Source organism: Cloeon dipterum, chromosome 1 (genome assembly GCF_949628265.1).
Source record: "Cloeon dipterum chromosome 1, ieCloDipt1.1, whole genome shotgun sequence".
In the NCBI taxonomy this organism is placed as follows: domain Eukaryota; kingdom Metazoa; phylum Arthropoda; class Insecta; order Ephemeroptera; family Baetidae; genus Cloeon; species Cloeon dipterum.
Genome location: NC_088786.1, coordinates 6,238,349 through 6,382,527, shown reverse-complemented (window position 1 = coordinate 6,382,527; position 144,179 = coordinate 6,238,349). Strand labels below are relative to the sequence as shown.

The following is a 144,179-nucleotide window of genomic DNA, read 5'->3' as shown; positions in this document are numbered from 1 at the left end:
TTATAATAATGCTTAAAATCTGGCCCCTGTTTTGCACTCTATGATCTAAAGTGGCGACTGGGCTGAAAAAGAAATTGGACGGGCTGAGATGCATATTGCTCCATTTCTCAATTTAAGTTAGTTAACGTGGAAAGAGAGGAGGATGGCGCGGCTTATTAACGCACCAGCAGCAGCAGCACAAAGTGAAGAGGCATGCGCGCCCGGGAAATAATTTCTGGCCCGGCGGCGCTTAAAAATTTCTTTGAATATTGCCAATAATAACTTTTTACATCTTCTGCTGCGATGGAGGAGCGGGTGGAGAAGAAATAATAAGGCGCTGGCACTGCAGGAGAAAAATATAATACTGCTAGGCGGAGAAATTTTTATTGGAGTTTATGCCGAAAGGAGATGAAAATATTGTTTCGTCGGAATTGAATGGGAGCGGCAGAAACAGAAATTTCATTTTTCTCCTCTCTGCTCCTCCGTTTGTCGCCGCAGCGATTGCGAGATGCGCATAACGTAAGAAATTCTAACATAGCCTCTGGATTATAATTTAGTTATTTGCCTTTAATTTTCATTCAATATACACTTTAAAAAGCAGAAATCCTGCTCTCATCGTCACACCATTTTCTCTTTTTTCTATGTGTGTGTGACATAAGTGTAGTTATGTGTTTTCTAAAATGTGTCTTATGTGTTTAACTTTCGCTTTCGGAGATTTATAGTAAAAAGTTAATTGTAATTAAATGGTAGAAAACCTTCTACCTCTCTAACCAGCAGAGAACATAAATGTCAAATTTGAATTCAAAATTTACAAAAAAAGATGTTTTATAAAAAAGAAATATGTGAGGGCATTGCAGAAAAGACTCTTCGCTCGTGAGGGCTGACATAATAATAAATGACTTTTTACGGGTACTTCTCGTGTCCTTAATGCAATTGTAAATATTTTTTTTCAATATTGATTTATAATTTCACTTGATTTTTACGTTAAAAAACATCCATTGCAGGACCCCTCTTTTCAGCTTTTTCGAAATGGAAAAGGAAACAGAACAGGATGTGAAAGCATGATGGCGTTGCAACTCGCTGCTCATCGCACTTCAGTGCTGCTAACGCTATAATGCAGTATGTTGGTCGTTGCTCTAGTTTCTGTTGTAAGGAAAAATGAATTTTTATTCAGTTCGAACCGTACTAATGTATATTTGCAGATTTATCACACAGGTATGATTTTTGGACGTTGTAAGTCTGCGTGCATTAAATTTTTCTCCATAGCTCGTGTGGAGAGCGTAATTTTGAATTCAAGGTGTCGGCGGTCAGAGAAAATTGCTTCAAAAGCAGCAATCGCCAGCTGCATTGCTTCTTGTTTGGAATTAGATTCGAAATGGGACTCTTGCAGCTATAACTCGACCTCTGGCAAACCGCAGGAGAGATACAACAATGTATAGTTTCAAATTTAGATGATTTCTGTGCTTGAAATCACCATAAAATTTTTTTAGTTTTATGATCTTAAATGAAGCCCTGGAGTTTTTTTCATGTCAATTGATTCCTGAGGGTCAAAATAGGTAAAAAGTCAAAAGACTTGGTCAACAAAACATGACGATCCGAATATCGGTGCCAACATAAAAGGAGCCAGATCGAGAAAGCATAGCGTCTCAACCAGAGCCAGGGTAATAATTAAGCGTCAAGGTTGGCAGCTGGTTACCTACACTGTCTGTCACTGTGGCGCTACCATCTCGATCTGTATATGTGCTAACTGTGAGCATAATTATGTTATATTAAGCCAATCAGAAATATATCTTGTAAGTCACCGGCATTCTTGCTTGCGGAACATTTTGATAAATTCAGACAAAATACCACCAAAGTAACGGTTTTTATGCTTTCCACCGATTTTTGACACACGTTGTGGCGTATTAAACCGATTGATTCGGAAGCCTAACCTAATTTGACCCTCAGGAGTCAATTGGCAGAGTCGAAAATTAAATTCCAGTGCCACTTTCGGAACAAACTTAAAAAAATGAAACATATAGATTCAGAAAAATGGATGTCCAAAGTGCTACCTGCATTTACAAAATGTATGCTTTCTTTTCGATGTGTTTGTTTAATTTAACCAATTACCTATATACGCAGTTCAAAAATTACAATGCTCTGTTCAAAATGGGTAATTCACGTTCAAAATTTTATTGGCAAAATTATCCAAGGACCAATTTGCAGCTGCTCAAATTTCCCATCCGATTTGTGGAAAGATATTGGATTTCACGCACATTACCTCTTCTGTGAGTAAAAAACTCTTCAAAATAGAAATCTATAAACCAGGAAATTAGTCCAACTACGATATGTCCTCGATGATTTGCGGCATGGTTTGGCCTGACACAAAGCATTGGCTGCCAAAGAGCTACGATGAAGTTCGATGCGTTATAGAAGCATTACGTAACCCGTTATATTATAATTATTTTGATTTTTGAATTATTTCCATTTAGCCCCAGAAGTGAGAGTCGTGGGCAAACTGCGATTGCCAGTATACAAGAGCAATTGCAGCAAAGAATTCTTCCTCTGCACCGTTGACACGCCTCGTTCCATTAAGAAATCTTTTCTAAATGCGGAGCTCAATGGAAATACGACGATTTTTCAAAACACCACAGAATGTGCACTTTTTGAGTTTAAAAATGATCCGAAGAAGGCGCCAGATTTTCGACTGAAAATTACTGACTGCAACGAAGCTGCTTTTACGTTATGTGAGAAAGACGTTTAAAGATATCGTATTTGAATTGCTTGTGATATTTGTATTCCTTTTCAAAATAAATCAATAAATATTTTTGAAAAAAATGACTGTTTATTTAAATCAAGTTAGTTATTTTATGCAGCCATTAGCATAGTTAGAGAAGAAGAGACTGGCCTATAAAGTATTTGTGGCTTTATAAATAACACTTTTAATCAAATGAAGTGCCGAGCCTTTTTATGAATATATACACTTGATGTAAAATTTTAAACGAAACATAACGATGACAGTAGTAACTATCACCATCAGCGCAATGTGCAAACGCACGAGTTGCTAAGTCAGAGTAGTCGCAAAACCATTTGGTCATCCGGCACTGGTAGCGGAAGTAGTGGCACTCAACGTGACAAACACTGAAATGATTTTAAACGGAGCAAAAATTTAACGCGAGTTGAGCTGAAGAGTAATTTAATCATCTAATATAATATATTGCTAAATTTATAGGAAAATTAAATAACTAGAAAGGATTGAACAGGCTGTATTAAAGCATATTTGAAATTTTATTGAAAATACTATAGATTAATTACTCGAATCATTTTTAAGGCCTTCCAATATTAGAGAATTCTTTTTGTGCATTTTATTTTCCTCATAATTCACCTAAAAAGTATACTTTCTCTGCTTTCTCTCTAGTCAAGTTCGTGTATTTCTTGTGGATATAATAATTATTGACAACAACCTTAACAAATTCTTTCTTGCATCCATTTTTTTCATTGAAGAGTTAGTTGGATTTTCAGAGAAAAAATGGAAAACATAAGATTCTATGGTTGTTCGTCCTTTTAAGTTTGTAACTTTCATTAAATTAAAAGTGGTTGGTTAAATTTAGAGTTATGTGTTTGAAACAATTGATAAACAAGATAATATATTTATTACTGTTAAGCACTCTTATGAAAGTTTCTGACTTCAAACGCGCGCGGGAACAAGCTAATTTAGACAGAAAAGTTCAATTATAAAATTTTTTATTTCATCGAAAAAATTATAAAGCCTTACGAACGTCTGAACTCAACCTTTTATCTATTTTCTTTTTCAGATGTTCAAACCGACGAGTCCAATAATTAAAATGTGATTTTGCAAGATCTGAACAAACATGGGTAAAAAGCAGCCGAAAACCTTTAAATAGGCTATTTCAGCATCTAACTTTTATATTTGCTAAGAAATAAAACCGAGATGCGTGAGTGCGTTCGCTCAATTTCAGCCATTCGCCCCGTTGTATAGGCGGTTTCGCATTTATCTTCCTGGCCGACGGGCGGGAAGGAGCGAACGGCTGGGCGTCACTCTCTCGCAGGTTCTTTTGCCTTTTTTCAGCACGACGTGTCAAAGGCGCGGCCTTTTAAACGTCAAGGCTTTTTCGCCGGGGCGGCCGGCGGTGTTTGTGTGCATGTGTCAGCCGACGTGAAGACGTAAAAGCAGCCTGGCAATCTGGTCATCTGCTAACCCGCCACGCACTCGTTGTCGCGTCGTCGTCGTTTGCATTCGGCAATAAGCACACCGGCGAGAAAGCCACTCCGGCTTTTTGCGCCCGCCGCCGCTCTTGTTTATCCGCCGTGATCGCCAGAGAAAAGGGTTGAGAGCGTACCGTCCGTATAGTGTCATTCAACTTTTGTCGTGACACGCAAGATTGTCTCTACTTTGGATTTTTCTCGGAAAGAAGAAGTGACAAATTTCACGCGAATATGCAAACCACGCTGACGGGACATTTGCATTTAATAATTACTAGAGAGAAGAGTTGAGCTGTCTCCAAGAAGATAGACAGGCCATTTTTAAATAAAATATATACAGGAGGACTTTCGAGATTTTTCCGTGACAAACTGTCCGAATGAAATGCCCTTTAAAAAAGGTTTGGACATACCGTTCCAAAGAAGTGCTGAAATATTGCGTGAAGTATCCATTTGGCCTTTCACTGAAAATTGAGAGATCTAAATTTGATTAAAAAGGTCCTTTCAGTTTCTAAGAAAATCGGGTTCAAAATTTGAATGCTAATCAAGCAAGCACTCTCCGTGATTAAAATCGTAATTTATTTCTCCCAAATGGATATTTACCAAGTAATTCGCATTTCGTTGGAAATATTTGGCGATGAGAGGAATGAATATCAAAGAAACGCAATTTACGAGTAATTGAGCAAACTCGGATATTTACTTGGTCCTAGTTTTTTTATACGTTTTAAAAATTATGGAAATATGTCTTAATTCCAAAATTTGTCGCCGAGTATCGCTAAATGTGCTCTAAATTACTGAAAAAGCATTTAAATACATGACTTGGGAGAGGATCTCAGGTCACTGCACCCTGAAAAAGCGTTAGGGTACCACAGGTCCAAGAGACCTCCTGTACGATGAGGGGTCGTGGTTGACGATCAGATGAACGGCTGACTTTAAAAAAAAAACTTTTTCGCCCGTGAACATATATATGCCCATCGCGAAGCCTAAAAATTTATTTAAATTTTCCTATGCGGGCGCAAAAAATCTGAAAATTCGTTTCCTGACCAGCGGTGACCCAGCGCGTGCAATGTAGTCGATAAAGCTCTTAAAGTTTCCTACGTTTAAGAAAAAATCGCTAATTTTCGATTTCCTGTATGATACCGATGGAGAAAATGCAATAATCACATTTTTCAAAGTTCAAAATTCATCTCCTCCTAGGATTTTGATTGTATCGGCTCGTATTTGATCTTAATATGATTCTAGCTGAATTTTTCGTCGATTGAAGTGCCATTTGTTTGGAATTTTTACTCTGGGCTGGAACTGCTGGAAGTCGGAAGATTTAAACGCAAATTCCACTGTATAAATTACTGTAAATCACTATAAATTACTGTTTAAAATAAATCGCTCTATCAATGTTAATAAAAATGTTGTTTATTTGATTTTAAATCGGAAGAAAAGGAACGGGGTTTGTCGGGGGGATCCTGCGTGGCCCTTTTGGGTCAGATATGCAAAAATTTTGGCTCAGATCACAACTCGAAGTCGGCACTTGTAAAGGGCGTGCCTTAACTCAAAAAGTTTCACCCCGCTACACGATGGATTCCAAAATTTAAATTACGTTACGAGACTAAGTGAGTTTTGCTTAGAGTTTAAAATAATTAATACCTAATCCTGCTCATAAAAATTACCTCTTTAAGCTATTCGAGTTGATAAGCTCATAGTTGGTCAGCAGGCTTTCTTTGTGTATTGTGCAAAGTGCGCTCGGGTCAGATTATCAGCTCCTTACCTAGGCGTTAATTCGTGCGAAAGAGTCGTTCGCATGTAAATAATCCTGTCGGCACACAGAGTTCATTCCGGCTGCTGGCCAGTCAGTCAGTTTGCTGATATTAAACGGGCAGGCGGCGGTCAGTCGTGTGTGCGGCGTGATATCGCAACTGGGGCTAAACAGCAGCACAAGGCCACGCGCGCGTGTGTCTTAATTTGCAGATGCGAAGCCTGCCAACCTGCTGCTGTCCGGACGGCCGGCTTTTGTTTTGGATTGCTGCCTTCACTTCACTCAACTCGAACGGGGCCGCATTTTCGCATGTGTGTGTGTGTGTTGCTCGTGAAAAGCAGCTTTGAAATGCGTTGCACCGGAGACGCACAAACGGCAAAGAAGCAGCGGCAGTATTCACTCCAGCGGAAACAACCTGTGTTCTGCCTTTGGAGATGAAAACAGTCGGCTTTGTTGCAGCTTTCCAGCTCTGCTCGACATTGGAGCGGATTTTAAATATTTAGGGGAACACGCTGCAAACAGGAATGTGTGGTACCTGCAGTCAGTGCTACAAAAAGAACCCCTTGAAAATTCTTGTTATACATTCATTTGATAATACTGATATTTGAGAATGGATTAAAATCCAAAATTGACCTAGTACTTTAAGAAAGTGGCTGCAAAATTGACATGTTTTTCAAATAGTGAGGACTCTCTTGTATTGTTTCATATTTAATGGTTAATTCCTACAATTTTGGACGTTTACATTCACACGTGGAATCGTTGTAAACTAATTTTAAATGCGATTACTCCATGACAAACATAAAACGAGTTTCTAGCTGTATGTGAATTAAATAAACGAAATTTATACTACCCGCACGGTAGAGCTGCTATGCGGCACAGTTTCCTATTTCACGTAAGGTGCTTAAGATTGCGAGATTTTGTGTATGCATTATTCGCTTCATGTTTGCCGGTTCAGGGAACAATTTTCTGTAAACTGCTGTTTCTTGTTTTATAAATTCTTAGTTTATAATTTTAGTATTTTAGGTTTCTTCTCCGATTGGCACTTCTAGTATTGATTTCCAGCACTTTAAACGATGTAATTCAGCTATTTTTACGCCAAGAATGAAAAGAAGTGGAATTAAATATGATTAAATCGCTCTGGAAGTACTAAGAAATTTTTAAAATGAACGTTGGTGCCATCTATTGGCGATTTTTAAAATCGGATGGTTTGCAGAATTTTACTACATATATTTATGTTGATGATTTTAGTTTCATTTTTTATGTCTGAAGCAAGTGTGGCTCTAGCTAAATATTGTCTAATTATAACTAGGAAAATTCTTTATTAAATTAAATATTTGGGAGGATTGAACCATTTAGTTTGATTTGCGACTCTCAGGATCATATCTACAGGATTCACGGGACGCGAAGATATAGCGTCTGGTATAGTTCGGCGGGAAAGTTACAAACTTAAAATGAAATTTGCTTGGAAAATTTAACATGAAAATACCGTCAGCACAGTGAAAATTATTGTTGCTTTTTTACCAACAGCCGATAACCCCCTATACATAGTGGCGAATCAACCATAAGATGGCACAAAAACTGCTTAACGCGCGAGCAAAAGAGACGCAATGTTCAGCTGTAAAATGATATTATTAGATCAGCACGCAACTTTTTATGCTTCTGATTGTCTCCAGGTTGGCATCCATTATTTCGACGCCATATTGACGTCTGACCGTCGGGAACAAAAATAGATCGCAATCCGGCCCCCGGTTTTATTATATATACGTCTGTTATTTTTTATTGTTTCAACGTCTATATTCTGGACCTTCTTGCAGTGAGTTGCCAACATTTCGCTCTATTTATTGAAACTAGTTCTTTTCCAGATGATAATCGATCTGATGAACTGCTGTCGAAAACTCACGAGCAGCAAAATTTTTTCCCGTGGTGCTTGCAGAATGAATGAATGTATTTCAACCTTTTGTGTGCGGAGCAGGATTTAGGTCACATAATTTTATTGAATGCTGAATTTCCATTTCCCATCAGAGACGTCGGAGCGCTGCGGTGTATTATGCTTATTTTTGAAATCGCTACGTTACATTTCGCGCAGTCAGCGGTGCACGAGAGCGCTGGGTAAATACGTGCCGCGCGCGCTATACCTTTGGCTGATGCTAGACGCGATCGTTCCACTTTCAGCCTCCGCGGCGATAAATCAACGCGAAATAGGCGGCCCGCGATTGTCTCGCCACCGCTGCCGCCGGTGGAAACGTCGAGGGCGTTTAAACAAAATCAATTATCTAAAGTAACCCGGGCTTTGGGGACAAAAGGTGCGCTCGCAAGTTTGCGTCCAAGATCCATAACTCGCGGGCCCTGCTTAGCTGACAATCGGCTGGCTGAGCGGAGAAAAGCTGCCCGCCGGATAATTAATTAATTCGGAAACTTGGGATCTATTCAGGCAAGTTAGTTAAGAGACAATGACACGAGGCGCGTGTTTTTCGCAGCGACTCTTGCCCCGCGCCGCGCGCACAAAGGCAGGTGAGCCGCTTGAATGCCAGCCAAGTCGCATGCACACAATGCGCCGAGCAGCAGCTTTAACTGTGCCCAAGTTTTCCGGCCCTTCTCAAACTGCTCCAGGCCGAAAAGTCCCCACCCCTACTCCACGTAGTTTCTATGCTGTTTATTTAATTAAGGGTCGTGCTAATTACTTTGCTTGTTTGTTTTTCGCACCTGCGGCGGCCGACTCGATGTCAACATAGCCCCCGAAAACGCAGCTTCTTGGAAGGCCCTGATCGATTTCGCCTTTTCTCTTTGTGACATATATATATCCCCGGCATTTCTCGTTTGAAACGATGGCAGACTCGACTGGCTTGAAGAAGAGCTCTTTCCCACCAAGAAAAGAGACGTCCTTTGGACGTCATAGACGTGACTCGTCCACTGGTCCTGGAGACTTCTATTCTGACCGCTTTTATGACGTCTTTTATTACCGTCGAGACGGACGAGTCAAGTTTTGGCCGAGACGAGTGGGACGGGATTTGGTCGAGACGAGTGGGACGGGATTTGGTCGAGACGAGTGGGACGGGTTTTACACCATTTGGGACCGCACGGCCCCCCGCGGCCCAGCTGGGCCTTGCAGCCCTGCTAGGCCTATTTTAGGCTCTTATCTGGGAACGGATGTAACTTGTCCAAAGACCTAGCCAGAAATGCCTTTCTTAAGCTTGGTCTTTGCACAAATTTCGCCCAACCTTAAAAAAAATTAGGTAAAATAGCAAAATGAAATGAGCTCATTAGTATTACTGAAATTTCATCATATTTATTTCTTACTGTTTTCAAAGACCCATCAGCAGGTTCATACCACAGCCCTACATAAATATTATTTATATATTAAGTTATCGTGTGTCATCGCATATCATCACTGGATTATTCTTAAAACAATTCTTTTAAATTCCTTATTCGTTTTAAAACGGTTTTTAATTCATCAGTCCTTAGATTTCGACGCCGGCAATACACTGGCGCCAGGGGTAACATTCTACTGTATGACACTTAATAGAGCGTCCATTGATATCGAGAAATTTTTGGTTATCCGGGAATTCCCAGGAAATTTGGATCCTGAGCAGAAATATTAAGCAGTTATATGAGAATCGGGCTAGGATCGGGTATTTTTTTCGGGACAGGAATCCCGATGAGCAGTTCCAGGCGAATTCGAACTTCAAATTTTTAAAGTCGATAGGACGGGATATTTTGGCATCGAAATTTTAAGGTGACAATTATGTTTGCTTAAAAGTACTTATAAAATGGATCGAGAAATTCCAGGTTTGAAACTCAGGAATGGGGGACGCAGTCTAAGAGTTACAGTCCACCTTTAATTCATAGATAACTCGATTTTCGGGGATTTTTAAATAACGAATAAATAGGGATTCCCGAGCAATCGAGCATCAAACCTGAAATTTCACCATCTTTATAAACAATCAGGTTTTTTCCAATTTATTAAGCAACTATTAGTGGCAAGAAAATATTTCCACGCTGAAAATCCCGTCCAATGTACTTATCGCCCATCAAATTTCAAAATTCGCTTGAAACTGCCTGCAAGATGGCTAAATTTGATAACATGCACCAGGGGAGGGAAGCAAGAAAATTTTGATTATTTATTGGCGGGGGAATTTTTCTTGCCACTTAAAGTTGCTTAATAAATTGGAAAAAACTGATTGCTTAAAAAGATGGTGAAATTCCAGGTTTGAAGCTCGAGAATCCCTATTTATTCGTTATTTCTAAAATCCCCGAAAATCGAGTTATCTGTGAATGAAAGGTGGACTGTAGCTCTTAGACCGCGTCCCCCATTCCTGAGTTTCAAACCTGGCATTTCTCGATCTATTTTACAAGTACTTTTAGGCAAACATAAGTTTCTCCTTAAAAATTTGATGCCAAAAAACCCCTAAAATAGACATCCAAAATTTGGAGATCGAATCCGCATATTTTCATGGATATGTCGGATATGTTTATGATTGTTAATATCCCTTATATCCACGGCGGCTTTGCTTCAGCCCTGGAGCTGCTCATCGGGATTCCTGTCCCGAAAATAATACCTGAGCCTGGCCCGATTCTCATATAACCGCTTATACTTCAGCTCGGGATCCGAATTTCCAGGGAATTAATTAACCAATCTGACCCAAAATCAAAAGAGATACTATGAAACTTCTAAGGCCTGTATTACCCATTAAAATTATCAATAAATGTCCTATAATTATATTAGCAGAGAATTGAACAGCTAATGTTTGTGGTTGAATTACATTTTACTAATTGTTTCAATACAAAACCATAAATAATGGTATTAGCACTCCCGGAGTGCCCTGAGGCATGAAATGTGGGAATATGTGTTGAGTATTATTAATGCAGCCATAAAATATTAAAGCTTTTCATACAGGTAAAGATAGACTCCAGGTAAAACTTAAAAGACTCATACTTGAAAATATAGGATAATAAACCTAAAAAATTATTTAAAACCATACATATAAAAATAAACATACAAATAGTTATGTTCACCCAGGCTTAAATTATTCTCCTAATACCACCTTCAATTCTTTATGTCAAGTTCTACCAATGGCATTGTCTAAATTAATTTCCTGGGAATTCCCAGGAAACCGAATATTTCCCAAAATAAATACAATGGACCTCTAATTTTTGAAACTCACACCTGCGTCGCACTCACTTCACTTCTTGCAGCTTACAATAATTAGTCTTTGATGAGGGATGAGGGTTGAGGTCTTCTGTGCGTCTGGTCTCGAGCGATTTGGTCAGCTTCCTGAAGGCCAAGCCCAATTCCTAAGGGTCCACCTACCGCAACAGGTTGCTGCTCCTCATCATCATGGTTAATGAACAGCTGAAAAATGGAAAAGTATCGATAAATAAATCAATAGGGTTGAGTTTAAATGGAAAACATTTATTTAAAATGGTGTCAATTCGTAACAGAGGAAGGGCCATATATGTAAGCAATTAAAAAGAATCCAAGGAACATTCATTTATTTTGACTGCAATTTTACATTCATGAAAAAAAACTAATACATATTACGAATATTATAGGTGGTAAGCAAATACAAAATGCAACCCTGTTAATTTTCATATTATTTTATGAATTTCATTATTGCAAGATATCAAACAACAATCAATCATTAAATTTTTATTTATGAATACATATGCATGAAGGAGTGAGAGTGAAATCGGTAAAAGGTTTTGTATGTATGGAAAAATTACAGTTTCCAACCGCCGAGTTACAGTTTTCGCCACCCCTACTTGTATAAAATAAATGGATTTTCATAAGAACTGGCGAGATTTGTAACCCGGCAGAATCTGTAACTTTGCCTTACATATGTACATTGTGTACGTAAACGCGAGCAAATAATAATAACTGTGCAATATAATTATTTAAGAATGTTATACAAAAAATTCTCATCAGCATAATAAAATAAAAAATTGTGGAGGAATTACATACACTTTTCGCTGCGACTTGCACAGTTTTCGCCAGCCATATTTTTATATTAATGGGATTCTCATTAGAACGGGCTAGATAATAATGTGTGTAATGCGGCGGAAACTGTAATTATTCATTCATAAGCAATAGCTCATAATCTTGTAGGATTTCTTTTGACGATAATCTATTTTATGTAGATAGATATGTAATTATTAACAAACATGAACAACACTCACCCAATTGATCGTAGGATCCAGGCAATCCGTTCGAACCACGGGACGCCCGTTTGTCCTTATCCTTGACTTTGTCCACTGTCCTCTCGAGTTGCGGCGTCCGTTGTCCATTACTAATTGATTAAACTTTGAACTGTCGAAGTGTCGAACGGCCGTTGACGCGTAAGGCGATGAAGGAATTCTTCGCCAGTCCTGCCGTTGGCCGTTGGGTTGCTGCCTGCCGCCCTCTCCCCAGTCTCCCCCGCTCCATAACACATAACAGAGGCAGGCAGCAGCACACTGACTGCAGGCATACCATGCAAGCACGTGCATGCATGTGCATGGTGTGCAGCCGCCGCAACCGCGAGCAGGCTGAAAATTCCTAAAAATCCTAATTTTAGCCCCTTTTTGTCCTTTACAACCAGACCTTTTACAAATTTGCCCGTTTCTCGGTAGGATAAAATAAGACTAAACAATTTATATTTTGTTATAAGAAATTATGATATTAAATTGAATTTATTGGAATTAATTATATACCGTTTAATTCTGTGGCTTCTTTAAAAAGCAAAAAAAGGTATCATAATTTTGAGTTGTATAGTAAAAAATTTGTTTGGTTTTAATAGCTTTTAATTGAATTCATGGAATTAATAAAGAAATATTTGCGAGCACCGATTTTGTTAGATCTAAAATTACTGATGATACCATGCGTGAATTTATTTTGAAAATTTAAGAACAAAAACTGCGTGCGACGACCCTTTGCTATGGGCCCAATGCGAAGATGCAGCTCGAAATTTACCCACCGATGCGACGCGCGCTCGCCACTTCGGGCGCCGCGTGAGTGTCGCACGACGCTTCGGTGCGGCGCCGACCGCGTCCACGATCATCTGGGTACTCTGGTGAACTACCCCTCTGGGGTGGCGGGGGGATGAGAGGGTCGGCGCTCGACGCACGAGGCCGCGAAAGTGCGTGCGCGCGACCGCGGCACACGGCTCGAAATTTTCCAAGTGCAGCACTAAAACGACGCGCGCCCACCACTTTGGGCACCGCGTGCGCGTCGCACGACGCTACGGTGCGGCGTTGATTATCTCCGCAAGCATCCTAGCACACATGTAAACAATCTCCGAAGGGTCGCGGGTGGTTACAAGGGTTGGCGCTCGACGCAGGAGGTCGCGAAAGTGCGTGCGCGCGACCGCGGCACACGGCTCGAAATTTTTCAAGTGCCGCACTATAACGACGCGCGCACGCCACTTCGGGCACCGCGTGCGCGTCGCACGACGCTACGGTGCGGCGCTGATTACCTCTGCAAGCAACCTGGCACACATGTAAACAACCCCCGAGGTGTCGCGGGTGGCTGCGAGGGTCGGCGCTCGACGCAGGAGGTCGCGAAACGGCGCCCGCGCGACCGCCGTCCGCGTATTGAACTGCTGAAAATCGATTAAAGGGTTAAAGGATTTTCCGGGGAAATTCACAACCATTCCTCTTTAAAGTTTGGTAATTTAAAATGTTGATTATTGTTAATAAAGGGATTTGTCCTTTCGTCAATAACGTTATGAAATATAATTATATGAACCAGTTTTAAAACAAGGTAAAGGTACCAAAATATAATTCATATTTCAATGTCAAACGCAGTTTTTAAAATAAAAATAATAAGGACCACATTGTTACCCTCAGATTTTAAAATTTTAAATTTTAAACCACTAAATTTTTGAAATGTCTGAAACTGGTCTCGACTTGACTCGTCCTGAAGTGGTATCGCTCAAAATGTCCTAAACTGGACTTGACTCGACTCGACGCGTTCGTCCCAACCACTTTTAAATTGAAGGATATCCACCTTTTCAATAATTGAAATTTAAATTACTACTCAAAAGGACCACTTTGCCACCCTCAAATTAAAAAATCTTGAATTAAAATCATTATTTTTTTACAAATGTCTAAAACTGGTCTCGACTTGACTCGTCCCAAAGTGGTATCGCTCAAAATGTCCTAAACTGGACTTGACTCGACTCGACGCGTTTGTCCCAACCACTTTTAAGTTTAAGGATATCCACCTTTTCAATAGTTGAAATTTAAACTACTATTCAAAAGGACCACTTTGCCACCCTCAAATTACAAAAATCTTGAATTAAAACCGTCAATTTTTTCAAATGTCCTACACTCGTCTCGACTTGACTCGTCCTTATGAAGGACAGGACAAGTACGCGAGTTTTATTACCAGATTGGAACCGTCCACAACTGGTCCAACTTGACTCGACTCGTCTGACTCGGCCCAACCTGTCCAATTTCTTGGTGGGTTGTCTCCTTGAGCGCCTACTACCTCCCTACCATTATCGCAGTTTGGTCTCTAATTGGCTGATTGAAATGTTTGAGACCTCCTTCACAAGTTCGGGCTGTGCCCCAAGCATTCAGGAAGAGTTAGCAACAAAAGGTTTTATTTTATATTTTATCAAACTTACTCAAAGCAGGTAATTTTTAAATTTTATTTTAAGAGTAAAAATAAAATAAATCAGAAGTTTTGAATCGCATTTTTGAACAAATACATTTACAAGGCTACGCAAAGATAACATTAAATTTCGATTATTTTTTCCTTCTTTTGTTAGGGAAGGATTTAGAAAATAAACTGTTTTCATTATTTTGGAGAAAAATCCCGGTTGTGCAGTAAATTGCGTTTTTTTAATTTTCCCCTTTTCTCCACTCTGTGCTTACATTTTCTGTACATTAAGACATTTGAAATTATAACTTGACTACTTCTTATGACATTGACGTAGTAAATTACTGACAATTGATTGAAAAGATTAATTTAAGTGTCAAAAGAAAATCAAAATATTGAAATTAGCCTTTTTTAAGTACGTTTGATTAATACAAACATTTTAAAAACTGCATTTTTTGTTTCTTGTTGATCGATGTTGAACTTAGATATTCATACAATCGACTTTCTTCCGACCTTAAAATCGTTGCGAGATCAAATAAATGAGCACAAATCATGAAGTTTTAAGCTATCTAAATCTCACTTAGCAACAAACACTGTCAAATACTGCCAAAACCGTCTGAAATGCATCTTGAACCAGACTAAACCAGTTAATACTATAGTATACAGAATAATTTTTGCTTCAAGCTTTGGAAACTTCAACCATCGTCTAATTTTTAACAAAAGTTTTTAGTACCAATTTTTTTTAAATTTTTCGCTAAAATAAAAAGGGTTTTTGCATGAAAAGGTAGTTCTTAATTGTAGCAATTTTTATACCAGTTAATACAGATTCTTCTAGTGCAGTGCCTTTTCTGTAAAGATATGCAAAAATATACAGCTTGCTATGCAACGAAGAAGGTGCATATTATTTTTGTGACAAGTATGACACTCTCGCGTGCTTTTGCCTTTATATTGGCATCTAATTTTGTTAGAATAATGTTGAATTTTAAAATATATTTAAGTAATTTTCCATATAAAATGCTTAAAACGTTATTTATATAAACTAAATATCCCCGCTTGACTGATAGTGGTGCTACAAATTTTTTATTTCGACTTATATACCAAGGGACTAAGTAGTCCTTTCTCTTAAAAACAATCTCTGCTAAGTTTCAGACGTGCTGAAGAAACTTGCAGCGTAATTTACGTCCAAATATTGTCCTCTGCTCGAACGTGTCGCTCTCTGCTGGGCGCATACATTAGGTCGCGCGAGCGTGCCTTTCCGTCTTGTTGGGGGTTGAAGAAGGTCGGTCTTTGGTTCGTAACGCCGGAGAGAGCGAACAAGCCGTAAAGCAAACAGTCGTAAAATCAGCCAGTAAAATATCACAACAAATCTCATATTTGCTGGTCAGACGCGTACACACACTCGCATCGCGGCTTTTTATTTCCGGATTGCGGTCGCGGCTGCTGCGTTATTTGTCCCTTTTGCTTTCGGATTATGGCTATCTGAAGCCTCGCGGCGTTTTTGAAGCAATCGCCTGCCGAGCGAGAGCCGAAGAGAGGAAATTATTATAAATCGTGCGTGTAGCGAAGAGCGAGATTAGGGTCTAGCAATATTTCATTTTCTGCGGAGGCACGCGGCCGCGTGAAAGGTCATAAACTACGGCCGATGTAATTCGACGCAGTCATAAATTATGTATTGTTTGCCCTTGTCTGGAAATTAGAGCGGCTTATCAAAAGACGCGACGAGAGCGGCCGATTTACCCGATCAAGTGAGTGAAATTGGCAGTAAACGAGAACACTCTCAACGTTGCTCAATGACAAAGTAAGGATTAGTTGGCAAAATTTACTTTTTTATTTGAATCTTTTTCTTGTAAAGGGAATTTGCCATGATAGGTCACTTTCGAAAGCTAAACCGATAGTTCAAATAATTATGGTTTCCAACTAACATTTGTTCAAAAGCATTGCTCACAACCTGGCCTACCCTCATTTCTTCATTTTAATTTAACTACATATATGGATCACAAAATAATTTGGTACAAAATTTTCAATTTTTAACACTCATATTTACAGATTTTCTAGTCTTTAAGATGAGCTTACACAAATCACGACATAATTTTGACATATTCTTCATTAAAATTGACACAAATTTTCTAATTTACGTGAAGAGAAATTAGAGATTTAAAAGGGTAGGATTTTAATTATATGTACATTACGGTGAAGAGTAGATACCTTTTTCAATTTATTGACACAAACAGTGAACAAAAGTGCATACATCTCTTTAAATTTTAAATTGTCTCATCACTCAGTGTTTTCTATTTTATAGTATCAAAACTTTGTAACAAGATGTATTAATTAATTTTAAATTGTCTAATTGTGTTGTTATATATTTACAAAATTTTATTTTATTAAATAATAAATTAAAAAGTAATAATTGAAATGTATTTAAATTAAAAAAAAATTAATTTAATGAAACAAATTCCAAAACTACTTCAATTGAAAAATGTTTATTTAGTTATGAATAAATTTTAAATTAAAACTAAACTGCATGATGCATTAATACAATTTTATGACAATTTAAAACTGAAGATTTATCGTAGCTAGAATCAAGCGTAAATGAAGACAAAAAATACAATGCTGTGGTTTTGTTTACCATTGTATCTGTGAAAATTTCAATTTAATCCAAATCTTGAGAGAAGGGGCGATTTTTGTGTCAAACCCGTTCTGATGAAGACAGCCGAGACCCAGCCTGATCCATTATGCAGCAGTTTGGTCTATAAGCTAAAATTCAATTCCGCTTTAAACGCATAGCTCCAAAAATGGGCAAATGAAGTTCACGTCAGTCGCTTGCTCGCTCTCTCGATTGACTATTGGCAGCAAAGTAGTACTTTCTCTGCCGGCGCGTCTGTGATGTGGTTCGACGTTTGATGCGTTTTACAAGGGAGTAAGTGTGCTCGTTCGAACTCGACGTCGCCCTAAACTAGACTGAAGACTCGACTAGTAGAGAGTGTGTGTATTTTAAGTGCTGCCGGTGCACAGAGAGCGAGAGCGAGTGAGCTAGGCAGCCACCATAAATAACAGGGCCAAAGCGCACACAAGGATGGATGTATTGATCTATGTGCCGCCGCCGCCGCCACGCTGCCACGGCCGCCCTCATATTATAAGATATTACACCCACACGTCCGTACACACACGCCGAAGGGAAGGAAAAGGGTTAGCTGGCGCGCATCACGGCCGCATTATGTACATGTGCTGTGCACAAACACACGCACACTCACGCTCAGCTGTGTGTTTGGACGTCGTCGATCTGTCCGACGGGAAACAAACCGCTCGGATGTTTATGCAAAGCGGAGCTCCGCTGCGTTTGTTGGTGTTTGTCGGTGCAAGTTACCACGCGAGTTAAATTTTAACCAAAAGCATGAATGTTCTTGAAATGGCGGGCCGTAGGAGAAAGGAAGACCACAAAATTAGGACAAGATGTATCACTAATTGGATTGGAGGTGGAGGATCTATTAAAGGGAGAGCGCTTAAATTATTGTATTTTTCGCAATCAGAGTGGCGAAAAGAGATGCAACTCGTCCAAGCTACTCATCCTGAAAATCAATGAAAATGACTAACTATATTAGTAAGAAATAAACTGTCGAATTCACCAGTTGTATAAATCCTTCGTGTTTGAATCCGCAAACAGATGGCGCCACCGTATACTTTCTTAATATATTTAATTTAATGGACTTCCGTTGCGATTTCAGACTCAATCCTGCCACTGTGCATTCTTCACTTAATATGCTTTCTTTTAACGTGCTGAAAACCAAAATCAGTCAAGTCATTCGCCGTAGAATCGTCCGGAAAGATTATTTATTTTAAGAAATAGTTTGCCATGAGTCTACGGCGATTGGCTTTACCGATTTTGGTTTTCAGCACGTCAAAAGAAAGCATATTAAGCGAAGAATGCTCAGTAATAGGACTGAGTCTGAAATCACAGCGAAAGTGCCTTAAAATTAAATTTATTACGAAAGCATATGGTTGCGCCATCTGTTGGTGGCTTCGAACACTACAACTGGTCAATTGTAGGATATTGGGATCCAATTATTTTGTGAATAATAATCGAGAGAACGTTTATAAACATTTTCACTTAGTTCGTTCATTGGATTTATTTAATTGGCATTCCATCTGCTCTATTGCCTTTAAAATAACCCTAAAAATTAGTCATATTTGTTTCGGGATTAGCAGACAGATGTTTTTACAGAAATAATTTTAACAGTATTAAAGTGACGGGAAAGTGTTATAAAATGTACAATTCGTGCATATGAAAAGCGGAAAATAGGCCGTGGGTTGAATTTTGCAGCTGTACACATTCACGTATGTATACATATCGGCGCGAAGCAATCAAAGTCACGTGCGGCTGTCATGAGCAAAATCCCTTTCGCGGACGGCAATTGCGTCGCTCCGTCGGCCGGAATACAAATAATACATTTTTTACGCGCGTGCCGACGCCTCGTGAATGAACGAGCGCTGGCTGGCTGCCGGCCGGGAAAGAAAAGAGAGTAATAAAGGCGGAAATGTAATCAGAGCGGGTAATGTTGCATAAGGGTGCTCCTGCCTGGCCAACCTTTCAGCCTCTTTGCCATTCAAGTCACCCGCGCCGCCCGCGTCCTTCATTTTCCGCCGACGCCGCGGTGTAACGCGCAAATTTACTTTTGGCAAATAAAAGCAGCCGCTGCATGCCGACCGAGTGAGTGGCGACGTGCTCCATGTGTCAAAGGCTTTCACGCATTGTTGCCCCCTGAGAATGATTATATCGGGGATCGTTTGCCTACTGCCCGCCCCGTTTAGAACACACGTACGCAAGTTAGTACTTGAAGCATTCGTACCCTTTAAATTGCCTTAAACTCTAAATAGGGGGCTGAGTTCAAATTTGTGCGGCCAGAATTGTTAATCAAAGTTTATTACCTATTTGCTTACACAATTGGAGTAAAATAAATTTCCAATAATAATGTTTTAAAACAGTAGAGGGATAATTCAGATTAATGTGTCAAGAGATTCATTTTTTTAAACGAATTTACCAATTGGTTAAGCCAATCGCATTAGAATCGTGGATTTTTTTTTAAAATATCTAATATTTTCCAAAGTTTCTATGGCAAATGGCTGGACTGATTTTGGTTTTCAGTGTGTCAAAAGAAAACATATTAAGTATAGAATGCACAGTAGCAGGACTGAGTCTGAAATCGAAGCGGAAGTGCCTTAAAATAATTTTTTTAACGTAAGTATACAGTGGCGCCAACTGTTGGCGGCTTCGAACAGTTTGAACACTAGAACTGAACGAATACAACTGAAGTCCGATGTAAACATCTTAATTTACTGTTCCTTTTTTTTTGAAATTATTATAAAATTCCTTCTAAATGTTTTGAGAAACAAATCAAACGACCTTTTATGACATCTTTTGCAGCAAAAAATGCGTAACTCAATTTCTGTAGATTTGAAGCGTGTTGCTAATTTCATTTTTTGTATTATTTAAAATATTTTACTTCCAACCATCTAAATTCCACAGCCCTATAGTAACTTAAACCTTAAATTCCACGTCCTATGTGCAGTATGAAAGCGAAAGGAATAAAAATAAAACGTGCGACGGCGCGCGTGCCACCATACACGATTGCGACACGCGTGAACGCGCGTTTCTTTGACTTTCATCCCAGAGATAGGGTTGCATGGAGCAGGGCAGAGCTTTGTGCGGTCGGCGGTTAGTTGCGGCAAGGCCCGGTCGCGACATATGCTACACACGGCTCTCTCCTTTGCTTTTTATTGGAAACTTGCTCTTGCCAAGATCTGGGCGCCGAATTGAGTGACACACAGCCGGTGAGGGTGAATGAGAACGACGGATTTTAGCCGCGTGCGTGTCTGCACTCGGCGCACGCTTCAGTCCACGAAGATAAGCACAGGTCAAATAGTCCATTGAGAGTTAGAGAGCTTCGGCTTAAGTCGGTCGGCACTTGAGGCTTTCGTTTTGGGACGAAATATCCGCAGTGGAACGATTGGTTTGGACAAAAGGGGCAATGTCATAAGCGGGGGCTTGCAATAACTATTTTACATTAAGTCGTCTTGTCAGTGAAATTTGTATTGTTATTGAAAAAAAGATGAAACTGTGATAAATTTTTTCTTTGAATCACTTGAATTAGGTATGTCAGCAGTATACATTTATTTTAAATTGTTAATGTTTATAAAAAAATGGCTACTCATACATTAAAAAACTCGTTTTGTATTTTAAAATAATATTTGGACATTAAATATAAATTAACTTTTTTATTTTAATTCATTATAAATACTTGAAAGCAATAAAACTTAAATCGCAAATTTCAGTTTATGTTGTTAAAATTGTAGCTGATGTGAAATTTTTAATTTAATTGGTACAATGAGATAAGTCAGTATAATTTACTCTTCAGTAGGGACTCCATCTAGATTATCAAAAGTCTAAACATATCGTTTTTTCTTTAAAATATTTGCAGAAACAATATGCTATAAAAATTGTAATTTATATTATGAAAACACTACTACAACAAATAGTTTACCAATATTAAGGTTGTTTGAAAAATGTTAATCTGAATCTAAATATATGCTAGAAATAACATTTTAATGCGAACTTTATGTTGTAGCTTTGCTGATATCCTTGCATGTGGTATAAAATATTTCGGAGCCTTAAATAATAATCTCAATTTTATATTTTGATCTAGCCAAAATTGTAATGCTAGAGATCACTAAGGTAGAAATTATTTAAAGGTTTAAGATCAGAGAGCAAATTTAGTTGTCTTTGAACGAAGTTTTTGTCTCAATTTAGAATAATTTGAGTAGGAGATTCCCTTCGAAAATTGAAAATTATTCACTTTTAAATTTATTCACAGCTATCTAAAAGATTTTTGGCACGTTTGCGGCATAAGTTCACGTTAGAAAGATTTCAATGTGGTTTAAATTGTAAGAAATAAAATAAAGAATAAAGTTCGTATCAGATTACTGAAATAGGGGTTTTATTTAAATAAAATATTATAGCTTTATGGCAATTTTGGGTGTGGTCGCTAGGGAGGGAGCTAGAATTGCAGTTATTTTTTTCCTAAAGTATCTAGGAAACACCAGACCAGCAGTTAACTTTTTTAACATTAATTCCCAGCAAAAAGAAAAAATCTGGAAAACTCATATGTCGAGAGGGAAACAGCGAGAAAAAAATCACCGACGAGTTGCCGCGGGGGGAAGCGATTTTGAATCAATTTCCATTAAACTATTCAATGGCTGCCGTTGCACAGCTTCTGTGAGTGAATAGCATTTTCCGCTCCGATTGCAGCATCGGATCCACCGTGGTGGAGAGACACATTACCTTTTGCTTTTTATAACAGAGCAGCGAGAGCGAGAGAAGGTCGGCGGGGGCAAAAAAAGAAGAACAATATGCCGCGTTGCTGCCACTGCTGCTGGTGGGAAATAAAATTGTGCGCAGTGCACCGCCGGACCTCATCTCGGCTGCAGCTTTGCTCCTCATCTTTGCGCCGTCACGAATCACCGGCTGAAAAATAACCCAGCTCACGGCGCGAAGCTCATTATGCAGAGCAGCAGTCTGCCGCACAGATGGAGTCGAGATATCGCCCTGCTGCCCTGCTCCCGCGCACCAACAACAAGTTTTCAAGTTTCAACTTGAATTTGCATATATTGCTTTTGATCGCTTATAGTATATTTAACTGTAAAACACTACTTCTTACATAAAAATACTGTTCAATAAATTGTATTTCCTGAATACAGATACCTTATATAGACGCAAATTGTTTGTTAATTAATTTGCAACAACCTAAAATGTTTAAAAATATACTGAACCGAGCTATTATTTTTTTTTAACTAAACCAATGTGTATAGTATTATACTTTATGTTCTATTTTATTTCTTACAAAATTTAAGTAATTTAGAATTCTTGCCAACGCTGTTATATAATGCACATCAAAATCAAGTCTTTGAGGAACATTTTTATCCAGCGCAATAAACTTATTTTTTCAGTGTCGCACAGTACAATACGCTGTTGAAATGTCTCTGGTAGAAGGTTCGCAGAAAAAGCGACGTCAAGAGCGAGAGCTAGTCAAATACAAAAACACAAAAGATGAAATAAGTTCCTTTTTTCTCTGCGAGTATTTGCGAATAGGTTTTCATTATGTTCGAGATTTCACCGTATGCGCGCCGCCGAGTCGTTTCCTAAGTATAATTAGATTTTTAATAATTCAGCAGGTACGTGGCGGCAGTGTAGCAGCAGTGCGCATTTTTATTACAAAAAGCAGTCATGGGACCGCGGACTTTCGTCTGCGTGCACACCGGGAGAGCGAGCGGACCCATTCTTTCGGCCAGAGATTTGCAAATAGCGCGCCGCGTTTTAATAATGGACGGAGAGAAACAATGCGTGTGTGCAATATGATATATTTGAAATTCTACTGCACACACAACGGAATTCTTGCGGCTCTGACTGGAAACTGACATATTTTTTATTATTAAAATACGGACATAGTTTCTTTTCAAATAGACTGACACTGGATGAAATTTCGAAATAATTAAAAATTGAAATATATTTTTACCATTTCGTTGTTTTTACGAGATATTTTTTTCGTTTTAATAGCTTTAGAGCCCGAGCAATATTTTAGTTTGATTTTATTTCATGTTATCTGTTTGCTCAGACCTCAGAAACAATTACTTCCCTCTGGCCTTTGAGATAAGGACGCAATAATTGCGGTTTTTGTTGCAAAAACCACGTTCTTGAGTAGATCCTTGTGATTGAACTGTTGAATGGGCTTTTTGCACGGACAAAACATGATTTGTTCACCTTATCCAATTCAAACCCTATTAAATTAAAATACTGCCACTTCTGTTAAAAATTAAACCTGCAGAGTGCTTGAAGTGAATTAAAATGAGTGCCTTATTTATGTAACAATTATAACATCCGCACTTAATCAGTTAGGTTAAAAATTATTGCAATCGATACTCGATTTTTGCAACGCATTTTATTATATCTGCAATATTCCTACCGTCATAAAGACATTCAGTTGTGTTTTATACCTCTAGCGGAGAGTGCAGTAGAAATCAGTTTCTCCAAGATTTCAAGCATTGAAATGAACCAGTCCGGAACTTCTTTTGGCCACAAGGACAGCGGTGTCTCGATTTACGACGGCATCGAATGCTCCCAAGAATTCATCGACTCAAACCTCGATATTTACTGGGAAGACATTCTTTTCTCAACAATCTACATCGCTTTGTTAATCACAGGAGTCACGAGCAACTTTCTTGTTTGCGTGGTTATCTTGAAAAAACCTGAGATGCAAACCTTCACAAACAAGCTCGTTTTCAACCTGGCAGTCACTGACATTTTACTCCTCTCTACTTGTTAGTTTGGTTCGTTATAATTTGATCTGTATAACATTTGTTCGCTTCTAGACGTTCCGCTTCAAGTGCAGTCAAAATTATATTTTTGGATCCTTGGAAGTTTCATCTGCAGGTTTTCGATGTTCATGGCTCCATTGTACTGATTTTGATTAATTTAAATTAGAGTAATTAATTTTTTATCCTCCATAGTGCTTTCATTTTATCAGCGCAGACAATTGTGGCGTTTTCCGTAGAGCGATATCTGGCCATTTGTCATCCTCTCAGCTCGTATACTAGGTCAGCCTCAAGTAGACCGCTACGCATCATTGCGGCAATTTGGCTGACGGCGTTTGTCATGGCACTTCCCTTTGGTTACGGTAGTGACACTGAAACGCTACAAAGTCAAATGGTTTCTCATCAAGAACTTCATCCAGAAATGACATTAATTTTTCTGATTTTTAACAGATTAATGATCTGGATGAAGTGTGCGATATCAACTTTGAGGTCTGCGGCATTTTTCACGTCCTCGGCTATGACTACAAAAAGAACAAACCAAACATTATATACATTTTCCTCACATTGTACTTTGTGATCCCATCCATTATACTCCTCTTCATGTACGGCCGGATAGCAGTAACTCTTTTAAATCAGAAACAAATTGGAGAGTCAGGAACAAGGAATTCGATCTCACCAAATCAATTAGCAACGGCTATGTTGGGTATTTATTTTAAATCTATTTAAATTGGGTTATAAGTGGATATATTTTAGCAATTGTTGTCTTGTCATTTTTCCTTTGCTGGACGCCTTACTACATATCGATTTTGTATGACTCAAGCGACTCTAGTAATACTTTCTGGAATATCTCCATGACATTAATTTTCCTCTCATCAACCCTGAACGCCTGTTTGTACAACCTCATGTCTTCAAAATTCAGGAAAGCATTTAAGTGAGATAAATTTTAAAAAAATTACCCACAATTTTATAAGAATCTGCTTTCAGGGAAACCATTTGTTGTAAATGGAATAGAACTCCAGCTACAACAACAAATCTGTATGTTGAAACTCAAGCCACTGAAGTTTGAGTTTAGGATGAAATAAAATTCTTCATGGTATAATTCATCAAAATTTTACACCAAAAACTTTTTGATTTCAAAAAATTCTTAATTTCTTTGAAAGCTGAAAATTAATTAAATATAGTTTATTCTGGAGTAATTTTGAAATGTACACTGCAACAATTTCATTCACAGAGGTAAAGCCCAGAAAAATAACAGTTCAGTCTGGAAGTTAAAACAGAAGCGAGAGAATTGTCGGCAGCATTAATTCTTTTAATGCGAACAGCGGCGGAATATAATTAATTTTAATTCCGTCGGAATGCAAATGGCGTAATTTACCTTCGGCACGCTGCTGCACACTCCCAGGCGTGGAACAAGTACGAAACAACACGCCTGCAGTACTAAAACGTTCATTACTGTTTTATAGTCGTCTGTTGCCGTGCATTTATATACTTACACTTCTGGCCAGTGCAAGATGCAAATTGAGTTGTGAATTAATAGTATAGCTCACGGACAAATAGACACGCGACATGAGGGCGGCAACCCTTGTCGTGCATTCAAATTGCCCATCAAGACTCAATTTTGCAATTAGTATAGTGAGTTATGCATTTAAGGTTAAAATTTCCTTTGGAATTTGCTTCCACAGCAACAAAAGCACCGAACAAACAAAGTGGAATTGGTACATTGTGACGTCATCAATATTCAGGGTGGCAATGATAAGGATATGCGTTAATTTCTTAAGTGATTTTAGAATTTAGGCTATTTGTTGGAATTTCCTTTGCTAGCTCATGCTTTATGAACCAAGAAATTGGCTAGGAACAACATTATTTATTGGCGTATCCTGAACAAAAATGATCTAAACTCTGTTTAAACTAAAGTCTGATCTGCTGAGGGGTTTGAAGGTGCTTCACCTCCACCTCTCAGTTTTTAGATGTACTTCTCGAAAAAAATTAAACATTTTATATCGCTGGATATTTTTTAATTCTGCATATAATTTTAGTTTGAAAGAAGGGAATTTGAATAGTTTAAAATGTTTTTAATCCCAGAGGTAATAGCATGATAAAATATTTGTACTATTTGATAGTAACGGTGGGTAGTTTTTGTATTTTAATAGTTACAACCCGAGATTTGAAGTAGCAAAAATAACCAAAACAATCGAACACTTTCTTTTTTTAATCCTTGCAAAGTGGAAAATCTCAAGAACTAAAAATAACAACACTCTGAAATTTCATATAAATTTTTAGCCTTCTTTTTTGCATAATTATTAAGATTATTAATATTTGAAAATGGATAAACCGGAAATTTTTTGGTATATTGAAAATCCTGTCCGGTCTGGTTGAAATATTTCCAGTTTCGTGTGTGAAAACCCAGAAAAGGACGGAATTCCGGTTTCCTGTCTTAGTGTCTTGGGATACGCTCTAGAACGGAAGCAAGCCACAAAAGCCACGAATTTTTCACAAACAGACACAATTTTTTAGCTATGTTGCGTCTCCTGTTTATTCCTTTGATGTGGATAAGAAATTATATACTCTTGCTTGTTAGTTGATTCCTCAAACCACTTGGCACGAAAGTGGGCACTCTATAGTTGAAGAAGGATAAGCTGCTGCAGCGAAGTTAATCATGGAATTTAGTTACTTCCCAACACACAGTTCCAAGATTGATGACTCCTATTATAGGATTAACTTCTTCAGCGTTTTCTACGTGAGCCCAATTGTTCTGGCTGTGCGTCTTAGTTTGGTTTGCGTGGGATTGTTAAGCAATTTTGTCGTCTGCCTAGTCATCTTGACACGTAAAGATATGCAAACTGTCACTAACAAGTTCCTATTCAACCTTGCGATAGGTGACATAATCGTCCTACTTTCAAGTAAGTCTAAATTTTTAAATTAAAAAAAACAGTTATATTTTTAGTTAAGTTAAATTTCCAATTCAATTATTTATTTGCTGATTTTTACGCAGTTTTCAATCTATTCCAGCTGCAGTATATGAAACATCCAATCTATGGAACCCAAAAGGCAGCTTAGAAATGTGCATTTTTAGCTTATTTATAATACCTTTGTAAGGACTTTAATTAGATTTATATAAAAGACACTAATATTTTTTTATCAAAATTTGATGATAGATCCTTTCAATTATCTGCGCTGACGATTATGGCATTCACAACTGAGCGATACTTAGCCATCTGTCACCGCCTGAACTCGCATGTCAATTCCACTTCGCGCAGAGCGACGTGCATCATTGCAGCGATTTGGCTACTTGCTATTTCATTATCACTTCCTTATGCCTTCTTAACGCTAGTATACATGACATGATTACAATTCTGGTGGCATTCATTTTTTTTTCATAATATTTAGTTTCAGTACGTTGACGGACATTGCGTTCAAAACAAAAAAAGTCATCGTATTCATACTATGTTCATTATTTTGATGACCGTTGTGTGTTTTGTCATTCCTGGCATTACACTGATTTTCATGTACAGCAAGATGACCGCAACAATTTTAAAACGCAATCAAATTGGAGATTCAAATACAGCTTCGTCAAACATAAGGTTGATTGCAATGTTAGGTTAGTTGTTTTTTTTTTTAAATTTGAAATCAGCAAATGGCAAATACATCCTTGTTTCAGCAATTGTAGTGTTGACCTTTTTCATTTGCTGGGCACCGTTATATACATGTGTCATCATTGGAGAATATGGCGAAAGGTGTAGTAATGATACGTGGAGTGTAGCTCTTGTGCTAATACACATCTCATCTTCTGCCCTCAACCCATTTGTGTACAATTTCATGTCATCAAAATTCAAACATGCGTTCAAGTATTTTGATAATGCTTAAATTACGTTAAATTAATCCATCCCATTTTTTCAGGGAAATCATTTGCTGCAAGTGCAATGTAGTACCCAATGATGCAAATCCCACAGGTGAAGTACCATAATACATCATTTGTGATGTTTATTAAATGACCATGTTAATTTCAATTTTAATCAAAGCACAAAATTACCTACACGTTCTTAAATCAATTGCTACATTCACATAATATATTATTTCTAGCTAATTTAAGCTAAGTGCTGTTTGTAAAAAGCTTAATGCACAAAACATTTTGAAAGCCATGAATTACATAAATTCATTTTTGTTTTCAAAACGGGTTTTTTCTTTGTTTGAATACATTCGGAAACAATTGGTCCAGTTTCGACTCCATATTATATAGCAAATTAAAATACAACGGGATTTAGATTATGTCACTTAACAGTAATAAATTTCTTTTTAAAATGAGATATGACTATCAATTCCTGATTCATATGCTATTAAGCCTCAAAACCAGGGCTGGGAATTTCCTGGGGAATTTCCCAAACTTGCATTGCAGTGTTTTTCCGGTTTTTACCAGTTTTGTGCGGTTTATTGCACTTAATTTAAAGAACTCGAAAATGGCCGCTTAAACTGATGTTACTCGGTGTCTGAAAATCTGGGGATCGCAGCGTTTGAATGAGTTTTGTTAAAAAATATTTCCTTATAAAAGTCGGCAAGAGAGATAGAAAGGCAAAAATAATTAACTGAAAAATTTGTTTGCAAAATCTCGGTAGAAATTATAGTAGCAAAAAACCGGATCTGCAAAAAAAACGATTTATTCCCATACCAAGCCCTATGCTCAAAACCACAAAAGGAATAAAATTGGGTGAAACTAGTATTGAAATAATTAAAGATAGATGGCAGAATCAAACTGCTGATTTTTCCTTCCTGAGATTAACTCCTTGAACAACAATTTAGTTGAAAAAGGACGCTTCCAAATTATGCAAAATGAAAAATATCGCCGATTTTGTCTTTAGCAAATTTAAATTATTCTCTGGTCTATCTTATCAATCTTCCGGTGTCTTGTTAGTCGTCTTTCTACACAAATACTACAATTAAATTTCAGAGAGTTTAAAACTATGTTGCTTGAAGAATAAACCAAAAAGTTCATTGTTTGCACCAAAAACGGGTCAACAGCTCTTGGTTTAAGCGTTTTGAATAGTAAAACACTATTTAATTCAGTAGAAAAGTGGCGGCGAACGCCAAAAAGAAAAAAATCGAGTGCAAGGCAGGAATAATTCATCGGACGGAGTATATCCAGCGCAGCAACACACATCGAGTAGCCAGCCAACCGGCGGTGTCGGTTTACATAATGGAGAAGTTGCGCAAAGACAGCACTCGCTCCTGAGTGACTGGCACGGCGTAAGCCGACGGTGCTCGACTTATGTAACAATTCCTCTCGCATTTCCTTCTCTCTCTATTCCTTTACTTTCCATTCTTCAATAATGCACTCGCCGCCGTCTTTTTAAAAAATATCGCTCAAATGGATATCGCCTCTCCCCAAGCACCAGCAAAAGAGGAAGCAAGCAAGCCGCAAAAGCCGCAAATTCAGCATGGACAGACGTCAGAATTTCACACAGCTGTGCTACGTTTCCCTTTCTGTGTGCAATAAAACCCTATTTTTCTGTATTTTTACCTGCTTATAAAAAATGGAAACAAACGCAAATCAATTTTATATAGAGAAAAAAAGTCAGATTTTTAAAATTAATGGGGAAATTCAACAATCCTTTAAGTTTTAAAAAAGAATTAATTTATTGCTTTTCTATAATTATTCTTGATTTTAGAGTTTTTGTTATTAAATTCGAATAGTTTCGGCAGATCCATGGTCAACCCTAATAAAATCTGACACAGTTTATTTGTAGTCATATAGAAATGGTTTGAAAAAAACCTTAGATATAAAAAGTTCAAGAAATATTCATATGGTGTGTAGTGTAGCTCAATTTTAATTGAAAAAATATTCACGGCCTTCCATTTTGTAAGCCACGCAATGGAAAAATTAAGCTATTTTAGAGATTTGTTTTCTCTTCATTGTAATTTTAAATATTCCACTTAAATAATTCAAAATTTAATTCTGTAACAAAGAGTATAAATTTATATTAATGAAATTTAAGTCACGACCCAGGTGTAAACACTGTATAAAACGGAGCACCATTCATCTCGAAATTCAGACCAAAAGCAGGGCTTGGTCGGAGGAAAAGGCCGAAATTTGCGGGCTAACCTATGCCGAGTGAACAAGGACATAAATTTGCATGCGCGGGGGAGAAAATCCCCGCATGCGGCCGGAGGATAAAGGGCTCGGCTGCAATAGGCAAAAAATTCAAATTAAACTCTAGCAGCGGCGGCGACGGCGGCACACAAAAAACAAACAACGATGAAAAGAGAAACAGGCGCAGTCACTTTCTTTATTTCTTTCTCCGCCGCGGCGCTGGGCTGTAAGGCGCATTCCGTGAATATAATAACAATACATCTTTATGGCAAAATTGCATGTCTGGCAAAGATTTGGATTCCAGAGACACGCGCTTTTGTTTGCTCGCCCGGCTTATATTAAAGCAGATTTCATCTCGTTTTCAAGCTGCTGCTTGGAGGTGGGCCAAAAACGCGCCGCTCGCATCGCGCGTCCCCCGTGTCGTTGCTCGCTGCTGCCTCCACGCCGCACCTAATGACGCCATTTTTCTTCCATTTGCGCCACATTTAACATCAATCATATCGCCCAGCCAGTCTGCTGCACGTATCCCACATTCGCGCAGACAGGATTGTGTCCGAGTGAGAATATCGCGCGCGCAATCTCTTTCTTCCAGCCGAAAAACGAAGAGCACTTATTCCTTTTTAACGCCTCATTATTCTCTGCCCAGACCTGCTTTTCTCACCAATGCCAGAAGAAGCAGGCCTGAGAGCAACACTCCATCGTAAAAGATAAATGTTTCTGACAGTTTTCATCTTGAAATTCAATTAGCTTGTAATTAAAATGGTTTCCGCACAGAGAAATTAAAATTTCACTAATTTCAGGGTTCGCACATTTATTGTCTGTTCGGTTTTTCATAAAAGTAGCCGTTTCTTTTATCAGAAAATCCATTATTAGTTAATTATTTTTTAACGTTTTACTCACAGGGAAGTTGGGTTGCGATCTGTTTTGGTTCTTGCCTGTCAGAAGTCAAAATAATGGCGTCAAAATAATGGAGTCCAATCAGGAGACGGTCCAGCGGCCAATCAGAAGCGTCAAAAAAGAGCCTTGCCAACCTAATAATTTCATTCCCGCGATTCCCGCGTATTTTGTTACCTTTAATTAGCCTGATGTGCCATCTATTGGTCGATTCGCTAATTACCGGGGTAATCAGCTGGTACTAAAGAAATTACAACAAAAATATTCATTGTGCTGACGGTGTTTTCATGATAAAATTTTCAAGCCAATTTCACTTTGAGTTTGTAACTTTCCCGCCGTACTATACCAGACGCCATATCTGCGCGTCGCGTGAATCTTGCTCTCGGTGGTATAACTGTTAATTCTAATTTTTTTATTTAAAGCCTTAAATTAATGCTCTCCTCTAATTGATCAAAAACAATATTGGATGATTATAATTGATTTAAAATATAGACTCACGAGAAAAAACGAAACAAATATTAGTATAAAATAATCTAAAGGGCTGTATTTTATTTTATTTTAGGGATATTCATGAAGAACAAAGGAAGAATGATTGACCCATGACATGTATGTAAATTTTTTGAGAAACCTAATTCTAAATTTCAAAAATACGAATTTATTCTACATTATGTGCAATTATTTTCGGATTTAACTATCAGAATTGCAAAATTTCTCACTATAATGCTAATCTCAACCTCTTCTGATCAGCTGAAGGGTTTTATTTAAATTGGAAGCGATGTTTCCTTGAGATTTCAGAATCACTTTAGAGCTGACAACTAAAACTTCAACAGTTATTAGGTTAGTTAATGCTTACCTTTTAAATTAAAATTCACGTCGTTTGAATAATCGGCGTGCAACAAGCGCATCTGACTAATCCCGTGAATAAGTGACTCTGTGTGTGAGCAGCTCACTCACTCATCGCAGAAGTTTATTCATTCAGGGCGGCGAGTGCATCAAACACAAACACACGCGCTCTCACTCTCGCGCACCCGTCTCGAACACGGACGCGACAATATTGTCGAACGCGAGTGCAGCTGGCAAATATTAGCTTTGCTACTTATGTTCAGCTGCTTAGCAAACACGCCCGACATGCTGGAGCTGCTGCAATCCGTCGAGAATTATGATTCCAAGACCCACCCAGCAGCAGCAGCTTGTTAGGGAACATCAGAACAGTTCTCTTGGACCGCGAGAGGTGCGATTTAAACCCTCGATCTGTTCTCGAGGAAACCGCCGAGAATTTGTCTGCTGCAATACGCGTACATTGCTTGGGTTGGGATTTTGAGACCGGTTATAGTTAGGGAAATGCGAATATCTTAGATTTGTTTTTATTTTGAATTTTATAACTTTTTAAAATGAAAATGTATCCATTGAAAATATCCGTTTTATCTAAAGAAAAGGTAATTTCCTGTAGACCTTATAGAGTTATGAAAAAATAAAAAAACCTGCTACACACCGAAGATGCTCCATTTAACTCACCGATCTGAAAATTATGATAACCTCTGCTATTACTTTAATTAAGGCATATTTTAACACAAAAAATATGCTTTTATAATAATAGTATAGAGCTGCTGAAGTTTAGTTTCATAATTATTTTATGAAAACGTTTTTTGTATTATTTAAAAATTATAATCTTTTTATATTATTGTATTTTTTATTTATTTAGTATTATAGCAATATTAAATCTATTTTAAAAGCTGTAAAATTTGTTTCTTAATAAATATTTTTAACTGGCTTCGCTGTTTTTAATTTAAACATGAAATATAAGCAAAATGTATCAGATATCTTACATTATACCAACATTACGTTAAACCCCCGGTACTTCACTCAAAAATTCAATATACTATATAAGAGAAAATTATAAGTAAAAAATAACATAAAATAATAGTGTTTTCTATGAGCTGTTCAAGGGAGTGAAGAAAATTGGACGGTTTGAGACTGCCTGAGTTCTCAAGACGGAGTTAAACGACTTTTAGTACGACTAAATTGTCCAAAATTTGCTTGATTCTTGCCCATATGTTGTCTAGCAGTAAATCAGACGCTTGAAAAAATTCGATCGTCTTGAATTCCCAACCCAAGACATTACCTTTTTCGTTTGAAAGTCAAAATTCCTCCCTATGGATAGATAAAATATACATTTGGCCGGAAAAATATTTTCACGCGCCCGGCCGTTGCTGCTCATGCGATATTTCCGCGCGCGCGCACCAAATCCAGACCCGGCTTTTTATTATTACGCACGCGAGAAGTGACGTATAATTTAAAAATCTTATTAACTTTCGTTCTCTTTCCGCGAAAAATGGAAATCTCGCGAGAGTATCGTCGCCGCCGCTGCCGCCGCGCGCTTTCCATTCTCTATCCTTCGTCGTGCTCATTCGAAGTTTAATAAAATTTCAGAACAACGCCTCGCTGCGACTTGTCACGAGGAAAAAGCCGACTTTTGCCAGAGGCTTTTATCAGTCATTTCCGTGGAAAAAGATTGTAGTTAGCCAGAGATTGGATTGTGCACTGAACTCTGCGAAAAAATTTCCTGATTCAAAAATGTTTCATTAACAGCTAGTTTGCATTTTCTCATTTTCTCTACATCTCGGGAACTTTTAATCGAAAAACATGCATTGTGACCTAAATTCTGGATCTTCTTGGAGGTCTTTTGAGTCGCACTAGTAGGGCTGTGAGTTTTAGACGGTGAGCAATTTTTTATGAAATTCTAAAATGCAATTTTTAAATCATTTATAAATGAAATTCTAAAACGCCTAATACCGTATTCATATCATTATACAACGAAAGCAAAAATTAAACTCTGTTTTCTGTTTAAACTTTTGAATTTGCAAAAAAATTAAATAAATAATTAAAATACTACAAAATAAAGTTCATCTCGAGCATTAGTGTAATTTTTTATAATTAACTGTAACATTTTAATAGAAAAACGTGTAAATTTGTTTACAACCCATCTATTTTGCACCTAACCAATTACAAAAAAAAGGTTAACTATATTGTAAAATAAAAGAAAAACCGTCATGGGTTTTAAGCTATCTAAATTTCAGGAGAATGACCTAATTAACAAAATTAATTTCCTTGCTCAACCTAGATTTTATTTTAAATTTAATCTAACGCACGTCAAAAGAACATTTTAAGTCAGAGCACCCAACAGAAAACATTCGAGCGATAAAGTGTTGTGTTGTGTGCCAAAGCGGAAGCATTAATTCCGAAAGTGAGTCAGGCTTTGTTATGGCCGAAACACATTTCCCCCTGTAACGCGCTGTGAAGGATCGCATGCTATTAGTTCATTTGCAACGAGAAAATCGCGCAACGCATTTTTCACGAGCGAAACGAGCAGTGGCTTGTTTGCTTCAAAGGTTTATTTGTGCTCACGCATGGTAGTAAAATAAAAAGAGCAGCCGTCTGGGCCTTATATTATAATTTAATGTATTCTTCGGCTGCGAACTTTTGTTTCAGGACAAGGGTTGGTTTAAGTGAACGCGGCGCAGCGAAAGGAAATCTCGAAACTATTAAGATGATTTACACACGAGGGTTCGCTCGACAGCCACTTTCGCCAAATGCTGGCCGCAACGCAAACTCTCTGCTTCGACGGAAATCTCGGCGCCGAGACGAGCACGCGGGTCAACTTTTGAATGCGCGATGACACACGGAAAGACGAGTTCCTTCCCGTTCGAGCCTTCATCTCCTCTCCCAAGACGCATCAGCACTTTATGCACTTTCTCGTCTCTATATTCAAAAGAAGAGGGAAATGATTCAAAGGAAATGGGAAAATGCTTTTCTGTACATGCCATTTTCATTTTCAAAAGATGGAACGAATGGAGATATCCACGCAACCATATGTAATTTTTCGAACTATTGAGTCAGCAAATGAATCAAAATTTAAAAGGATTTATCAAAGAGTAGGTGGTGTGCGTTTATTTATACACAATAATTTAATACAATAATCTTTTTGGCTCTATTTCTTAGAATCACACACGAGTAAGAATATTTCTAAAATGGTTTAAAACAGTAGAAAAATGTGAACAAACCCTTGTGGGAAGCAGCGAAGTAATTAGAAAATCAGCTCGAAATTTCAAACTGCGCCCAAATAAGTGAAATATTTGAAATTGAATTATATTTTTGCTTTTCAATAGGATTTATAATGCAAAACCTTAAACAAAAACTCATAAAGATTATCTATTGGGCTACCAAAGCCCTTTTTTCTTTTATAGAAAAGTGACTAAAAAATGCTTTTCAAATGGAAAGGAAGCTGTCTCTCTTTACTTGAAATCTTATTTTATTTCAAATACAGGAGATTCTCCGCAAAAAGTAGAAGGTTGATGTTTTTTCAGCACTTTTAACAAATTAATTTTTGTTCATTTAATTAAGGAAGTTAATTAAAAATAATTTTTCTCATATTCTGAATATACGATGACAGTCCTGGCGTTGCAATGATCCGTTATAGAGTTATTCCTTGCGAGTGCAGTCATTATATTTTGTATACCACATCATCATGAAATTTTGCACGTTAAACTTTTAGAATACAAATATTTATTGTCTCGTGCTCGTTTATTATTTTTCCGTTACTTATCATCGCATTTCACTGCTCTGTTTATTTGCAAAAAAATAATTAGCTAAAGGGAAAAACAGACTAAATTTCCCAAGTGTACCGCCAGAGGTTCCAATTAAAGTAATTGGCAATAAACATCTTCTAGTTAACGTCATCAAAGTCAAATACCAGTCCAGGCTCATTTTTTGCAGGCTAGAATATTTTCCTGGTTTGGGTATAGAGTTATGACTGAAATTTTGCTTTCAGTTCTAAATTGAAAATGTTTCATGGTTTGTATCACAAAACGTACTCATTTTGACGATTGTTGTATATCATATAGTTATGAATAAATTTGACTCCATCGATTATTACAATTTTTAAGCAGATCAATGATAATTGATTGTTCCTGTTGGGATGTGTTGCAAATTTTAAGCCTCAAATGTATATGAAAATAGTTTTTGGTCGAAAACTACAAAGTCTATTTTACCTCCCGAAGAAAATTTGTTAAAAATAATAAAAACTATTAATTAATTTTTGACCGTAAAATTTGTTTCCGCATTTTTATCCAAACGTAATGGTAAATTTATTTTAAAACTGTTTGGCGTTGAATTAGTTAGAGAAGAGGATTGTGTATTTATCTCAGTTTCAAAATTAACTTTATTGTGCTTCTGCAGCGCCTCTCTGCCCCATACATTGTCACAATCCAAATAAAATTAACACAAATAAAGAAGGGTAAGACGATAAGTTTAACTACAGCTTGAGTTTCTCTTGAAATACACTGATGCTCTCATCTTAATACATATTCGGCTGCAAATTATTCCACAAGTTTTAGAAACTTGAAAACAATTCTCTGGCACTTCGACGCTCACTAAAGTTTCATATTCTGCGCTCTGGTTTTTCTTAATAATTTAACATTTTGCTTCTACTTAATAAAGGTGACTAGGGTTTTGAAATTGCACAGCTCTCTATATTTTAGACAAAATTAAGGCTTTTAAAATTAGGAACCATCATTACATTATGATTTTATTTTTTATATTTAGGCAAGAGTGTTATTATAATAGTTTTCAAGCGAGTGGGAATGGTGCGGCAACCGGCTCGACACGCCGGATGCGCGGGTGGCCCTTGCTGGGTGTGCGATGTCGCCTGCCGGCTGGGCAAAAACAGCGAGCGCGGGGCTTTCTCTTGTTCCAGTTGTACAATTTTCAGACGCATAAAGTCCGGCCATTCATAATAGTTTGTTACACCTGCTGGTGACGTGTGTGCTACCTGGCAGTGCTGCTGCTGCTGCTGTTTTTCTTCGCTCGCGAAATGAAAAATAATGTCTGCGCGGCGCAAACTAAGTTGGCCGCGCGCGCCAGCGACATAAAAAGCGAGCCGAGAATGAGAAAACTCCGCGCTGCTGCTGTTTTTTCGTTCTCCTTCTCGTTCGGCGTGGAGGCTTATACGCCGCTGGTGATAAATAAGGGGCAATTTGTTTGCGGCGAACGCTTTTAATTAGCTGCAGGTGTGGAGGCAGCCAGTTTGCACACAACCCTTTTGCCGTTGCGATACTTTAGATATTTGAAAGCCGCATCAAAGCAAAACTTTTCCAATAAAATTAGATTTTTACGGACTTTTATAAACATTTCCTTTTCCTTTACAACCTATATTCAAATTTTAATCCCTGGGGATTTAATTGAATAATGAAATTAGACTTGCAGTGAAAGGCTACTGAGTTAATCAATAGAAAAATGAGATTAGAGCTGGTATCAAAATGTTTTCTAAATAAAATAACTCAAAATAATTTGCTCAGAGAGAGCATTAATAAAATTAAACCAGAACTAAAAAAATATTTTTTACAGTAACACATATTTTACCTTGTTGAAAATCAGAAGCCCTATATTACTCGATTTTTTTGACTGGTGACAGCAATATTTGAATATAAGTACGTTATCTATCGCATCATATTACAAAATATAATATTAAATTTACATTTTAGGAATTAATATTTTTAAAATAGGACTGCTGTGGAAAGCGGAATAATTTATAGCCAAAAATAAATAAATAAATAGACAGCTTCTGCTATGACGTTGCGGTTTTTTACTTACACAAACAAATCCTTGATTTTTTTCTTTCGATGATTAATTTTTTTATAAAAAAGGAACATTATTTTAAAATTAAATTTCTCAAAATGTTCGCATAATATGAAATATGTGCAGACAAAAAATCATATAAAACACCTGGTCTTAACTTGCGAGAACCTATGTTTTTTCCTTAAAGTGGGCACTCAGGAAAAGCCTCTTTAGGCTGCATTTCGTCGCCGAAAAGAGGGAGAACGAGATAAGCCGAGGAACGTGAGCGTTGCGCCGCTCGTGCTGGTGTGTGTGTTGTTGTGTTGTTGCTGCGTCAGAGAGCCGCGCTAAATGTTTATAGGACGAAACGAGTCGCGAGCGGCTATTATCGCGGTGGAAGGGGGTATATACACTCTCGGAGCCGCAGAGTGCAGATGCAGTCATGCTAAATTAATTCTCCGGCTGTGGCATGATGGGTTTAATGCGTGTTTTTTTACACAAAGGCGGCGAATTTGAGGTCGAATTTTCGGTTTAACGAGATAAGCGCGCGAGCGGAGGAAAAACGACGCCGCTTTTAGAAAGGAGCCGAGCGCCGAGAGAGAGAGAGAGAGAGAGAGAGAGAGAGAGAGAGAGAGAGAGAGAGAGAGAGAGAGAAAGGCGTAAAATTTTAATGAAAACGCCGCTCGAAAAGAATAAGAGCGGCACTTTCCACTCATTTTCGCGCCGACCGACGAGCTAGCTCCCTTGAGTTTTATTTTTATGGGGAGCCAAGTGCGCGCCGCCGATGATATTTTTAATTAGCAATGCGCTCGTAGCATTCGAGCGATATTGCCTGCCGCCTCCGGAAAATCGAGCTCTTTCTTCTTGCTAGCCACTTTGCGGATCCCTGGACCTAATTTTTACAACTTTCACGTTTGGAAAGAACTTTTCAAGTCAATTTACGCGGAGCAATAACACTAAATCGATTGCTTTTTTCCTCAGCTCCTAATAGTTCAAAATACTAAATAGTGCAACTTACTCTGTTTTAAGCTTTAATCAGTAAACAATCATAATACTAGTTTAAAATAAATGTTATAATCTTTGGATATAAATTGCTTTTTTTAATGGCTTTTTATTTTGTGTATTTTTACATTTTTTTTTATTAAAATGCGATTTTGAAATAAGTATTGTTGCCCTTAGAAAATAACTTTTCAGGACGATCAAACTAAACCTCTATCGAAAAATATAAAAATAAAAATAAGACCATCCTAAAATGATATGCTAATTCCGCTAATTCAAATTTTTAAGCATCAGTTACGTATAGTGAATAATGATTTAAACAGAATGTTGTGCACCTTGTGACAGCAGCCACCAACCCTACTGCACTCTAGTGCAAGAGCAGGAAGAATAATTGCTACTTTAGAAGGCCACTACCGGTTCAGCTGAAGGGCCTTGTCTGTGAAACTGCACAAAATTCGCAAAAATCAAAAGATTAAATCACAGTAATTCGCAGAAAAAATGGATAGTGTTTGGTAAGTAGAAGACGTTAAGGCAGAAAAATACTCCCAGTCAACAAGAATGCGCTTTGTTATTCTTCTTAACTATTATTTTTTTCTTTTATTTATTTCAAAACTCGGAGATCTCCCAAAAAGTACCATGCATCTTTGGATAGATTTCGACGAGAGGAACTGAAATCGTCCAAACAAATATGGTCAAGATCAGAGAAAATTTGCAAAATATGAATTTAAATTGTTGTGAGGTCCACTTTTGAATATTGCACCTTGTGGAAAAATTGCTCAAACTATCAATTTGATAAATTGCTTACTTAAATAATTTTAAATTTATTCCCTGTTTCAATTCACCTTGTCAAAATCGAATATTTGTCTCTAAAAATATCCATTTAGACAACACTGTATAAAAACGTTATCCTCTCATCAGCAAAAAAACACGCACAGTTCGAGGAAAATTTGTTTTCCTCCACGCCACAGGTCGAGGCCCGTCGGTACAACAAAAAGAGTTATCAATTACCACTAATCCGAAGCGATGGTGTCTAATCGACGGCTGTTTCCCGTCTCGAGAGTGTCGGAGCGGCGACGGCGGCGGGGGCAAAAACGGCCGCTCGTTAGCAGCTTATGAATATTCGCCGGCCAGAGAGCAGGGGCAATTACCAAAAGTAAGGGCTAATCGATTTGTTTGCAAATCTTGCGGCCGTGTTTTGCACGCTGCCTGGTCCGGGTAGTCAGTGACCGCACAATGGCAGCGCCGACCGCAGCAATAATGATCAAATCAAACAGAGAGACAAAAGTGTGACACACACGCTGCTATGATAATAACGACTGTTCGCCCATGCCTTATTGAACACGCGTGCTGCCTGGCCTCTGCCGACGCGATGAATTTATTGCCACTGAGACCAACCAGCAATACAAATAATAGAATTGTAGTGCGTTGGTCGGCGACAATTTGGCGACTTGCGTCGACACTATTTGCGCTGTGGTCTCGTCCTCTCGCGCTATAATGACCGCACCACACGCCTGCCTATCTCGTTTTTCCCCTCGCAAATTAGATCCGCTTGCGATTTGAATGATTTTGCTGACTCTTGCTGAAACTGAAATGAGGCTTTTGTTACGGGTTTACACATGCGTATCTTCTAACATCCTAACATAATCATTGAATCAAATTATTTCGAGGATATTCTCATCATCTAATATGTTTTTAACCGTTGAATAGAAAAACAAATTGAAAAAAGATGATCATGTTTTTGTGGAAAAGTTACTACAGCTTCATTAAATTTGCAAGACTTTAAGTAAAGTTCAAATGACTTAACATTGCCTGATATGTATAACTTGCTCATTTTCGTACTGTGATTGTTGATGGTTCAGAAGAAAAAGTCAGAAATTTAAAATTTTCAGACCCCTGAAAATATAACATTTTCCCTGATCCGTCAAAAACCTAGAGCAAATAATTCCTCAATTTTCGCCTAGTTTCATAACTAACGATGACTAAACTGAGTTGGTAGAAAAAAACATCACTTTTGGACCAAAATTCCGTTTTCCTCTGTAAAAGAGCTTTATAAAATCCAATTATAAAATCCAACAATGAGGAACATTTTCCATTGAAAGCCTGAGCTAATGGCTCATTGAGTGTATTTTTTACTGTAGAATTAAGCAAAAGTTGATCTTCTACACTTTAAAACAGTAAAGTTGAAAAAAATTTCAAGAAATTTAATTATGTAATTATTTATTTTATGCTTGATTTGAATTTCTCTCGTCACGATCTATGAAACATTACGCGAGTTATGAGGAAAATTTGCTTTTTGAGAAAATAAAAAGTCATGATATTCATTCAATAAGGGATAGATGAGTGCTCTCAGATTTATTATAGCATGCAAACTTAAGGGCCGAGCTTATTGCAAATTATAAAAGAAGCCTGCGAAAGTGCTCTCTTTCCCACGTAATGGTTATCGTTAGAGAGTATTTAAAGTAATATTATAAAATAATTTTTCACTATTTAATTATTAAAAAAAAATCGCAATTTATATCTCTCTAAAAACACTGAACTAGAATTTCTCCATGTGGCACTCACTAAATTGCACGTATGCTTGGCAAAGGGGTGAATTTGAATAATCTAAATGGCACTGCGCTCTTTCGCTTCATTAAAAATGCAAATATTGCCCAGCCGGCGGGCGTGAATGTATTTTTCATCCTGGGACAATGCAGCCAGACGCCGGCCAATACCACCTTGCCTGCAGTTTCACGCGTGCTGCTTTTGCATTATATATGCATAAGCGCACAGTTGGAAATTCTCGCCGTGCAAGAACGCATGCAAACTTATCCGCCGCCGGCAGCCTCTCGTGATTTGATCGCGATAAAAGTGGAGCGTTAACATTGTAATCATCAGCACATGAACCGCACATACGCGTCACAGCCACCTTTACAGCGTTGAGATCGAGTTTCTGGTGAACTTGCTAGCAATTTGTTCAATTGTGGGTACACAATTTAGAACCCAGTCAGTTGAGACATAAAAATTTACTTCCAATTCATAGAGTAAAAATGCAGATTCTTTTAGATTTACATCAAATAATGAAAATTACAGAATTGGTGACAATTTTTTAACACCAAAGCAACAATTTGTTATATTGTTTTAAAATGATGTCAACCTGGCAAATCAGACCATTATTATTTTGAATTGGATGAGATATATCGTATAATTTTGGCTCCAGGTAAATTTATATAGCTGCTAGATTGAAAACAATATGTTAGAACTTTTCTCTGATAGTCTAACGTGAAACACCTGCATTTATCTCAAACAAAAATTCACGCTGTATAGCCAACTGTGGTGGAACTTCCTCTGCTGACATCCAGCTGCAAACTCTGCATATCCGGAAAACATTTTTTTTATTTGCATAAAACTCACTGATTGCGTTTTGCAGCAATAAACAGAAAGCAAAAACTCGAAGCCTATCTGTACTGTTTGTGTGTTTACGGCTGTGAATTTAACGACGCGCGATTTTTTAATCAAATTCCATAAACTGCTGCACCGCGCACCGGAATTCGAGATTAAACGCGCACTTCTCTATGTTTGCTAAACGTGGCTTGTGCGGGCAGTACGCTGTCCAGATCCCCTTCAACTAAATTTGCATGCATTAACGATTATATGGGGCGAGTTTTAAAAGGTACCACTGCTTTTATGTCTCTTTTTCTCACTCGATAACGGCTGTGAATAAATAAAATGCGTTTGCGTGAGCTCTGCTGCAGTGACACGCACACACACAAACGCAGAAATAGACGTTGCAGTGAATTGAAATGTTTATGAAACAGCTGGCAGGAAAGGGCTTTAAGGTGGTCTGCGCGCAGTGACAAGTGAAAGCCCTGGTAACTGATTGCTTTCGAAATTGCCTGCGGGCGAGGAGAATAAAAGAGAATAGCTGCTGGTGTGGGCCGGTTAATACCAAGGTCTGTTAGAAATGCACTCTAATTAATGTTCTGGTTATTTGCGATTTCTTGCAAACACTATTTTCGACAAATTTTTGACCAAGAATTTTTCATGATATATTAGTGTAAAATTATTTATTAATTTTTCAAATAAGTCAGTTCAACGGAGAAAGCATCTCCAAATATAGTAAATAAAATAGAATATCTTTTTGACTGATTGATTAATTAAAAACATCTGTGGAAGATTTTTTTTATTTAATTCAAAAGTTAATTGGGGTTAATTTGAATTTTTCTTTCTCTTGGACCAAAGTGAATTTAATTTTCGATGTGGCACTAATGAATGCGTCAGAAAAGGCGTTGTCTTAATTCTCTGCTGCTACGAACGCCGATTTAATGAGGCTGCTGCTGCTGGAATGCCTTTGGTTGGACAAGTGCCAGTGATTAATGACTTTGCTTCCTGCAAGAGAGAGAGAAAGGAGCAAAAGAAACAGCATAGTTTGTAGGAAGAATATCTAAATTTTAATTGATTCAGAAGAGGGGAACATTCTCATGATTCGCTTTGTTCTGCTCGTTCGATAACAATAATATATAATGTTGATGGTGGTGCGATTTGGTTAAATTTCGAAAAGAAAAACGCAGTTTGTATCTCAACATTGATATCATTTTTACAGTCATCATGCACAAAAAACGTTGCTGCTTGCTGCGTCTGTTACAGTTTTGTTAATGAGTTAGTAGTAATTATAGTTTCTTTCAAGAAATATATATATATAAATTCTCGGGTTCAAACTGGGTTTTCTTTATTTTCGTATTTACAAGTTTTCTCTCGTTTACATAATAATTCGATTTCAGTTCAATGTGATGATCGGTTATAACAAAGATTATTTGCGAATATACAATCTCTGCTGTTCGAATGAAACACACATAAATGATGAATCTTACGTAACAATTCGCACTGTCTGTCACAATCCTGTGTGTCAGTTTTAGTAAAAAAGTCACTTTCTTTCTCGTTCCACCTCTCCCTGTGCGCACTCGACTCTGATAAAACAGTTTAGCCCTGGCTCTTGATGCCGGCCGACCTGCTGCTTTGATCACCCAAGGGAGAAATTGCCCATCGGATATTCGGAAAGCGCGCCCCGCAATATATATTCAGCATTTTGCACCAAAAAGACAAAAGCCGCTTACACACTGTGTGTTTAGCAAATACAAAACGGCTGTACACGCTCGCGCAATAATATATTAACTGTACAATGGAGTGTGAAATTCACAATAAGGATAGGAATTCCTCGAGAGCGCGGTCATTAATCATTGGGGTTCTTTTTCCCGAGGAGGGTGAGTTGAAAATTGCAACATCGCGGGTCATTGACTGCGCACTCGTTGTTTTGCCAACTCGCCGCGCGCCCCGAGAGTAGGTCAGTGGAAAAAAATGGAGTGCTTTTCAAAATGTATCAACTCCCGGCCGGCGCTCACTCAGACTTCCTACCCCGTTGCAAATGAAACGGCTCGGAAAACGCACGCACATTGCGAAAAAGAATCCAATTTGCATAACATTACATGACAGCAGCAATTTTCGAGTGGACGACTAGCGAGATCATATTTTAAAACCAACAAGCGGTTTGTGCCAAATCTCGCCGGGGCGAAAGAAGGAAGAGGATTCGAATGATAGTGCCGATTCTTCGGGGCACACAACACAACAAAAGCGGCGGCAGGCACGTTTCCAAATAAATAGGGTTGGGAATTTAGGACGATTGACTATTTTTTTTTACTTCTTGACACTAAAAGAGCTTGATTTTATGCCTTTAGGGCAAGAATTGAAATCGGTTGGAGACCAATAAACCGCTTTGGTTTGCACAAAATCGTTGTGTAGCCTACTAGCCTGATAAACACTTTTTTCTGCCCGATTTATTGCAACTAAAAGAAGCTTCCCAATTGATATCAATTTTTTTGGCAACAAATATTTTAATTTCGTCAATAAAACTATCATAATTTGATCATGGAGCTCTTTAAAGGAACCAAAACAATATGAGAGAATTTTAATCCACTGTATTTGTGATATTGCTGGCAATAAAATTTTTAAAAATTCAAACTGAACTCAAAACCATCTAATAAGAGTCCTATATTTTAATCGAAAGTCCACATCCATATTCCCAACCCTACAGATAACAGAACGCCAGGGTATTTTGTTTGCTACGCGATTGGCGGGGGTGGTGGAATTAGAGTGGAATGGGGTCGTCACAGCACAGTTACGATACAAACGCCGCGCGTGCACCAGTTTATTAAAGCGACACGAACTCGGGTGGCAGGGGTGTGCACATTGGGGGTGGCGGCGGCGTCGGAACCTCCTTCTGTCCCTGGCCGCCCGTTTCCTGGGCCTTGGCCTCCTCTTCCGAGGTCTCTGGAAGAGAAAGCACGGAGCCGCTGCCCCCACTCGCCGTGACGCGGGGCCCAACGGTGTCGTAATGTGACCGCACGCACACAACTGGCCCCACTTTGCTGCCGGAGTTGGTCCGTGGCCGCCTGGGAAGGGTGGCGCACGCTGCTGCAAGCAAGGTGTCACCGACGGCCATCTCGGGCACGCATTGCTCAAAGCCGGTGGTGGGGCAGCACTGGTGGGCCTGATAGTACTGCTGGTGGGGCCGGTGGTGGTGGTGGGGGTGTGCGTGGTGGGGATGGCGGAGAGTATGGTGAAGGTGGTACGGCCTTTCGCTCCCCACCGTGACGCTGACGCCTTTGGAGCGATGCGGCAGGTCCAGCAGGTCAGGGTACCGCGTGACGTCGTCGTGCGGATTGGAGGCGTTACCAGATGCGTTTGGGTCCTTGACCGCGATGAAGATGTTGCCGAACGAGGTTGGAGCGAGCCCTGATGAAAATTCTGGTGGTGGCGCCAGGGCCCCTCGCGGTAGTTGCTGCGCCGCGAGGGGCTGAGGAGGTGGTGGAATCACGTAGGGCGCCCCATTCGAAGGGTAGGCCGGCCCGCCGCCGCTGCAGCCGGCACCGGTGGCGGCCGCGTTAGCAAGCACGCAGTCGGCTGGCAGGTTTTCGATGGTGATGTGCACCGGCTCGGCGGAGAGATCAACGGTCGAGGGGTCTCTAGTCAACAATTCCATATCAGTCTGTGACATGCCCTCGAAACTAACCGTGCCCGACGCTCGCTCCGTGATGCTGCAGTCAAGCAGCTTTTTCTCCTGGTCTGTATAACTGACGCTGCCTGACAACTTGGACTGCCTGTTGCCCTTTTTCCTGTTTCGCCGCGAGCAGAGGCAGAGGCACATGCCGGCCGTGAGAGCCGTGACGACCGTGCCGGCTCCACCAGCCAACAGCCCAGCCATTAACAGCCACGACTCTGCCTTGCTCAGAGTCGTGGCGGTCACCACTTCAGGTAGAATCAACGTCAGGTTTTTCACCGCCCTACCGCCGATATTCTCCGCAACGCACGAGTACTCACCGACGTAAAGGTCGGTCAGGTTAGACAACGTCACATTGAGCCAGCCAGAGTTGTCCTGTTCCATCTGCACGTTGGGGTCGCTGCCATTCATGTTGAGTGAGTGGCCATTGAAGAGCCACTCGCGACTGGGCTCAGGGTCTCCCCACACTTGACACCCGAATGTGGCGTTTCCGCCCACCTCTCCCTGCACCATCGTGTCCGTAAGCTCAACCCGCGGAGCGCAGGAAAAGAATGAGGAATCGATGTCTCCCCACGGCCGGCCCTTGAGACTCTCAGGCTCGGAACAGGTCAGCGGCAAGGAAGAAAGTTTCACTTTTAGAAACCAGGTTTTGAAGTCCCGAAGTTGACAGTCGCAGAGCCACGGATTCCCGTCCAGCGACAGCGATTTGATCTGCACGAGAGGGGCAAAAACCGCCTCTGTCAAATACTTGAGCTTATTGTTGCTCAGACTGAGTGATTCGAGGGCCGCCAGGTTAGCAAAGGCCCTCTTGTGGACGTGTTTGAGCCGACACGACTTCATCTCCAGCGTCTTCAAGTGGGGCAGCGACGGAAACTGCTCCTCACGCAGCTGATTCAAAGGATTACCACTGAGGTCGAGGATGCGCAGCCTGTTGTTGCCAAGGAAGGTCTTTGGGTCCAGCATTGTGAGGCTGTTGCTGGAGAGGTCCACCTCGATCAGGATGGTCAGATCCCTGAACGCCGAAGGTTCGATCTCCTTGATTCCGCAGCCTTTCAGATAAATGCGTTGCAGGTTTAGTAATCCCACTGCACTGAAGATTGCTTTCGAGAGGATGGGAATGGGGTTTCCGTTGATATCAAGCACCTGGATGTCGGCGTTCAAAGAGCCAGGGATCGTGGTCAGGCCGGCCTCGCGGCAGCTGGCCGTCTTCTTGCCCGATATCCACTTGCACTTGCACGTCGCCGGACAGTGATCCGTCCAGTCGGGCGCCGCGATCGCGTCCGCAGACACAAGTACCTCCGTTGCCGCGAGCGCGAGCAGAATTAGCACCACGGCGGAAGCCAAAGGACATCTAGGGACGAACATTCTGAGTGGTTGGTCAATGCAAGGGCGCCCACTTGGATAAGAAAAGGCGCCCCGCTCGTGACCTCATCCCTGCACGCTCGGCGACGACTCTCGCGGCCGCCACGCTGACAGTCTTCTACCTACGTTGAGCGACATCCAGCTCCTAAAACAGAAGAAAAGGAAATTTAAAATCGACTAAAAACCGGTATTAATTTTTTAAAAATAATTTCTTATAGTATGGAGGAACAATTTTAAGGATTGGGGAAATTCAAATAAATTGCACAGCTTTGTAGTGATTTATTTATAGATATAAATGATGAGCTAACAAATGTCCCACTTAAATAATGATTTATTAGAAGCAGTTCCACTCTCAACAACGTCTTGAGTGTTATCGATCTCGAGGGTCATAAATTATGCGCCCTCGAGGACCATTATCCAAATGAGTGGATCAATCAAAATGTCAAAAATGGAATAATTTCTGAGAAACAAACTAATTAAGTCAAGTCAAGAATTCTTCCCTTTAAGCTGTCCATTTATTTAAAAGTTTGGCAACAATCTGCGAGTTGCAAAGATTCTCCCTTCGAGAGCAAATTTTTCCTCGAAATTTTCAGGAACGCCAAGTCAGCTCGAGACGTTTCAATGCCAAGGCATGAATAATTAGCACCGCGAGAGAAGTTCTTATCTCCTAATTGGAGGTGTAGCTTTCGCTCCCGTTGCGATATGCTAATTTCATCCACGCTCGCGTGCGCTTGCGGATGAATTTCAGTTTTAATTAAGTCGTCGCCCCGCATTTCATCGCCCACGCTCAGTTTTTCCCCGGCACAATGCGAAATATAGAAAAAAGCCGTCATTGCCGCGGGCCGACCACGCGCAATCACGAAAAATGAAAACCGCACGCAGTAATTTGGAGACTGAAATGGAGCGTGTTTGCTTTCGCGCAGCAGAGAGGGCCAAGTCCGCCGGGGTCGTAAATATATGTATTTCCCAGACCTTTGCTCGTTATAGAGCCGAGTTCATTCGTAGTTTGTGCCCTTGGGAATCGGCGAGCTGGTCGGCCCCGATAGCACACACACACTCAAGCGCGCGCGGCCCCTTGTTATCAACTGTTGTTAAGCACCATTTTTGCGACACCCACTCAGATCGACACCTTTGAAACGCAACTGCAGCCGCGACTGCCGCAACAACAGCAATGGGGTCGGGAAATTTAGACGGCTTTATTCACAACTCAGCAGACATCCCAAAAACCCTGCAAAAATCTACTGTTTTGCAAATAAAAGGTATATTTTCTTATCTGCAATTTCTATATCACAAGACTGTGTAATATCATTTTTAAGCCTCCAATTATTCAACTACGGAAGAAGCCTATTAAAAATCAAGTTTGTGCTTCAATTTTTTGTTTATTTGAAAAAATATTTTAATTGAAAACAGATTAGATGGGATTTTTTCTATCCAGATTTTTTTCTGTAGAACCAATGGGATTCTAAAACAAAATTTTAAGTTTATAGTGAAAACCGAAAATATAGACCATTTTGTATAGGTTTATTTTAGATGATTAGTTAGGTTTAAAAAGATGGTTTGAAAATAATTGGATTATTAACATTTTTCTTTTCTATTTTGGAATCCAAAAGACTATAAAGAATAATTTAAGTGAGACTTGAAAGTCATAAAATTAAGTTTACTTGTGCAAAATCAAATAAAACGTCTGGAAGAAAAAACATCCAATCGGTCTTAAATTCCCAGCCCTAGTCAACAAACTTCAGCGCGTTTTCTCGGCAGTTTGCGGAATTAATCGAATTTACGAGCGGCTCTTTTGTTCCAGCGCAAACCGCGATTGAAATCGAAATGGGTTCTGGCGCAAGAGCCATTAAAGAATTCCATCTGAGTGCTTTTAATTTCCATTCCACTGCATCCGCCTCTCAGATACGAAGCCGATAACGCACGCAGCACGCGGAGGCTCAAATTACACGCACAAGCGCTGCCGAAACAGTTTTCGGCCGTAATTCCTAAATTATAATGTGAGCTGCTCGGACGGCCAGTGTCGATTTTAAAAATAAATATTTCATGTCCTGCAGACGAGAGAGTTTTGTGCATTTGTAGTCCGTCCGTGCGACACGACAGCAACATCAGCGAGCGCAACAGAGCAAAAAATCGATTGACTTCTGTTGTTGTCACACAAATAAAAATTCCATGCATTTAAAATGAAAAAGAGGCAACACAACACAGAACTGCCGTGTTGCTGAAGAGACTGCTGCGACAGCCAACAGGCAGACGGCAGTGTTCCGCAAAGTGGTCTTAATATCCCCACGCGACAAGATGCTCCTGGAAATGCAAATTAAAAAAGAAAAAAAAATGAAGAAGTCGGGAGGGTGCGGAAATACGTCCATTCCGTCGAGGTGCGAGGTCTCTTAAAATGCAGATTCCGACATAAATTTTTATGTAAATATCTTTCTTGATATCAACACGTTCATGAATTATTTACTTAAGAAGAGTTGATCTTTTATATAAATAAATTGATGCTTTCTTCTAGCTATATACAGGGCTGTTGGGAAAAAACCATCAAATGAGCATGAATCAGGCTATATGAAGACTTTTTAACCACATATTATACTTTTTAAACTGTCAAAACCTTTTAAAAGTGACCAAAATCTGAGCACAATTAGAAATTTTCGTCTCCTGTGATGAATAAGGATGTGCAAAAATAAGGCCGATTTTCAGGAAAATTTTCGCAATATATCATCTTAATTTCAATTTTATTCAAGTACTGGAACGAATGGAATGTATTCACCTCCCTGGTCTCAGGCCAATCAAATTAGTTAGGAACGAGACATTTTTGTCCCTTTCCTTTTCGGTCCGGATTTAATACGCTCAAGGGTAGTAAAATTCATGAGGGCATTAATTTCCCGATTGGGTACGGTCTGCAGGATGGGCAAAAAGCGTTTCTCCCTCTCATCTCTTGGCTCCCACTAGATTTAGATTTCCATCATCACTTGCGCCGGCAAGATAAATGAAAGCAGTTCAAAAGTCCGGCCGCAGCGCAGACCGAGAGTTAAATATGCAAAGTCACTTGTTCCAACAAAAGCAGTCGTGTCTCTGTGTGTCTCTCTCAGCCTCTTTAAAGAGCGCAGCCTATTTAGCCAATGGGATAATCGCGCGAGCAGTGTTTGTTCTGACGAGAGCGAAACACAAACGTGTCGCGCGTGTGTTCTCGCGCGCACGGCGCATTGTTTGTTTTGGCCAGGCTCGTCGAATGATAATTCTACGATTTCCAGCCCCCGGAGCACCTTGGAGACGCACTTTCCGAGCCTCTATTTGCATTTTACGCGCTGATAATGCTCTCCGCGTTATTCCGGCACTGTTTGCTTTGCTCTCCGTTTTCACCAGCACGGTCATTTGCATCTTGCGCTCCGCTCTGTTATCGTTTCGTTTTGTCCTCGGCCTTGGTGTTGCGCCCCCAAAGCAAATACGGGAATTGCACGTAAACTAGAATTGGGAAAGCATCGCAGGATTTATTATTTCCCACTAAATATTATTTTGTATTTATTAATAAATACACAGAAAAGCTCTGAACTTTCCAGTCAAAATTGAGCGTACGTAAACAATGATTGGGACGAGGAAATTCATAGTGTTGTAAAATTGTATTTCAACATTTATCATTTTGTAAATTTGAATGTTAGTAGTCGATTGTGTAAAATTGGACATTCAAACAGCGCCTGATTGTTTTGGCTTATCCAGCAATTTCCGGCATCATTTTGTTGGAAACTCATGTAAACAAGGAAAATTTACTTTACAATGAACCCAATGCAAAACTGACTTCAAATATGAGTCTGCGCGGGCTTAAAAATATAGGAATTGATTCCAAGAATGACCGCAAATTGTAATTTCTGACAATAGCTCCGCCTCTTGATATCTAAAAATAAGTCAAAGGTTGTCACTAAATAAGGTAAAAAACTGCATGGTAAAAAATGCAAACATGAAACAAGGAAGAATTGAGGAAATGACGGTAAACTGCTCCTTTTTTATTTGAAAATTAATTTAGAATATCTAAAGCAATCCAATGTTCAGCAAATGTGTTTAATTTTCAATTTTAAAATATTAGAAGCTGGTGTGAATACAATTTAAATAGTAAATTGAAAATTGCGTTTTAGATAGTAATTTTTGTACCCTCAAAATTAACTGGAAATAATCCTTAATCCCTCCATTAACTATGCGTTCGTAAACAAAATATTTATTAAAATTAAATGCAGATATTTCTGAGCCTCCATCAATTAAATAAGAAGTCTAATCAAATTAGCACTGCGGGCTTCACGGTTTTATTGCTGAACTTCTCCAAGTTCTTATTGGGCCATAAGCCTGGACCAACAGGCAGAAAATCATAATCACCCTTTCAAATGTAATCCAATAGTATTGGTTCCAAACCGTTTTCCTTGTTATTATCGATCCTTCGGTGAACGCTCGAGGAGGAGTTCGCTTTTCGCACACACTATATACCGGCCGAATTTCGCTTTTGGGGTGTGCCGCTGGTTCGTAATCTGGTGCATACGTGCCAGCCTCATGAGATGCTATGCTGGTTGTTATTATACATATATATTCATCCGACTGTTTGCGAACTATTCGCAAAGTGGTCCAATTGAATTAGCGCTGGACTAAACGGCCGCTCGCTCACTAGCCAGCAGCATTTAATGCTCGGCCGTTCGCAAAGCCGGCACGCAGAATTTGGCTCCGCTAATTTTAATTATGCACTGAACTGCGCCCGGGGATATGAACGGTCCGTGTGCTACGGACGCGGATGACATACTTTCGGCTAATTGCTTCAAAAACCCAGACTGTAATTTAATTGTTCTCGCCTAATTACGCTCTCATCAAATCGTGTTGATTTATCCCGCCTGCCAACAGAGAATAATGCAAATTTTAAGAGATTTGAGCTTGCATTAAATATTAGGAAATTATTAAAATTTTCACCGTAGGCCGGATTCACTCGACGCGCAGATGTGGCGTTTGGTAGAGTACGGCGGGAAAGTTACAAACGTAAAATGAAATTGGCTTGGAAAATTTATCACGAAATACCTTCAGCACAATAATTTTTCTTTATTATTTCTGAACTAACAGCTACTTACCCCGGTAATTGGTGAATCAAAATCAGTCTAATGGAAATGTAACAAAACACGGGAATTTAATTATTAGGCCGGCACGCCCCTTTTTTGACACTTCTGATCGGCCGCTGGACTGTTTCCTGATTGGCCACCATTATATTGACGCCATATTGACTTCTGACCGGCGAGAAGCAACACAGATCTCAACCCGGTCCCCGGTGGTTGGTATAAAACTTCTTCCTTTTGAATCGTTCTTATCTTTTCTGTACTGGGCCTCCTCGAACACTCGTACACTCATTTTATTCATTTGTAATTTCATTGGGATACGAGATTTTTCTCGAGTTTTTCTCTATCAGAGAATTGCCCATCAAGAAAGACGTGCACCGATAAAATACTTATATATCAGGGAAAATCTCAGTTCATAGGACAGTATCGGTACATGAAGTTGTTTTTATTTTATATATTTGGTCACCCATTTGTCTCACTCTGCAAATATCGGCTCAAAATTAAAAATAAATCGACAGGTTTCAACCTCCTCTGTATGAATTTGGGAGTGTTCTATGCCTCAAAATCATCAAATGTTGATATTAAATAAGAAAGGACGGCTATTTTTAAACATATTTAGTAGAAAACCCCTTCAATATCAGATGAGAAATTATTCCTGGTGGTTATAAAACATGCCTCACATTAAAACTCAAATTCCTGGAAGCCAATAAAACCGAATCGACCGTTTCCAGTTTCCAGAAGAAGAAATTATTGCGTGCTAAGTGTTTTCGGGAAAATCCCATGCTGCACGCCTGATCCGATTTTGCCGATATGTTCGTGTGTCCGGCGTTTATCGAACGCGTGGTCGGCAACGCCAATAATTGCGCCATCGGTTTTTAGCCGCGTCGTTAAAATTACGGCCCGCCTGCGGACAGATCAACTTATGCAACGCGTCGGATGGGCCGGACGCGCGGGTTGCATAGGCGGCGCCTTTAGAGCCCATAATAACTCACAGATGATTGGATTAAACGCCTCCAGACGAGAGCTAGTTCGTAATTACCGCCGGGCTATTAGAAAAATTGCATCGCAGACCGAGCGGCAGCTAATTAGCGGATTAAATAGTTAAAGTAACTCTGCGCGAGCGAGGGTGTCGACGCCGGCCGGCCGCTTTTTATCCCTTTGACGAGCGAAAGAGCGAGCGTCTTGCAGTCTAACCGGCAGATAAATTGCTTCCTTTCTTGTTGCCCTTCTTTCCTCTCTCTAGAAATTAAGTGCTGACTAAAAAATGGGTCTGGTAGTGACAAGCCGGCTGAAGGCTCAAATAAACGACGAGACGAGTAATTATCTGAGTTAGCGCTGCCATGCAGGCAAAAGTTTGCCAGCGACTCTCCAACTTGTCGCAATTGATTTGGCAAATAAAGTTAATTCGCCCGTCGACTCGCACGGGAGTCATCGCGGAAATTCTGAAAACGAACGTTGTGTTTGTAAGGTTGTTTTCCCCTTTGGACAAGATTTTAATTAATTGCTCAAACTTCGTATCAAAACATCAAGAGTTAGTCTATTTTTTCAACAAACAAAACCAACGAACAATAAAAATTAGATTTCACAAGTATCCTTATGAGATTTTTAATCTCCATTCTTTAATTATTAAAAAATGATATGCTGAAAATTGTAATCCGTTCATTCAATCAACAGCAAGGGGTTTTTTCTTGTAAATTTATTAAAGGCTTCTCCCAAGATTGCCAGCATTTGGTTTTCTCATCATAGCCATGTCATTTATTTTTAAATTTAGAACATATTTGTATTTTAAAATTATCAATGTCACGGAACAATCTTGAAATTGTCATTTTAATTCATTTTAAGGCTAATAAAGGGAACTTTTTCATAATTTTGGACCTGATTTTCTCTGACAATCTGACTCTTTGGCAATTTTTAAATACCAGAATTTTGTATAATTTTGCTCCCAAATCAATTTTAAAGAAATTAATGTCAAAGCCTAACCAGCAATTATTTTTACTTGGAAAGATTACAATTTGCGAGCAAAATGTGCATAACACCGTTAACACCATCAAAGAAAAATGGAGCAAACAAACTTCGCCTACTAACAAACTAAACGTGACATCCTTTAAATGCAAACTCGCGACTCAAGAACTTTCACAACATGCAAGCTATAATTTACTAATTCCAAGTGCTTCAAATTAGATTTGTGCCTTGTTTACAGCGAGCACTTGCTGCAAATTACGTGCAAATTAGAGCCCAAGGTTCTTTTGCGGAGGCGCCGCCGCGTTTCCTTTAATCAAAAGTCCGCGAGCGTGCAACATTTTGCCACGCAAAAAGGGCGAGCAGCGAACGAGCGCAAACTTAGCGCCGCGAGCGTTTTACGCGTCGCGCCGAGAAAAATGCGTTCGTTGTTGATGTATGTTGGAACACGCAAATGCATGCAGCCTGGCGAGCGAGCTGGATATTTACTTTGTGGGGGGAAAAAGCGCGCAATTTTTCTCTCGCGCACCACTTTTGCTCCCCCGAGAGCAGCTTTTTCCTCGGAAAACAAGGCTGGCGGCGGCGAGTGAGCGGAAGCAAAATTAATGTAATTGATTTTGGATTTTTCTTCGGCAAACAACGCAAGAAAAAAGTTTGCAAACTACTCCCACGGATCGGCAAACAATTTCTTGCTTGTTCTGCTCAGGTGAAAATCGAGAGGTGTTTTCCGCCCTCTTGGTAAACACTGGACCAACATTCAATTTTAAAGTTTGGCTTTTATTGGTCTTTAAAAGAGTCTAGCGGGCTAATATAATCGCCCAAGTTTTCCTTCTTGTGGAAAAAAATGTTTTATACCCGAAATTGAAAAGGGGTCAAGGATTTTGATCAAAAGCACGAGATGAAAAACCGACTAAAAAGCATTGGAATTTCGCAAAAGCCTAAATCTACGTTTGCGGAGGATTTCTATTTTTGATTTGTTAATAAAGGAATTAATTTGCAAACCACCACACTCTGCAAGTTTCAAACCGAATTAGTGGTGTGCCGAGTTCACATTTATTCGCCATAATATTCCCATTCCAGCGGTGAATTAATGAGCACTTTTAATCCGTTCGCCATTAAAAACCGCAATAAATTCCGCCGGCGGAACGTTGATTGCCGACACGCCGAACAATTTGATTGCATTGGAGCGGCCACAAAAGCGCCTTGCCCCGGTGATCGAGTAGCTTGTTGTCGCCCCTTTGCTGATATTGACGCGCTCGTTCAACTTTAATTAAAATGCCCGATTAATTATCCAGCTGTAGCGAGCGTCGTAGCATGTACAGCCAGCCTAATTAATAAGCAAATCGCGCACATCATTAGACACCAGCCTCCCGCCGGCCGCCGACCCGGGAAGCCACCCACCCAGGGGGCTCCACCACCACCGTCATCGTCGTCGTGTAATCGCGGCCTAATGCACACCGCCGCCAACGTCGATCGCATTTGCTGACGGCCCAAAAGGCCTCAAAACGGAGGTGCGCCGGTGGCTTCAATGCTCGCTGGTACTTTTTTTCTCAAGGATAAAATTGAATTAAATTTGGAGATTTCTTTTGAGTTTTTGTAAACTAATAGTAATTTAAGATTGCACAAGAAATTCACTTATTAAATGTTAAAGTGGATCGATACTTGAAAGAAATCAAAATTAATTTGTATGCCTGTTGATGAAGAATACTTCTTGCAATGCAATATACAAACATTTATATTTCTTCAGAGGAGAAAGTGCTCCCATTTTAAAAAGTGCACAATCTTGTGGTGCTTCCAAGCCATTCCAATTTTTCTCGACACTTATTTTAAGCAATTAAAAACCTTTGGTTTTGGAGCATTTAATTTCATGCAGTTATTCCAATTTAATTTATGCAAATTTAAAAAAATATATATTTTCAGTCCAAATTTTCGCTGTAAAAAATACAGACTTTTTCTAACAAAGAATTGGCATAAATGGCAGCAACACTCATTTTTAAACAAAATTAGTCAAACTGTTTTGTACAATTTAAAAATAATTCGCCAAGGAGGAGCAAACAAATAGAAATAATTTGATGTTCGTAAATGGCGGAGTAGAATTGTACCAGAAGGTTTACAAATTATTTGTTGAAAATTATTGTATAGTCAACAGATTGCATAAGAGATGAAATATAAAAACAGACACAACATTTATAATTTTTTTGTTTCTTTTTCATTTAGTTTTTTTTTAAGAAATATGTCTGGGAATTCAATTCAGTATAACAATTTAAGAAAATATCCCTTCAAAATATTGAATTTAGAATTTAATTCTGGCCCTGTGTCCTTCTTAGACCATATAGTAACGTCAGAGTAAAAATTAATTTCAATTTTATAGTAATGTTTGTTGCAAAAATTCCTGTTTGCTTTAATTTTTTAATACAAAATGTTCATTGCCCTCTTGAATTCGTAATTCTTCATAACTGAGAGCGAATATTTTGGTCTAAAATATAATTCTCATGTTAAAAAGCTGCCAGAAATAGTAATATCAAAATTTATAGTTTTTTTTGTTTTGTAAAAAGTTCAAACGTCACTTCATTTAACAGAAACAACAACCGCATTTCATCCGCGTATCTCCTGCGCGAGGTTAGCCCCGGCGGCGGGTCGAGGGGTGCGTCGGGGCGGCCCGGCTCGGGTCTCGAGGGCCGCGTGTTTCCATTATCCGCATTGTCTGCCGTGCGCTGCTCGGTGTAATGAATCGACGGGCGAACGAGCGCGCCGGGGAGACACGAGATGATCAATTGCCGAGGCAACACCTTCCTCCGCTCGTTCGTTCGTTCGTTGGCCTCTGCTCTTTGATGAAAGCTTGCATAACTGCTTGGTGCATTATCAAAAGGCGTGGGACAAAAGTGGTGCTGATGCAGCCGCTTAATGAGAAGAGTCAGCCAGGCTGATGACTCGAATTGCCTCTTTGAGAAACGTGGTCAACGGCCGCCAACCGGGTTGACTCATCAGATTCAAAGTCGGGGAAATTATTGCAGCGTAATTCTGATTCATTATCGTATGTGATATTGATTTCATTTTAAGAAACAGGATGAACTTGTCAAAATTTCCCCTCCTTGCACTGCTAAAATAAATAAAACATTTCGGTTTTACTTCAGTTGTTTTCATTAAATAGGAAAATTAAATTCACTTGGCTTTGCGTGTCTCCTCTCTGCTCGTTAATTTTAAGGACGCTACAAGTGCGGACTCATTTAAATATTCCAACGGCTGTTTGTCAACAACCACGCACCACATTCAAGGAAAGTCTCTTGCTGCGTGCAAAGTGTTTCCGCCAAAATCCAGCAGCTCCCACAGCGAGGTGGTCACACTCTCCCTGAAATTACATTAGAGGCGAGGCGAAAAATGGGCCGGGCGTTTATCGTCGAGCGTCCGGTGTCAACCGACAAGCGTTTTGCGCATTCGAGTGCGGCGATAAAGTTGGCACTTTTGCCTATCGCTCGAAAATTCACACTCACGCTCTAATATCATATCGTCGCTATGGTCGGGCGCGTTTTTTCCACGCAAATAAACGGCCGGGTTTGTTTTGTTTGGCTCGTCGCAGCGCGAATTTAATTTGCAGCACCGTGGCGGCAATATTGCGTGTTTGTTTGTATCAAAAACGAATCTGGGCCGCCACCGCCTGGTGCGCTGCTGCGACGCGTCAAATTCAATTTCGCCTCTGCGGATTTCAATTAAAATGTTTCGCGCAGCTGTAATTTTTTGCGCCGTCACGATTAAATCCGACTTCATTTCGTGGAAAAGGGGATGCGCATGGTTATTTGATCATGTGTCTCTGATTTTCCTCTCGTTTTCGGAAAGTAATCGAAACTTTGATGCCATCTCGATTGGTTTCCTCTAATTGATTCCACTCTCATCTCCAATTTCACAGCTTGTTATTCGCAGCCAATCAAATTCATCTCGTTTGCTTGTTTTTCGCTAAATCAAACGGTTACAAAATGACTACCGGGACCAGAAAATTTAAATTAACTTTAATGGTGTGGTTCTATTATGTAATCAGAAAATTCATTTGCCTTTCATTCCTTGTTGTTCGTCTATGCGAGATGCCATTTTGCAAATTCGATTTTATTATTATACTTGTTTTTTTTGCTCTTATCCCTGTCCGAGGACCGGGAAGGGCGCGCACTGCACTAGCACGAATGCTGAAACCTGGGTCCCAATAACACCGCGAACGGATAACATGGGCGCACCAGGCCGCACAGGGACCCAGCCCACTCAAGGGCCACTTGCCTCCGCACCGAGGACTGCATTGAAACGCTAGACATTTGTCCCGTGAAGCCAAATCACGCATGCTGGAAAGGTGCAAACCAGCCCGTTGAGCAATTTGAGCAATTCGAGTCACTAAACTAACCACTTTTTGCCATCTCTGACATTGGGTAGCCAGTATTAGATCTCCGAACTGCTCAAATACCTCCCATTGCTTTGACACTCCTGAGAGTGCCTTAACAATGCGAGCCAACGGGCTGGTTTAATTTCATCTAAGTCAAAAATACACATATATAATGTACAGGTATGTTTATTTTGTCAATTTGTGTACATAATTCGCCTCATATACTTTTCCTGTTTCCATTTTAGATTGTAAAAGATTATTTCTGAAGAGGGGAAAAATATCACGGAACGTAGCTACTAATCTTGTTTTGACTGTGTGATCATTAGCAGCCTCAAGAAGGTACAAGAAATTTAAATATTTCTCTCTAAGACATTTTTCGTCATGTTAGGAGCAATTTCCTTAACTTCGAAAAAGCTCAAAATAGAAAGAGAGGAAATTTTCATCCAAAGAGTTTTGATTAAATTTCGTTACGCATTTCTCGTCTCTATAGGTTTCTGTCCAAAATTCCCTAATTGAACCGATTTTTTTTTTAATCAGGATTCACTCACGTTGGAAATTCAATCAATTTGTTTATTAAACACAAGTTTGTGTACAACAGATTCTATAATGTAACAAAATATGCGGTCAGTCATTTGGCTAGCAATTTTGCAGCCTGAGTCAGACTCAGATCTAATTTTTGTCACAGCTCATAAAGTGATAGAATTCCATACTCTTATCACAAAGTTTACAGACATTGGAAATTAATCACTGTTTCCCCGACAGAATAATACATGTCAAATCAGAGATATTGGATCCCTTTTGACATCTAATTGGTACACACGCGTCCTCAGCGACTCTCGTCAGTTGAATTGTACTAAACCGTAACATGGTCGCTCTCGCTCGATTAATCAAATTAGGCGTTTCCTGCTCGAGATGAGGACAAATCTGTTGCTCGAGCCGAAAGTAACGGAAAGCAGTGCTTTTGAAATGTGTACTCGAATCGATCCATGTGGGCCCATTGTGTGTCCGCGCGCGCCGACAGCAGAATAAATAAACAAGCCACCTGCGTTCTCGCCTAAGCACCGTGCAATTAGAGCTGAGTTGGCCATGAATAAATAATAACGATCCATTCGTCCGCAGCTCCGAATCGAATATGCATAAATGACGAATCGACGCACCAATAAATAATCGTGCTCTTCCCTCGGACAAGAGGCACATTCATCATTTTCCCGATCTGCTCGTTTGTCATAAAAGGCAAAAGCAGATTTTTGGTCAATATTTATAAATTTTAATTAAAAAATTTATTACAATATGAAGGTTTTCTAACGTTATTTTCTAGGAATTAATTAGTGTTTCCAAATGAGCTAAGGCAATATAAGTGCAAAAAATAATTAGGGGTGGCTATAACTATTGCAATCAAGGAAGAAATTTTATTTACCTTCCATGAACAAACCAGCTTTTTAAATTTAAAAATTTATATGCAATGTATATATTATTTCAAAATATAGTAAACAAGTGTACAAATAAAATTCATTGGGAAACAAAAGAACTCCAGGAATCTAGAATTTCTTATCATTTTTAGCATGATGATTGACTTCAGTTCAGTTAGCTCCCGGAGGCCCTCAGATTGAGCTGTATATTTATGTTTCTTGGTAAAGAACTTGAGATTAAGCTATAAATAAATTCATATTCAAGGCTCTGATAAGGAAAGAGTTAGGAATCGACAACGAGAACGCAAATTTCAGCTTAAGATAAATAGAGCCCAAAACTACCCCTGGATACTTGCTGAGGGGTGGATAATCAATTCCAACCCCCCAAAACTGTCATTAGTAACTATTTACAATCGGTAGTTAGTCACATCCAATCAAAATCAGATCGAAAATCCAAAATTTGTTAATTACCAGATGTTTCGTTTCTCAAAAAATCGCATTTTTTTATCTCGGAAAACAAAAAAAAAACTCAAAAGTTTTTCTACCAGTGTATTATTCAATATTGAAAGGACGTTCTGATTGGCCAGCTGCGGTATACGTTATTCTTGGCCAATCAGAGCGTCATGGTCCTCCGCTGCATAAAAATAGATCGCTTTAAGACAGCACCCAGCAACTTGCTGACCTCTTACAGCGGGGGAATCAGCCTCAGAGGAAAGAAACTTCTGTTTTAAACTTTATCTTCTGGTTAAAAACAAACACTACAGCTCTTGCATCAATATTGGTTCCCGCGTGTTAAAAGAAATCATCAACGAATGAAAAATTCAGTATATTTACCGTAAAAAAACAGTCGATTGGTTCGGATTTGCGACCCACTGCACTCAGCACAAAAACTGGCGGTGACGAGGGTGCTGCGAAATCACGTTATTTGACATTTCACGCGCCACTGCCCGTCGAAATTAGATTTTTCGAATTATGTCGCGCGCTCTCGAAACAGGCCTGCATCGAAAACAAGAAGCGCAAAGAGAGAGAGTGTCGTGTTCGTCGAGCCGAGCGAAGAGAAGAATATGCAAAGTTAATCAGCAATATTGCCGGCGTCTTGCGTAAAAGGCGGAGAAGGAAGGGTGAGAGAGAGAGAAAGGAATAAGAACAGGCAGCGCGGCAGCTGAAGGTGTTGAAAAGTTTTTTCACAGCAGCTGCGTCTTCCCAGCGCCGCCAGATTTTTCACGCCCAGCCGTTTCATTCATTATACCAACACACAGCGCAGTCTTTCTTGTGCGAAATCGCGATTTGGCCGAATAAGAAATCGCGCCCCATTCCGTTCCGCTGCCATTTCTCCTCTCGTTGCTGACTGAGTGATTTACGATTGGATGTACAATCGCACTCGGAGCGCGAAACTTGCTGTACGCTTAGATGAAGTTCAAATATTGAGTTTGCAGGTAACTGCCTTTGCAAGGATGGCAAGGAGAAAATAATGGCTCTCTTTGGGAAGGAGAAAATGATTGAATTTGTATTCGCATTCTTATTGGCTTTAATTTTAATTTATAGCAGACTTTAATTTGATTGCATTTTGATTAATTTTATCATTTGATTAAAAATATTTTAATGTCACTCTAAGGAAATATTTTGAAATATTTCAAGACATTTATTTTTGAAAGGCTCTCGTTTTAAAATTCAATATACATGTATAAATAATCAATGAATGCAAGAGACAGTTGCAAGTTCAAAATAATTTGGTTTGCTCAAAAACTCGGAAATTTTCATGTTGTGTTTTAAAATAATCTACATCTATGGTTTAAATATAAATTGTACCCAAAATTGCAAATGTTTGAAAAATTGGAAAGGAAACCAGTATTATCAAGGGATTGCAACAGATATTCTCTTTAAAACTTTTGTATTAATTTTCTAACCCATCAACAGACTAAAAAAATCACTGCTCATAAAATGATGATGAAAAACTAACGATCACATTTTGTTATGAGTTGCAATCCCTGGATTTTCCTTTCCTTTTTAAAGCTTCTGCTTTGAGGAAAAGTTCTAGAGCAAAAAATGAGAGGCTTACCAAGACAGTGTATAAAATAAGTTTCACTCTCCGTCGGTTGCTCCAGTATCGTTTTTCCCCAAAGACAGTCTACGAACAGAAATTTCACAGTCCACGAAGAACCTCTTTCTCTACCCACCACGTCTCCATCTTTAAAATTTATATTTAATTCCCTGAAAACGAATATTTATTTAGAAATAAGTTTCACTGTAAAACAATTCATGTCGAAAACCGAAATGATTGCTAATGTAAGACAACGTTGTTTTCGCTTCGCAAGCAGCTCGCGGTTATCAAGTTCGAGAATCACATTTCCATTTGGCTCATCTCGGCTAATTAAAACCGGGTGTGAGCGTTGGAAAGTTAAACAATTTTCGCCCACGGAGGCGACAGCAGAGAGCGAATTCATTATTTCCGCGACACCTTCTCTTCGCGCAGTGTGGCTTCGGGCTGATTCGGATGCGTGTGTTTGCCGCCACGCACTCGGATAATTTATAACTCGAGCCAGCCGCCTCTTGGAGCAATCGACTTAAAAACGCCCGCCCGCCCGCCCGACCCGCTCTGACATCTCATTAATTTAATCTGCGCGCCGACTGCCTTTATAATAATCGTAATAATCGCGTGCGTCGCGTATAAGAGAAAGCAGAGCAAACTGCCAACACGCTGTATATCGAGTTCACGCCTGCTTTGTAATTAATTGCCGCCCCCGAAATAGATTTAATTAAATTTTCCGCCCCAGCCAGTACTGGAGGTGGACCAAAAAACAAGCTCATTACCGATTCTGTGAACGCTTTTTGCACGCTGGAATTATAATTGTGCTTTCATCGCTTTGCACCAACGCTGAATTTGCAAAAAGGGGGATGATTTAAAGCGTATGATTAAGGAATTTTAGTTGGTTTTGTCATGTAACAGTCCATGTTTCAGACCAAAACCATAATTAGTGTTATCTGTACTATCGACCTTCTATAATACATTGCATGTATTTGGAAAAATAAGTTCTTGTCTGGTTCGGCTTAGAAAGCTTTAATTAACCAAAAACTTCATTATTTCCAATTTTAGTCTGAATTTTTCCAGGTCAAATGCAGCTCAACCGATTTGGAAAGTCCATAGAGGGCACAACCATACATTTTTAAAATTTTTAGGGAGTTTCACTACGATTTCAGAATCAATCCTGTGCGCTGCTGTGTGTTCTTGTATTAAAAATTCATTTGACGGCTGAAAATTTGAAAAAAATATTAGTTTTTACGTATTTTGAGCCGGCAAATACCATATGACACCAGCGTGTACCTTCGATTTTGAGGCAATTTCATATTCTCAATTCTGCGGTTGTATATTTTGTACTTTAAACTATTTATGATGATATACTGGAGATATAAAAATCGGCTCAGCCAAAAAAAAATACTGTACAAGTCTTTGCTGACGTTTCTATAGCAGTTCACTGGACCAATATTTGTTTTTACAGCAGTTAAAATAAATCATATGAAGCGTAGAGTGCTCAGTGACATGTCGGAGCCTGAAATTGTGATATTGCCATGAATGGCACTTTTTAAATCTCTTAAGATAGCAGGGGCGCTACCTAATGGTGGCCCCAAACACAATTTCCCTTAAAACCCATAAATTATTCCAAAACCTATTCGTTTGGTAGTCAAATCCACATATAGTTTGCATCATTGTTTACAATGGCACTTCCAATCCAATATAAATAAAATTCAACCTGCAATCACGTGTCTTCAGCCTTTGATATGTTTTAATCCTAAATCAGTTAAGCCAATCGTGGTTGAAAAATAAAAACTCCGAAAATTCCGAAATCAGACTTGAGAAGTGCCCAAAAACTACCAAGGTGACAGGAGTACCAACTGTTGATGAAAATACACGCAAAACAATCCAATTTCAGGGCCAACCAGAAATAATGTAATTTCCCTTTCCGTGTCAAACCCTCTAACTTATGAAGTTCTCTCCAGTAGGCCAACCCTCACGATTTTTTATTCAAGTTATTGTCGTCCCTTGCAGGTTGAAAAAAATATTGGGGCCCCCGCCGCCTCAGATTCGCCACCCTCTCCTAACGAAATAATATTACTCGCTGGGCGAAATTGCCGCGATCCTTGGCGAGTTTTATTGGCATCGGTGCGGTGTACGTGCAGCATTTTTGTTTATTCAAAATCGAATACGGGAACAGCAGTCGGCACTGAGTGAGGGTCATACGATATTCATAACGCACAAGCGGCAGAGGCAGCAAGTGTACCGTCCCGCATATATGGGTCATCGTGTGCCGTAAAAAGTAATATGCCTTCGGGGTGTGTGTGTGCGTGAGTGTGCGAGTGGTGGCGGTGGAAAGAATGGAGCAGCATACGCGCGATCGGCAGGCTGCTGTGCGCCGAGTTGGCCGGAAAAAAGTTCACGTAATCTCGACGAGTCCATTTTATGATATTCCAGCACCTAATTCGGCGGAATTGAAAAAGTTTCACTCGTATGCGGAGGTTTAAAAGATTATTTTTCAGTAGGGGATGATGGAATTCGATGAAAACAATGGGCGCGGAAGAAGTTTTCGGTTGGAAAAATTATTGTCCAACTTTGCCGCGAACGATCTGACAAAGAGGGAGATGTAATCGAGTAAATCGAGCGGCCACACTCGCTTTCCAGCAAACTTTCCAACGGGTATAGAAAGGCTCATTGTGCGGTGTATGCTTTCAACTGTCAAAAAATACTTCCTTGCCAGTTTTAAAAACTCTTTTCGACAACGGTGTCGACCGATGAAAGCGATGAAACGTGCCAAGCTAAAAATACTGAGTGAAGAAGTTGGTCCAGGCCATAGTTAAACCAAGAGGCTAGGAATTTCTTTAAAAAAAAGTGTATGCAAAACTCTCTTTTTGTATTTTAAATATCATTTATGTCCCGATTATTTGAATCCCTGGGAAGAATTTTGTCAGTAATAATATATAAGCATAATTTAAAATTAAAGATTTGTAATTTTTAATGCCAATGGTTGTAATAATTGTAATTCGGAAGATCCCACAATTTAGTTGTTTATTTCAGATAATTAAAAAAGTCAATTTTCCTTAAACATACAATTTCAGGAAATCAGAAAATTTTACTTATTGAAAAACAAAATAAATGAAAACATTAAAACATACATATATCAAGAGCTTAGTATGGTAATTTACTAAAATAATTTTTTAAATTAATTGAATATTTTACTCTTTATGTTTTTGTGTAAAACATGAACCCAAATTTTTTCAGGTTGTTTTTCGAGCAAGAAACTTTGGTTCGCTTTTACTCATTGCAAAACTCTGTTAAACCTGATTTATTGTAATGTATATTTTGGCATGGTTCAACGGTTTTAGGTGGGGCACAGTGTTAAAATATGGCCTTTTTTGCTTGTAATCGATTCAAAGCTCAGGTCCATTGTCTGGATTTCACAGCTTTGGTCATCACCTGCCAAAACAAGGAAAATTCTCTCGTATTTGTTTTTGATGTTATCCTAATAAGCGATAATCAGTGTCTGTTCATCGTTTGATATTTTGATTGGGTTCAGATTCTGCTCCTTTTTTGCACAGCCAGAGTCAGAAACCTACAAATATTATTTTTTTTATTAAAAAAGCCAGCCGTTATCTGAAGTAACTGTCAGTTTGGTCTCGCGTTCATAAATTTTATTTTAAGAAAACTGAAATGCTCTGCCTGACAAGAGGAATTCAACATTTCAGCGCTTTTCCTGTCGGATTTTCTCGAATTTCCGCACATGCTGAGAGAAATTTCCACTCTCCCGGTTTTCGGCGCATTCCCTAAAGCAAAATACAATTCCCAAGCTGCTCTGCTCTCTTATAAAACGATGGAAACCTTGCCTTATTTGCAGCCTACAGAGTAACTTTTTCTGGGTCGTCGCGCATTCCTCACCTCTGCAACAGAGAAAACACAGGGCAACGTTAATTCCAACGCTGGCAAGACGTGTGCACGAGCAAACAAAAGTTCGTTTCTGCAGCGACCGCGAACAACAGCTTCCTCATTAGTGCCAGTCAGCAGGGTAAACAAACGGCAGCTGCATGAACAATGCTCAGTTTCTAGTTCATGTAGTGTTGTCGGATTTTCGCCCCTGTTCGCGCGAGCGATATACGCCGCCGAGCCGAGCGGCTCACCGGTTTCCGATTAGAATCAAACCGCGCGCGCTGTCTATATCCGTATTAGGCGGATCTACTCGAGCGAGATGGATTTTAGCACCATGCCGCCAATATCTCACATAAGCGGGGAGATGTAATTTGTCCAAGAAAAATAGGTATAAAGTTAAATTTCAACAGAAAAAAACAACTTCCGTTAGAATCTACTGATTTTTAAATGTATGAAATAAATTATTCATGTAGTCAGAGAGCGAGTTTAAACTTTTTCTCAAGTTGGCAAGTCAAGATTTTTTAATTATTATAATAATTAAAACTGTTTATGTCATATATATTTTACTGCAAAACAAATATTAATAAAAAATACAAAAACAATTAAACAGCTTGCATAAAAGGATCTTAACAATTACAAATTGTTTTTAATTATAATCAATTAATGCAAAATGTTTAAATATAAAATTATTATTATTTTGCTTTAAGTTTTCGTAACTGAAATAGTGTTTCGGGTAGGAGCTGAAACTAGCAGTGCGTAATAAAGACATCGTTGGTTTTAAGGAAAATGTGCGACATTTTAATTTAATCTTGTTGAGAAATGCAAGGGGATTAGTGGAAATAGTGTATCAGTAAAGGAATTTTATTAAACAGAATTGTTTTCTAAATCAGCTCTCAAGTTTTAATTTAATATCCCTGTCAACGTAGAACAGAACCTTGCAGGGCTTGATTAAATAACCTAAAATTGGTAAAAAAACAAGACACACATTTTACCTTTGATCCTTATCTGGCCTGTTTTCCATTTTTACGCCCTCAAAAATGATGATCACCCCTGCTTTGATCCTCATAGTTCAATTAGGGAAGGTCAAGCCTAATCTTAAGATTTGCAGTTTTTTACAATTTAACCATTAGAAGCAGAGATTTGGCGTTTAAATTAATAGCAAAAAGTTTAAAATTTGTATTTTGTAGTGACGCGTCCATGTTTTTGGCCGTCTGGAGCCTCATCGAGTTAGTGTTAGAAGTGGTGCAAATTAAAAGGATTATGAAAGGAGACCTCCAGCGTCTTGTAATCTGGCGGGAAAGGCGGCGTGGGTGTATTTTGTTGGCAATGGTGATGGGGCAGTGTGTTGTCTGAAGTAGCATTTATCTTCCTATACTCCTGGCTCGCGCCGTGGATCACTGTGAGAGTGCAGCAGGGTAGACGGATGCTGCCCCCCCCCCCCCCCGTTGTACAATTTATTTTAATTCATATTTTATAGCCAAAATAAAATTCCAAAGAGCTCTGAAAATTTCTCTTGTGTTTTTAGGACTAATTTTGAAGGGCCTTTCAGGTTTAATAAATAATTTTTTTTTTTTGCTCTTTTTATCCCTGTCCGAGGACCGGAGGACCGGGAAGGGCGCGCACTGCACTAGCACGAATGCTGAAACCTGGGTCCCAATAACACCGCGAACGGATAACATGGGCGCACCAGGCCGCACAGGGACCCCGCCCACTCAAGGGCCACTTGCCTCCGCACCGAGGACTGCATTGAAACGCTAGACATTTGTCCCGTGAAGCCAAATCACGCATGCTGGAAAGGTGCAAACCAGCAAGTAGCGAGTCGGCGCCGGTGCGCCTCCCAGCCCGTTGAGCAATTTGAGCATTTCGAGTCACTAAACTAACCACTTTTTGCCATCTCTGACATTGGGTAGCCAGTATTAGATCTCCGAAGTGCTCAAATACCTCACATTGCTTTGACACTCCTGAGAGTGCCTTAACAATGCGAGCCAACGGGCTGGCAAAATAATGTGTTAGTTTCATTTTTGCCTTGACTAATCTAATATTTTGGTATCCAATTGAATGGCCTATAAAGAGAGGAATCCAAAGCACACCTCATTTTTTAAACTGGATCACGAGGAGGTGAAATACATATTACGTTTTCAAAATAAAATAAATTCTATTTTTTTTATAAATTAATTACACTGCCTTCTATTAGCATAAGTTCATGTAACGATTGTTGTAAATTATGTTGATTTTGCTTGAAATCAATATTTAAATTTCGTGAAAACGATTTTTTGTCGCATTTAAACAAATATCAAATCAGTTAATTCTGAGAATTTATATCCATCCACATAAATTCGTGGATTTTACCCTCTCCCAGGCACGGGACTAATAATAATAAATAAAACATCAGTTTGCGGATTTACACGAGCGTAGGACGCATGTGGGAAGCTCGCGAAAACATGTTTCTGGCTCAGCACGTCGGCGTAAGTCAAGTTTTACGATACGAAAATGGCCAGGTGCGCGTGAATTTGCCTTTTTTTCGCGATTGAAAAATAGCAGAATTAAAAGCAGCGGCCGATTATTTTGCCAAAGAGGATTACCGCGGGCCGCTCGATCGTTTGCCTGCGAGGCGTGCGCCGCGTTTTTCCCTGGCCGGCCTCTGCTTTCGCTTTCACCGAATCAATTTCCTCCGGCTTTATTTTCCGGCCGGGCCGCTCGCTCACGCCTGAAATATGATTGCACGCGCGTCAGGGAAATTTCGCCGCCGAATGGGCGGGCGGAAGGGTTAGCTTTGGCTTTGCGGTGCTTCGTCAGAATTGGATTCGCCTGCAATTAGCGCTGATATTTAACACAGCGACGTGTTCAAACGCTCTTTTCGAGCTGTCTGAAAATTGTTAATCACGCACGTAGCGGGAATATTAAGATAGACTAGAGTCAATTCAACCCGTTCCGAATATTGAATAATTATTATGATTTCAAATGAGTTCGCTAATATCATGGTTCGATTTAGAATCGACCAAAATTTAATACAAAAATTCTCAACTCTAATCATTATCTAATCATGAAGTCTGTTTAACAATGGCAATGCTCAGGTCCCATTAATTTAATTGTTTTACCCTGGTACTCAAACAGCACTCGTGCACTATTATGGCAACGGCAGCTCAATAATTGTTTGTGGTTCAATTATGTATGCCCCATCTAACTTCAAACAAAGGTCCCCGCAACCGTATATGCAATCGTGTAGAGTGCCTTCCATACAAGATTACGTGCAAAACCCGCGATAGAAATAGAAGCAAGTTGTCAATTTGCTAAAATTTTGCCTCGTCGCCTCGCAGCGATGCGTGCACGGAGAGGTGATAAAAAATAAACCACCGGCTTGTTACCCGTCGCTTGACACGTGATGGGAACAAGCCTCCACATGCCTCAATCTATTTCTAGGAAATTTCAGTGTACTCGCGGAGCATGTGACAGCGTAAAATTGATTACGCGAGTGATTTTAGTGAGTGACAAAGTGTTTCTTTCGCTCGCTTGGTTGATCTAACTTAAATTTCCACCTGGAGAGTTCAGTTAAAAGGTTTCTCTTTTGAGATTATGCGTAGAATTGATTTATAGATTAGTATGTTTTTCACCGATAGTACGTTTAAAAATCTGATTAATCAGATGTTTTTAAGAAAAAGTTTCACAGGTTGCTTAAGGACTAATTTTCCCCCGAAAATAATGGATTTAATGACGCATTTCGGACCGAAAATAAAGGTATCTGACATAACAGCGGTGATTTTTATGATTTTCGGATCTATTATAAATATTCTTTGGATCGATAAATAAGCTAAAACACGATTTATGGTCCATGTTCACTGTGTGCTTCACATCAAGTACGAGTTTTTTTTAAAGTTTGTATAGCGCCTTCAAGGGTAAAAAATTAAGTGAATACACAGAAAAAAATCGGTTTTTAATAAGGTTCGAAATCGTTTCAGAGCCATAAATCAATGACAACCTGGGTTCACACAACCGATCTTATAAATCAGGAATAGATGTGCAAACAGTAATTGGAGGAAAAGATGTTTGAAGTTGATATTTTCCATTCACTTCAAAAGATACATCCTTGACATGTGTATTTTTAAAATCAACTTCATAGCTTCTAATCTGCAATTTTTAACAAAACCTCTGAGTAATTTAAACTTTACACAATTGTGAAGAGAAATTTAATTAAGGGGTGGTGGAAGACACCACCCATAACAATAAAAAAAAAACATTTTTGCCAGACTATAAAGAAAATGTCCTGGAGTGAATATTGTCTGGTTCTAGCCTCACCTAAAGAGAAAATGGTGCTCATTCATCTTGCAAAATGAGTTTATTTTTTACGGCACTTTTCCCATAAATCTTGTGCAACATAAAATTCTCCACCCCGAACATAAATCGTTGCATCCAAATGCACACAGAGGGTGTGCAGGCAGAGAGTGCAGTTGGCAACAGTTTTGCAAACACGCTCGCGCGACGATGATTACATGCATCTTTGGCGTGGCAGTCCATTTCTCAGCGTTGTGTTAGGCGCATTATTTTAACGCAGAGGCATTAAAATGACTAATGGCCCCCGCGGCTGCGAGAGAAAAATATGCCCTCTGCCCGGCCCAATTTCCTTTGTTGTTGCGCAAAACAAAAGCTAAGCCTGTGTGCCCGCGGTCCGGCCCTTTCCCTATACTTTATTAGAGCGGACGCGTTGTATTTAATTAAGGCTGCGGCGTTCGGGGCCAAAGAGGCCTCGACGGAAAAAGTGCGAAAAGTGTATCTATTATTCAGGCACTGCGAAAGAATGAAAGAAAGAACGGAGGAAAAGTTCATTTCCAACACCACCACATACACACGGCTCAAAGTTCACGCAACGTGTGCGCTGAGCGGTCTTTAATCTTTTCGGTCGCGCAAAAAGGCCGATGCGGCGAATTTTTTATGTCAGTGGAGAGAGAAAAAGCCACTGGGAAATTTGTGTTCACGCCGAAATTTGCGCGCTGGCCAATTTGCAAAGTCCGGCGCCAAAAAGGCCCTCAATTTATTTGCATAACAAGCTCTGCGTCATTCTTATTCGATCCAGCATTTTAATTTCGTGTCTATTATCTTGCTGTACAATTTTTATCGTTGATCAAGTGATAGTATTTTTTTGTCGTTGTGGAAGCGGGTTTACAAAGGGAACCTTTGTGGTCGCTGTTTAATTAGAAAGGGATCAAAGTTTGATGGAAATTTGTTCTTGGAAAAACGGGACAAGCCTCCATTTTGGTTTAGCAATTATATTAGAAAAACAATAAAGGGTTATAAATGAATAAATTATATTAACCAATTTGGGTTTTGGAGAATAATGGCTGCGTTACTGAATGGAAATAAAATAAAACTAAAATTAGTCGTCCTTTATTACGCAAAAAATTATTTTAATTGGATTAAAAAATGTTTAAATTATTTCAGTTTTCCTATCTAAAGCTCTATTTGTATGAAAAAAATGTAAACCATTTAAATATTGATCACCGGGGCCGGGTTGCGCTCTGTTTTGGTTCCCGCCGGTCAGAACTGTCAGAAGTCAGTATGGCGTCGAATTACTGGAGACCAATCAGGAGACAGTCTAGCGGCCAATAAGAAGCATCAATAAAGAGGCGTGCCGACCTAATAATATCATTCCTGCGTATTTTTTATGCATTTCGATTAGCCTTTTGTGCCATATAATGGTCGATTCGCCAATTACCGAGGTAATTAGCTGTTAGTAAAGAAATTACAACAAAAATATTCCCACCGTACTCTATAATATACCAGACGTCATAACTGCGCGTCGCGTGAATCCGGCCCTCGGTGATATTGATCATGTTTGGCAAGAATAAAGTAGTAAGAAATGGTTTGGTAATGCCAGTAAAGACAGTCTAAACCCTCTTCAAACATCGTTTTGAAGTGGTGTATGTCAAAAAAGAGTATAAATCCCTATCCTGCTGAGAGAAATTCTTTTTTAGAATTTCACGTACGTCTATGATTTTTTTGCAACATTGCTCTAAATCGGGTCAGTATTTATTGAACGTGCGGAAGATTTATATTTCAGCCGAGCCAGCAGTTTTAGAAACGAAAAATGATGGAAACGAGACATCTGCTGCAGGTGTGCTCGCGTACAGAGTAATTTTTTAGGCGCGCCTAAGTAGTCCATTTGGTACATTTGGTGCGGCCGCAATCGTGCTGTTTGCACAGTTCCAGCCCGTTGGAGGCGATAATTTATCCCGTTTGAGCAGCACACCACCAGCAAGCTACCCTAAATCATGAGCGAGCGAGTGCGAAATTCTGCTGGGCCAGCACCAGGTATATCGGCGTTTTTAATTAATGCCCGTCGCAAATTAAACAAAACACAGCAGCTCGCAGGTGGCAAAAATGTTTGTTAATCCCAGGCTGCGTTTCTTTTTGCACGCAGATGAGTTTTTCGCAATTTGCCTCGTGCCCGGGACATAAATAAAACATCCGCGAAATGACGTGGGAGCTGCCGCGCCGCCGCTCGAGCGATTTTTTATTATAATCAAAAACGGAGTGCGTCTGTCTCTTCCCACTGCTGCTACTGCTGCTTAATTTTCCAGGAAAAGAGAGAACTTGTTGTCTGCATTATTTGCACAAGCCGGGATATTGTTTCCACGAGACGGATGAGAGCAGCAGAAAAAATAAGTAGTTTCGCAACGGTTCAGCGCAGCAGCCGGGAAAAATGCAAAAAGATAATATAACGCAAACTTTGCCGCCGGGAACGCGATGTTGGATGGATGGCGCATAGAGTGGCGGAACAAACGCGATTTGTCAATCCAATTCCTTACTCGTGACTCACTCTATGCACCATTTTATTTGCATCACATTTTAATGGGAGATATAATACGACATCATCATGATATCTCACAATCAGAGACAGTTTATCTTTAGTTAGCTCAGATTTCAATTGAAATTTTATTACTCTCAATGAAGTGTGACTTATTACAATGAAAGATGAATTCATAGGCTCTTTTTCTAATCTAGTGCGCTGCATCACGAATGTCGTCTTAATGCTCAACTGCGAATTTAATATGAAGGGCTACCATGATTGTTCCGGAATTTAACAATGATTTCTGCTTCTGAGCTGAATAATAAAAGTTTAATTAAGTAGTTGGTGATAATTAATGGTTATTAAGTAATATATAAGTGATTCTTAAGAGAAGTTTAAATTTTTAAAGATTTAACAAATTTTTGTTCATTCAAATAGTTGCAGGGAAATAAAAAATTAATCCAGCACTTGAATTATTTATCAAAATTGCGGCCAATCCACCCGGATGGCATTACCTACAAACCTTTATTTTTCATTAACTTTTTATTGGCTGTTCTATCTTGGAAAAAACTATTATTTCCTTTAAATATTTATTGGTTATTAATTTGTTTCATATTAATCATATAAATTATGACACAGTTATTATTTAAATTAGACTTTTGCAAAGAAGCTGACCTACTAATTTGACGAGAAATCCGTTTGGAATGCAAATTGACTGCAACTCCAAGGATTAATTAGAATTTCAAGTGGAAGGTACAAGGCAAATCTGATCTTTGGGGCTGTGAAATTTGAACACCCTCCCTCTATACCAGGCTGCCGAGTAGAGGAAATCCATTTTTAATTGGGGTGGCAGCGGGTCGCGTCAGGATCGAGCTAATAAGTCGCACTCGCACACGACCCTAATTGCGAAATCCCCTCCATTATGCAGGGGTACGGCCGCGTGTCGAAATAATTCTCAGCCACCGTTCTAATGGGACAATCCTGTTGGCCGAGTTATCAGCCACAAGAAAGGCTTTGACCAACGTGCCGGGCCAAACTTTGGCCCCATTAACGCGGTGCAAAAGTTAAATTGCCCCCGTCCCGCTCCGAGAGCTGCCGCAGATGTGAAAAGGGCTCACTCGAAAAATAAATCCAGCGCAGCAACGATTGCCTCTCGCTCTCGCTCGGATGGATGGATGGGTGGTGAGAGGTGCGTGCGAAGATTTGTGCTTCGAGCGGTCCCCGAAGCCGCGCTTTAGCTGCACACGCACTTAAGAGGGCAATTTGTGCGTTCGCCGAGGCTGACTCGACGCGCAGATTGATTAACTCCTCCAGCCGCCCCCGGGATTGAGCGATAAAAAATTCATATTTTCGGCCGGTGGCACCGCCGAAAACGCATGTGTGCGCCAGACACGTGATGATATAGCTTTCGAATGGTGCAACTTTCGCTGCGGACAGAGCAAAACGTGAGGAGATAATATAGAGTTTGGCTGATGTGTTTGTGCCTGTCACGAGCACATTGTTGACAGCAAACAAATCCACGGGGTAATTTAAATTCAACAGGGTTTTACAAAGGTCACAGCGAGTGTCAAAACAAACACGGTGAAAATATTGATTCGTTTTCAATTTCCACCCTCAGCAATCCTTTTGGACATTACCCTTTGCATATTAACTTTATCTTTTCATCAATATCATGTAATCTCTGGATCATAAAAACAGCAAATGAATGGTTGAAATAGCAAGAAAATGGAATTTGAAATTTTCCCTAAACTTAAAGAGATATTTTTTTAATTGTTGCGATGTGTGAAGAAGGCAGAAACACGAGAGGTCGTCATAATTTTATATTTGCAATTAAATGCAGCTTATTCCTTGGTTGTCATTGTTTTTTCGGTATTTCTACAGGAATTTTGAGAAAAATTAGATATATAATAACCATGCAAATTTTTGGCCGTATTTCTCAGAACATTTTCGCAAGTTACCAGCATCCACTATAAGTTTTACTGCATGCAGAACAATCTATATTTTGGTGTTTGGATAAAAATACTTTGCTATACGTCTTTTGAAAAATAAAAAAAAAATGAACCAAAATATTTCAAGATTTTTGTCCTATGCTAAAACAATTAGCTCAAAAATAGCTGGGTGCTATCTGCCAAATATAACCCTGGTTTAGATCCGTGGAAAGGTGTAGAGCAACTCGAGTAGAAATTAATTAGCAGAATGAGGATGTAACTTTTTCTGCTTGGGCCGCGCGGCTCCATTAGATGCGGCCGCTGCTGCTACAAAATTATCGATCGCGGCCGCCTGCTCTCGCTCTCACTCTCGTCGTGTCTTCTGAGAGAGAGTCTAAACACACATAGCTCTTTCTCTTCCTCTCGCCGCTGCCGCCGCTGGATTTGGCCCAGCCACAAAATGCGAAACACTCGATTGCTTGTTAATGGCGCCGACGCGAGTTTCCCTGCTAATGCAATCCGTTTCCCGTCTTTTTTGATTCAAAGGACGCGAGTGCTTACTTTCCTCAAAGGCAAATCTCGCTTTGTCTGCTAATGCGATTATGCAAGCGGCATATGACACGTGTGCTCATCATGTTTGCTCGCGGTGATTAATGCGCCTCTTTTATTATTACAATGAATGGCCCCTTTAACAATGGCATGATTTATGAAATGCCGAGTAATCAAAAGTTGCATTCAATGTGACAGCATGACGGCAACCCCCACCGACGAGGAAATAAACCATGTAATTTCTACTGTTTGGAATGCAAATCATAATTCAGAGTAAAATCGACCTTCAAATCACTTTAATTCCAAAGATTCTCCAGAAATTATTTGCAATTTGGGTTGTTAATCATGCAAGGAAAAGTTGTGACGCAGATATGGTGGTTCAAATTACTACTTGTTATCATTTTTTATTCTGTGTCAAGAGGTTCTTGTTAGATTCTAATGCCGTGGCAAGAATATTGTTTAGCTGGTAAATTACTACACACAGATCCAAGATGCAGGGGCCGAAAGAGGAACCAAACGACAACGAGGGGTAATTTTCTCCTTGATTTCATTACCATTTTGCTTGTGTTTGCTCGATTTTCATTTCAAAAGACGAATAAGACTTTTGCATATCAGGCTAGGAATGTTTTTGAAAAATTAGCTTTGCAAAAATTGATCATAAATTGTTGATTATAAAAACCTGAAAAATATATAATTGTTGGCAGAAAAAGCTCGTTTGTTGAAAATCATACATACATATTCATTGTGTATTATTATTTTTGATGTTTTGTATTTTGTTTAAATTTTCTTATATTTTAAATAATATAAATTCATAAAATTATAAATTTAGTTAGATTTTGAGCGTGTAAAGAATTTATTTTAAAACCTAAAATTACCAAAACAGCAATACTTTTGTTTAATAAATTCACTACAAAGCTCTGATCCATTTTCAATTTGACAATCAACTTTATATCCCATCTTGCAAATAATATTTCTAACATAAATAAATTCTAATATGACGATTTTCGCTATAGGATTAAGGCTAATTGTCAATTTTTTCCGACTTTATTTGCCCATCCTGAATTTTACATATGTTGTTAGGGATGTTTCATAGTGTGTAACCTGAAATTTTGAGCAAAAAATTCGGGGGCTTTTGTTGGGAAATCGCAATTTTCGAAAATTGAAAACTTCAGATAGTAAATCCGAAATATCAAGTTATCTTCGGTCCAGATTGGAATTTCGGTGTGGTTTTTTCACCTCCAGGCGTAACTTTTTGAGTAGAACATGTTTGCCATTGATCAAAAATTTGTAGGTCAAAGGTCAAGGTCACAAATTCGCATGCCAAATGTTTGGTTAAAAATATCGCAAAATACGCCCCCTCGGATTTTTTTCATGAAAATGTAAAAAACGTAGCCCTGAATGCGTAGAATCGAATGGTGAGGAGAAATCGATGGGCACTCTCATAGATCGCGAGATATATTGAATTTAAGGATTCGTGTCGAGCGTCCGGCACGACGACAACATCATCCGCCGATTTTACTTTCGTAATTTACGTCACAATTTGATCTGTAACCCCACATGTTATGCATATGATTACCTAGAAAAATAAACGAGCTTTCCAGTGGGGGGCTTAAAATTTTTCTTGGTCTCAAACTTTTCAAGTAATAGCGGCGCGCGAAAAGAAAATAGAAAATTTTCAAATATTGACATTTTTGCAAATCTCAAAACTCGGGTTCTAATCATCAGAATAGCAAAAACTACCCACCGTTGGACTCGTCTCGACCTACCCTAACCAGCTGAAAGGTTTAGGGGTGCTTTTACCCCCTACCCCTAAGACGCTACACTTTTTTTACTTTTTTTGAGGGGGTTTAAGTATATAAACTTAGGGGTAGGGGGTAAAAGCACCCCTAAACCTTTCAGCTGGTTAGGGTAGGTCGAGACGAGTCCAACGGTGGGTAGTTTTTGCTATTCTGATGATTAGAACCCGAGTTTTGAGATTTGCAAAAATGTCAATATTTGAAAATTTTCTATTTTCTTTTCGCGCGCCGCTATTACTTGAAAAGTTTGAGACCAAGAAAAATTTTAAGCCCCCCACTGGAAAGCTCGTTTATTTTTCTAGGTAATCATATGCATAACATGTGGGGTTACAGATCAAATTGTGACGTAAATTACGAAAGTAAAATCGGCGGATGATGTTGTCGTCGTGCCGGACGCTCGACACGAATCCTTAAATTCAATATATCTCGCGATCTATGAGAGTGCCCATCGATTTCTCTTCACCATTCGATTCTACGCATTCAGGGCTACGTTTTTTACATTTTCATGAAAAAAATCCGAGGGGGCGTATTTTGCGATATTTTTAACCAAACATTTGGCATGCGAATTTGTGACCTTGACCTTTGACCTACAAATTTTTGATCAATGGCAAACATGTTCTACTCAAAAAGTTACGCCTGGAGGTGAAAAAACCACACCGAAATTCCAATCTGGACCGAAGATAACTTGATATTTCGGATTTACTATCTGAAGTTTTCAATTTTCGAAAATTGCGATTTCCCAACAAAAGCCCCCGAATTTTTTGCTCAAAATTTCAGGTTACACACTATGAAACATCCCTAACAACATATGTAAAATTCAGGATGGGCAAATAAAGTCGGAAAAAATTGACAATTAGCCTTAATCCTATCGCGAAAATCGTCATATAGTTAACGGGTTCTTCCATGCTAGAAAGATATTATGGTCAAAACCCACAAATTTGTAAAAATTCATGAAATTTTCTCATTTATGTATGTGTATGTATATATATATTTTAAATGGTTGTGAATGCCAGCATTTATTGCTCAAATTAACAATATCTTGTTGTAGCTTCTCGATTTTTCCTTGTTTTCTTAACTGATACAAGATTTTAGAAAAATCTTAGGTGCGTTGTTTAAATATTGATAGTTTTAACGGTTCATTCTTCAGATTCTGAAACAAAGAATCCTAAAGCCCTGCAGAAATGAAAATAATTGAGTTTTTCCATTCATGTTTTATTGCTGCATCCACAGGAAAATCTCAGAAAAAAGAAATACCGAAGCTCCTGTTGAATTTCGACGCAGGCAGGGATTTTGCCACTTACACACATTTCGTTTTATGGCCTCGTCGGCAATAAAACAAATATGGATTTGAGCAAAACCAAGAAAAAAACATAAAAAACAAGTGACCGGTAACAACAAAAAGAGAGCTTTTTACGACATTATTCACCGCGTGTTTCTTGTCAGTCAAAGACTTGCTATAAACGAAATTAATCAGTTTGATTTAAATTATTATGTAGGCTCGAGAACTTCATAAATTATATGACTGCATTTTTTTTTTAAGAACAAGGTCGAGGCTCTTTTGTGGAGATGGAGAGACCTTGACGAAAACTGCATTATAATAATAAATCGTCGGTGGTGCATGCTGGGCGGCGCGAGACGTTTTTGCCCCGGCGCAGTATCATCCGCGGCATATTAATGAGGGCACATCCGCGTCGGCTACACCTTGCTACTATATAGTATCTGGTATATGCAAATGTACGTGTGGACCCCTTTAAAATTCCGGCGGCGGCGGTGGCGCCTCGCTGGCTGCCTGCGCGGCGAGATGGATAGGGGCTGGGTCATTCTAGTCTCTTTCACGGCCAGAAAGTTGCCAGGTTATCGTCCCCCAGCGCATTCCTCGCCCGACGAGCGTGGCCCTAAGTGCGAAACACCTTCCCAAACTGCGCCCCGTGCCGCCGACACTATACGATTCTTGCTCTGAGAACTCAGTTGGGCCATTTAGCTCTCTCAGAGTGAGTGCCATTTGCTTAAGATTGATCGCTTTGCCGAGTGCCTTTAAACCTCTGAATACAAGTCGGCAAACGGTCTGAAAAATATATAAACCGATTGCCTTGTGCTTGACGTTTCATGATTACCATCTTGAGACATGTGCCGTAAAGAAAAAGAAAAATAGAATTCAGGGAAAAACTTAGAGCCCAACAGGGAGGAATAAATATTTGGACTTGAAAAGAATGGAGGCATTTAAAATTGTTTTCCCTCACTGTGAGGGAGATTTAAATTATTCGAAACTTGGCAACAGTAGGCAGTTGATCATTAATTATTAGGTCTAATCTGGTATTAACCGAATCCTTTTTGGAATTGGTTTATGCATTGGCAACAAGGATTTTCAGGGGTCTTGCGGTATCAATCCTCTCAATGATATCAAAATGGGAAATTATTTTATCGTAGTTCGTTTATTGATAAAGATGTACCATATTCACCAAATTGGAGTTAAAGAATAATGCCTCTGGACGAACTAACAGTAAACATTTTTTAAAAAATTGTTATTTTAAACCTGCATGGAAAATCATAAATAAAAAGACAATGAAAACGCCGCACAAAAAGAGCATCATTACGCTGGTTAAAGGTTCAAGGTTAGGACCATTTTGCACTGATTGTAATTGACGAAGGAAACACGATTGAAAACTTCAACAATAATTGAAATAAGGACAACGCTTAAAACATCCTATTATTTCAGGAAACGTGCAACTTTTATAACAAAAACACTCTGTTTGCCAGCAAACTTAACAGCTCATAAAAATAGAGCTTCCTTGGTAAATCATTAGGGGTTAGTTTTTGCAATGTTATTATCTGGAAAAAGCAGCTTAAATCCTTTTTAAACTCTATTATAGCAACGCAATTTTTTATAGTAGATCTTTCAAATGGTGCATGTGCTGGAAGGTAAATCCTCATTTCTAACAAAATTAATTTCGAATTTTAGTAAAAAATAGACACAAATAAAAAACTAATGTAAAACTTACCCCGTGGTATCAAGAAATTTGGAGCTTACAACACGATTCAAATTTCATTTAAGTTGATCTGAATTGGAAATCACCTTTCCCTAAAACAACAGTTGCTAAAATTGGGAAAGAGGTTGCTTGTTAAATTTCTGAGAAACCCAGCTCCAAAATTTAAAATGCTAATCAGGCTGTGAGCACCGTCTCCCTATTATAATCTGGATTTACTTCATTTAAAAGGAAAATCATTGTCAAATAACCGTTTAATTAATATTGACTCTAATTTGATTTTTTAACATTTCAGAAATGAATTACTTCTAATTTAACACACTTTAGATTCGATTTGGCCTTTTGCTTTCAAAGAAATGGTAGAAAATCATTTTCCTAAAATTTTCGCTTGGATTATTCGTCGTTTGCGCCTAGAATGGTCAACCCCGGCGGCTAGGATGGATTAGGGCTGCACCGTTCCGCGAGACTCGTTGCAAGGGCCATTGAGCTGCATTAACCTGGCCGCCACTGCCGCCGCCGCCGCACCATTGTTGTAAAAGCACTCACGGCTGTGCGCTATGAAAGAACGGGCGGCACTGCACTGCATAGATATCAATTTGGCGCCTGCAGCACGAAGCAAACTTTGCTGTTCTCGCCGCGAGTGAGTGCATTTCGCCGGCTGACCATTACTTTCCTGCAAAATAAATAGACGCCGAGCGCTGACTGAGTTGTAGTTGAGTGCATACAGCAGCCAACGCGTGCGTCCCGACTAACTCAGCTAATTAAGCGCTTACTAGAGAGAGTGCAGCCGCGAGTGGCTCTCGAGCTGAAGAAGAAGAAGAAGTCCTGTTAGTGCATGCTGCTGTATCTCGGGTCAGGAAACTTGCGGTAATGGTCTCGGCGTAATTAAATGCGCGCGGTTCTTGCTCGTTACATAAGTTTGCTCAAAAGACCCTTCGGCGTTTGACAAAAACGCTGCAAGCGGCAATTTAATTGCTGAAACCTTGTCGGCAGAAGCGATTTTTGCTGGAGGGAAATTCATGTTTTCATGCGTGTTTGCTTTTCTTGCAAAAGTTCAGCTTCATAATCAATATTTCAAGGGATACTCATTCATTTATGGTAGAATTTTCGAAGATGCTGCTGAATTCTAGCTTACATAGTAATCGAGTTTTCATCTAAATTTTATGTTAGTGGAAATGTAAAGTTTTTATAGAAACTTGCTTGTTTTTTTAGTAATTGGTTTTCCAGGTTGAATCGAATGGTGCCCATTTTGTTTGGTAGATTAAATATTATTTATAATGAAAATTTATCTTATATATTTTAAAGTCATAATATCTCTTCTGGAATTAACTACAATACATGTCACCAATGATTTTTTTGTTCATCAAACCCTTCTCAAGACAGAAAATTAATTTAAGGATTTTGATGGTCTTAATTTTTCTAGAAGCATAATAAGGATTGCTTTTATAATAAAAATACAAATGAATTAGATAAATTCGTAGTTTTGTTATTGCAACATTTTGGCGGTTGATGATTTTTCTAATTATCAAATAATTATCAGGATCAAATCAGGATAAATTTTAGTCGATATTTAAATGATCGACATATTACAATAATAAGAATTCGTGAATCATAAAGATTATTATGTCAATTGCCCTATTTTACAAATTTCAGCTCTTAGAGCACTTATTAAATTTGATAACTAAAATGCAATAAATCAACCCTCTTTTTTATTTTGAGTGTCGTCAAAACATTTATTTGGTACTCTCATGATCATTTCTTAAAAAAGTCCAATAAAAATTTAACTACAAATCGACGTCTTACTATGTTATTCATTGGAAGCAAAATTATAATTCATTTGATATTTATCTTGTTGGATTTTCATTGTACCGATTTCATTTCTATTTTTTGTGACTCTTTTTGGCCCCTCTATTTGACACGTCATGGGTAATAGCAATCAACAATCTCAAGAGCAGGATTTTCTTCACTGTGTGCAGTATCATTTTCAACATCCGCACAAAAAGACCTTATTTCAGAAGGGCATAACGCTTCCCACGCACGATCGCTCGCCCGGATCAACCCACCAGCCAACCAGCCAGCCATCCGGCCGTTATATTCGAAAAATGTCAAAGTGAACGCGTGCGGCAGGCGGAATTTTTAATTAACTGCTACACGTCCTAGTCATCAACAGAGCAGAGGGTGTCGCTTCAGGATTTTCATTTCACCGCAGCCAATGCTAATTAATGACCAAAAGAATTTCAGCCAAAATTTGCGGATGAACGCAAAATGATTTTGACTCTGTTATTATTCTCTCTGATTAACGAGCGTTTGTTTGGTCAAACTACACGACATTGTGATTTGAAATGGAAATCGTGGAGGTGTTTGAATACTAAGTTTACTGAATTGAGAAATTTTCGCAGGAAAATTATAGTGGGACGAAAATAAGCAGACGTGAAGCCAGACAATTTTTTGCAACCTCAAATTGAGGAATTCTCGAGCACAAAAAGTAGAGAGAAAAGTTTGAATAATCTAGCCAGGAAAAGTAATTTTTAACTTGATTTGTTGTCGAATATCCCTCTCTGTGCAAGAAGCACTTGTGGCAAAAGTGTACAGTGATTTAAATTTGTGTATTGCGGCTCAGTGCGGGGAGAGATTAGATTACCGTTTTGTAATTTATCGTTTTTGCATTGTTTTGCATTGTTTGCTCTTTCATGTTATAATCTCTCATTTTACTATGCGTATATATCATGTATTGATACGGGAAGAATATGTAACAGTTTCCGTTTTATAGGGCTCATCTGTGTGCCGTTGTTCGTTTCTTTTGAGGAAATCCACCAATTAGGAGGGTCCTTTTAGTGTTCAGAGCCGTAAACATAAAAGGCACTAATGACCATTTTAAGCTTTTTGCAGCTTGCACTGCAATTTCAAATTAAATCCTGCCTCTAGGCATTCTAGTGGGTATTTTGTAGTCATTTGAGATCTTCAATTCGAGAAATCTTGAGCGCTGATTGGCTGATGCAACATGCATGTCCGTAGCTCCCGCGCAATTTAAAACCGCATGGCTAGCGCAATAAGTTAAAATCATCAATATTTATTTTTTGCGGCTGGGTTCGCAAATAATATAGCATTCTCCTATCCAAATGAAATTTAGAATTAATCGAATTAATTGAGAACAACTCAAACAGGGGTAGTTTAAATAAATCCTGATTTCGAATAAGAAAAATTCTAAAAAAATAAAATATTTATTTAAATAAATCTTTTGAAAGAAAGGCTAAGGATTAAAAATCGAAAGTTTTATTTGTTTTAAAAGATTTCCACGAAAAATGAAATTTGTTTGTGGCAACTGTGGCTTTATTTCCCCATTGTAAATCTTTGCCAATCCAAGCTCTTTTGACCCGAGATAAAAAAAGAAGGGAAAGCAAGGTAGCTCCGAAATTAAGTCATTATTTAACTGACGAGCGTCTTTCCAGTCATTACTTCTGCCTTCTGCCTACTGCCGGGAAAGATTATAATTCGAAATGCAACTCAAAGAGAGAAAAGACAGTGAGAGGATCAAAGGAGCCAGGCTCGTTTTCCGAGCCGGGCAAAAAATTCGCGTGTGGCCGACAAAGGGGCTATCATTAGGGCGAGAGCGAAACGAAAAGGCCGCGCGCGTTTGCTATATAAATGTATGTTTATTCGGTGCGCACGCAAGCAAGCAAGCAAGCAACGAGTCGATCTCCGCCCCTTGCACGCCGAACGGGGAGAAGTTCGGCTCCATTTGTGCCCAGGACTAATGTTGGTTTTGGCGTGGGCATTTTAAATATCCCCCAAAAATAATAATGACGACGACCTGCTCTGCTCTGCTCTGCTCCGGCTCTATGTCTGTCTGCGGCTCTCGCGGTGCTACTGCTGGTTCAGCGCCCGGCAAAATCGATCTTTTGTTTCAACGCACCGCCCCAGCAGCAGCAGCCGCCGGATTTGCCAGTGTTTTTTATCCGAATTAATGCCATGTTTTGAAAGTGACCGTTATAAATAATAGTCCGCACGCTGTCCACTCGGTGTGTGTTTATTTGTATGCCAGCACTCGGCTTGAGTAACAATAAACTTGTCAAGCGCAAAATCCGCCTTTTGCTTCCTCCGCTGATTTTTCGCAGCGCTCATATTGTCTTTGACAGGCTCGCAAAAAGCCACGTTTCTATTTATTTGTTGCTCTAACGGAAAATTACGTCATAACGATGTTTTGCTGATTTTCCAGCATGATTTCCTCTTTTGAGAAAAAAACATAGCTGAGGAAAAAGAAATAAAAAGGCCAAGCTTACAGAGGCAAAAAACAAACTTGCTGTTTTCACTTGGTTTGAAAATCCAGTAACAAGTGCTTTGCTTTTTTCAAGTTGATATTTACCAGGCAAAAAATGAAAATTTTTAATATTGTTGACGGAATTGCAATTTTAAACCAATTTTTGAATTTTACCTTGCTATCAAAATTAAAATTCTAAATTTGCCAACATCTAAACCACTTTTCTTGGAAAATTTCAGTTTCTCTCTACGAGATCTATCTAACGGTGAGTGATTATTTTTGGGGAAACTCTTTGCTGTGGAATAAAATAGGATTTCAAGTACGGAACATTTGGAAAGCATCCATTCTAATTTTACAGCCACTTTTCTCAAAATTTACTGTACTATCTTGGTCAAGTTTAACTGTAAATTAATCGTTTTAAGATTAGTTTATGCATGCATCAGCAACAAGTATTTTCAGTAAATATTTTCCTAAATTATTTACTAAAATTTACAAAATAATTTGTATTTTAATTTCAAATATGAAACTAACGAGGGAAAAGAAGCATTTTAGATTTTTGCGAGGAAAATTCTAAACGCACACGATAATTATTGTCGTTTTGATTAACAGTCGGGGTCTTTCTGCGTAACGCGGTTGGCCAAAATTTCAATTAGATATCGCCACGGGGTGCCATCAGCAAACCAAATTACACCCCCCGGTTTGTAATTTGCACGAAATAAATAAACAGGACCAATCAATGAGGGCCTGTATCAACAAATTCGCGAATCCCCAGCAAACGCAGAGAACCTGTTTGGTGTGTCATTTGCAAAGCCTCATTTCGGCAGTAGTTGGCACGCACCTGATTGATTTCTGCCCGGGAATAAAAAGCACGCGCGCGCTGCCTCCATCTCCTGGGAAATTACTCAGCCGAGTGCAAGTTCGATCAGGTCGCGTGCGTTTTTTACTCTCGATACAACAACTGCTGGCTGTGCGGAATAAAAAAGGGCTGTCTTTTGCCAACCTGCCAAAGACAATATAAATTGCTGCAAACGCCGAATGGCACGACGGAGAACAAAGTCAGTCGATTGCGATTGCATTGAAAACTCGATAATGGAAATTTTGTATTTTATTTTATTTGTTTGCAACTGTTGCTAGAGCAAGAAGAGGCAAATGATTTAACTTTTTTACAGGTTGTACAGTTCTGTTTCAGAGGTTTTGTATATATTTTATATTCAAGATTAAAAAAGTTGATTTTTAAATTTGTGCCAAAATCTTTTGCACTCTATTGATGATTGTTTTGAAGAATAACACAATAATATTGTATTTTTTATTTCAAATTATCTTTCTGCGGGACTCTCCATCCAAATTATTATGACCTTAGTATTTAATCATCTGAATATACTTCCCCAAGACTTAATGCACAAATGAATTGCTAAAATCGGTGGTTTAATAGAGGTTGTGGTTTATATATATAGAATCAAATTGTTTGATAATTTTACTAACTTAAATACAAATTAAAAAACATTTCAGTCATGTAATAAAAAAATTAAAATATAAATATAAATAAATAATTATATAATAAGTTTATTACATACAAAATTTAAAAATACTATACTAGATTATTATTTTAAAATTTGTATTAAAATAATATTATTAATCTACAGCTCGAGATTATAAAAAATTTCCGCCGCGGTAGGGTTTCGTGTTCAGCTTTTGATAATTCTATTTTATTGCGGGATGACGTATTTGGCAATGTTATTGATGTTCTTATTTTTGTATTTCAGCCAAAATTTATTGAACTTACTTTACAATATGGTCAATATGCTATGCGAGAGTGAATTAAAAATAATTATAATAAATTTCGATCTGTAAAGATATGGTTTTTAATATAAACACACATTTGAAGAAAAATTGTCATAGTTTTATTCGCCTGCAGTGTTTAATTGTTCAGTTTTTTTTAAACAGAATAGAAATCATTAAAAACTTATTCTTAAAATTCGCTAAATGATAGCTTCTTTCAAAATTTTACGCAAAATTCCTCCTCTAAGTAAAGCACAACAGTTACTGTCACCACAATTAATACGAATGATCAATTACGACTTACCCCCGCTTCAGAAAATCTTGATTCTGGCTTTTCGTGAAGTTAAAAAATAATAAATGAATGAATAGGCTCGAAAACGCTTTTCTCCTCGGCGCAGACGAAATGCGAGTGAGCAGGCTGGCCAGAAAAGCGCTAAGTGTTTTTTGTCGGTTGAGAGCGGGGCTTTTTGCTTATCGCTGAACTCATGAATATAAGTCAAAAGAGGCCGGGCAAGAATGAAAAAGAACCGCGTGGCGTGGGAACGGGCGGCGGGCGATAAGGAAGAAAAAGCGGCGCAAAACACGTCGCCTAATCTCGAGTCCGGCCGTGCACTGACGGACGAGGTGATTTTCCGGTTCAAAATCGATGCTGAGCCGCGAATTTCGGCTCTCGGCACTTGTAGCTCCATGCAGCAGAGCAACAAATTAAATTTCATCTCCGCTCATTACCTCGTTGCCGGTGCCAATTGAAGCGGAAAACGAGCTGCCAAGACTGTTTGCGCCTTGTTTTGCATTTTGCAAGCAGCCATGATGCTGCTGCTTCTCCCTGCGAGCAGATTTGAATAATCTAGAACGAGCTGCAGAAATACATATTAGACCGGGCTTTGTTTGTTTGTTTGCCCCGCGCGGCGAGAGCAGGCAGTTAGATAAAATAAAAGAGCTTCTCTGGCCCGCGGGGTGAAAATCTGCAAAAGTAATTACGGCCCGAATCACTCCGCCACTTCCTTTGAGCAACTTTTTCTTTTCCTGCTGATGAAAAAGGCGGGAAGAAGAATTGTTTATTTACGGTGTAGAAAATTCCTCCTGCATTTAGGGCTGTAAAATTATCTTGGAGCTTAAGGCAAAAGGGTCTTGGTTGTTGAATTTTGAGCAAAATTAAATTAAACTCACCCCAGTTCATGGACTAGAATTCCAAGGTCTGGGAAGAATATATACATGTTTCTAAATCAATATTTCACCTCCTCGGGGCTCAATTTAACAATAAAATCTGCACACCTCATCAAGCCTGATCTAATACCATTGATCAAGGTAACAGGGTGTTTTCTGGAAATTTCCTTTTTTTTGTAAGATTTTCACATTTTTTCGTGACTTGTAAACTTGTGTGAAAATTTAAAGCCGTTTGTTTTTAACATTGAATGAAATATTTATTAAACACCAAAAGGTGTACAACAGACATAAAATATAGAGTAATTAAATCACATATCAACATTCCTTGTTTAAAAAATTGAAAATCGACAATTTTGACCATTTTGCGCAACTTGGGAGGTATTTTTAGGTTTTGAAAGCAGTTTTTGACGAATTTTTCATACTACTAAATGTATTTTGGACTGCATCTAACGTTTCAGAAGATTTTATGTGTTAAAATTGTGAGAATCATGCTCAGTAAATGTCAAGTAAAAACCAGAAGCCTATTATAAGAAACATCCAGTCGTTTTTAATCACTTATAACCTCAGTAAAATTGCAAATTGATCAGATTTTTGTCACATTTCCAAGCGTTAATGGAAGCTGAGGGTGGTGCCAATCCTTTTTCTCTCCTTTTCTCTTATCAATTAATACGTATTTGCTTTCCAATAACTTTCTTTTCAATTTCACTGGTGAATAAAAACATGAGATCTCGTAAAAATCTCTTCAAATATCGAAGAAAAAAATTTGATCCTCCATTAAAATGGGCGAACTTCACAGCTTTCCTCGATCAAAAAGCTTTTATCCGTCTAGACGGAGTCATTATTTGTCTTATCATCGTGTTTTCAACAGAGAAATAACGCGATCTGCGGAATCAAGTGATTCGAAAGTTCGGATGATAATTGCTCTCTACGAGAGTTTGCCGAGGCGCAGCAAAACAAACAGTCGATCTGCTCTGGAAAGTGAAGGAATTGCTTTATTCCAACTTCGCTAATTGAAATTTATTTTCGCCGCCCAAATTGCAGCGTGAGCGATGGATGGAAATGTACAGAGAACATACGTCGATCGGTACATTCCAATTTGCCACGCCAGCGATTTCAATCAAACGCTCTGATTATTTAATTATACGCGCACGGTGGCGAATAACGCTTGATCAAGCGATGCGAACCAACAGCTGTGCCGAACTTCAAATTTCGACAGCGCGCGTAGAGACAAAAAATATACGGCGGCGTGTGACACACGAGGATTTATTATTTGGGATTGACGTTCGTATTTTTGGTTTCCATTCTGACGCTTTTAGCACAGTGCCGCTGACACCCTAAAAATAAAACTTGACTGCTGAGGAAACGCACCCTCCGGCGTGTTTGTTTTTATTGGAATGAGCGGTGGCTGACGATGGAATAGACCAATCTAAGTTTCTTCTTTTGCTTTTAGCCCGAAAAGTCGGTCTTGTGTTGAAAGAGCCAAAGTGCAGCTCCTTTTCGGTTAACTTTTAATCAAGAGGAAAAACAAAGAGATCAAAAAGCGGAAGCGCGCAGTGGACAAAATGAAAAGTACGCTTAGCCGCCGTTGAACTTGTTGAAAGCCAAGGAGAAAATGCGCGAGGATGATACCAAATGAAAAAAGTTGAGCGAAAAAAGAAGTTGGGAGAATTATTTACTTTTAGGAGAGAGCAGCGGCACTAAACAAGGGTTTTTTGGGAGAAGAGCTAACAGGTAAAAACCAAGAGCAGGGAGACCATAAAAATACTAGACTCCCCATAAAAGAAAGAGTGTAAATTTCATCAAGATAGATTTATCCTTAAAATTTAAGGAAAAATGGGTTTACAACTAAGATTTAGAATCATTTTCATGTAAATTTCAGACAAATTTAAGATTAAAAATATGAATGATACTGAAGCACAAGGCTTTCTGCAATGTAAATTTAATCACACCAAGGGTAACCAAATTGAACCATCTTAGGTCAACTATAACTTTCATGGTGTGACCCTGAGTGTCCAAACACGAAAAAATATCGTAAATCATTGAGCTTGGTGCCATTTTAAGATTTATGACTCTGTCAGGATCAAATTATGCATTTTTGGTAGAGAGTTCAAGTAGTTGGCAGCTTGATTTTTCATTTCCAAGAGTTCTTAAGAGCTGGTCTAACAACAAAACGGATTTTTCCAATTGTTGCACAGTTAAAACTCCGCCTTAAAGAACATTTTAGATTTTGTTTGAATATAATAACGCAATTTTTATTTTTTGCTCATTGAAAACAGTCATCAATGAAAGAAATTGCCATTTCCAAAGCAGTAAAATTATTAATTTTGTGTATTGCTTCTTTTTTATTCCGGCATTGATTTGCAACACATTTCTGTGAGTTAGAGTTAAAAAATATCGTTTGATTTCTGTATATCTCCACCCTATTCACTGGTGCAGCTCGAAACGATTCGTGTTTATTGCAGATGCTTCATTTCTCGAGGCTGGCGACGATGACGCAAATTCAAAAGCATCGCATACATATAATTGACACTCGGCTGCTCCACTTGCGCATACATATTTTATGCTTCCTCCAGCTTTTATTGAATCCAAGCCTCGCGAATCGATGCAGAACTTGCGAATCGGATTCGCGGAGCAGCTGAATATTTCACGAATTAGGTGCGCGGCGCCAGCTTTGCGGAGCTGCTCTCGTTTCGAATTAAATTTTACGACGGCAAACACACACATACACCAGCAGCCGTTTGGGGTTTCTTTACGGCCGCCACGACGCTGCAGAGAGGACGACACACACACGCTCACTTCCGACTGAATTTGTATTGATTACGAACCCGAGAGAGAGAGAGAGAGAGAGAGAGAGAGAGAGAGAGAGAGAGAGAGAGAGAGAGAGAGAGAGAGAGAGAGAGAGAGAGAGAGAGAGAGAGAGAGAGAGAGAGAGAGAGAGAGAGAGAGAGAGAGAGAGAGAGAGCAGTTTATTGCAAGTGGCGCGTGGAGAACGAGTGAGTTGTTAGTCAATCCTCGCCGATGATTTAGATGCTGACGAGAGTGGGGCTAAATTCGGAACAGGACGTAAATTTAGGTCGAAAGAGAGTGTCAAGTTTACTTTGTAAGAAGGCAAACTTTTCGAGCTTTAAGAGTTTAAACAAACAGTTTTGAAGATCCGGGATTTGACTGCACCATTAAATTCTTAACTGTCGTGGGCAGGACTTTGAGGAGAAACTTTTGCTAAAGCACCATCAACTGAAATTTAATATTTGGTTGGCTCAAATTTTAAATGTTACCATCACACGCTGTAAAATGACCTGGTCTATATTTATTTGCATTAAAAAATAAATACCGAGAAAATTACTAGTAAAATTATCAAAGAAATTCTATTCATTGAAGGTATCCATTTAAATTATGATTGAAATCATACATCTTTCCTAACTTTTTACACTCAAGAATTTTAGCTACTGATATTTTGTTAGAATTATTTAAATTTAAGTTGTACGGTTTTTTTTATTAAAGTGAAACATAAATATGCTAAACAAGTTGATATGTATGTTTAAAAAATAATTCCTTTTTTGAAGCTCTGTGTAACGGTTGCATTGTTGATACTTCACAATATTATGTCATTATTGGCAAAGAGAAAGATATTGCTATAAAATATTCGTAACAAAATTTATGTACAATTTATAACATATGTTTAAATTATATGTATTATTTGTTCCGCGTATATTGCTTATTTAAGGTTTTTAGCAGTGAAATTTTGTAACATAGCCTTTGTTACGTTCAATAAACACGTTCTCTTAGAAGTAGAAAGTATACTGAAAATACAACAATTCAAATCAGGACCAAGTCAGTGAATATATTCAGATTTCTCCGAAATTTTTGAAAATTTAACTGTACTTTTTTGTTAATTATTTTTTCTCTCTTAATTACGATTTAAAAAATAGTTCATTTCAGGATGGTAAGACTGATTAAAAGATAATTTTGAAATGTCAATATTACATCTCACAATTTCAATTACAAAGAACTCAAAAAAGCTGAAAGTGCTAATTTTTCATATTTGATAATTTTTAGACGATTTCGACAAAAATATACGGCTTCAGAAGGTTGAAGAAACATCACAAATGACTTCAATAAATTATGTTATGCTCAATTTTTAGTCATGTGACGATTGTATGATCAGATTGTCTAAAGCTTACAAACACTATAATTAAGATTTTCAAATTCCTATTTAGGTTACTATTTAAAAACAGCACGAATTAATATTAGTTTCTGACGGGTTTACATTTTAACTACACGATTTCACCATACAAAAAACACTGGTTTATGCTGATTGAAAAGGCCCAAGTACACATGTCAATATCATCCTCAAATATTGATTTACAAGAGGCCACTCGTACACCTCTCTTCAAAATCCCTTTTTCCCTCGATTCATGATGACATTGAGAGCTGCATGCTCTCTGATTACATATCTGCTTTTAATGAGTTCAAAAATCTTTCATCATGCGCATGGAAGAGTTTTCCTCTCCTCGTCCTCCTTCAGACAGTGGTGAAAAGGAGATGGGAGCGAGTTTCTGGCCTGTCGGTGCCTATAAATTAATTTTATCACGGCCGCTGACATCGCAAGCCGTCACGAAAGCCAGCCTACCCTATACGAAAAACCAATATTATTCCTGCCACCGCGTGCGCTGCGCGCACCGACCCTTTAATAAGCAGACTCCTCTCCTTGCGCGCCAGGCGAAAGCTGCTAAATTATTGCCTTAATTAAACTGAGACAATTACGCGCGGGCGTGTCCCTTGCGTGTTTTCTGCCCGGCACCGATTCCTGCCAGATACTGATACGAGCCCGGGAATTGCTCACTTTTGCAATTCAAAGTCGAAGGAATTGGAAGTTATGCGGAGCCGGAGGTCTGATACGAGGTTTTTCGTTTGTCTCTATGCCACCGAGAAGGTGGAAACTTGGAGTGGGACGAAAGTGTGAAATTAGTGAAAACCTATGCCTAAAATATACTACAAAAATTAAAATATTCACATACATTTCTTAAGGCTTAAAATTTCTGAGAACTCTTGTTCTAATCAAGAGGAATGAGAAGTTATTCTTATTTTATTTTAACAGAAGGGGAATTTACCTCATAATTCGCACACCGTTGGATAGATCACGACCAAAATGTAAGAATTATACTAAGATTCATTGCAGTTTTTTTCGTTTTTAAAAATTGTAAGTCAGGAATGTTAAAACTGCATTGTATTCTCTCTTCAATCAAAGAGCTTGTTCTTTCTAAAATTATTAAATTATCAAATGGTTGGGCTTATTGATCCGATTTCATTTAAAAATAAATATACTAAAAAAGGCAATTTTCCCTTATCTTCTGGCTGCGCGAGATTAATTTATTTTGGGTTTTCATTAACCTTTTACGGCATTTTTTCGGTTTAAAAATTAGAGCAAATAAGGGTGAGCAGATTCTATTTTTGTCCGCTTTTGCAGGACCGATTCGCCTGAATTCCTCCGCAGTGGCGGCCTGATTAATTAAATTCTGCTGCGCCGTTCGCTCTCTTTTGCCGCATCAGGCCGCTAATGAAGGCGCTGCAAAGTTTGGCTCCACCGTTGCGCCGAGATTCTCCATTATCCAGCGTCTAACAAGCGGGTTTAATCACTCCCAATCAGGCCGAACACAGTTGCAAATGGAGGGGATAATTTCGGTCGGATATCAGGGCAAGAAAGCGACACGTGCAAATTGCAACTTCTTGTATATTGTAATTCGATCGGCTTTGCGTACACAATCCGTTAATTGCAATGGGAAGAGGAATATAGTTCTGGATTGCTATTGTGCACAATTTACACAAATTTTTAAATTCAGAAATTTTTCCAAGTACATAACGTAGCTGTAATAAATGTTGGTTCCTATTAAACAATATATCTTTTTTTGGTTTCCGATAACTCTTATTCAAACTAACCAAGAATTGGAGTACATCGAGTACATAAACTATTTGAATTAAACTACCGCAACCAATTCTAAGGTTTCCACAGTCAATTTTAAAAAATACATCTGAAACTGCTAAAAATTATAAAACATGCATGTATCAATCACTTTTGTGTGCTATTTTATCTTCTTCATACAATATTTTACATAAATAATTAAATATTTATTATTTGTAAAAAAATAATTGTTCTAAACGATTTATAAAAATTTTCATTGCAATTCTCTTGTCAATTTAAATGTACAAACAAAGAAACCATTCATATAACTTCCTTCTGCTCGTCACACCCAAGAGCTATTAGATCAATCTCTGGGCACATTTCGTTTGTACGTGTGCCAAATCCCATTTCAATACACACACGCAGTCTCGGAGGTCCGGCAGCCTCTCTGCTTCATACAATCTCGAAAGCATCACGCCCGCCGCCGCCGCCGCCGCCGCCGCTTCCTTTGAGCACATCCTCTGCTTTCTCCCTCACATTCAGCTAGATATGTGTGTGTATCGGGGATGAAATAGAGCTTGGCAGGGCGAAACAGTCGTTTGCAAACTTCTCAATGCCCACAAGAGGGAGCTTCGCAGTGTGAAATATCGCGGCCGAAAACTTACTCGCCAATTCGCTCCTCGGATTTATCGCCGCCGCGAATTATTTAAACCGAAATATTCTTTCCCGCACTCGTGCCCTCTGACCTTTATATATTGACCGTCAAACAAACCGACGCTAATGACGGCGGCTCGCTTGTCCATCCACTCGCGGAATAAAACAGAATAACGCTTTGTGATTTTGTGTTTGCTGCCTGCACAATGGAGTGGAAACTGCTGCTGTGATTCGCATCGAAATCGGAAGCCTTTTGACGTTCGCCAGCGAAATGCAAGTGGTGATTAATATCAATTTGCGCCATTTGCTAACCCTAGGGGCGTGTGAGATGGATTCGGTTTCAAAATCTGATATTATAATTAATTTTCTGATTGAAATGCAAGTTTTGACCATTTTTCCTTTATTTTTTTCTTAAAGAATTCCCGTCAATATCCGTTTATTTGTTTTTGAACGATGTATTGAAGTATTTTATCAAGAGAAATTCATTTACAATTTGCTAACAGCTTTTTTTCTGTAAATTGTATTTTAGATTTCAACCGTGATTTCCTGGACAAATTTTAATTTTCAGCACGTCTAATGAATTATTCCATTAAGTCAAGAAAGTGAAGCAGCAAAAAATTGTAAAATAACGGAAGCACAGTCTGTTGAATGTTTTACACATAATTTTATATAAATGAGAAAAATGGTGCAAAAATAAACGCAAGTATGAGAATTTAACAAAATCCCAAAAAATAGCTTATGCAATTTATTTGGTGATTTATTTTCTAATTCAAATTTTGATATATAATAAATATATTTTACTTAATTACTTTGATTTGTATTAAAAATTAAAAATTTGTTTTTGCAGAAAGTAAAAAATTAAGTTATTTTACTTTCTGGTCTTTTTTACTCTAAATTTCATGAAAATCTCTGGAATGTCAAGTAAATAATATTACATAGAACAAAAAATTTATATCAGCCAGCAAAAAGGTTAAAACAGCCAGACAACGCAATTGGAGCTCACCCTGTTGTGAAGGGCCACTTTGCCTCCGCAACGAGGGCATCGCGATTGAAACTCTAGACGATTTAATCCTTTGAAACCACACACGACTGGAAAGGTTGTAACCATCAAGCAGCGAGCTCGTGTGTATTTAATGCCCACAAATTTTGAGATTTGATGCTCTCTGCGAGTCCAATTCCAAAACAACTCACTCCTCCCAGTCATGCAGTAAAAACAAATGCCCTTAAATAGTTTTATAATAATTGACAAATCATAAAAAATAACAATTTCATGGTTATCAAATATTTAAATTAAAATACCAAATGTTGTCTGGTTTACTGCATACAAGTCCTTTATGTTGTGGTTCCTCCAATATTTATTTTAAACGCGCATATTTGTCAAAAAACATTCATTTTATTTAGAAGCAATATAATGATTTGCCGCAGATAATAATTTATCACGACCCCGTGGGGCAGTAGCTGAAGCATTTTGCACAGCGTGCTCGCATGATGCAGATCAAAGCAGTGGCGAGCACAAAAGGCCGCCGCGTGATTGGAAATCCGATAAAAAAGGCAAATCAACTTTTCACATTCTCATCATCAAACTTGATTGCGAAATTGCAAATACACGATTCGCTCGGCCGGACCGCTAAATTAAAAAGGCAGCTCGCCGTGAAGAATCAGCGATGCATAAGACTAATTCTGCGCGCTTCAGGGAGAGCAGATCCGTTGCTTTAGATGAGGAAAGTTATGCAACCGGGGCGACTCGTCCGCCGATGCAATTTCCCTCTCTTGCAAATCTTTAGCCGATGTTCAAGTAGGGAGAGAGACAAGGGTTCCCGAGCCAAGTTTACGCGGCCAACTTTGGCCCTCGACTCGTGCATCACAGCTATGACCCTCGACGGGGTGCCATTTTACGTCCAAAACCTTAAAATACGGAAAATATATCTCTAAAAAATGTTTATACTTTGAATGCACATATTTTACCCTTCTCCATCGCGTTTGTAAATCAAAATCAAATCATGGTCACATTTATTTCTTAGAGCATATAAAAAGTTTTTTATTTTCAGAAAGTTTTAAAACATAAAATAAAAATATTTGCCATTTTTTATTCTTTTCACAGTAGGTACTGTAGATTGAATATTAATTAATATTAACCAGCCAGAATATTGCAAATGAACGGTGACACGATCTATTGGTGGCTCCAAACTGCACTAATTGGTTTTCATTTTCCCTATAGGCACAAAGTTTTTCTCTTTTGACAAGACCTTAAAACGTACACAAAATAGAATTTAAAAAAGTAGGACATCGATGAAGCCAACAATTGATTTGGAAACTCGGTGCTCGGGGTTTCTATGAAAAATGAATGTATTTTAAACTGAAAAGTTGTATAAAATTTCCATCAAAAATTATGTAATGCAATATTGATTATGATATGAGTAAAATTAACGTTCTATTGTTCTTTAAAATAAGACGGCGGCTTTTTAGAGTGTTTGAAATGTAAAATTAAATTAAATAGCCGATTTTCATAGAAGATTTATTTTATTCTTGCAATTTTCCGCGTGAAGCGAAACGGCATTAAAACTGGAAGCATCCCTCCTACAATTGCAACCTATAAATTTGCACTCAAGACCTAACAGCGGCCATTTTACTGCGTTCTTCATGATAGAGACTTCCCCATAAGAATAAAAATAATTTATAGAGTTTTCATTAAAAAAAATCAGTAAATTTCAACAAAATCAGGAAATCGTGTTTAGGACATTATGATGGCGCCCACTCGAGTCGCTTTTATCGATGTAGCCGCCGACATGCATACTTTTCGGCCATTTTTCTTTGGCCGCGGCTCCATTCTAGTCTGCAGAGAAAGAGAGATGAAATCATCCGCATTGATCAGGGGCATTAGGATGAATTTCCCCGAGGGTATTCTTCCAGCGAATTCCTTTACAAGTGGATAATGGGGTCGAAAACATGATTCAGCCCTCGGCAGGCCCACCCGGCCACCCGGCTGGCCACTTTAATGATGATTCAAGAGCGGCTTCGAGTGGAAAATGGCACGCAGAGGGAGAATTCCATTTCCAAATATAATACAGTGTCCCCTTTATAGTATTTTTTTAATCAGAAAATACGATCCTTGCTCCTTTATTGATACTCTTTTCTGTTCGCGAGTAAAAAAATTATATGAAATGTTGTGTGCGCGGCTGAATAATAAAAAAGTTTATATTGCAGTAATATTTTCCTATTATAAAGTTTGCGTATATAATAAAAAAGCACGTAGCGCGAGATGATGCACTTATTCGGAAGGGGCGCCGCGAGAGACACGCGCTTGCATATCAGATCATCGCGCGATGAGCGCACCTCCGCGCGTTTGAAGTTTGCAAAAAGATGAAATGCTGCATGTTGCTGGGGCTCAAATCAACTAGTCTGCGCTGCCAGACATAATTGAAAGCAAGCAAGCAGCAGCACACGCCAATGAAAGATGGCAACTTTTTTTGCCTGCCTCCTGAGCGCTATGCTATTCTGCTTGCAAAATGAATTACAACCAAGTTTGCTGCAAGCATGAAAAGTGTGTCAGGTTTTTCCTGCTTGAATAAATCACTGCAGTTTATCTCAGCTCAGCGTTTAAACTGATTTTTTCTCTGAGAGAAAACGGTTTAATGAAGCTTTTTAATCAGAAGTAAGTGAAATGGATGCTACAATGTAAAAAATGATTGAAAACATTTGTTGAGACTAATTTTGCTTGAGCTTTAAAATTAATCTTTGACAGTGTCAATTGATTCCTGAGGGTTGAAATTAGGTTAGACAGAGTCGACAATTCGACACGACAGGCTGAAAATAGTCCAGGATGAAACGTAAAAAAAGTTAATTTAAGCGACCTTTGGTTCGTACTGAACAAAAAACTGCCTCAAGAAAACTGAGGCCTTTGTTTACTATTTTTTAATGACTTTTGCAGACCAATTTTGGCATACTTATAAAATAATGTATTTCATCTTGATAATAAAAAATTGAGATGTTGATGGGAACTAAAATTTTCCATTTTAATAATTAATACAAAAAGATTTCTCTCTTCTTAATTGAATTGCTCTTTTGATGACTGTGCTATTTTTCTCCATTTTGCAAATGGATATTGTGGCGAATCAAGCTAAAAGAGTCCGAGACCCACAAAAAAAAATTCTGCAAAAGCAGCAGCTTTTTGTCATTCAGCTCGGACGTCGACTTGCCGACACAAAAAGGCACTTTTTTACGGCTCCACCCCCTTTCCGAAAGAAGTCGCTGATTTTCTTTCTACGGAACTGCGCGTTCTGATGTTATCATATGGAAAAGCCGACAGTCTGGTTCCAGGGCACGTGGCCGGCGATCAAACAAACTTCTTTGTGTGCGACTTTGCAGCAAGTTGCCGTGTGCCGCGTGCGCGGTGGTCTGTCGTCGTTAGCTAAATCCTCGCCTCTTGTTTTCCCGCACAAACTAAATTTGGCAAACTTTGCTTTGGCTCTGCTGCCACGGACAGGCACAAGTTCGCAGCAAGCACGGTAGGCCGGCTTTTTATTTTAATTTCGCGGCCTAAAATGCATGGCGAGCCGGGGCATAAATTATTCTGTCTGCGCGCCGAGCAAGAGCTGAGAAAAAGAAAGAAAATAACACAGAGGGGACAAAAAGGCAAGCTCGTCGCCAAAACTTCCTGCTAAGACTGCCACGCCTAATCTTACCTTGAATTGTTTATAATTTCCGGGACATCGCAGAAACTATAAAATATTCACATGAACTTTGCAGGATTAAATAGAGCAGCTTCGAACATTCCGTTTGTAAGGAGCAGTTTTCGCTTGGGAAACTTCTTAAAAACTCACTCGGTCTGGCAACCCTATTTGTGGCAGTATAGTGTGTTTGTGTCGTTGGACGGCGTTTTATTAGAAAAAGTGCACCATCGTGGAAGCACTAGAGGCAGCAAACATTCATCTTTATTTTCTTCTCTTTCTCCAACGCGCCCTTTGTGGAGGCACAAACCTACTTCTCTGTATATATGTTGCCTCAAGTGCCGTTTCGGCACTTTGGCTAACTTTTATGGACTAATTTGTGACGACAGCGCAGTACGCCGGCACTAAAAAGCCGCCACAAATACATAAATAAGCGGCAGAACTCCGACACTGACAATGAGATGATTCGATTACAATTAAGTCCTTCTGGATATTCGATATGGTGGCTTATTGTTTGAGATGCAAACTAGACTGGCAAAAAAGCATTTTCAAGAGGCTTCTTGAACAAGCTGATGTTTGTCTGCTTGCGGTGGAGTGTTTTTATTATGTGAGCGCAGTCTCTCGAGTTGGCAGAGAAGCCTCCTGATTTGAAAGTAATAAAGTTGATATCGAATGACATACCCATCGTTTGAAAACTAAAATACCACGCAATAAGTTATAGATGATTGATAATAAGCAGTATGTACAGATTTTTTGCAGCAACAATAATTCAATATTAAAATAAAAATGGTACCCTTTGTTTAGGAAATAACATTTTTATGGCTGTGAAACCAACCCTTGGCAAAAATAATTAATGTTTTTAAGGCATTTAAGTTATTTACACAATATTATTGTGCATTAGGTTAAGGGTTAAGATATTCCGTCAATTTTACAATTTCCTTAGATTTCTAACCAACCAATCAGCTAAGAACAAAAATCAGTTCATCAGGAGTGGTATGTTCTGAAATCAGCAGCCTTAACAATGATGACGTCACAATATAACCGCTTTCTTTGAATCCATAAATATGTCCTTTAAGAAACTAAAAGCTTTCATCCAGCAGTTCATTTTATGCACATCAACATCAACGGTGCAATTTAATTTGCTTAAACCCATTAAAAAGGGTTAATGTGACGTTTCCTCTTCAAATGCTCTCGTTGAAGTCTGTGGAGAATAATAAGCAATGCCGCACCGATCGAACATTATTTATTTTCCCACGGCTGGAAGTTGAACCTCGCGGCGGCGGCTAATCCAATAAAATTCATCCGACTTTTTGCCTCACATGCATCATCGGAATTGACAGCGCTGACCGAGCCATTGTGTGTTCAAGCAGCGATATTCCACGAGAGTTAGAGTATAATATTGCCGGAAACATGTGTTCGAGCACTGCAGCACGAACGAAACGCGCGCGCGGCACATTTATTGCAGCCAGCGGAGGATTATGCAACCGCTGTGGAATTTTGATTCGGCAATGAATATAAAATGCGCGCCGCGGGTTGTAAACGTGTCCAACGACAGCGCAGAGTGAGTGTGTTTTTGTGATGTTTCTACATCACTTGCAGATGCATTATTGAGCGGGTAATTTGAATTTTCAATTGAGCGCCGAGATTTATGGTGCGCGCAGATGATCGCACCCAGTCAATTACGAGAGGCAGCGTGTGGCGGCGGCGGCGGCGCCGCCGCCAAGGCAATCACTCACTCTCGCACGATCAAACGCCTCCTCGCCGCTTAATCAGCCGGGATCTCATTAAAAATTTATTGACCAAGCACATAAAGTAGAAAACGACCGCCACTATAACAACACATCACTGTCGATATTATCATTTTCGACTCGGGAGAAGACGCCAGACTTTCATTATTCGGGGAAAACAACCAATCAAAATGATAATTTTTCGCTGTCATCAATAGGGTTGGGATTTTAAGACGAGATGGACTGTTTTTTTTTTCAGAAAGACCCATAATATACAATTAAAGGGCGTTTAGGCCACAGCTAGAATCGCTCAAGATTGTTTAAATCATCCTTAAATTCCTTCACTTTTTTGGTGAAACAGTTTTTTTTTTAAATATTTCAGCCATTTTTGCGGATGTAAACACTAAATAATTGAACAGACAGCAAATTATGTATTAACTCTAAACCACTTATTAGATGTCTCTGTAATTTGATTAAGAATTTTAGCGAATTTTTGTCTACAGAAATTTATGAATTATCTCGCATTTACAGGATCACGTTGGTAATTTTCCCGGATAACAGTCTATTTTGATGAGCTAAACAATATAATTGGAAATTCAATTGAATGTATATATGATATAAAAAGACAGTTCACAAGAAAATATGTGTAACCTCTTTGAGCTAACAATAAGCAGTGGCCAAATTTAGTAAAAGATTATGTAAATTCATCAAATAATACTGTTGAAAAATCTCAACCCTAATAAGTCATCAATCAGCAGTCAGCTTCGTTCGAGAGACAATGATGATATGATAAGAGGCTGCCACTATTTTCTAGACGCATTCAATTGAAAATGAAGATATTTACCGTGAAGAGGGTTGAGAGACGGCCCCAGGCAACGCACGCTGCCGCCTCAAAGGTCCCCCTCGTTTTGCCAGACCGTTTAATCGGATGCAAATTCCGCTGCACACGCAGGGGGAACGAGACATTTATGACACCGTCTTGCTCGCAAATGAAATGCGTATATTATTGCGTTTGTCTCTTTTCAATCAGGAGAGAGAGAGAGAGAGAGAGAGAGAGAGAGAGAGAGAGAGAGAGAGAGAGAGAGAGAGAGAGAGAGAGAGAGAGAGAGAGAGAGAGAGAGAGAGAGAGAGAGAGAGAGAAAGGGGATTCTTATGAAGTGTTAATTTAAACATTTGAAGAAAAATTTTGCATTTAATAAAAATGTGTTTTAATAATATATGAACTTGAATTTGATTTATTTTTTTAATTAAAAATGAATTATTTAGTATGCAACATTATTTATATTAATTTAAAACAATATTGAAGGTCTAACGAAGTTAAAATTTACTGTTTGTTGAAGTTTTATAAACAGGAATTAATTTGTTCGAAAATCAGTTTAAAAAAATAAATATTTCAAATCGAAACAAATTTTATTTCTTTAATCCACAATATTTTCAGTCTGAATATTGATATCGCTTAGATAAACAGTTAGTTTGTAATTGATTAATCATAAAACTATAAATTACGGAAAATTAAAATTTGATATCAAATTAAAATCAGTTTCAAAGCCTCCTATAACGTTTGGGAAATTTTGTGTGTGGTTCGTCCTCAAAATTGGATTCCTGTCAGTTTTTACAGGCAGGTTTTGAATCGTGATTTTATCGTTTTAGACGTTCTCAAAAGACCCCACTTAAATCTGTCATAAATTTTCCGCCGTTCATTCGATTTATTCTTACTCCGGAGATATATTTCTCATAAAAAACTGGACGTCTTAGGATGAGAAACGTTGTGCAAATTGAAAATATATCCCGGCGCGCAGGTCATGCTGGTGTACGGACGAATTATCTCTCCACTCGTCGTCGGACAAATAGTGCAATTTTTTGGTTTGCAGCGAGTAGAGTGAGCGAGTGTATGTACTTGCGGACAAATATATCAGCGGAACGGCGGCGGCAGAGTGCATTAATCTTGCCGGAGAAAGAAGCACACACAATAGTACCTTGTCGCACAGAGCGCAAACGGCGGGCGAGTACTTTCGTGATAAATCATCTTACTTACTCCGCCAATATGGCGAGCAAACACATAGAGCAGTGTGTCAGAGCTGATTACGAGCGGCATTATTGCGCTTGCAGCAGCGCGCCAACCGGCTGCAGTATGTGAGTAGTGCAAAAAACGGAGAGCTGCAGTCTACTGCTGCTGCTGCTGCACTTATTCAGTCGCCGGGAAAAACGCTCGTATTTTATCGACTGCAAGATAAATACGCCGCGTGACACACGTCGTGAAATGTATTTTCGCAGATCTCGCTGCTCGCGCGTGATAAACGGCGCAAAAAGTGCGGATTAGCGTTGAAAAATCGCCTCCCAACGATGCTTTGTTTGATTCAAAACCGTGACGTAGACAAAAATTATTTGATTATATCTGCTGCTGCAGAATTATTGGAAATAATCTGGATTTGCGCAGGAAAGTGTAATCATTCGATTGTGAGCCAGTGAAAGCAGATTAAATAAAGGCTCGTCTTTTTTTAAATCGTCAAATATTATATTTTACATATATAGAGGAAAGTGGCATTTTTAATAGCTTCACAATCTGACACACAAAACATTTTTAACGTAGCAACAATCCATGATGTTAAAGTGGATAAATTTGCTGCAAAACGTTTGAAAAATATGTTACAATTTTATTTAAAATTCCCAGCAAGTTGGGAAAGCTTTAAATATTTGAAAATCAGGAAATGATTTTAAAAAAATCAAAGTTTTTTCCAGTTTAAGGTGCCATTTCGTGAAAACACCTCTTTTAAATTGTGAAGAAGTTCACAATTGTCATGGGACAACTTCTATTCCTATTTTCAAAATTAAAAAGCCTGTGCTCATTTACCAAGTTTAATTTACAAATCAAAACTAACGATTTTTGACCTATTGTACATCAAATTTGGCATCAGTTCAATCGCGCTTATCAGGAGAAGTCCAACGCAAAGTTTTCTTTTGAAATTTCATCACCAGAAGATGAGCTACTGATTGTGAGGACTCAAATATTAACAAAATATATAAATGTGCGTGTTATTTAACAAAGGGGTGGCTTAGACTTTGTTACATTTGGTCTTTGGAGCTTGCCTCAAGTGCCTCATGAATAGGTGGGTGTTTTTTAAGAATTGTATGGAATTTATATGATTTTAGATGTGACATTATTGCATTGTTTGTATTTGATTGTAATTGTAACTCATGATTAGGACGTACTTGATGACGTCGAAACTGGTCGAGAAATAAAGAAGACGAATTTCTCTTTAATTGACAACGAGGATGAAGCCTGGTTTTAATTATATTCAACATGAAAACAACCTCGAGTGGTCGCACTTTTCAAATATTAACAAAATAATTCCGTTAACCAATAAAATATATGAAAATTGATTCGACATATTTTAATAACACTGTATTAAATTTTACAAGATGGTCTCAAAGTTGATAATATAAATTGGTTAACTTATTTGCTAGTTATACTGTAAACCGTTGCATTTAATTAAGACAGTATTTAAAAAAATAAATGTTAAGCAAATAAAAATTAAACAAAAAACATTGCGACATTTTTAAAATATAAAATGGTTTTAAAACGTAAAAACAAAATAATGGTGGGTGAAATAATTAATTACCTCAAATAAATAAGCAAGTTAAATCATTTGCTGTTAAAGAAACTTTATTCAAATTCAAAGCTTTAAAGAGTGCGTCCAATTTAAAACGACATTTATTCAGGTGAAATGCGAAACGCGCTTCGAAAACGCGCGACGTAGGGCGGAAAATTTGATTTCTGCCAATTTCCTTTGCTCTGCCGTTGTTCTTCCCAGCGACAAAACATGCGAGTAACGTGATCTCATTTTGCATAAACAGATCACATCATGCTACTTACGCCGAAATGCGTTTTGCTCAATATTGAACTGCTGTTATGACACCGATATCGGGTTTCGATTAGGGAAAACTGAGAAACTCCCTGAGCGGGCATTAGAAATTGATTACGTAACGGTCGCAGCGGTGCGCCGGTCGAAATAGGTTAACGAGCCGAAATTAGCAAACATGTACACGCCAATCACCCGGAAATCGGAGCGGTATATGCACCAGGAATCAGGTCACACATTATATAGCTCTCGTGCACCGGTCGCGCGCTGCAGTATCTGCCAGCTAATTAAGCCCTTTGTGCCAATCAAAAACAGAGCGGCGGATATTTGCATCGTAGGGTTGCCACAATTTCAACCTGTGCTTAAAGAAGTCAAAGGATTATTATAGAGAGAGATAAGAGGAGTGAACGGGTTTGAAAACATCAAATTGTGTTTGGTAAATTTATAGGAATTTTTAATAATCTTTTGTACACTTTGAATTTAGTGGGATACATTTACTCTTTTTTTAAGACAGAAAAAAGTGATTTTACTCCACTTCTTTCTTCAAGAGGATTGATATTGCAAAACCCTGGAAAATGCTTGTTGCCAGTGCATGAACTCATCCCTTAGGATTCAGTTGGAGCCAAAATTGAAGTAACAGTAGCACTGCAATTTATTTTAGAAAAGTGGCTGCAATGTTAGCATGCTTTTCAAATGGAGAGGGCTGTCCCGGCTGTCTCCATATTTGAAATCCTATTTTATTTCACAACAAAGAGTTTCCCTAAAAGGTTTCATACGCTGTTGGGCAAGAGAAATCGAAATCTGCCAAGAAATTGTGGTCAAGCGCAGTAAATTTGGAAAAAATTTGATAAATTTTACTGTTGCAAGTGTTTTTTTTTTGCAATTGCAAATTGTAGAAAAAAAAAATTGTTATCGATCAACTGCTTATTGCATCCAGAAATTCAAATAGCTTTCAATTGTCACCCTGCGTCGATCCTCGCTTTAATATTTTTTGCTACACATACTGTTGCACTAAGTGCACAAGACTAATTTTCTTCAACAATTAATTATCTTCTGCAGGGTGGCAACCCTATGCTGCATCGGCATCGAATCAAACAAGTGCACCACATTGCAAATACAAAAGGCGCGCAAATACACGGTCATGTGTGTGCATTAAGAGTGTGCATACACGCGTTTGAACTCGATCAGCCGGCTGGCTTTCCCCGGCGGCAGTGGCGGTGGCGAGCAACACGCTGTACACACACACAATCAAGCTGAGTGCGCCGCTGATGCAATTTGCTATGGCTCCGATTTGAATCCATCTGCCTCGGACGGCCGTCGGTAAACACTCACTCATACACAAAACAAGCCAAAGGAGAATTAGCAGCAGTTCGTGATCTCTCGCAGACCGCAAACGCCACGATGCCAAATTGGATCCTCCATCGAGCTAGACGAAAAGCCCGGTGGATATTCGTGAGCTGCGGTCAACCCTCTCAGCAGGGGCTACTTTTTATTACTAGAACACGCTCCGCAGCTTCGAAAAGGAAACGATGGAAATTGGTAATACGATGCTGGCCTTATTGCCACTCGAGTTGTTGGAAGGCTGAAGCCAAACCAATAATTATCGTTCCTTGAGAACGACCTGTTTTAATCTGTTGGTTTATAGAACTTGTAATTTGTGCACAGCGTTTTCTCAAAATGAAATTAATTTGTACAGCTTCACGTAGTTGTTGGTTCAAAACAATAACTATTTCAAAAATATTAATAAATTCTTTGATTTATGATCAATCGAATATTTTTAAAGAGAATTGATCCTGCAAATCCCTATGAAATTATTGCTGCAAAACTCACGAGCTAATTTCTAAAGACTCCTATAATTACAAATTGGCCTTTACGTATAGCAACGTAAATATTTGAAAAAATGGCTGCGTTTAGCATGCTTCTCAGATGGTGATGGCTGTCTTTCTATTTAAAATCTTATTTATTTCCCGAAAAAATTGTCACACACTGTTGAAGAGGAATTGAAATATCTACCTAGAAAATATGTCAAGCACAGTAAATTTAGGAGAAATTTTGTAAAATTTGTAGCAATGTCCTCTTTTGACAGTCGCACTTCGTAGAAAAAATTGTTTGAACAAAACTACAACCTGCAAACTTTCAACGTTGCTTAAAAAAATAAAAATCTATTGGGCTAAGCATAATTTTTAGGTGTGCATATAATTTCTTGGTTCGTACCAGTGCTTAATAGATATGTTTGAACTTTTTTGGTTTTCTCTATATGAAATGACTTCTAACATTGGTTTGATGTGCTCCTGAGATACGATAGATTGCAAGTAATTTTTAGTTTAATTTATTACTATAAAAAAGCAAAATAAAACTTTAACATTGAAGTGTAAGATTCTAGTTGCCGAGTTAATTACATGCAAAAATATTAAATCATATTTTTTTAATTAATAAAGGTTTTTCATTTTTTATCTAACACATTAATTTCATGTTTAAATTACATAAAATAATAAAATCTGTTTTAAAATAGCTTGCATTCTAATATAATTTTTTAAAATAAAAATCTACTACCGTATGTTTAGTGTAATATTTATCAAAAGAAAATCCTCTTCTGAGTACTTAATGGTAATGTAACTCACAGTTTATAACAATTTATTTATAAATAAATTAATAGATAAATAGTTTGTGAGTTTGGCAGCAACTATTTTATAAATATATTGTTGGCAAAGCTCAAATTGAGATGTTTTTTTCCTTCCTAATGAACTAGAACTTGAGATTATACCCATCCTTTGAGTGATTAGAGCACTTAAACTGAGTCTATTGGCACGTGCGCGTAGCATAATTACTCACAATCAGCTTGCGCAGCAATTAAACAGGTGAGCAGACAGTTGCGGGGTTCTTTCTTGCCCTAGAATGCCAAAGCTTGCAGCAGTTGACGTTTTTAATTAAAGCTACAGTCGCTTTCACTCGGCGCGGCTTTAATCAAAAGCATTTCCAATTAGTTATTAATTTGCAGCAGAGCTAGGCTGTTGCCATCCGTTTTCGCGTGGCGCGCAAAGTGGAGTGAGCAGAGCACAAGTGGCAGCTGCATATATGTATGTGCTTCTTTTTGCGCTCTAAAGAGAGGCTGTTAATTAACCTAGGGATGCGAAGCAGGACGCGCAGCAGGCCGTCAAGTTTTAATTAGAACGACTCGCAATTACAGCACACTAAGTTACATTTTCAGTTTTGCCGCCATCGCCGTGCGCAACTTGAGGGACAATTTCCTTTTTGCCTGCATGCGACGTCTTGCGCTATGCAAGTGTAACTCTAATGGATGTTATTGCAGCTTCCAGATAGATAACCGTTTTTCTTGTTTAGCCAGGTTAGTTGCAGCACTGGAATTAGCACGCCATCTTGGCGGAAAATTACAAGGAAAACGATTGAGATTCTACATCTCAAAACATTTAGAGAAATTGGAATGATTTTTCATTAAATAAATTATTTTTACCATTTCGACGGTGAAGAACAAATTTTTTTCTTACCATCAGAAAGATTTTATGTGAAAAACACGATGTGAATTGGCATCCAATGAGCCGAGAGAATAAAACAGCCGATCGACAGAATTCGCCCAGTCAAAATAATATCAATTTGCGTCTGTGTGCCCGTCGGCTCGGATTTATTAAGCGCACTCAGGAGGAGCGTTTTAGGACTCGAGTGGACGCAGAACGAGAACTGGCCCAGTCGGCCGGCCGCGCGCGTCACGCTTAATAAAATACGAGTCTAGCTGTGGAAAGGGCCGCCGCGGGCCTATTTTATTTGCGCAATCTCGGCCTTTTCGCACCCGATGCTGCGGCTCAGAATTTGTTTGTTTCAGGGAAACAAACAAAAGGGATCAGCCGCACACTGCATTTGTATTCAGAGCGGAAGGGAAAGAGACGCGTCGGGGCCGATCTACATTTAAGGAAGTAAAAGGCCGGTCCAAACTGATGCTGCACCCGTGGTTTTCTAGCACATTTCACATTTCCCTGCAGCTTTCGAAGGGGGAGGCGTCGTAAATTCATTTGTTACAAATTGGAGCATGCACAACATTTATTTTCGATAGCTGGATGAAGAACCTAATTCAGAGGCTCCCAATTTCTATAGGGGGACGTTTTATTTCATATTTTTACTGTTAGATACATTTTTTTGTTTTTTGTCAAAAGAACAATTTTTTGCGTATTTATTCCATCAGGGTCTGGGTTCACGCGACTTGCAGATAAGGCGTCTGGTAGAGTACGGCGGGAAAGTTACAAACAACATATAATGAAATTGGCTTGAAAAACATGAAAATACCTTCAGGCTAATTAATATTTTTGTTGTTATTCCTTAAGTATCAGCTGATTACCCCTAATCGGCCATTAGATGGAACATCAGGCTAATCGAAATGTAACAAAATACGAGGAAATGAAATTATTAGGTTGACTCGGCGGGAACCAACACAGATCGCAATCCGGTCCCTGTTGTTTTTTCCGTTTTTTCCGCTATTTTTTTTGCACGCACAGGGAACTTCATACTCAGTTTTAACTGGCGCAAAATGTACTTTTTACGAGTCCAATCCAGAAAATGTAGAAAAATTATATTTCTGAATTTTTTTACGCCCAAAAACAGTATAGTGCATATTTTGCAACGCGAAAATTTGTCAATCCTGTTCTCTAGATTTAATTTTCCTCCGACTGGAAACATCGCCCTTTAATTGCGGTCGAAATTCTAGTTTGAAGTGTCTGATAAGCCAACCAATTTCAGCCTAAAATTCCAAGCAAAGCCTCCGATTCCACATATTCAGCCGGCAGCTCGAGGAATTGTTGTGCCGACACGAGACCCAAATCATCATCTGGCCGTTCAGAGTGAGTCGTGTCCGTCCGCGCTTTGATGCGTGTTGGCGCCAAAGTCTCGCTTTTGCCCAGAGCAAACCACACGCGGCCGGCACAGACCGGGCTCGACCGAGCGGAGCCAATTTTTTTTCGCCCTCTCGGCGCAGCCCTTGTAAATCTTGCGAGCAGGGGATTTGCAATTCACGCTCGCTTCCTTGTTTTCACGCAATCCCCGCGCTCGTTGCTTTTTGTTAAGTCAAGAGGCTGGAAAATCGACTCGCACTCGGCCTAATTTACTGCTGCCACCGCGGACAACAAACGGCGCGGCTTTACAGCCGCACGCGTCTCGTCGTTGAACTTTGTCTCTTTTACGCCGGCAGCGACAAATTTTCGGTCTCACTTCATTACCATACGCGCACGAAATTAGTAAACTTCCCAGCAGCATCGATTTGTTTTATAAAAAAACTGTTTTTACAACTCTCTCCTGGTCTCGTTATTACACGCGGAGAGAACATAAACGGGCAAAACTTGGTGATTTATGCTGCACAAATCTCAAATGCGTAACTCTCGCTTGGCTCCAGCAGGACCATTCCATTTTCCGCCGAATTTACTGCGTGTCTGCTAAGTTTAAATTTCCCTCGCCGAAACGAATCACTTTTTCCATGTCCAGAACTATGCTCGTGCTGGGCTTACAAATTTCCGAAAAGAAAAAATTTATGAGTTTGTTTCAGTTTAAAATTTTTAATGAACTATTGCTGAAAAATATGTGATTGTTCTATTTTAGCATAAAATATAGTGTCACTTCTGTGGTCAAAAAGTTAAATAAAATATTTGAAAAGAAATAGAAAAAGAAAATTTTGAAGCCAAAAGAGTTTCAAATTCAATCGTAGTTCATAAAATTCCCTTAATAATGCACACATAAAAATGGTTACGCCTTCTTACACTTAATAAAAACATAAAAAACGCCATTTTTTTCTATTTGCCGAAAAAAATGAGAATTTAATAAATTTGATCGGAGTAGCAATCTGTTCCATTATTAATGTCATTTCTGCTTCTGAATTTCAAAAAATCTATAGACATAAACAGGCAAGAGCTCTGTTAAATTTCCGAGTAAATCGCATCTAAAGTTTGATTGCCAATTAATCGTTGAGCATTGTCTCCCTATAAAAAATCGTGATTCTTTTCACCAGAAGGTAAATAAAACTAGAAATACACTAACAATTGGATAGATAGTAACAAAGAGGTCGAAATCAAGTGAAAAATCGTACACCTAACATTTAAAAATAAATTAATTTTACAAAATTTTAAAACATTTATTCATAGTTTTATTGCCAAATTTTCTTACGCACAATATGATCCACATTTCAAAAAATTTAGGATGAACAATCAGGCATAAAAATTAACTCTAACTCATACTAAAAAACGATAAAGAAATAATCATTCCTACCGCTCATATAAAAATGTGTTGATTTTACTAAAAAACCCTTCTCCATATTATCGTTCATGCTTCATTTTCAATTTTGAAAATCAAAAGAAAGGTTTCCAAGATTCTCCAGATTAATTAAATTATGCTTTTTCACTTAATTTTTCCTTTTTTAAGGCTCAAATCTTTACACAGTATCATTTCCAACCGAAACTGCATCTCAAAACGAACAGGCAGGGGAAAAAAGCTTTTTTATTCGTCCCCTATCGAAAAAAAATCAGTCCCACTGGCATTATGCTGGCTCGTTTTCCCATTTCGCGAGTCAGATCGAATTCAGTTAATGGGTTTTCCTTAACTAAGAAAGTCGGATTGCTTTCAACGATGACACAGCTCCCTGGGAATCCATCTGCCTTGAAAGCTGAGAGCGAACAGGCGGAGTGAACGGTTATTCAAAAGAAGAACTCTAGCGATCTATCTAAAGATTCCGTGAAAAAGAGAGAGAGGGAGACGCGAGTGAGTGGAAAGTAGCAGTTAGTTTGGCCGGCTGACCTGTAATTAAGGAAAAGTCCGGGCTAATGGCTCTTTTTCACTTTCCACCCTTTCCGAGAATGTAAAAAAGACGAAAACTGACAGACAGTCGGAAAATGATCCACTATGACTCCCGGTGAAACGCGTCTAAACGATGAAATAAAGGAGGAAAATGAGATACTTTTGGGATTTTTTCCACCGAAATTGTTCAGTCCCGCAGATGATAAAGGTGTTGTAAATTTTCACCAAAATTGTAAAAAGAACTGTATGATTTGCTTCGGAATTCATTTTTTTCTCAAATTGGAATTTTTTGTCTGACACACGATACTTGTTCATATTTCATTGCTTCGTATTTACTTGTTCCATTTGAAATAACAGTTAATTTGTCTTAAAATTCAAAATTCATCTTTAGATTACTAAAATTCTTCCAGAGTATTTCCGTAAATATTTTCTTTGGAGTCCGAAAATTCGAACCCTTTTTAAATTTAAAGAACCATTTTAGTACAGATAAATAATTACAAATTCTATAGATTTAATCCAGACTAAGAATAATCTTTTAATTCTATTTTGGCATACCATGAAATAAACCTCAAAAGTTTTAATTCAAACAGACCTTTTGCTCTCCACAACTTACTTTATGGTCTATAAACCTTACGTATTATCTTCAATGCTTAATTTTTGGGTAAAAAACACGTAAGTAATGGCGAAAACTAACAGCCTGTCGTAAAATAATCCACTAACTCCCCATTAAGGGCGTAAAAACTATAAAACAAATGAAAAATTGCGTTGCTTTCGGGATTTAAAAAATGTGACTTTAACTTACAAAATCATACTCAAACCCTGTATTATAGGAATAGAGAAGAAACAAATTTTTTATTAACAGCAACTCTTAATAAATCAAAAACTAAACTTAAAAAAAATTTGAGAAAAAAATATTTGTTGTACCGAAACGATAGCAGAATTTAGTTTTTAAAAAATGCCCTAATTTCTGATAAAGTTTATTTGCTTTATTATTTTTTTATGAATATTCCTATGATGCTCTAGTGGTAAATATATCTAATATGACTTTGTGACAAGACATAAAAATTGATTGAAATTGAAGGTTTATTTTCTGTTTGACCACACGTTTAAAAAGTCTTAACAAATTGATTGTGGAAATTCCCTTACTAAATTAATCTTTTAGAATTTCTTAGTATAAACGTTATTTCTAGGTTCAACGCCTGATCGAGTTTTGTCTAGATTTCTGTCTTTTGAAGGCGAAAATCCCCAACTTCCCTGCCCAAGTCCGATAATCCACAATCTCCGCAGAAAAATTTAATAACGCACGAAGAGGAACGGATAAAAATAGAAGAGAGTAATAATCTACCTGTTTTGTGTTTGTAATCCAAAAAGCGTGTCACGAAAATCCTTTCTCACGAGCGGGCCGATGTCATTTTATTAAAATTACTCTCGGCGGTCACTGTCACTGTCTCGTTGCGGTTTCTTGCCCGCTTTTCCGGGCGGCGGCACTCTCGCACTTTGCTTTTTCCACCACAAAAACCACGAGCGAAATGGTCTGCAGCACTCAGAGAGAGAATGAGAGACAGAGAGAGAGGCAGAGAGAGGCAGAGGGTCTGTCGGTGGGTCGCACAGGGACGCTCGCTCGCTGGCAGCCGGAACGCTACTGAGCCTCGTTCGCCCCTCTGCCGCCGTCGGAGCAGCCGAGCGCCGTCGCGGCCCTTCTGCCGCAATCTCCCTGCCCTGCCGCCGCTGCAGCTCCGCCGAGCGTCCTCCGCCGCCCAGATGTCACTACCTGACGCGATCACTCTCGCTCCCACGACTCTTTGCTCTCGCTTAATCCGCGATTTTTAATTGGAAACTGTAATTTAAATTCAAGAAAATGATGGGGGTATTAAGCACGAAGGGGTTTAATTAATGTTTAACTCCATGATTGTTTAAAAAATGTTTTTCCATGAATTTGTAAAATTGATAGAAAAAATTATGGAAACGAGACCCGATCGTGATTACCAGATTTGTTTTAAGGGCATAAAAGACGTGTTCGCTTTTTTGGGAATGAATTTGCACTACTTTTCCGGTGAAATGAAATGTTTGGAAATTTTTAATTTTCAATATCTCAAGCTTTTTGCGGAGAGACAGCAAAAAGATTTTGATTTCAGGGATATATAGTCACAAACTTTACTGTTGACACCAAATTCTTCTAAAATGCATAAATTCCTCAGAAAATGGAGAACACAATTAATTTTATGCTTCTGTTTTTTATTAAACAAGAATAAATAATTAAACCAAAATGCACAAACTTAACAGTATAATTTTATTTTTAATGTAACTTACAATTTTTCAATTTTGTGGAAATTTGAATTATTTAATTTACGTTAAAACTGTATATTTTATCCATTGTTAAGTAATTTATTCAAAACCTTTTAACTAATATAAATTCCATTCGATATAATATAATTATTAATTTCTAATTTATTGTGGTTTTTGTAATATATTCTTCGCTGCACGATTTATCATTCACATACTATAGTGCTATCATTCCTATCGCATCATCTGTAGCCCTGAACAATACATATTTATAATTATTTCATTAACAAGCAAAAATACGTGAACAAATGTATTAATGATTACAATATATAGATGGCAAAAAATGTAGCGCTTCCTACGTGTTAGCTATGAATTATGTATAATTATGGTGAAAATTTTTCTTTCTAATTGAATCCAAATATATCATAAAATTAATTTAATCTACAATACATACGAGCGGTTTTCCGAGACAAACATTTCATTTGAAAAAAAAAACGTTTGAAAATATTTTTTATCTTATCAAAACGTAAAATGTATCAAAGGTTAACAGAAAACCGTGAAACTGTTGTTTAAAACGTATTTGCTTTTGTAAATGAATTTAAATGTATTGAACCGTCCAACATTTGCTAACAATTTTGTAGAAATAAGGTTGCCTTTTTATTAAAAACATATAGATTTTCAATCAAAAAATCCGAATAAACAGTTTTTTGTAAACAAATGCACTATTAATGATATCTTAGAATATTTTTCCCTTCAAAAAATAATCTAACGAATAATGACTTCGCATAAGGAGCAAAATAAAACGTGTATTTCAAGAGACCAAAAACTTCTCGAAATAATAGCCAACTATTTTAGACCATTTTCAAATCTCTAATTCTTGCGAATGAACAGATATGAGAACATTACTTCATAAATTAAACTAATTTCAAGCAGGCAACAAGAATAAGAAATCTCCGCTGTTTCTCAGTGCACCCCAGCTTATTGCATTCAAGTAGAGTGATTGAGCTGGAGATAGGACGTTGATGGGGTTGGAATGTAGAACGAGTATTCCTAATTTACTCCCTTCACTGCTCCTATTCGTTGATATTACGTTCAGAACAGTGGGTCTGCTTTCAATTGCTTTTACAGTTGTGTGTTGCGATGGCAAATTTAACAAATGGTATGCAGCATCCCGACAAAACGGCTCAGTAAGTCGCATACCTTTCATCTGGAAAGCATAAGTCATCGTTTCATCAATTGGAGTTGCTAATAATATGTTTTTCTCGGAATGGGCGGAAGGGAAGAAAGGCCGGGATTATGCCAGTTTCGCGAAATGTGTACACTGCTTGAGCAATTTAATGGTTGGTTTAATTTCCTCTTCACGATACTGATTCAATGGTGCATTGCATTTAAGCCCCTTTTGTAGATAGAAAAAAAAGGTAAAAAGAGCACTACACCTTTTCCCTTATCCTTTGAACCTAGCATAAAGTTGGCTTAAAAATACACGTACATTGTAATACATTTTACAATAAATTAATTAAAGAAAAATATTCATCACGTAATTTCCAATGCTTAGATTTATTGATTCTTACCATAATTTAAAAACATTTTCTGCAAATCTAGTTGAAAAGTGACATTTAAATTGTTACGCAAATTTTATTTCTTGGTAGATGCCAATGAAGGCAATTAAGCTTGCGAGGTTGACAAATTGTCAAGAAAAATCTGCCACTTCCTCTGTGTGTTAGCCAGAGCAGTTTATTTTTCCAAAAATAGACGTGGAAGGTTTTCCTTATTTTTTGTCCTAGTTGAAAGTTTAAAGAGGGTTGGTACTGCAAAGTCTTGGAAACACCCTGTTACCAATGCATAAACTCATCCCTTTAGGATTAAGTTAAAGCCAAAATCGAACTAAAGAAGCTGTGTACATTTTTTAGAAAAGGGCTGCAATGTTAGCATGCTTTTAAAATGGGGAGAACTGTCTCCTTACTTAAAATCTGATTGTATGTGTCATCAACGAGTTTCCCTAAAAGGTTTCATACGCTGTTTTGGAGAGATCTCGACGAGAGAAATCGAAAACTGCCATGAAAATGTGGCCAAACACTGTAAAATTTGTGGAGACAATTTGAATTTTCACTGTAGCAAAGTCCTTTTTTGATCATTTCAAATTGTTGTATCGATCGACTGCATATTGCATTCATCAATTCAAATAATTTTGAACTGTCGCCCTGGATCACCCTGGATTGATCCACTTTAAAAATAAAAATACGATTCATCGATCCCACAAAGAATCTATTTCTAAAGACAAGAACAATTTTATTCCATTGTTGTTTGAGAAATATTCGAATGTTGCTTTGAAGGAGGAAATTCGCTCTATTTTTTGCCATTACCGTGTCGACAAGCAGCCGTAACATGAATGGCACATTCCGCAAAAATGGCGAAATTGAGACAGACGCAAAAAACGGGCGGAAGACAAGCAAGCATTCATATTTTTCTGACCTCTTTACTTTGGCATTTTATTGGGCTTGAACGTCTTGTTCGTACAAGAAGAGCAACAATGCGTGGCTGAACCCGCAGAAGATGCCTTCATGCCGTCGTAGTCGTGAAAAGGAAACTCTTGTAATGGTCGTGGAAAACAATTTCTTGTACGCCATTCCTTTTCTTCTCTCTCTTCTCGTCCGAGGTAGTATTACATGCAGTACACGCGGTGTTGAAACGTCTTAAGCACACCGTCTGCGTTATATTATCCCGACCCAGCGAGAAAAAGTGCAAACACGCTAGAGCAGCGCGAAATTAAAAATTGAAATTAGGCCGTGCACCTAGGAAGCCAGCAAGCAAGCGGTGATATTAAATATTTCATCACGAAAAATCCAATATTCTGGCCGAGCGCGTGCAGAGAAAAAAGAAAAAGCAGCAGCAGCAGCCTTGCTTGGAGCAAACCTCGAGACAATAAACCTGCACCGCCCGAGAGCAGTGAGAGCATGTAAAAATAATAATAATAACTCAAGCGAGAGAGAGCAATCGCGTTTTTCATTTTATTCCTCAGCTCAGCAGTAAAATGAGTGTTTAAAGCGGACGTGCAAAGACAAAAGCCGCGCCGGCCCTTTTAATCACAATGGTCAACCGAACGTGTCATTTCTGCCTCTCGAGTGTCGTTGAAAGCTCTTTTCTTTCTTTCTCGCGTCTCTCTGACAGTCGATTTCCAATTAAAAGAAGTGTATCAAGTTCATATCGGCAAGCGTCCAGCTGAGTGGAAGGAATGTGAGGCGATGCCGAGCTCCATGGAGAGTGCTGGATAATTAAATCAGCAAGCTACACACAGATTTACCTTTTCCGTCGAATAGAATTAAAACTCTTATCGTTTGGCATTCCAATTTAATCTTGGAATTAATTAAAAGATATTTTCATTAATAGGCTGCGAAGACAATGGACACGAAGCAATCTAGTAAGTAGTAATTGAAGTGCATAATTTTTATTTTCAAAGTTTCAATTACAATTTTATACAAAATTCATAAATAAAAAGTAGCTTATATTTGCTTACTGATAAAATTTAATTTAAGAAACGTGGTTTAAATAAAATAGTTAATATAAAAAATAATAAAATTGAAATATAAAATAAAAATGTATTGCAATTTAAAATATCTTCAAACAATTTTGTAATAGTTTAAAAATTAATACTTTAAATAAAAACACTTAATGTACATTATTTGTCATTAATGACTAGGTGATTGTAGCAAAGACAAAACAAAATAGAATACGAAAAAGCTAATTTGGGCAGACTTTCATACTTAATTTTGTTTTATTTCAATTTAACCTGGATTTTTTATGTTGAATGACCTAGATGGCAAAAGGTGGTTGGTTAATTTAGATACTAAAAATTCGTAATTAGCTCAACGGGTTGGTTTTCGCACTTTTCCAGCGGCTTCAGAGACAAATATCTGGCGTTTCAATCAAAGACCTTGGCGATGGAGGGAAAATATGGCCACAGTTTGGCCCAAGCTCCTCTATGGAGTTTTTAGGAGCCGGATGTGCTGAGCAGACGTTCTAAAAAAATGCTACTATATTTGAAGAAATGAAGCTATTTTTGGTTCATTGAATATGCAATGTGCTGAACTGGTGTGAGCAGCAGGTTGCATAGATGTCGATATGCCGACTCAAACGTGAAAGTATTAACTTCATCGCACTGTAGATCTTTTAACCATACATTAACACATTAGAAAAATATTAAAACCGAAAATAAATCTACCTTTTTCTAATCTAGAAAAAATCAATTAAAAAACCAACAATTCTAGCTATTTTGTATTCTTGGAAATAGAATGAGTTTGAAATTAAAACCTGTCTCGTTAATAAAGATAAATGTTTCCCAATAATAGTTTTCACTGCACAAACAAACAGTTCTTTATTTCCCAATATAGTTTCCATCTCACCTATGTGTAGCGTACAATAATTATAAAAATTGCAACTGTGTGTGTCGGTCTCCGTCGCCACTCGGCTCTCTGTCTGTCTGTTTTGACGATAACGACGCGGTGCAACAATGGAAACTAGGACGCGAGAGAGAACTAAACACATTTCTCTCGGTGCATATCCACGACGACGCGACGCGACGCAGCAGTAGCATCAGGAAAAAGCGTTATTTTTGATGCGCCGAGCAGCAGCAGCAGCAGCAGCAGCAGCAGCAGCAGCAGCAACGCCCTGATAATTATCTCCGCTGTTAACTTTGCTCCTGACGGCGTCGGCTGCGAAAAGAAGAAATAACCTACTGCGGGGCGTCTGTCCATTCGTCCGTCCGTCCTTCCGTCTGTCGCAGGCACACAGAAGGTTCAATCGAAAGCTGGTGCTGAGAGAGGTTGTGAACTTTTTACCCTCTTTGTTCTGCCCTCATGCCTTTGCAAAAACGGAGATACCCGTTGGGATGTGTATAGTGTTTATTGTTTAAAGGGTTTCATGTATATAGTAGTTGATTTTATTTATTTAAAGGTAATTGATGCTGCAATCCCCAGGAATGTAAAATCCTTTTTGCCAGTGAATAAAATAATCTCTACAGATTAAAGCCAATATTGAACAAGGTAGCGCCGTAAACTTTTGATTAAAGTATTTGGAAAGTTTTAATTGGCGAAGACTGTTTTACTTTTTGAAATCTTATTTTATTTCATAACAATGAGTTTCCACAAAAACGTGTTATGCGCCGTTGGACAGATCTTGACGAGAGAAATCGAAATCTGCCTAGAAAATTATTGCAAAGTGCTGTAAATGTTGGAGATAATGGACAAAATTTGAATCTCCTCATTTGATTATAGCTAATTATGAAACATTTTCAAATATAAACCCATAATTCTGATAATTTTTAATTAATATCTCTAGTAAAGAGTTCCATAAAATGAAATCTTTAAATTTTAATCTATTTCGTACTTCATGATTTCCTTCAGGCTGAAGAACTTTACTTTAAATTTATTCATTATTTTTATTTGGAAAAATGCTAAGATGCATCTTTGACAATTTCGGTTCCAAAAATAAAATAATAACATAATTTATCTCATACTTAGGGAATTCAAATAAATTTTGTTATTTTGCTGATTTTGAGTTACAATGCAAAGCAATAATTTTCATCAGTCTTTGAATTTCAACAGAGTCAATATTCTGATATTAATTCCAATCAGGTTTGCATAGAATTATGTTGTTGTAACTTTAAAAAAATTAAAATAAATTTATTAGAATAAACCAACAAAATTGTACTAGAATTAGAACATATTGAGCACAAAAAATCATCACTCATTATAACTTTTAACTTAAATTAATTACCACGGTGACCTTGTTTATGTATCAGTTATATCAAACATAAAATTGAAAGCATATATTATGTTATGTATATATATTTTTACAATTAAAAATAATAACTGTCACATAATAAAATATACTCTTTATAAAACTTGATAAATTTGTTAAGAACAATTTGAAAAGTGACATTTTAATGAAATTTTACCAAGTAGTGTATAGTCTCGGTCAAAGAAAATAAGGATTGAAACTTGAAACGTTGATAGTTTTCTTTTGTTCAACCCGAGGGCACGACTCGCTGCAATCGAACGCTAGAGACACATTTTCCTTGCGCCCGCCTTCGTGTTTACTTTAACGAGGTGCAGTTCACTGCAGCATCCAGCTGCACTCTTTATCTTTTCGCCGTTCCTTGCGCAATCCGCGCGCACTGCAGGAAGAAGGAAGTGAAAGAAACACACGTCACAACATGCAAAGCGAGATGTTTCCTATTGAGCACGACTCAAGCAACAACCAGGCGAGCACGTTCAAGAGGTCAATTCTACGCGTACAACAATGCGAGCATGGTTTTTCCATTTTTATTCCTCCTCTGGAATCGCTGAAGTGTTAGTGAAGGAGGAAACATCTTCATGAGTGGCACTGCAAATTGAAGAGTATGACCGGTCAGAATTGCAGCAATCAAATAAATTGCGTTGCTGGAAAATGTAGAAGCGAGATTTCTACTTGAACAAGCGATTTATAATCATTTAAACTGCAAATAAAATTTGTTTTAACAATGAATGGAAGCTAAAAATTCCCAGTTTGCGTGCCGCATTAAGTTTATGAGGAAATTGTTGCAAAGATTTCATGCAAATAAAGCAACGAGCACACTGTCTCCTTAAAGAAAGTCTTGATTTATTTCAATAGAAGGAAATTAGGTTCTAAAATGGGTATATAACACTAGAAATATGGACCATACCACAATGTACACAAAAACGGAATTTTAACGATCGTATTATTTTTAAAACAGATTTTGAATTTATTACATAGCATTAAATTTTACCACGGGAAACACTTACAGATTTAAATATCATTTTTTCAATAGAAATTAAACTGCTCTTTTATATAGAATTAAATAAATAAAATAATAAATTGTATTGTAAAATATTTTGTTAGTATAGTTTTTTTTGTGTTTTATAACTTTTAAATGACTTAATCTTAAATTACACTAATTTAAACAAAGATTTTTATATATTTTTATGCAGCCATATCATTGTCATTGCATGGAATAGATAAAAAATATTTGCATGATGCTGTTTGGCTAATGCTAATTAAAAATAAAATTTTTGAATTTGAATACATCGAGGATTGGGGGCATTATACCTATATCAAATAACCAATTATCAAATGCACCAAATTCTGAATTTTGTAATTTTACCTCAATGACTGGGATAGTTAAGATTTTAGTCTCCTTTTTCAATGGAGGCAAGTCAAAGATAAATTGAGTCTAATGTGTTATGTCAACCATTTTATCACCAAACGTTATCTTCTGATTAATTGTTCGTACCTATTAGTCGTTATTGAGTGATACGTAGGTTAAACTAACCATATGCATAGTATGTGATTTAAAATATGACTGAAAATGAGTAGTAAATTTGTTATCCCATTGTTGAGCGCATGCTTTACGTGCACTTGGAATTTGAGAATCTGAGCAAAACTTGGGTTGATTTGCGCCTAGAACTGGGAGTTGAGTCTCTTCCATTTCAAAGACGAATCCAGTCGAATTTGAGAGCTTTGCGGAAGCTTTTTGACCTGCTATTTTGCACCTTTCCAACTTGCGTAAATCAATTTCACGGGACGATAGTGTCTATAGCGTTCCAATAAAAAAGACCCTCTGGTGCATGCGGAGGCAGGAACACGAGCTGGTCCTTTTCAGGACTGGGCTTCCTCCAGTGAGGCCGGTTTTCCCATGTTATTCGATCTGGACACAGAGTTTTCACGAGTTTTTCGCTCTCAGGTGGTCGATCAAAAAATTTTAAAAATTATTAAATTTAAAAATCCAAAATTTGACCTAACTTAAAGAGTTTATTTTTAGCCATTTTGATTAAAAAAAGATTGTACATATTACATCAAAGCCAAAAATAGATGAATATATCAACAGTCGAAACCACAGAGAGCTTGAGGGAAACCACGTAGTACACACTCCATCCACTCCTCATACACACACAAAACAGCGTAACAATATCTAAATTGAAAATAATACTCTCTCGATTAAATCATTTTTGGCAGAATTCACGGAATTTGAACAGGAAAAAAAGCAAAACATTGAAACAGATTATTCGGTGCCACATTAAACAGATATTTTCGAATTAATGAAAAAAGTTGTTCAGTTCGGTGGCGGCGGCGGCAACTGTTTACCCCCGACAGTTTGTTGGGTTGCTGCAATTCAATTTCACACATCAAAGCGTTCGAAATGCAAAAGAATCGCGCTCAAAATCCACCGATCGGCGGTCGTGAAAAGTTTCAGCGTCGAAACACACGCAAATTAATACCATGGCTGCTGCTGTTGTTGATGTTGGCGTGTTTTGTTGTATTATTGGCGCTAATTAAAAGGCGCATTGTGCGAAAAACAAAGCGAACTTTTCCAACTGGAATAATAACCAGACGTTTCGCTCTAAATAAAAGCCTCAAACCAAAATGTATTAATTCGTCGACTCTTTATTTATTAATGCGCGCAGACACGACAGACGACCCGCAGGCCGATCGAATTTGTTGTTTTTTCCTCGTCAGATCAGCGAAAAACACAACGGATATTACAGAGGCAGGAAAAACGGTAATTTCGTTTCTAAAATCCGTTTTATTGCTCGGAATAGAATTTAATGATAACGAGTTTTCACAGGGCAACAAGCTAATAAGGATTTGACACGGAAATAACCGGAATATACTTGTTTTGACAATGCACAAAATAATATCCTCGGGATAGAGTTTCAGACAAAATTACCTGATGAAAAATAGGATTCTAAAAAATTAAAACAACGGCCATAATTATATAATTATTCAAGTTTTATTAAAAAGAGTAAAAAATTGCAGGAACAACAGAAGAGGAATGAAGCTTGAGTTCTTTATTTACAAAATGCGTGCGTGTGTTTCAGCCTCAGAGATTGGTTGCTTGATGAGGTGGTGCAAATTGAATGAGTTGATTTAGCGCTCCATCGGCATCGTTGCCGCCGTTGCCGCGTCTAATCACAGCTCGAAAGTGTCAGGGGGGTGCTGACGACAAGGGGTTGTTTGCGGGTTAGGCGATGATAGATCGGCGGAATTACTAGGGCTTGGCACTGCCGGTGGCGTTGGTCTGCCTCCAGTTTCGGGCCATGTTGGCGCTGTACTGCGACGCCGTCGCCTGTTCCACGATGTCGACTGTAACTTCAGACGCGCAGCAACTCGAATCCGAACTGCTCCCCGTTTGCTCCTTTGCGCCTTCTGAAAACAGAGATTTTTCGCACCATTCTTTGAATAGCACCGCGAGAAGAATGCTCCTTTTCTGCACTTTGCTTAGTGTGAAACTTCTTTGCAAGAAAACACGTCGAGTGGGAGCAAGGAACACGAGGGCCATGGTTAATTTTTTTTTTAAAAAAGAGGTAGTTTTCAGACCAAATTTCATCCCATTATTTTGTTTTGGATTAATTTTGTATAGAAAGGAAATTAGAAGTGAAGAACTCAAAAGCGCACCAGGACAATGGTTGCCGCCATGATAACGTGTAACAATTTGTTAACCATTAAGAAAAATTTTTCTCACGTAAATATTAAAATTAAAATTATTTATTTAACCTAAAAGTTAAAGCGTTATTTTAAGTTTATTAATAAAATTAAATTTTAATTAAGTAAATATTTAATATTAAAAAATTGAATGAAATTTTATAAATTAACAATAATATAAAATTCAATAAAACAATATATCTTATTTAAAATTTTAAAATTAATATTTTGTGTTTTTATTAATTTGTAATATGTTACCATTTTTTTAAAAAATAAGCCAGCTATTAAACAGCGCACATATATGATTATAAAATCTAATTTCATAAAAATAATCGATTTTGATGGTTACTTAGTGCATCGACTGCATTATTTTTAGGGTAATTAATGTAAATTTATTTGCCCATAACACACACGATACGCTCTTTTAAATTTAAAAGGATTCTGCTGCAGGACATCTTATGAATTCCTATTCTAAAATTAGCGGAAAATATGGATGATTGGACTAACTTAGATATATTATTTGATAAATTAAATGTCTAAGCTTTACAGAAGTGTAAGTGACAAAACCGGCACAAAATCTTTCGAAACATGAAATTATGATTAAAATATTTCGAGCTTTAAAACCAACTCTAATGTCCAAACCAATTTATTAAAATTTCTTAGCGCAAAAATTAAGGCGCCATCATGTAAAAAACGTTCGGATTTGCTTTTAAAATAAAATCCAGCAAATGTTGCAGAAATTTTTAACCACATAAAATACTTCAGCCTTTATATCCATTTCGATTTCATGCTGAAAGCATTAAAAAGAGCTTAAATACTCATTCATAAGAAAATAAAGGAAAGGAAGTTCAAAAGTTTCATGATGGTTGACAAAAAAGAGATCTTGCAAAATCAGTGTAAAAGCGACTAGTTTCACAAAAAGACCAAAAATTTAAACAATCGGTTATAATTTTCCAAAATTTCTGAAATATGACTTTTTCGGAATTTAATTCGGAAAAATGCGGAAAAAACCAAAACTGCCGGAGTTTGCAAAAAAAAAACAGTGGTGCATTTTTGCGCATTGCAAAACTGGCGAACCCTAGAAGCGCAAGCACATTGTGAGTCCTGACAACCTGCCATTTCGGTGAGAAACTTCTCACTCAAGAAAGAGATTTGGGCGGCAAATTGTCGTTTTCACGAGACACACGAGAGACGAAGTTGTTAGGGCGGGCGGAGGCAGTTTGTGTCTAGAAATTTACTCACCTCTTTTGAGGAAGATCTTCTCGAGGCTCAGGATGGGCGACTCGAACATCAAGGAGAGGGCGAGGGCCGCGAGGAACGACACGACGATGTCCCCGCACGTAAACCACACCTGCGCGACACACAGAACACACACAAGTTAGAATTATGCGAGCGAGGAGCGCAGGGCACATGCTAGTTTCAAACTCGGGGCATCCGTCGCATTGGATGACTAATTGCCTTCCGTTCGTTCGCGCGCCGTAATTTGCATCCGAAACTTGAGCACGCGCTGCCCAAACTTTAAAACCCCCGTTTTCAGCAAACTTTGTGCGACAAAGATTACACCTTAGTTAGCCGGGAGATGGGATGTAGCGCAACTTTGAAGCTAGTTTTAAAAATTAATAAGGGTGAGGGATTAACTAGAAGTATATTTTTGGAGTTTAAAAAGAAAACTTGTAACAGCAGGATTCTCTAATAACTGATTTTATTGTGCTGTAGACGGGATATTGCTACAAAATACTTTTTAAAAATATTGTGATGTTTAGATATTTTGCTCAAAATATGTTTGAAATAATTGCCTAAAACATTCTCAGCTGATTTTACTGAATTTCAGCTCAACTTTCAACTGCAAAACAGTACATTTTCAAAATTTCAAATAATTTTTTAAATTTAAATTTGAAGAAAGTAATGATTTATATTAATAGAGGATTAATTTGGCTTTCAGAATATTAAGAAGCAGTGTATATAATCATCGTTGAAGATTTAAAGTCTGTTAAGAGACAAGGTGATAAACGTTTTCTTGAGACATTATTTAAATCTTTTTTTATTTTTTACTGACTCAAATACTGTTAGTCTCATTTAATGTTTTCCGTAAACCAAAAATGCATGTTATATTTTAAAAAGTGCAATTTAAAAAAATATTTAAAATTCGCAAATTGCTAAAATTTTGGTTGTTAAATAAACAAAAGGATAGATTTGCAGATTGAATTAAGTAAATCTCGTAGAAAATTATTGAGTTTTAGGATTTTCTCCCGTAAGAATCAAAAAGGATAAAGAGGATAATAGGCGAAAATTGTTCTTTTTTAGTTTAAAATCATACAATTGTGTATTGTATGCAACTCTTTAACTCTTTTGTATGTGTAAAGGTGCCTGAGAGCAGTGTGCTTCCTTATCATGTAGAAAATTATGTCACCAAATTTGTAAATGGCCGAGAGCTCTCTGTTGCATTCAAATTCAAACAAAAAGTCGGCAAATTATTTTCAGACTGAATTCCCTCAAAATAATATTGTCATTTTGGATGATCCGCTATAAATCATATTCTGGGAAAAAAGGAACCTTTCCCAGTATATATAAACTTAGTTAAAGAGGTCAAAATAGCTTACTTTTTCCTCAAATTCAAGCTGTATTATAAAAAGAAAAAAATCTGCTCAGCCGACGGTGTGTACATTTAGCACACAATAAAAAGAACTCGAGTCCGGGAGTTAATAATTCCGCGGGTCGGCGAGCGGCACGAGTGCGCATTTCAACTCTTTTTCCGCGCGCACACACAACAAGCAAAAAGAATATGTGTATAATGCGAGTCTTTCCCTCATCTGACCGACATTCTGCGTTGCGGCGGGCAAACAAGCCGGCAGAATGCGAAAATGCGGCTGGACGGACGGAGAGAGTAGAACACTGCTCAATTTGCCCGAAAGCAAAAGCGAGAGCGGCGCGGCTGCGTAAATAACTGCTTTTTTTCGCCGGCCTTGCCTGCTGGCCAGCCAGCCGACCGGCGGGGCGCGTGTATCATGTAAAAGCATTATTTGGAGAGAAGGCAACGACCAAATAAGCGAAATAACTCACGAGGTTGTAAACAGAGCCGTAGAACGGGTTGCCACTGGAGGCGACCGAGTAGAGCTGCAGGCCGCCGTGCGCCAGGAAGGCACAGTACGTCAGTCGGCTCAGCGGCACGATCGGACGCCACGTCAGGATCGGCTCCATGAAGGCTGCAAATTAAATTCAAAATTAGCGAGTTAGTAACAGGCCAGGCAGAGTCACGGGAGCAATTTCAGGATTTTTTTTCATTTTCTGGGCTTGGAAATTTATTTCTATATCCCAATTTTACAAACGCCAACGGTACCATGAAATAGGCACGAAAAAATGAGATTATTGATTTTTTTAAAGTGGATTGATATAGGCCAACAATTGAAAATTAATTTTACTGTTGGGATGCAATAAGCAGTTGATCCGATTAACAAATTTGCGACAGTAAATAACCTTGCTACAGAAAAAAACTCAAATTTGTCTAATTTCCTTTGAAATTTCCAGTGCTTGGCCACATTATCTTGGCAGAATTCGATTCCTCTCGCCGAGATCTGTTAAAGTGTATATAAAACATTCTGGAAATTGTTTTAAAATAAAATAAAATTTTAAGAAGACAGAAATTATCATATTTACAAAAATCAACGTCAATGCAATTTTTGATTGGTTTATATTTATTAATTAATTTTTGTATTATCAATTTTTCAAAATTTTTGATAGCATTTTTAAAATTTTTTCATATATATTAATTGAAGTATAAATATAAGAAATAAAAATGCTACACTTTTTCCAAAATTATTTAGTAAGTCCATCTGACCATCTATATAAAAACCACTGACCCCTTCACATGTGGAGTTTGTAAGACTTAAATTCTTAAGTTCTGTGAAGTTCTTAATGTATATGATAAAAATTAATGGTCTCTATTAAGTGTTTAATTATTTTAAACAGCACATTCTATTCATGTTCTTGACACATATGATTTTAAACCATTCTTTCTTCAAAACTTTAATAGCAACTTATTAATTGTTGCTGTACATTCCTAGAACTTCAAAAATATTTTTGCCTTGCAAAGAACTCCAATTTTGTATAATGCATTCATAGAAAAAATTAGCTCCACTGGTCCAATTTTCGTAATTTCCGAGAATCAATGGACAGCGTTACGGTTGCTCGCTTTGTAAACACGAAAAACGAGAGCAGCAGTGATTTTGACAATCGAGATCGAGGGCTTGTTGTGTATGCTGATCATTCACAAAAACATTGCTTCGCGGCGGTGTCGCGCAGCAATAACTGCAATTTATTACCACTCACTTCTCTTCATTCCAATATCCTGTTAAAAATTGAAAAAAAAAACAGTAGAACCAAACGCGAAATTATTCACCATTGACACATCTGGCCATTTAGCGTGCTGCGAAAATCGACGTTTCTCGCGCCAAAAAATAACGGCCACGCGATCATAAATTTTTTCCATCAGATAAAAAATGTAACTCTGCCCACGCCGGTGAGCTTTTATTTATTCATCGCGCACAGCCGCCATTTCCTTTTCCTGCCTATCGAAATAATCGACGTGTTCTCTTTTTATTTTTGACAAATCGAGCCTTTTATTCTTGCCAGAGAGCAGGCGAGATTCTTTTTTAGCTGAACAATGTAAATATATGGATAAGGGGCGTGAAAAATTTCACTATATTTAACAAAGTTGGAATTAAGCGACTAAATCATGTTTTTTTTTTTAGAATTGATTATGTTTTCCCATTTTAACACGTTGAGTATTTATCTTTATTTGACCACGGGAAGCTATATGTAGTGTACTTAGTGGAGAATCATGTGATCTGGACGGACTTGATTCAATTAATAAAAATTTAAAAATTAAAATCGTTTGAAAAGAAATAAAAAAATATTTTTAAAAGAAAATTTAACTACTAATTTGAAATAAACAAATCAAAATTTATTAAAATCAAAATTTTCAATGTTTTCATGTTATGTTATTAAAAGTTTGTTAATTTATTAATCCTTTTGGTGTTTAATAAATATTTCAAATTAATTTATTAATTTAAAAAATGAACATAAAGTTATGTTCAAAATAATATTATATTATAATAAACAGTTTACACAAACTGCCAAAAATTGAATTAAATGGCAAAAAAGAGAAATGAAATCTGGAAGATGATTGTTTAATACTTTCCAGTTTCCACCAATGAGGCTTAGCAAAAAGTAGATTAAATGTTGACCCGTTATTATTACCTGCAACAACACAATTTTCCCTCCTTCTTCAATCACGAAATTACTAATAAATAAATAAATAAATATCATCTCTGCTCGTCCGCATATATATACAGGCTTGTTTTGACGAGACGAATCAATTTTTGGGTAATTTTATGCACTTTAATTTCTAAAACAAGGTATCGGTGCCAGTATTAATTTTAAAATAATTTTTTACACTTATTTGAATGGAGAATTTAGGTAATTCTCAGCAACAAATCTTCAAATCAAATTTTATGAAATTCAAAAATAGTTTAGACTTAATTATATTTAATTAAGACTTGTGACATAATTATAATAATATTCCTTAAGCCATAGTGGAACAGTACTGAAGTTAAAAAAATAATGATTCTGACATTATTCTATCTTGAAATCATCAAACTGTCAAACTAAACCATTATCATCCAAACAGGCTGTGTTCCACATCCCCGGTTTGCGTCAGCACCGATGTGAAACCCGGCCGACACCGACTGTTTCCGCGTCCGCACGCCCTTCACACGAAACGAACGGCGTGAAAAGAGCACAGGCACAATACGCAAATCGGCAGAGAGCTGCTTTTTGTTTCGCACTCGCGCGCGTCCTAATTAACAGCGCGGCCTCACCTGCCACGCGTTTCCGCGTCTCCGGCTGTCAACGCGCGCGGCCACAAAAGGACCGGCTTGTCAATCAAACGCAAATCAAGCAGCATCACGCGTTTTGTCAGCAGCAAAAGCCAAACTTTCCGCCGCCGGGCATGAAACTCTCTGATGCTTCGCTCGAGTGCTGAGAGTGGAGTTGCTCTAATGAGGCGCACGTGAGTGTTTTTTATTTATTAAGAGAAAACTCAAATTTTCTGTCTCACTTGTAACTTTTTTATAGATATTTCTGTTCACGTTCAAAACCATAGAATGATCAAGTATACTTATATCTTATAAATGGTAAATTTAGAATTTACCTGATTTTATGCTGTGATAAATTAATAAAACAATTATCACGCCATATTTCTGTGTCATTGCCATTTTTCAGCATTTTTATTGAAAAGATTTTGAAGAAAAAATATTTTCTCTTCTTCAATCAGAAACAAAATTCATAATTAGAATACGTGTGAAGGCCAGGATACAGTTTAACTGGTTATGCAATGTGCTGAACAAGTAAGTGCAGCAGGTTGTATAACTGTCAAAAAATGTGACCATCAACCGCTCTATAGCTGCTTTATTCATTTTGCTATTTCCCACAATCAACCCATTGGATATTATTATTTGCTGGACACGCTGAGCAATTCCTAAATTTACCTCAAATTAACATTTAACAAATATTTTTGTCAATGGCTGCCAAACAAAATCAAATATGAATATGTATTAAATTTGGGTCCAAAATAGTTCTAAAAACTCATAAAATATGCAGTAAAATAGTAAGTTTTTGTTTTATTTCTTTCAATTCCTCTATTTCGCATTCCTTAAAATACCAAAACCGATTTTCAGTTCAAATTTTGGGCTATTTGACATCAGCATTTATTAAAACAAAAAAATCAGAACTCTCGTGCAAAGCCAAATGGAACTCAAGCAGCACTAAACGCTAAAATGTTTGCTCAACAATTCCCTTTTCAGCTGGAACTTTGAACTTAAACTTGGAATAAAATGCTCAAACTCGTAAAGGCGGTCTTACAAGGTTAGCATATACCGGGTAGAGAATTGAGAGAACTTTACGGAGTAGCGCAGGACCAAATTAGCTAATTGGGATCTTTGGCTCGGCGAGAAAGGCCTCACGCGTAGATTGGGATGTTCACTTTGAGCTAACTTCGCGTGCCAATTTGGTCCTTTTCGGCGCCAACGCGGCAGAGAGAGTGAGCTAGGTGATCAGCAAATTGCCTTTGAAACGTGGCTCGGAGACTAATTCGATCACATACTTCAATCGAGTTAGCGCAGAGCAAGTCGCGGATGAAAACGATCAAATTGTTATTTTTTTCATATAAATATGGCTGCTCTCTTTTGTCAGAGTTTACTTTAGAGCGAGTAGCTTGGCTCGTGGCTCAAACACATTTGAAACGCATTAATGTACAGGATAGAGTAGAGTGGTACCGTAAAATCAGATTATTAACTATTCATCTAAATTTATGAGGGAGATGTTTAAACTTTACACTATGGCTGATACAACAATGTCAAGCTATCTATGTGAGTTTTTAAAAAAAAATTATTTTACTTTAAATTTAAAGATTCAAATACTCTATACTTAAATTAGTTTTTATTAAAACATAAAATTTGAATAAAAATTTATATAAAAAAAATTTAATTTTTTTATAATTTATATAAAATAAAAAAATACTTAAATAACTACAATTAAAAGCTCAAGAAGTAAAAGTACGTAAAAATTGAATTTTTCAAAGAATTTTTTTTATAAAGAATAGTAGCAGCACGTATTATGTAAGTAATAAATATTCTAATTTCGTGATTGTAATTGTTAATATAGTAAAATATCTGGTAAAAAATTGCAGTATTACTGCAGCTGAATTTTTTATTTACCTTTCTACCAAATATAGGATTCAAATTGTTGCTCTCTATGACCAAAAGGTAAATACAACCATTTGAAAATCAGAAGAATTCAGCTGGCACATTAGAATTTTCCGGAAATTACAGGCGCAAGAAAAATACAATTTTAGAAAAAAAACAGTCACAAACTTAGGAAAAATCCGTAAAAAATGCATTATGCTGAACAAAAAATTTCAAAAATGTAAAATTCAATTTGCAGTGATACTCCATCAGTTTGATTATGAAGTTTTGGGAGAAACACACCACTTAGATTGACTTAACTCTCAATATCCATTTTTTTCTTGATGAATGTACAAAAAATGGTTGGACTCACCTCCATTTCCGGTGGAGATGGCGAGGATGAGCCAGCTGGTGCCGACGCTCCAGGTGATGCGGTGGAAGGCGCCGTAGATCGCGTTGAGCAGCGCGTTGTACTCGCGTCCGGGCAGGTAGAAGACCCAGGCGGAGAAGATGGTCCCCTCGATCAGCACCAGGGCCACCACCCAGCCGAGCCAAACGCCGATCTGTGCGCACAAAAACCCCTCAGATAAGCACTAGGAATCGCGCAATTTGCATGCCGCGGCTGCCGGCCGGAGAGGACGCACGCAAGCTAGCAAAAGTGGCCGCGTAAGCAGAAAGCAAAGCCGTGTCGACCGCCTTTGAATGCACAAATTGCGCGCACGCCGCCTGAATATGTATTTGCCACGCCGAGCTGAGCGTACAAACGCCGATACAATTGCATGGGAGAGGACGGGAAATCTGCCTAGCCGGAAAAAGGCCAGGGACGTGAAACACTCTGCTTATTAAATGGTTTCTAAAAATTGTATGGTTCAATTTGTCTTGTGTTTTTATTTATTAACTATTAACTGTGGAGTTATGTTAGTCAAAACATAAAATTGGAACAAATCATTAGTTTTAAAGCTTTAATTTCATTGAATAAAATATCTTATTATTATTTATAATACGATTTAATGAAATGTTTATATTAATACGTCACTGCTTGATTTTTGTTTGTCAATTTTTTTACTGAATATTTATGTTCAGGGTCGCTTAAAATTTAATTAAAAAACAAAATATAAAAAAGAATCGGAAAACGCCAGGTGACTGAAAAACAAATTAATTCTTCAATCCTTTTTCATTTTTGCAGAGTATTTATATTTTAATTGTATCGCCTATTTAAACGATTCAGCTTAGATTTTTATCCTTTCCAGTATCTGTGTTTCACGTCCCTCGACAAAAAATGGCACCAAGAGCGGAAAGAAGAGGAGGCAAAGCGAGGCGACGTGCCAAAACTACTTGCGAATCGTGCGCGTGCCACGCCGACGGGGCGCGCGATTCGATCGGCTCGTCCCGACACGACGAGAAAAATGAGATTCAATTGAGGAAAGCGGCTGCTTTCATGTGTTTGCCGTCCAGATTTGATGCTTTCCCAGAACTCACACTCGAGAAATACGAGCAAACGGATTTTTTCCTTTAAAGGGATAACACTCCGACCTTTAACGCAAGGGATGTTTAAACACAGTTTTTCTTGGCACTGACATCGTGCTACTTATTTTGAACGAGAAAGATGAATATTCAATTTTTAAAAATTGTGCCACCTTTGGACTTCTGCCCTGCGGATAAAACCAATCCAATATATTTTTTATTTAACAAGTAAGAAAAATAAAAATAAATGAACATACAAATATTAAATAGGAAGAAAAAACAACTCAGTTTGTAACACTTGCATTCTACTGTAGTGTTTGATTACCTTTTTCTACAGATTGTTTTTTAAATGATTTACAAAATCAATCGGATTGGGGGACAAAAACCAATTTCCACGGCGCGTTTCCCAATCTCCCGTTCCTTGCGAAAGAGCGAAAAAAGCAATTTCCCGTGTCAGGGTGGTGCGAAACAAGCAAATCTGCGTGCGAACAGTAATTTTGGTACCTTGGGCATCTTGGTGTCGTTTTTCTTGATGAGGTAGCGCAGGTAGCCGGCGGCCATTCCAATAAAGTAGGGGCTGGCCCTGGTGTGCGTCGGGATGTACATCTCGCGGAAGGTGTTGTTGGCGATCGGGTCACTCAGCGTCCTGCAACAAACAAATCGATAAGTCGTCATCGCAAGGCTGGACTCGCCTGTCACAACTCCATTCCGAAACTTTCTTTTGCCCGAGGAAATTGTATAACAACTATTTTTTGTCCCGATTAGACTCCTGCAGCGCCGGTAAACTCGGCCAAAGTAACTATTGAAACTGGCAAAAGTTATTTACGTTCTATGTGCATGGAGACATGACTTGATTTTTTCTAAGTAAAGCTCATTTTTCTGCTGGGCAATCATCAATAATTACGAAAAATTAAACTTTGTAACAAGTAAATTAATTTAAAAATTTTAAATAAATAGATCGTTATACATCAATTGATAATAGCAACTAGATAAAATTTCGATTAAAAGTTCATTTTTTAAAATAAATCTGTCACAATTGAAATTGCTAAAATCTTTAATAAAATTTTGGGTTTGATCTCCAGAAACGATGCTATGACTTTTTTTACCTTAATTGTCATTTTCATTTCCAAAAAAAAAAGTTTTAACAAATTTACCAAGCTCTCTTAGAATGATCAAATAATTGCAACAAATAACCCAAGATAAAACTGATTAACTACCGGAATTTAGTGTCTATTTAGTGCAAAGAGATTTTGTTAGAGATATTAATTACTAAGACTAAACAGTTTTAAAATTTATTTCAACAAGAATCCAACAACTACTATATGACTGATCCATATACAGTTCATTAATTTTTTTCTTAATTTTTCAATTATTTATTTGTTAGAAAATTTAATTATATATTTTAGAGATAAACACATTTGTTTACTCATATTTTCGTGAAAATTCCGCCAAAAATTGATATAATAGGCACGATAATTTAAAATTCTGCCCGTTTTTCTCATAAACCGAGACATATAATAATTATGCATTATTTCCGGTGTTATAATTAATGATCCTTATATACGGCTTTAAACAGTTTAAATTATAGTTTTAATGGTTAGAAATTGCATGAGATGGTCATTTTTTCATTTGAAGCTCCCTCTGATAATAGGAAAGGGAAAAATTGATCGTCTAAAATCAACAGCTCTAAGAATTCAACTAAATCTTCTGCATCTTTCAAATACATTGTCATTCTCAAAAAATCAATTGGTTTGTCCCAAGCGAAAGCAGTTTAATTACTAGCTTAGAAAATATTGTTCATTAAAAATTGGACATTTTTGTCATATCATTTATTTTTTCATAATTAATAAATCAATCAAGTTTTTTCCAAAGCAATTTTGTTTTTATAAAAAATTTCCTAATGGGTGGTCTCTCCACCTAAATAAATTTCTTTTCACAGTTTTCACAAGGCTATTTTACTCTTTAAATTCAACCCCCGCATATAAGTTTTTTTTAATTCAGCAGTGCAGATAATTGTAGAAATGTATGTATAAACGTCATAAAGAAGTCACAAAATTAATTAGGACCCTTTTGACAGAAGTTCAAGCTTGCTAGCAATTAATTTGGCAGACACGAGCCTAATTATGTGTCTTTATGAAAAGCATCAAATTTCAATGAAAGCGAAAGAGCCGCCGGCGTAAATAGACGTTTGATGAAAGGTGGCGGTGCATCTCTCGCTCTTCTCGCCTAATTGCTCCTTTTGGCGGCGGCAAAGCGACGAAATTCGCGGAAGATGAAAATAAACCGAGCGGCGGAAACAAAACAAAAGGAGCAAAAGATGAAAGAGCCGGGTTATTTTTCCCTTTTGGCGACATAAAGAGTTTCTTATAATTTGCTTACTATTGATGTTGGCAGTCGCTCGGAATGATCATTTATATTTCGACTCAAAGGCAGATGAAGTGAAAAATCTCTCTGCACCGGCATAATGAGCCGCCTGCCTGACGGAGAAACAGACTGGAAATACGGGCAAGAATCTTTGCTTTTGTGCTCCACCGTTTTTATTTCTTTCAGTCAGTTGAGCAATTCTGATTCGGCGCAGGAAGCCAACTAGAGCGAATACACTCTCGGTACATTCCCCAGCAGAAAGATATGATGAGCGAATTTCTGCGAAACAGATTGTCTGAATCTATTGAGGACCTAAGATAATATGTGGAAATTCTGCTAAAGAAATAGGAAAACTTGCATAAAACCATAAAAAATCGTTGAGTTAACTAGTTTTCAAAAATTTCGCAGAGATTTGTTAATTAAATTTCCTTGGAAGGGTTTTAGATGAAAGATCCGATATGCTAAGAAAAATTAAAATAAATTTATAAAATAAAAAAATACATTTTTTAATTGTTTTTCTATTTGTAAAAGTTAAAAGCGTTTATGTCAGCATTACAAGCTTTTAATAAGATTTTACTAAATATTAATATATTAAACAAATAAAATTTAAGTTATTCATGATATAATTTCTTATTTTAATTAATTTTTCCCAAAATTACAATTTTTTCAGGTGAAAAAATTAATATTTAAATTTTTATCGAATTTTCACAATAAAAACTTTTGTAAAAGTCATTCCCGTGGCGCAAACTTCTTTAGAGGTTCTGATGGTTATTAATTTTAAGCCGATTTTGCCCTCGATAATCGTCTGAATAGTCGGTATATCAGGCAGAAAGCACGGCTGCCTAATGAGAAACGTTGGCGTGCAAAAATTAAAAAGCGTGGAACTCGAGGCAGCGCGGGCGAAGCAGTGAGTGACGGTTTCAATTTTGAGCTAAAAGCACCGTGCAAAGAAAGAGAGGTCCTCTTATTTCGAATGCAAAAAGTAGCACGCGAGAGGGTCGTTTTCTGAGTGCGGCTCAGCCGCTGAAAGAAGCGAAACACACACGTCGAGTGAGAGCGAGAGAGCAGGGCCTTGATTAAAAGACCAGCGGTGGCGGCTAACTAGTGAGCTGAGTGCAAAGCACCGCCTAATTACTTTATGTGAGCGTCGTGTGAATGACTGCTTGCGCGCAGAGAGCACTGCGTCGAGCCAGAGACCCGCCATCTTTTTCACCCCAGACACAGACACGGGCATTTAAATGAGATTTTTAGGCTAATCCAAAATGCAAATGAAGCTATGGCCTAGCAATTTGATTCTTTTCATCGGAAAACTACAGGGCTTGCTGAAACTTGTATTTGAAAGGGGATAGATACCGCAAAAGCCTGGAAAATCCTTGTTGCCAATTTAGCCTTTCTCTTAGATGTATATTTCATCTGCCATTGGCATCCAGCAAAAAAGGCCAATTTATTTTACTTCTTCGCAGGCAAGCTTAATTTTTGTGCGGCTTTAAAAATGAATAAAAACCATTGAAACATTAAAAAATTAAATATTCAACTATATAATATATATATATATATATATATATATATATATATATATATATATATATATATATATATATATATATATATATATATATATTGTTAAAATACCTTTCTGGGGTAATCTCTTTGATCAATATTCTTGCATTGCACGTAAAAAAAGATCAATTTCCTGGCTGACAGAAAGGGTTGAGATCCAATTTAAATTTTTTGCATCGTTGAAAGGGAGCAGAATAAGCCGTGAGTGCATCAGTTTCGAAATTCGGAAAGTCGGTTGCTTCATGCATGCACCTGCATGCACTCGGAGCACTCAGCGCGCTCACGTCTCGACGGCGATATTCAATTTTCAAGTCTCGCGAGGCTGCACTCTTTTGTGCAGAGGCGGCGGCAAAACGTGCGCTGCAAAATGCAAATTTGCCGGCAGGCAGGCAGGCAGGCGGGGAAGAGTGTCCGGGCGTCCTCGCCTCGTGCAAGCGCGACCTTTATTCCGCGGCCGTAAACTGCAGCTCGCGCGCGCAGCAGACTAATGCACCGAGTTACGCGCGCAGGTGGCAATGAGAGATCCAAAGTTCATTTGCACGACCTAGCTTCAGTCCATTCTCATCGCCACGACGAGCGCAAATTGCATTTTGCTCCCACCCTAATTGCGCAGAGCATGCTACAATTAAATTCACCTTTCGCCCCCGACACGTTCTTTCGCTCCCGTCGGAATAAATCTGATCGTAAACTGATTTACATTTGCTGCGCTTGCGATGATATTATTGCTGACATCTGTAATGATCGAGTTTCAATTTGCCTTTAATTGGAGCTTGCTACTCAAGTGACATGATCAATTTGCTTAAATGGGTCACAGTGTAAATGTTGATTTACAGCATGAAAATTAAATTTAACACCTCTGACTGCGAGTGATTTTAAGTCCATAAAAATAGAGAATTATTTTAGAAATTATACACGTGGAAATTAAATTATTTTAATTGCCAAACAACGAAATCATATAAGAATCTTGGGATTTAAGGAAAATCTGAAAAATCTAAAACAACTACCGGACAAACTTACTTTAAATTTTCAAAAAAAAAAAAATATGAACAATATGATACTGCATAAATTATTTATGAAATTTAAATAAAATATTAATAAACTTGTGGACTTAAATACAAACTATATTGAATAAAAATTTATATCACACCGTTAACCAAGTGTTAAAAATTAAATTACAATTTAACCAATCACCTACATCTGTACTATTAAAGAACTTAAATTCTAATTATTCTTGCTTATTTCGTGTCTAAAATAAAACGATACACATAGAAAAGATAATCGATATCGCCACTAATTCCAACCCTTTGGTTTAACTCCTTCTTCTTCCAAATTAAAAAATCTAAATATATATTTTTTTAATATCAAGTGAGAGCGAGAAAGGGACTTACTTCATGTAGAGGAGGAGCAGAGCATCAAGCTTTCCCCAGTAGGTGACGAAAAAGGCGACCAGCACGGAGATGACGGTGACAAACGCAAGCGAGATTTCTCCCCAACGCGGCTTCTTCCACAGCAGCCAAATGATGGGCGGCGAGATGATGAAGAGGTGGAAGTCGCACGTGATGTACCACGACTGGAACATGCACTGCGAAAAAAAATCGTGGATAAATAATTTTGCACTACAAGGGCCGCCGAAACCGCATGTCGGAGCGGCGCGGTCGCCTTGAATAATTGATGGGCCCGCGCGCGCAGCCAGCTGATAATGCATTGTCAGTGTAGCCGTGTCGGAATTACAACGCAAACAAGCCTGCCCGGCCCGGCACTCCCGCGTTTCAGCTCGAATTGAAAAAATAATTATTCTGGGGTGGTGAAAAACAGTGGAAATGGAGTTTCAAGAGAATAATGGATTTGTTTGTTTTCCTGGACTTTAAATGGATCTCTATTATTAACGGAAATTTTATTTTGGTTAAAAATAACATTGAAATCAATTCAACAGTTGCATGAGCCCATAGTGTTCGAGGCCTCCAACAAATGGCGCCACCGTTAGCTTTAGTAATAAATTAAGTTTAAAGGCACTACCACTGTGATTTCAGACTCAATCCAGCTGCTGTGCATTCTTCACTTAATTTTGCTTTCTTTTGACGTGTTGCAAACCAAAATCAGTCCAGCTGTTCACCGTAGAAAATTTGGAAAATATTTTATATTTCAAAAAATTGCTTTTCACAATTCTTCAGCGATTGGCTTAACTGATTTTGGTTTTCAGCACGTCAAAAGAAAGCATATTAAGTGAGGAATGCACAGTAGCAGGATTGAGCTTGAAATCACAACGGAAGATGCTTAAGATTAATTGTATTACTAATCTTTATGGTGGCGCCATCTGTTGGCGGCTTTAAACACTATAGGCTTATACAACTTGTGAATTGCTGTCAAAATTTTAATGCAAATTTTCCTATAAAATAGAGATCTAAACATCTTAAGTTAAACTATAGCTGACAAATAAAGCATGCTTTTAGAATATAGGGCGTAAGAATGGCAAAAATAAATTATTAAATAAAATTGAAATTTAAAAATAATTATTCAACAGCCAAGAGTTTTATCTCCTCCCTCTTACACTGCCCTGAAAAAAGAATCACCCCCTTTCCTTCCAAAAATGTAATTTACAGTACATGCCGCGCTAAAAATAAATCAAGGGGGAGTTCAAAAAAATTATTTTCAGCTTGGTTTAAAAAAAACGCCCACCGAATTATTTTCCGGCTCGATCCTAAGCAAATTTGCCACAGTGCTAAACTCACCAGTTGGTCGGTGTTGACGTAGTTGTTGATGTAGAGGATGTTGGCCCACCAGGAAGCAACACAACGTTCGACTTCCACGCCGACTTTGCGTTGCCACAGCGGACCAGAGCCAATTTTCGCCAACACTGTTGCGTAGAAGCCCAAAACCACCATGTAAACTGGGGTGAGCCTGCCGAGAGAAAATTAGTCTCCATGAACAACAAAAAACATCTCTAATTTAAACTTTAAATTGTAAAATATTGGGGCTTACAGCCAGTTGATTTCATTTATTTTTTAATTACTATGAAATTGACAGCACAAAATTTTTGTGTTGATAAAACTGAGCAAAGTCAACTAATTTTTAATTTTGAGACAAGAATCGATTTTTACTGGATCTGAATTTCATGCATTTTTAATAAAGACGTATAAATCACCTGAATAAGAGAAAATCATAAATAATGGAAATTGTGAGTAACTTCATTCCGTGAAGCATGAGGCATTTAAATAAAAAATCAAAATTAACTACAAAAAGGTCTAGTTAAACTAAAACGATTTCAATGTCTTTATAAAAATATTAAATTAAAATTAATTAGTTTAAAAATTACTAAAAACAATTACCTGACATATCGATGAATATACAAAGCAATGAAACTAAGCTTTCCGTTTCTACGGTTGAATTCCTGCAAGAGAAGATAGCAGACGAGGAATCCACTGATAGTGAAGAAAGTGTCGACCACGATGGGTCCGTTGAGCAGGATCATGGCGTCGATCCGGCCGTAGAACTGCGCACACAGATAATTGTTAGACACGACCTGCGTAATTAAATCATCAAGTGGTTACTGACCCCTTCGATGAACTCGGTGTTGACGAGCGGCGAGCCGAGGTTGAACATCAGCCTGTGTCCCATGATGATGAGGAACACGGAGATCAGCTTCAGGCCGTGGATGCAGTCCAGGCCGTCTGGGCTTTTCTTGTGCGCAAGCAACTTCCGAATGTTGGCCACGGCCGAGAAGGAAATCACCACGTTGTGACCCACATCTAAATTAATTTATTCACAATATTTTAAAATGTTAAAAAAATAGACCAGATAGTAGATTTTTTGTTAACTTGGAAATAGAAATTTGTTTAAGTTAGACGTAAAAATCTTTTTCAGTTTTGCAAAATAATTTATTTTTATATCAAAATTATTCAAGGTGATAAAAATGAAATGTACGTTTTTTCAGAAGATAATCATGTAATTTACTGACCTGATTTGAGTTCAATCCATTTGAATGTGCGAAACTGCCTGAGAAGGTCGTAGCCAGTGCACATAGACACGATGCTCGCAAACAGGAAAATGACCGATCTGCGGACAAAAAATGACTCATTGACAATTTGACGCCTCCATTGAGCTACGCAAAATTAATTCCCGTCGCGAGAATACTACAGTCTCCCCCCACCAGCCGTTTTAACTCAGTCAACGTAAGCCGACGATGCACATAACAGGTATTTAATTTTTTTTTTCTTTTCATTGCGTGAACAGGTTTTACAGCAGCCGTTGCTCTTGATATTCATGGCGGCGACCTTGGCCGTGATTCGAGTGTCGTGCAACTTGCCATTTCAGGAAAACGAGAGAGCGTTTCCTCTCCATCCAGCCGACAGAGAGAAGCATAAACTCGTTTTGAGGCTGAAAGTGATTTTTGCTCGGGTAATGAGCGTGACTTGTTACGAAAAAGGAAATGGAAACAACAGGAAATCATACATTATCTGATAGTTTATCATTAGGTCTCATTAAATATATATTTTTTTTAATTTCGAAGCCATCCACGCTGTTTCAAAATAGCAATTTTTTATTTTAATTTTAATTTTATTTATTTCAATTCTATTAATTAAATTCAGGAACATTTTTCTCAGCTGGTTTATCAGACACAGTGATTTTTCTAAATGCGAGGCATCGGTGGCAAGTTTTCCCTGCAGAAATGCCGAACAATAAATCTATCCCCGTTCAATTTTAATTAATTTTTTCAGTGTACTTACAGCGTGATGATGTCGCCGATGGTCAGGTTGAAGCCCTTGTTGATGGTGCACATGTCACCTTCGACGTTGACCTGAACAGAAAAGCCGTACTGCTCCGTGTAGACGGAAAGGGCGTCCTCCAGGTGGACAGTCAGATCCTCGGCTTCGCAAGAAGAGGGAATACAAAAAGCCCAATGCACTTCGTCACGACGAAGTTTCGAAGGGTCCTCAGCAATCCTCTAAAAATTTAATTTCAAATCAATACATAGTTAACAATAGATTTATTATAAATGCCAATGAAGGCAGAAAGTTTGTCGTAATCTTATTAAAATTGCGATAAAACTTTTCATTGATTTATTTCTTTCAAGATTCGTTTGGTTAATTATTTAGCTAGATCTGATATTTAAATCTAAATACCAACACTTAATACAACATTATTCAATAAATCATGAACAAATTTATAAAAAAAATGTTTCTAATCTGCAATTTTATTCACGATTAGAAAATTTAAATTAGCTCCCAGTGTTTTATTTATGAAACTATTTACTCGACGAAATCAATTTCACCATTAATATAATTTTTAGGATGATTTATTTTACCTCGATTTTCCTCCACGCAGACTCGTTGTGCAAGGTATCGAGTAGGACCGGCGTGGTCGACGTGGGAGGCGCCACCGAGGTGGCGGTCAGGGTGGCCATGTCCGGCACGGAAGTCGAGGCGGCGGCCGATGAAGCCGCGCCGGGAAAGATTCTGATTCTAGCCAGGCAGTATTTGCCGTTTATATCGTTTCGTTGCGACTGCACCTGCATGCATTCGTCGAAATTGCCAAAATCGTAGGTTGAGCCGTAGAGCACACCGGTTGGGAACTTCACTGACGCGTCGAACACTGAAAATCGTAATAAATTTGAGTTTTAAAAAGGTTTATTTGATTTGTTTGCAAATTAAAAAATACTTAAATATGCTATTATTTGGTTAATCGCTGTATAGAAGTTAAAATTAATCTTATTCCCCTATTCTAATACCATTTTACGTTAAAGTTATATTGTTCTCAACTTCGTATGCACATATTACTAAATGGATTGTGACAGTTCAAAATTAGGGCTTACATGGAACAATTGAAAATTAATTTAGCTATAATTAATACAACATGAAGAATTAATGTTAAGTTGACCTAAGCAATTTTTTTTTAACAAATCCGATTTATTTTTTAAATTTTTGATCATTCTGAATATAATGCTCCAATAAAATAAATAAAACTCTTGACTTTATTGAAATAAAAAAAAATGTATACTGAAGTACAAGAAATACCAAGAAAAAAATGTAATATACTGAAAATAATTTTAATTTATTTATTTATAAATGTTCCATTTTGTTCAAGGAAAATAAATTATTTTGAACAGTTTTAAATTAGACATGTAAGCATCATTGTCATCATCATTGCGCCTCGCGGGTGATTTTTCACACCATAATCGGGCAGCGAGATTTGCAATTTTCCTCGCCGCCGGCGCCAGCGGTGATTGATGAGCGCGTTTTTCAAAACGCATAGCCGGGATGGTTTTCTCGCTGGGCGAATTACGTTTTCAATTTCTTATCCAGTGAGCGGTGCTTTTCTTAAACAATTACCGGCGGATCAGCAGACGTGGCAATCAATTTTATTGCTGTTCTACAAGAATAAAAAGCGGCTGGCTGACTTTGATGAATGGAGCGGCCCGGCTCCGACAAGTTTCGCGCAAACTTTGGCACGGAGGCCGTGTTATTAATGTAATCAGTAAGGGTGTTTGCAATCTGGCTGATAATAATTAAAACAGGTGAAACTCCTGTTGGATAAACCAATCATCTGCATCCAAAAATTCTTATTTTTGAATTTGTCATTTTAACAATTGAATTGCGTTACTTATTTCGCCTTGTTTCAAGTTACCTTTATCGGTGAAAAATACCATATAAAAATTTAAATTTTACACAAATAATTAAACATCTTTATAATTTATTTTTCAGGACTATTACAAAATATAAAGTTTGTTTTCTCTAATTAAATGTGCAAATAAAACAGTGTAAATTTAAGCCTTTAATTAGTGTACGAGAGTGTTCAAATAGATTCCATTTTGTTCTTCCAGCAAATAATGAACCTGCGTGGGACGTGGTACTATTTACGACCATTCATCTATCCCTCTCGAGCAATGCTTGTTTGTTTTTTGCAACTCGTTCTCCGCAAAAGTTTCAAACAATACTGCACTGCAACGAGTGCAAACAATAATCGTGAGAGGAAGCATGGAGGAATTGAAAATTTGCTGATGTGGAAGCTAATTGCAGTTTTTTATGCAGCTGAGCGAGCATTCTATAAAGGGAGTGGTGATTGATAGTTGAGCTTCTCTCATTAATTGAGAAATGTAATTTGCTAGGCTTGCGCAATTTTCTGAAGTATGGACAAAGCGGCCATTCAGCTCACTTTTTAATGAACTAGATTGCAAATGATTGGTTTTTTGTGAAGGATAATGTTTCATAACAAAAAATCATTTCAACTTTATTATTAAAATTAAATTTAATTTAATTAAGGCTATATATGAAGTTAAACCGCTTTTTCCGAGCTCCCATTCACCAAATGAGCACGAATCATGCCAATTTTAGCCATTAAAACGATGCTTTAAACCTTTAATAACCCTCAGAACGATGAAAAATCGAGCGACAGTGTTAATTCACTAGCTAGTTTGAGATATTTCATTAGATATTTTTAGTGTAAATTAAAACCAGTCATCTAAAAAATATTTAGTGATCTGATAGATCTCATATCCAACTAAATGTATGACAAATTTATTGATTACGATCGCAATTTAGATAAAAATAAAACTCTCTATGCAAAAAAATATCAAAATTTAGGACATCGGTGCAATCACCAAAAAATCCATTAATATCGCCATTTTTAAAATATCTTCACTCGAAATATGCTCTACAAATTTTAATAAATTTAAATCTACAAGTGGCACTCACTTTGCGTGGCCCAGAGGGTGAACTTGTGCAGCTCGGCGAGGAAGACGTGGCTGTCCCGGCGACACTGCTCGTTGGCGATCCTCTCAGAGACGGGCGCGAAGATGGTCATGATGGCGGACAGGTTGACGCCGTGGTGCATGAGGCCCGCGTACTCGGCGCCTGGGGGAGCCACTTGGGCCGCCAGGGCCCCGAGGGGCCCCGGCAGCGCGAGCAGCGCCAGGCAGACGAGAGCCACCCGCGGAGGGGTCGGCTGGGGCGCGTTTGGGGCCACCATTTTTTCTCTCAGCAGACTTCGCTGTCCGGAGTGCGGCTCAGAGCAGACTGACCATTTTTCCGCCGCTGCGCGCCTCAACGACTCGCTTTCCCGCCGGACAGCAAGGCCAACGTCTGCGTTATTTGCGAAAACGCAGCCAGGAAGCAGCTCCACTCTCACCTTCGCTCGCCTTGTGTTCCAGTTCTTCAGTGATTCCGACTGGTTTTTCGCGATCGGAAAAACAGGAAGGATGGTCACTCTCGATCGCCAACGTGCTTCGAGTTCACGCTCGCCGCCTTGAACCTACCATCTTACGTGATGTGTTGTTTGTACTCGCACTCTGTTTCTTCGTTTCTCTGCACTAGTTATTTAAACGTTCTAATCTTTGTTTAATGAGATATTTATTCGGATTTATAAGAAAATTTCACTAAACCAGTTTATGCTTTAAAACACATAATTTACAATTTTTATTTTCCTTTAATTTAAAAAGTTTGCATATATCTTCAAAATAATATTCTTTACCAAAATTAAACCCATAATTGATTAATCTAAAAAGGTTTTGGATCTTTAAAAAAGTATTTTTAATTTCAATCCAGAGATGAATAGAACAAAAATCTTTACAGAACATTAAAACTTGTCATTTTTCAAATGTTCACAAGAATAAACCAAAATATTTTATTTACAATTTTCTACAAAATCGTCTCGGCAGATTTAGATGACTCTCGGCGATAAATATGTATCCAACAGGTGTTCGTAATTTTTTTGGGAAACTATTTGATTTGAAATAAAATTTAAGATCAAATAGGGAGACAGTTCCACCATTTGAAAATAGCTCAAAATTTCGGTCCTACAATCGCTTCAATTTTAGCTTTGCATAATGCAAAATTATTTTTTAAATAATTTATCACCTTCAGTTGTTCAAAAATTCCAATAACCAAGATCAG

At 38.1% G+C, this 144,179-nt stretch overlaps 3 protein-coding genes and 2 long non-coding RNA genes across 5 annotated transcripts; 3 read left to right on the top strand and 2 right to left on the bottom strand.

Annotated features, from left to right (window-relative positions):
* The first annotated feature begins 1,503 nt into the window (after positions 1–1,503).
* On the top strand, positions 1,504–2,778 carry LOC135948630 (uncharacterized). Its single transcript, XR_010575838.1, has 3 exons — positions 1,504–2,246; positions 2,295–2,400; positions 2,451–2,778. It is a non-coding gene; the product is annotated as an uncharacterized LOC135948630 (long non-coding RNA).
* A 20,824-nt stretch (positions 2,779–23,602) lies between these two features.
* On the top strand, positions 23,603–24,802 carry LOC135934785 (neuropeptides capa receptor-like). The gene is made up of 4 exons (XM_065476768.1): positions 23,603–23,873; positions 24,080–24,261; positions 24,318–24,433; positions 24,688–24,802. The coding sequence occupies exons 1-4, from the start codon at positions 23,603–23,605 to the stop codon at positions 24,800–24,802; spliced, it is 684 nt and encodes a 227-aa protein (XP_065332840.1).
* A 1,657-nt stretch (positions 24,803–26,459) lies between these two features.
* LOC135948390 (uncharacterized) lies at positions 26,460–27,666 on the top strand. The gene is made up of 4 exons (XR_010575803.1): positions 26,460–26,767; positions 26,877–26,958; positions 27,023–27,465; positions 27,526–27,666. It is a non-coding gene; the product is annotated as an uncharacterized LOC135948390 (long non-coding RNA).
* Positions 27,667–44,316: 16,650 nt separating this feature from the next.
* kek6 (kekkon 6) lies at positions 44,317–112,103 on the bottom strand. Its single transcript, XM_065496855.1, has 2 exons — positions 111,753–112,103; positions 44,317–46,994 (listed from the first exon to the last, which is right to left on the bottom strand). Exon 2 carries the CDS (start codon positions 46,850–46,852, stop codon positions 44,639–44,641), a length of 2,214 nt encoding a protein of 737 aa, XP_065352927.1. The 5' UTR covers positions 46,853–46,994; positions 111,753–112,103; the 3' UTR covers positions 44,317–44,638.
* A 9,350-nt stretch (positions 112,104–121,453) lies between these two features.
* On the bottom strand, positions 121,454–143,538 carry LOC135948393 (nose resistant to fluoxetine protein 6-like). The gene is made up of 13 exons (XM_065497623.1): positions 142,983–143,538; positions 140,597–140,883; positions 140,019–140,236; positions 139,250–139,347; positions 138,847–139,040; positions 138,621–138,784; positions 138,024–138,192; positions 136,683–136,876; positions 131,875–132,016; positions 130,280–130,469; positions 125,228–125,370; positions 123,410–123,518; positions 121,454–121,891 (listed from the first exon to the last, which is right to left on the bottom strand). The coding sequence occupies exons 1-13, from the start codon at positions 143,254–143,256 to the stop codon at positions 121,734–121,736; spliced, it is 2,340 nt and encodes a 779-aa protein (XP_065353695.1). The 5' UTR covers positions 143,257–143,538; the 3' UTR covers positions 121,454–121,733.
* Positions 143,539–144,179: the final 641 nt, after the last annotated feature.

Bases quoted from the DNA above. Each gene is read 5' to 3' on its own strand.
- LOC135934785 (XM_065476768.1), top strand. From the start codon at position 23,603: ATGAACCAGTCCGGAACTTCTTTTGGCCACAAGGACAGCGGTGTCTCG. The intron at 24,262-24,317 runs GTTTCTCATCAA...GATTTTTAACAG, and splicing joins AAACGCTACAAAGTCAAATG to ATTAATGATCTGGATGAAGT. The intron at 24,434-24,687 runs GTACTTTGTGAT...GTATGACTCAAG, and splicing joins ATATACATTTTCCTCACATT to CGACTCTAGTAATACTTTCT.
- kek6 (XM_065496855.1), bottom strand. From the start codon at position 46,852: ATGTTCGTCCCTAGATGTCCTTTGGCTTCCGCCGTGGTGCTAATTCTG.
- LOC135948393 (XM_065497623.1), bottom strand. From the start codon at position 143,256: ATGGTGGCCCCAAACGCGCCCCAGCCGACCCCTCCGCGGGTGGCTCTC. The intron at 140,237-140,596 runs GTAAAATAAATC...TTAAATTTTTAG, and splicing joins CTGCGTGGAGGAAAATCGAG to AGGATTGCTGAGGACCCTTC. The intron at 123,519-125,227 runs GTGAGTTATTTC...TGTGTCGCGCAG, and splicing joins ACGGCTCTGTTTACAACCTC to GTGTGGTTTACGTGCGGGGA.